This window comes from Grampus griseus, assembly GCF_964374135.1.
Source record: "Grampus griseus genome assembly, chromosome: 16".
NCBI classification, from domain to species: domain Eukaryota; kingdom Metazoa; phylum Chordata; class Mammalia; order Artiodactyla; family Delphinidae; genus Grampus; species Grampus griseus.
The window spans coordinates 80,004,683-80,148,178 of record NC_139010.1 but is presented as its reverse complement, the minus strand read 5'-3'; the positions used below and the strand labels follow the sequence as shown (position 1 = coordinate 80,148,178).

The following is a 143,496-nucleotide window of genomic DNA, read 5'->3' as shown; positions in this document are numbered from 1 at the left end:
CACTACACACCCACCAGAATGAGTAAATCCAAATTTAAAAAATTTTAAAGCTGACACAATAGTAAGTATTGGGTAGGATGGGGAAAAAACTGGGACATCATACACAAGCAGTGGGAGTATAAATTGACAGAACCAGTGTGGAGGACTTTTGGCAGTTATCTCCTAAAACTGAGCACACAGATACTCTGTAAAACCACCCTCCCACTCTTGATACGTATCCAGCAGAAGTGTACACGTATGCACTGGAAGATGTGTACAGAAAGGTTCCAGCAACATTCCTGTAACAGACCCAAATGAAAGCAACCCAGATGTCTACCACCAGCAGAAGAGATGAAGACCTTGTGGAATATTAGTAAAATGGAACGCATACGACAATGAACGTGAACTTACTATTCATGAGCATCACCATGGATGCATCTCACAAGGCCAACACTGAGGAAAAGAAGCCAGACACAAGAAAAGTAAGATTCTATTTACAAAGTGAAGAATGGACAAAAATAAGCTATGGTGTAGAAAGTCAGGATGGGAGATCTCTTTGGGGAGGAGGTGAGAGTAGCAACTGGAAGGGTGTCTGAGAGGCTTCTGGGGGTGCTGGTAATATTCCAAGTCTTATATGCTAACTATGTAAAAAATCCATTGAGTCATACATGTATAATCTCACCTGTAGGTTTCTTATACCTGTATGGACTTACCCATAGGTACCTTAAAATTATTTTCTCTAAAAGTTTGAGAATGAAACAAGGACAGTTTACAGTACACAAAAATTTAGGGAGTTTGCCTTGGGAGACCATTACTAAACAAAACATTAAAGGGTGTATTTCAGGCAGGAAGTAACCCCAAGTGGAAGATCTGAGATACAAGGAATGAACAAAAACAAAAAAATGGTGAAACTGTGGTTAAAACTAAATATTAAATATATAAACAATGTAATTTCCCATGAAATATAAAATGAAATCTAGTTTTGAAAGATGTTAACATTAGGAGAAACTGAGTGAAACTGAGTGAAGGGTATATGGGATCTCCATTTCTTACAATCGCATGTAACTCTACAATTGTCTCAATAAAAAGTTGAAAATCAATGTAAATATAACAGCGTAACTCAAGAGTTACGGGAATTCGAGCATTCTAAAGCTCTTGTATCACCCAGAAGGATAACCAGCTTTAGACATTTATAACTTACATATACATGTTTAGATTAGTATGATAGCCACTGGAAGAATACAAACAAAAACTCCCAAATGACTCAAGAAAAAATATCACAGTAATCCAACAGAAGGCAAGAAAATGGGGCTGAGAGAACATAAAAGTAGGACAAATAGAAAGTATAAAATAGGATGATACAAACACATACATACACACACATATACATACATATCAGACACTCAACCATAAGTACAGAATCCATATCAGGATACATAATATATGCAAACTGACTAAATGATCCAGTTAAAAATTATTAAATTGCTAAATCCAATTCCATGCTGTTCACAAAATATCTAAAATATAAAGATACAGATTGGTTGAAAGTAAAACTACATGTAAATATACATGTAATACATACACACAGCACAGTTTAACCAAAGTTACTGTAGCTATATGAATAAGGTTGAGCACATACATAAAAGAAAAGCATTGATAAAAGTTCAAATTACAAAGATATATATATTTTGGGAATTCCCTGGAGGTCCAGTGGTTAGGAATCCACGCTTTCACTGCCGAGAGTATGGGTTTGATCCCTGGTCGGGGAACTTAAGATCCCACAAGCTGTGCGGTGGCGCACAGTGGTGGGGGGGGGATTATATATATATATATGTATATTTAAATCATATGTACCCAAATATAGTCTCAAAAATTAGCAAAACTCGACAGAATATGAAGAGAAAGACAAATATCTCTCAGCAAATAGAAAAAATATAAAAATTAAGATGAAGATTTTAACAGATTTTGAAAAAATATACTCAATGGACATATTAGAACACAGGATCTAACAATTCCAAAAATATACTTCCTTTCAAGTAAATGTGAAACAATTTTCAAAAAATTAACCCTATACTTGTATGGTAAAGCAAATACATTTCAATGAAGTGGAATAACACAGATCACCATCTCTGACAACAACGTAATTAAGTTAACGATGGGAAACAAAAGCCTAAACTAGAAAATTCACCTTTTAGAAATTGAGACACACTTCTAAATAACCCATAGATCAAAGATAAAATTCTAAGAAAAATTATCATTTATACATTTCAAAAGCTATAGGATACAGCTGAATCCATTCTTAAAGGAAAATTTATAATCGTAAATATGAGCATTAGAAAAGGAACTTAAACTAAGCAAAAATCTATAAACTAAGCAAAAATCTATAAACTAAGCATTGGTCAACAAATTAGAAATAGAACAAGATAAACTCAAACAGGGAAGACATAATAGAAGTGAATAAAACACAAAACCCCACACATACACCCACACAATACAATCAACCAAGCTAAAACCTGGTTCTTTACAAAGCATAATAAAATTCACAAACCTTTAGCAAGGGTTATTAGGGAAAAAAGCAGTAGAAAAATAAATATACAGCATTAAAAAAGGCTTGCACTATAGATCTGAAGACTTTGAAAAGATAAGTTGCAATTATTAGTAACTTTAAGCCAATAGACTTTTATATATGGAAAACAAATATCTAGTAAAAAGCAACATCAAAACTGACTCAAAAGTAGGATGAGAAATCCTATCATATTAAATATACTGAATCAGTAGTCAAAAAAATCTTCCTTTAAAGAAATTTCCAGGCCCCGGTGGCTTCACCAAAATTTCCCACAAAACCTACAAGTTTAAAAAAAAATGTCCAACACAAACTCCTTCAAAGAACAGAAAAACACTCCAATTTGTTTTATAGGATTAAAATAAAACTAACCTTGATACCAAAACCCAACAAGGCAAGTGCAAGAAAAGATATTTATCAGCCGATATTATCCAATGTGGATCCAAAAAATTTTTTAATGGATTGACAATCTATGGTGCTACCCAAGATGTAGTATGGGTGTTATAGCCTGTCATTCCCACTGATTGAAAGAAAAACTCTGGACAAAATATAAACAATGACCTGGGGATTCGGAAAGGTAAATAGCAGGCAGATTGGGAAAACAAGTCAAAACTTCAAGAATGATTAGTATACCAGGGTTCAATAGGCTATATTCTGGGTCACAAAGCAAACCCTAACAAAGTTAAAGAATTGAAATCAAAGTATGTCCTCTAATAAGAGAATTAAACTAGAAATCAGTAAAAACATTTCTGGAACACTGCCAAATATGTGGAAGTTAAACAGTATACTTTAAACGATCCATGGGTCAAAGGGGAAGTCTCAAGGAAAATTAGAAAATATTTGACTGAATAAACATCAACTTATCCAAATTTCTCCCTAGAGGGAAACTTATAGCACTAAATTATTACATCGGAAAAGAAAACCATCAGGTCAATTATCTAAGCATCTACTTTAAGAACACAGACGAAGAGCAGAATAAATCTAAACCAAGCAGTAGGAAAATTAAACATAAAGAGACTAAATTAATAAAATTTAAAACAGAAAAGTCAATAGAGAAAAAAAAACCAATGAAACCCAAAGCTTGTTCTTTGAAGAAAGAAAAAAAAAAAAAAGTCAAAAGTTGATAGACTTCTAGTCAGACTGCAAGAAAAAAAGGGCAAACACAAATAACACCAGGAATGAAAAAGGGAGCATCATTACAGACCCTACAGATATTAAGGAAGTTAATAAGGGATACTAAAATAAAATACATTTTATTTATACATTCTACAAATTAGATAATACAGATCAACTGTTTGAAAGGCAAATTACTGAAGGAAACCAGAATGTCACCTCAAAATGTGCCTCCCTGACATAAAAATTATTTTCGAGCAGAACGCAATTAAACAGCAGCATAGACAGGAAAAGCTCTCTCACCTCCCCCATTTCTGCCTAAAGGCAGGATATAAGTTCTGTGGTACGCGGGCCGCTCACCGCTGCGGCCTCTCCCGTTGCGGAGCACAGGCTCCGGACACGCAGGCTCAGCGGCCACGGTTCACGGGTCCAGCCGCTCGGCGGCATGTGGGATCCTCCCAGACCGGGGCACGAACCCGTGTCCCCTGAGTCGGCAGACAGACTCTCAACCACTGCGCCACCAGGGAAGCCCAGGATATAAGTTCTTTTACTGGAGAGAGACTTAACAGCCAGAGATGGCACCAGAGGAATCTACAGATAAAACTTACTCCGTTAAGTTTTCCTTTCATGTACTTGCCTTACCATAGTTTGCTGCCCTTGGAAGCTGAAAACTGCTTTCCTCTCTCCTGTCATTTCTCTACAAATGTACTGCTCTTCGTTGAAGAGGCTATGTAAGCCAGAATTCAAAGCCACCACTTAGAGTTACTTTTCATTGAAGTTTTTTCTGTGTGATGTACACTGTGCAAGTTAATAAACTTTCTTTTGTTAATCTCTCTGTTAAAGAGCCCCAGCTGGAAACTTAAGATGGAACACGTGAAGTATTGCCTCACCTACACTACCAAACTGAAGAATAGATTGCTTGAATACTCCTGTATCCTTAAAGAAACTGAAATGGTGCAGCCACTTCAGAAAACAATTTGGCAGGTTCTGATGAAGTCCAGCATATACTGACAATGTGATCCAGCAATCCTACCCCTAGGTACTTACCCAGGTGAAATGGAAACCTATGTTCACACAAAATTGGCAATATCATAGAGCGATACACCAAACAGGATAACATGTACTGTATGTAAATTTGAAAACAAAGTTTAAAGATGTCTTTGCAAACTAAAGTGAACAATATATAAAAAGGATAATTTTGTTTTGTTTATACTAGAATGCTTGATTGATTTTGACATGGAAAAATAAGATAATCAACGCATCAGTAGATTCAAGGAGGAAAAAAATGATCTCAGATGCATAAAAAGTACTTGTTAAAATTCAAAACCCATTCATGATTTTAAAAAGTACTAAGCAAATTAGGAATAGAAGGGAACTCCCTTATTCTGATAAAGGAGATCAAAAATAACAGATACCATTCTTGATATGCAACACAAAGTATTCTCTGAAATTGAAAAGACAAAGATGACCACTGTCAGCACCGCTGGTCAACATTTTACTGTGGGTCCTAGTCAGTGCAATAAGGAAAATAAATAAAAAGCAAAAGAACTGCCAATGAAGGAAAAAAATTCATTTATAGATAATGTGATTATGTACATTGATAATCTTAAAAATTCTATAGATAAATATAGCAAGTTAGCTAGTCATACAACCAACAATTCAAAATTATATTTCATTATATAATTTACAAAACCCCCAAAAAGCAATGAACTTAGTAACAAATGTACAAAACGTGTAGACCTTCATAGGGAACGATCACAAAATTTTAGAATGCAAAGATGTAATAAATGGTGTGATAAATTCATGGATTAGAAGATTCGATACTATAAAGTTCTCGCCAGAATGACCTATCCACTTAATCCCAATAGAAATCCCTAGTTTCATCAAAATTTCTATGTAAGTGCAAAAGGCCAAGAGTGGCCAAGGTCGAGGGATAGGAAGCAGGGGGTAGACACAAATGTTTTCAGATTAATGAATGAAATAATCAGATGGTCAGCAAGGTCAGTATGTGACACCACAAAAGAATAGGAGGCATTTATAACTATTCCAAGTTTGTTCTATAAATGGATATAAACCCATATTAGGCTTCTTTTTCAAAAAAGAAACCCTAACCAAAAAGCCTCACCTAATATCATGAAGTACTGGCCTACTGATGGATGTGGGTTCTGGCCACCAAGCTGCAAAACCATTGCTGTAAATTCCGTGCCCCGCTGGCCTATTGGTTTCCCAGTGCTTGCTCTGGGCCGACAGCACCCACAGTGGCTGGGCCCAAACTCTGACACATTCTCTACTTACGACCACCGTTTTAACCGTGTTTGGCAGCCCTTCCCATAAATCACATAGGAGAGAGAGCCACGTTTACATGGCCTTCTGCCGAAAAACGATCATTCCAGAGGGTTTGCACTTATTACTAGGACGACTCCAAGAGACAGAAAATTCTTTTCATTAGAAGAAGCTTTAAGAAAAACATTTTCACTGAAAGAGAAAAACTTCCCTAAATTTCCTACTTAAGAAATCTAGTGAATTGTGATGAGCAGTATCAATTCCTTTGGACACCTTAAGAAGGTGGCTGTAAGGAAACACTTAGTCCAATGTCACATCTCAAACTGAGCTAAATATACCATCACAGTTCTGAAGAACTCAAACCAGAGATTGCAAGGTTTGGTCTCTGTCTTAAATCCAGAAAAATAAAAAGCAAGATGTATAGGCCAAATGATGGCCGATTTCTTCTGCATTCTGTATCATGTTTCTTCGGTGTACTATGAAATTCCATTTTATGTTTGACAATGCTCTTCAGCAATGAGAAAAACAAACGAAGCTGAAAATAATAAAATGTTTAAAAGCCCAGGCACAGATGGCATAAGAGGCAGTAGATATCTCCTAAGTGCATGTTGTTCCCCTGTATTATTTGACATGGTCTCAGTGTCATCTGAACGGAAAGGAAATAATACTGATTGTAGCGATAGCAAAATCTATATTCTTCTTGTGAAAAGTCACAGTACTTAAAAAAAGAATTCCAGAAGCAGTATAGGCAGGAACAAGTAATTCACATACTCACTGGGTAGTGAAATAAGGAATCAAGAATGAGCAGCCCCAAGAGAATTCATACAATTACGAAAGTAAAACCATACAGCTTTGTGGTTAAAAAGTCAGGTCAGAAAGAAGAAACCAGAAAATCATCAACTTCAGTGGAAAAACTCACTGGAAGGTTTATGGCCAACCTCAGAGCATTTCATCACACACGCAGGGTAAGGAGTCTTCAGCAGCTGTGGGCAGATGATGGAGCCAGGGTCACAGGAGGAGGAAGGCAGGCACTAAAGGGCCCAGCAGAATCCCAGCCAGAAAAACAGAACCTCCACCAGCTAAGGTCAGCGAGGGTCAGCTGGGTTTGCACACCTTTGACTCACTTCATATCCCTCGTATCCCACAGAGAATTGACCATTCTAAATGTCATGGTTCACAGTCCCACAGTGGCGTAGCTGCAGCCACCATTAGCTTGAGGGGCTGCTCGTCTAAACTGCTTCATGTGAATCGAAAGCTAAGGCATGATTCCTTCCCTCATTCCTCAAGGTCTCCCAGGCCAGGCACAGGAGAATCAAAGGAGTATTCTTACCGCCAATGGGTTTGTTTATATTTGACATTAAATAATTCCCTATGTCCATGATATAAATTAGCTCCTTAACATTCCATGACAAACAGTAGCTCTCTTCAGTGAACTAGGATTTAAATGTATGCAATTCTCATGACTTCTCTTTCATCTCAAAGACTTGAAAATTCCTTCCTTTTCCTATTGATTTACTTTTCAACGACATGTAGACTTAAACCGGTCCCAGCCATCTTTAGCTGGTCTCTATTCAAACAATATACTTTTGTTTCTTTATTGTTACATTTTCAATTCTATTATTTATTTTGGGGATTATCCACTGAAATTTCTCCAGCTATCTGGAGATGAGTGTGGTAGGGTAGAAAAAGGATGTGATTTAACATTACCAAGGCGTAAGTCACACCAGTTATGAGACCTTGGATATATGACTAGTCTCTGAGTGTCATTTGCCTCATCTGTGAACTGGGAATGATATTTACTATGCAAGGCAGTTTTTAGAATCAGTGGAAGTGTACACGAAGCATGTAGCATTTAGTTGCTGTTTAAACGGCAGATGTTTAAGGATCTTTTTATTCTGGTAAAAAAACACATGTGACAACGTTTACCATTTAAACCATTTTTATGTGGACAATTTAGTAGCACTAAGGACATTCACCCTGTGGTACAACCATCAGCACTGCCCATCTCCAGAACTTTGTATCATCTTAAACTGAAACGCTGTACCCAGCCATTACATTCCCCATTACCCCTGCCGTAGCTGCTTGCAACCACTACTCTACCTTGTCTCTATGAATTTAACTACTCCAGGTAAGAGGTGTGGAAATAAATTTCTAGGCCCAAAATGGAGCCACTCCTGCCAGGGTTCCAGGTCAGCAAAATGAACTTTCGTGTGCCTGTAAGGGTTCCACTTGACCAGAAACATAGTGTACCCAGTTAGCCAGTCCAGCTCTAGCCTCTATAACTGGTTTCTTCATTGCCTGGTATTTCTAAATAAGGTCAGATATGCAGCCCCAGCCAGCCACGCCCTGTCTCCACGTTACTGCTTCCAACTCCGTAAAACCTGCTATCGCCCAACATCCCTGGGGAAGAGTGCTCTACTGCTCGTGAGGCGCTGAACCCCCCAATCCATGGATTGCTTTCTCTTTGAATAAAGGACATCAGACTCATTACTAAGCTGTTTTATTTTTGTCAGTTGACTGTGGAATCCTACAGTATGTGTCCTTTTGTGACCGGCTTATCCACTTGGCATAATGCTGTCAAGCTGTAGTGTGTGTCTGCATAAACAACAAGGTCCTACTGCGGAGCACAGGGAACTGTATTCAGTATCCTGGGATGAACCGTAACAGAAAATATGAAAAAGAATGTATGTATATGTGTAACTGAATCACTGTGCTGTGCAGCAGAAATTAACACAACGCTGTAGATCAACTATACTTCAATAAATTAAAAAAAAAATACAAAAAGTGGTAGCCTGTGTCAGAATCCCCCGCCTTTTAAAGGCTGAAGAGTATTTTATCTGCTCATCTGTCAGTGGACACTTGGGTTGCTTCCATCTTTCAGCTGTTATAAATGATGCAAATGGCGAGTGTTTTAACTAGATTCTTTTTTTAATGCCAAAAATACAGATTAAGCAATCCAGACAGTTTGTCCCAGGCTCACAAAGGTTCTCTTTCTAGAATATCTTCATAAGCCTATCTGCAGGGAATACTAATACCTCCTACTTTCTACTGATGGAAATCCTATTTAAGAGCTCTTTACTTTTTCATACGACCCAGAGGAGCAAAATGAGGAAACAAACAAACTGCTCATCACAAACAGTTAATACAATCTGTCAAGTTAGTACATAGACCAATCCAAACTTTGAAAATGCCGATCAATTACAGATTATACGGGAAGATCTGTGCTTCAACGGGAAAACTACGCATCGCTCAGATCACACCCTTTGGGGTTTTCCAGTTTAGCACTGCATTGCCTTTCACCTGTTTCACCTGTTAAGTTGAAAAGAACAGATGGCAATGCAAAGGGTTCTGGTCTATGGATATGCAAATGAACTGCCCCATGGAGTAGCAACCCTCCCTCCCTCCACAGGGCAAAGCCATTTGGGCATCATTTTCAAGTTTATTTCAATATTTCTGATCACAGAGGTGTCTGCCCTTTGGATCCCCTTTGCATTGGTTATAACATCTTACTGGTTATTTCATTAATATATTAAATAGTTAACATGTATTTTTATATCTATATGAGAGGCATAATTTTACAGTGTTTTGCAAAATTATCCTTTAACTAATATAAGCAACACCTGTGGGTGAGTTAATTCCATGCTACTCAAAACATGGCCTGTGGCAGAGCAGCCTGGGCACCCCCTGGGATGCTCTGTTAGAAATGCAGAAAGTTGGACCCCACATGACAAGCACTGGGTTTTAAGAGGACCCCCACTTAGGGACACACTGAAGTGACAGCTGCAGTGGGTTATAACACTCATCGCTCACTGACCTCCCAGCCTGGGAGGACTGGCTCTGCTAGCCTCGGCCCTTCCGTCCCTGGGATTTTCCAGCAGCTTCCTGCCCTCCTGGCTCCCTCTCAGCAAGCCTCCCTCTGAGCGGAGGCGAGGTCATTGCCAGAAGCGCTCTCCCCTTTCACCTCCACGCCCAGCCCAACCCGGGGGGCCACAGAGCACACTTCTGACCACCACCACCACCACCTCCCACCCTCCCACAGTGACGCAAACCTTCAGGAAGTGGGAGTGAGCCCACAGAGACAGAGACCAGGCCTCAGATCCCCACGCACTTCCCACTCATCCTCCCAGATTTGTTCTTGGCGGGGAGGGGAGGATCTTGGACAGCACCGTGGTTGTGGCCTGTCAAAGCTCAACTGTACCTGAAAACATCTTGTTCCTTAGTATTTAATTTCTCTTCTTAGGGAGAATTTTTTTCCTTAGGGGATAGTGAAAATGGTTAAGAAACACAGCCTTCAGTAAACTTTCTTAACCCGTCTCTCTATGATGTTTCCCTATCTTCGGGTTGCAATGCTGCCCACGTTTTCAGGTCTTCCATTTTCTTTTTCAACCAATACTTGAGTGCCTACCTGGTAACTGCCTTGTGAACATGGGGGTGACACATGTGAACAGGCAGGCCTGGGTCCTGCCCCCACTGGGCTTAGTCTAGCTGAGGATGAGTGAGCAACTTACCACATAAAGAGACTAGATTTTTTTTTTTAATGTAAAAAGTGAAAATAACATATATAAAAAGTGATGCATAAAGAAGCTTTAGAAAATGAAGAAAAAGTAATGCAAATTTAGAATGTGACATCTCAGAAAATGACTGTTTCATAGTCTGTTGGGGGAGGGAGGGAACTATGCATAGGAAGCTGTTTTCCTGAGGGAAAAATAGTGTCCATACTGTCATGGGTATTAGGGAGTTTATAAATAATCATTCTAATGGTAACTTAATTGACAGAAAATATTTGAACAATTATAATAAGAGTTGACTTCAGGTAAAGGTACCCCATGATGGATCTGCCCCTACTCCGCCCAGGAACTCCCTTTTTTGCTGGTTCTTAGACAGCCTTTCATTCGCCTGATCAGTCTGGGTTTACATTATGTTTTCTTCCAAACCTTGTTTCATAGTTTGTCCAGTGTTTCTGCGTGAACTGCATAGTCATTAACAAGCCAGGCACCACAATGGTGGACACAGTTCACACACTATCTCATTTAACCTTCACAGGAACCTTGCAAGGTCAGCTTATCATCCCCCTGAGCCACGGGAAGCAGGAAACGTCACAAACCCCACAGCCAGTAAACAGTAACCCAGGCTTGACCGACTTCAATGCCATCGTACTGCCCTGATGTATTAGGTGCCTTGCTTTTTTTTTTTTTTTTTTGCGGTACGCAGGCCTTTCACCGTTGTGGCCTCTCCCGTTGCGGAGCACGGGCTCCAGACGCGCAGGCTCAGCGGCCACGGCTCACGGGCCCAGCCGCTCCGCGGCATGTGGGGTCTTCCCAGACCGGGACACAAACCTGCGTCCCCTGTAACGCAGGGGCTTCCCTGGTGGCTCAGTGGTTCAGAGTCCGCCTGGCGCCGGGGCCGCTGAGCCTGCGCATCCGGAGCCTGTGCTCCGCAACGGGAGAGGCCACAACAGTGAGAGGCCTGCGTACCGCAAAATAAATAAATAAATAAATAAAAATAAAAATAAATACAAAATAAAATTAACGCAAAAGTAAAACAGATGCCATTTGGCAGTAGTGGTGGCGATGACTAGTATCAGAAAGCTTTAGTAGAAACAGCTGTGGCAAATCAGCCTGACTCACGCTAAGTTACCTGTAATCAAGTTACCATCTGACTACTGATTAGTAAATGGAGCACCTGGGGAACCAGGCCTCCAGACAGCGTCTGTTTCATGGGTGTGCCCTCCTTCTGGCAGACGCTGAAGGACTCAAGTTCAGGTGTCATGCAGAATAAGCGCCAATGAAAATGTGGACGCGTGATCGGCAAAAAATGGAGAATCAGCTGTCTACCTTTAAAATCATGTGTTGGGTATTTGTCAATAATTACCAATTCAGAATAGCAAAGAGGCAGAAGGTACATGTTTCTCTCGAAAGGTTTCACTCTTTGGTATCCTTTTTCCTTTTCAAGAAACAAAAATATTTGATAACTGGGCTCATTGTCAGATTTTGTTTTGTCCTTCCATGATTTATTACGTTTGATTCACGAAATTTTGCCATTTCTTGGAAGCTGTGAAAACCCTAAACCCATACTCTAACATTTGTTCACATTGAAGCTAAACACTACATATTAAACGGATAAAAAAAATTTTAGCTAACAGCTCAAGTTATTAACAAGGAGATTTCTCGGATCAGAACTTTCACTGTAACATTTTTTATTAAACTTCAAACCAACCAGGCTACATTATAAACAAACGCAACTGAAGTCTCCAATGTTTTTGAGAGTGATAGATTTTCCTTTCCCTTAAGTTTCAAGATTTCAAAAAAGTAAATAAAGATGCTGGAGACTGGAAAAAAACATTTGTTTTTAAGCTGCCGGCAGTACGAATAAAGAAGAAAACATGAGGAATGGAGTATAACTCAGCCCCAAGAGAAGGGAAGAGGAGGAAGGTGGTAGAAGTTTCCATTTGTTTCCTTCACTGGAAAAGCACTTGAGTTACAGTTTCTGGGGCAGCTCTTAGTCCTTGAACAGGGCGAAACAAACAGGTTTTATCTGGTGTGCAAACAATCGCCAAGGACTGGCCAGGAGCCTGGACTGTGTTGACCTTTGAGGGAAAGGTCTGCAGTCAGAGGCGGGGTGTGGCCATATGCAAGCTGTGTTTGTGGATCCCACCCCATGTCGATCAAACGGCAAAAAAAATCCAACATTGCCAGGCAACCATTTCTTAACGTTTCACTCATCAATGACTGCCATTAAGATATTTTAGCCCCAAACAGACATTTTGTTTTCTAAATGGAACTTGATGGATAGAGAGATGGATAAAATGGATTCTACGTCACATTTCTTATCCCTGTCTCCGGATATTTATTTCCTTTTCCCAGTCTATGGGGAGAACCCATTTTATGTCAGGTAGTAGGAGGGACACAAAGGCAAACAGTGGAAGATAAACTAGAAGTAAGCACCTAATCCTAACTCTGAAGGACATTCTAAACGTGTTGGGCAGAGGAGGAAAAGTTCATAAGCATGTTGTTCTAGCAAATTAGAATTTTTCACTAGCAGAATGGTAAAAATCCAAAAGTTTGATAACACACGCGTTGCAGAGGGTGTGGAAAAGGAGAGACGTATGTTGCTGTTGGAAATGTAAATTAGCGTTAAGCCCTATGGAGGATGTTAACATTATCACACTAACGCTGCCTTTGACGGGGCAATTCCACACCTAGACATTTATTCTATGAATATACCAGCACAAATGCAAAATGTCAGGTGCACAACATTATTTAGTTTACAGTGGTTGGTAATAAAAGCCGTACTGGTTTTCTATGGCTGCTGTAACCCATTCCCTCAAACATAGTCGCTTAAAACAAGACAAATGTATTATCTTACCGTTCTGGAGGTCAGAAGTCCAAAATGAGTCTTGCCCAACGAAAATCGAAGGCTTGTCCTTTTTGGAGGTTCTAGGGGAGAGTCCATTTCCGAACGCTTCCCCAGCTTCTAGAGGCTTCCCACCGTCCTCGGTTCCTGACCTGGTATCGCTCCAACACTCACTCCCATCGCCACAAAATCCTCAGCCCTCCGACTCTCCTCCTTCCCTCTTATAAGGACCCTTGTGGTTGATTACATGGGGCCCACCTGGATAATACAGGCCAATCTTCCTAGTTTACCATCCTTAACTTAATACAGCTGCAAAGCCCCGTTTTCCACGGAGGTTCTAGGGGAGAGTCCATTTCCGAGCACTTTCCCAGCTTCTAGAAGCTTCCCACCGTCCTTAGTTCCTGACCTGGTAACGCTCCAACACTCACTTCCATCGCCACAAAATCCTCAGCCCTCCGACTCTCCTCCTTCCCTCTTATAAGGACCCTTGTGGTTGATTACATTGGGCCCACCTGGATAATACAGGCTAATCTTCCTACTTTACCATCCTTAACTTAATACAGCTGCAAAGCCCCGTTTTCCATGGGAGGTAACATAGTCACAGGTTTGGGGGATTAGGATATACACAACTTTTGTTTTGCTTATCACAAGAGCAAAAGACAAGAAACAAACTGATAGTCCATCAGTAGTGGACTGGTTAAATAAATTAGGTAAATTCATACAATAGAACACTATGCAGTTGTTTAATAAATGAGAAAAACTTATTATGGACTAAACAGAAAGCTCTCCAAAATAGGTGAAAAAAAAATCACAGTACAGAACCGAGAGAGGAATATAGTATACATAATGTGCTTGTATCTATAATGTTTCAACTAGCTCTGGAATGATATACCAGAAGCGAACAATGGTGGCTGCCTGCAGGGCAGGAACCGGCGGGCAGTGTTACAGAATGAGGAGGCTTTTTACTATGTACTCTTCTATAACTTTGGATTTTTGAAACTTGTTCACTATATTAATTATCCCAAAAGTAAAATAATAAACTCTCGAAAAAATGAAAAGCAAGCAAAGTGCCAAAGGAGTTCTAGTTGGGAGAGATCAGTGCAGCCTGAAATCAGAAAGCCCAGGGTTAAAGTAGCAGATACAAGATGGTATCTGATTCCAAGGCTGCATAACAAATTACCCCCAAACTTAATGGCTTAGAACAACAAATATCCCTTATCTCACAGGTTTTGAGGGTCAGGAGCCTGGGAATGGCTTAGCTGGGTAGACGTGGCTCGGAGCCTCCGTGAGTTTGCTGCCAAGTTGTCAGACAGGGCGGCCCTCACCTCAAGGCTCAGCTGAGCCTGGAGAATCTGCCTGTGAGCTCGCTCTCTGAGTTGCTGGAGTCAGTCCTCACTGGCTCGTGGCCAGAGGCCTCTGTTCCTTACCAGGGAAGCCATTCCACAGGGTGCTTGAATGGGTTCACGCCATGGCAGCTGGCAGGTGGTGGGGAAAAGAGAGAGAGTAAGAGAAAACAAGAGGGAGAGAGAGGCTGAAGGTCCGCCCGAGGCAGAAACAACCTAACGGAGGGAGCGGCATCAGCACTTCTGCCACAGCCACTGGCCACACCGGCCAACCTTGGCGCAATGAGGCAGGGGACCAGGGCAGTAACACTGGAGGGGGGAGGGGGCCTGGGGGCCGTCCTAGAGGCTGGCTACCAGTGGAGATAGTGGAGAGCACTGGAGGGCAGGGCACCGGGTGAAGGAATAAAAAGGTAAGTGACTGTGGTAAATGTGCAAGGCAGCAAGGAGACAGGCCTAATTAGAGTCATAAGTGTAGATTGGGAAGCAGTAAAAAAAGATACAGAGAGCGGCATGGGCCCAATTACAAGCCACTGATTCACTGTTCTTGCCATGCTCATATCTATGCCCTGGACCTAAGCTGAAAAACACTGTCTTATCCCACTGGAAAATAATTTCATATCTGTCAGGTTCTCTCCTCTGCTAGGAGGAGATTTTTTTTTTAATAAATTTATTTATTTATTTATTATTTTTTGGCTGCATTGGGTCTTCGTCGTGATGCACGGACATCTGATTGCAGTGGCTTCTCTTGTTGCAGAGCATGGGCTCTAGGCGTGCAGGCTCAGTAGCGTGGCACACGGGATTAGTTGCTCTGCGGCATGTGGGATCTTCCCAGACCAGGGCTCGAACCCGTGTCCCCTGCATTGGCAGGCGGGATCTTAACCACTGTGCCACCAGGGAAGCCCTGGGAGGAGATTTCTTAGAGAAGACAGGCAGGCCTTTCATTTCCATGCTACTTGCTGCCCTGATGCCCCGCACCTACAATGGTAGGAAGCACCGAGTTGTGGCTTAAGCAATGAGAATTGACCAGCTCTGTAGCACAGTCCTGACAACCTGGAGAAACTAGTTTTTCTCTTCTTAACAGAGATTCCCAACTCATAATTCCCTTGCTTTCCAGAAAATTAGTCTCTTCTTTTTCAGCTGCAGCAATGACATTGCATCAAACTAGTACACAGAACTGGTATCTTGTGCCCCCCGATATGAGGCAATGGAAGGGACACCACATCAGTGTAATGTTACATTCCTTGAGAAAATATCTGACTTAAAACGTCCTGAGGCAACAATCAGACAAATCTAGCATGGAATGTTCTGTAAAGACAATTGGCCGCTTCAAAACTGTCAGTGTCATAAGAGAAAAAAAGTACGGGAGACTGTTCTAGATTAAAGAAGACTTAAAGAAGACTAAAGGAATGTGACAATTAAATGCAGTGCATAATCCTGGATTAGGTCCTGGTCACTTGAAAAGGAAAAAAGACAGCCACAAAGGACATTATTAAGGCAACTGAGAAAATATGAATAGGGAGCACATATTAGATATTATTAACGTTAAGTTTGGAGGATGTATTAATTGTATCGTGACTACACAGGAGAATGTCCTAGTTGTTAGGAATATCGTGCTGACATGTTCAGGACTGAAGCATAGTGATATGTGCAACTGCTTTCAGAGGGTTCGGCAAAAGGGTGTGTGTGTGTGTGTGTGTATGTGTGTGTGTACAGGAAGTGGGAGTCGGGGTGGGGAGAGGGAGAGAGAGAGAATGAGAATAAGAGAGACAGAGTTGGAAAGAGAAATCCAGTGTGGCAAAATGTAAACAATGAAATCTCCATGAAGGGAATAAAAGTATTCATTGTATGACTTTGAACTATTTCATAACTCTGAAAATTTTCAAAATAAGAAGTACATATTTATGTATCTCTGTGTAAATGTAATACATATTTGTAATATTAGGAAGTATAAGTTAAGACAAGCTGCATATTCATGTAGATATAGAGCACAAATGGGATAATGCCAGTCTTGAATAGCAATTGTTATTCCTTTAAAGATCTAAAAATCCCACCTCATAATTCACAGTGGGGAGCACTACTAACCCCAAAACATACTGCCATGAAGTACCTGAGCCTTGGAAGGCAGGATGCAAACCTTATTATTTATCCCATCAGGACAGGTGATACACAACCTTCTGTGAAGTTGACATGTTCCAAATACTTGAAGTTCACCTGAATCACACAGTTGCTGAACTAAACCAGGAAGTTTTGTCCTGAACTTTGGTGAAAGAGACAAAGCTGCACTGTATGGAGAGTGCCTGCTCAAAGAAGGCTGTGGCGTAAGTGAACATTTCCCGTGCTGTAGGCTATGATGCCACGGTTATGATACTTAGATCAGCCTCATTCTTAGGGTTATACAGTAAATTGAACTACAAGTTATTTTCACTTTACAGACCAAAAAGTGAGAATACTGTGGCTGCTTCGTGTCTTAGATTTCATTGTGCCTGACTAAATTCATCATGATAATCTGTATAAAAGATTTTTTAAAAGTTCAGTTTGACTCTCTCACCTCGGAGCACAAGAAAGTAGGTACAAGCACAGAGAGTTTCCTAAAGAGCGCTGTCATGATGACTTTATTCTGAGAAATGGGAAGAACGGAGACTTTTTAATAAATTTGGTTTGGATATTGAATACCTTTAGGTTTGAAGTGCTCTGAATAAAAGAATAAGAGGTGATTTTATACTGGTCAGCAAGACCTGACAGCAATAATGCTTTGATTTTTAGCAGTACTCATCTTTGTCACCTTAAGCAAGATAAAGCAGTTGAGTCATTAAAAAAAAAAAGTCCCTGCTTCTGTGAATGGATCTTAGAAATAACTCAGTGAAGAGTGAGTTCCTGCACCTATTGTAACAGTTTTGGAGGAGATGATCAATGAGGAACAGGCCTCCCTCTAACGAACCACAGCAACTAGTAGATGACCCCCTGGACACAGTAGAGAAACACTGTGGTTCTGCACAGTCACCTTGGCTGATGATGCCCTGACATTCCAGATCCTTGCAGCCTTCCCTGTGCACGAGCTGTCATGGACATCCCTCCCCTCCATCCTTCATGATGGGGTGGGCATACGATACAGCTGGTCTAATAAGAATCCTGCCCTTGGATTTTACAATTCAAATTAAGAAAGAAAATTCAGTCTCTCCTTGGGCAGTTGAAACTGATGATATATAGTTGGGAGCTAGTGGTGTCCTCATCACAAAATATGCACAGAGTAGAGAGGAAGCCAGTCAACAGAGAAAGAGGGAAAAGACCACCACCATGCGAGTAGATTCAAGAAGGCTGAAGTGCTGACCTAAATGGGAACAAAATCCAAGGAAGAGGGGATATATGTATATGTGCGGCTGATTCACTTTGCTGTACAGCAAAAACTAACACATCATTGTAAAGCAACTGTACTCCAATTAAAAAAAACAAACAAAAGCCTGAAGTAACACATTTAGCCAACTCAGGGAATATCCGGAACACATTCTAAATGAAATTAACAGATAAAATATTAAAAAGAGCAGAGACTACTTTCCCCCGGAGAAACCATCCCATTAGTCATCTTTGGCCTTACTTTATTTTTGATATATATAATTTTTTAACCATCAAAAGTGCTTTCTATGAAATGTACATAAAATAGTTATAAAAATCTCTTTAATCTTCAAGGAATTAGCACAAAAAATATCATCTACTGAAGTTTCAAGTTATCTTTATTAACTAGGACTTATGCAATTTGATCACAAACTGGAAGACACAGATATTATGTATAAAATTTATTCATTTTTTCACTTGCAAACTACATATTGAATGATTAAAAGATAGGAATTGCTGCTGGATTAATAAATTTTTTACATATGTTTTCAGATCTTCAAAAAATAGAAGGCTATGAAACAAATATTGAAAACGGATGAATTCTTTTGAATTAAATGTCTAAGGATCTTCTGTTAAAATTTTAATTACCAATTTCTGCTTCCAGCGGCTATCACACTAATAATTCCACAAAGCACAAAAACTGGATAACATATAAAAAACAGCTGTACGAAGGCATCAAGGTCCAAAAACGTAGACAAGATTTGGGCCCAAGGTCCCAGAGAGCAAAAAAGAGCACTGAGGTTGGCCATATACTTCCCTTACATTGGTCCTTGGGGAATCTGCTGATTCACAGCTGGGGCAAGACAAGTAGAAAGTGGTATCGTAGAGCTTCAACAGCCACACAGAAACACTGGAGCTGAAGACTGCCAAAAACAACCAAGGCTTAAGGGGCCAAGACCCTAGAGAAAAGGGGACACAGAGAAATGAGCCCAGCAACTCCTCCTTGAGGAGTTTGCTGACCATGGGCAAGCAGAGATTTTGGCAATATCATGGTGCTGGGGATCAAAAATTGAAATATAAGTCCTGCTGAAAAGGAAGGGCACTAGTGAAGACCCCAGGTTTTCAGCTAACATCCCTGAAATGGCTGGCTACATCCTAGGAATAAGGGCAAACTGAAAACAGACTGCCCTCAACTGAAGTACAGTGATTTATTTGTACCCTAAATGCCAACCAAAAGTAGATAAAATCCTCTATGGATGATGTCTACTGAAACCTCTATGATTTTTCAAAAAGAATGTCAAGCATTCAATCAAAAATTACCAGGAATGCCAGGATACATGATGAAATGACTGAAAACTAAGAGCAAAAACAGAAAAGAGAAACAAACCTCACAAGTGATTCAGGTGTTGAAATGATCAGATATGAACTTTAAAGCAGTTTGCAATACTATGAGGCTCAGACTTTAAAATAATTAGTGGTAATCCATTTCTTGATCTGGGTGCTAGTAACTGAGTGTGTTTACTTTGTGATAATTCATCAACCTGGAGATTTAATATTCTGTACTCTCTTATACATATGTCGTACTTCTATATAACTTTACAAAAAAAGAAAACTTGTGGAATTCAGCTAAATTGGGGCTCAGAGGGAAATTCACAGCCTTAAACGCATTTATTTGAAAAAGAAGGCTAAAAGCAATGATGTAAGCATCTACATCAAAAAACTTTTTAAAAGGAACAGCAAATTTAAATGATGGAAATAAAGATATAGGCAGAAATCAATGAAATAGAAAACAAATGCATAATGGAGAAAATATAAAATGTAAATGTAAAAATATGAAAATAAACATAAAATATAAAAGCCTTTAAAAAAATAACACAATTTATTACTTCTATGATATCCAGCCTCCAAGATGGCCCCCAATGATTCTCACCTCCTGCTATTCGTGCCCTTGTGTACTCCTCTCTCATATTGAAGAGGGTTGACCTGTTATTAAGACAATAATGCAAATGACAGAGTATGGTATCCTAGGCTAGACTATAAAAGACACTACAGCTTCTACCTTTCTCTCTCTTAGATCATTCACTCTGGGTGAAATCAGGTACCATGCTGTGAGGACACTACAGCAACTCTATAGAGAGGTTAATGTGTTCAGTTACTTAGGTCTCTTGCTATCAGCCAGCACCAACTTGCCATAAATGTTGAGTGCACCATCTTGAAATCAGATCCTCCAGCCTCAGTCAAGCCTGCAGAAGGCTGCATCCCTGGCCAACATACTGACTACAATCCAAGACAGAACCCCCAGCTAATGTATTCCTGAAATCCTGACCCACAGAAACTACATGAGATAATACATTAGTTTTTTATTGCTCCATAACAAATTACCACATGTGAATATTTTTAAGAAAACACATGTTTATTGTCCCCTATTTTCTGCAAGTCAAGAATTTGAGCTCAGCTCAAGTGGGTTCTCTGTCAGGGTCTCACAAGCCTGCAGTCAGGGTGTCAGCTGGGTTAAATTCTTATCTGCAGGCATTCAGGGAAGAATCGACCTTTAAGCTCATTCAAGTTGCTGAGAGAATTTATTTCGTCGGGTTTGTATGGTTGAACACCCAGGCTTTTCACTGGCTGTGGACTGGATGCCAACCTCAGGTTCTACAGGCCACCTGCAGTTGGACATATTCAACATGGCTGCTCACTTCATCAAACTAGCAAGGAGAGTGTCTCCAGTGCATGCTAGCAAGATGAAGTCTAATTTATGTGTATATTATCTCTTTCTCTCTCTCTCTCTCTCCTCCCCATCTATATATCTAAATGTATATATGTTTATATGTACACATAGATACATGCATACACACGCATACACACACACACACAGAAGTAACAATCCAGCACTTTCACAATGTTCTATTGGTTAGAAGCAAGTCATAGAGCCCACTGACACTCAGAGGGAGGAGGTTATACAGGGTGTAACAGCAGGACATGGAGATCATGGGGACCACCTTAGAAGTCTGGCTACCACACATAATAAATGTTTGTTGTTTGAAGACATTAAGTTTTGAATAATTTGTTATGCAGTGATAGACAACTAATATAAATCTCTATCAAGAATGAACAAGAGGGTTTCCCTGGTGGCACAGTGGTTGAGAGTCTGCCTGCCGATGCAGGGGACGCAGGTTCGTGCCCCAGTCCAGGAGGATTCCACATGCCACGGAGCAGCTGGGCGCGTGAGCCATGGCCGCTGAGCCTGCGCGTCTGGAGCCTGTGCTCCGCAACAGGAGAGGCCACAACAGTGAGAGGCCCACGCACCACAAAAAAAAAAAAAAAAAGAATGAAAGAGAGAGATAAAGCACAAATGAATAACATAAGGAATTAAAAGGGTTATCACTATCGGGGCTTCCCTGGTGGCACAGTGGTTGAGAATCTGCCTGTCAATGCAGGGGACATGGGTTCGACCCCTGGTCCCGGAAGATCCCACATGCCGCAGAGCAACTAAGCCCATGCGCCACAACTACTGAGCCTGAGCTCTAGAGCCCGTGAGCCACAACTACTGAGCCTGTGTGCTGCAACTACTGAAGCCCCTGTGCCTAGAGCCTGTGCTCTGCAACAAGAGAAGCCACTGCAATGAGAAGCCCATGCACCGCAACTAAGAGTAGCCCCCTGCTCACCGCAACTAGGGAAAGCCACATGCAGCAACGAAGACCCAACGCAGCCAAAAATAAATACATTTTTTAAAAAAGGGTTATCACTATGGATCCTATAGATACTATTACAAAGATAAGACTTTATTATAAGCAAACTTATGGGAATAAATCAGATAATTTATATTAAAAGAGCTCAGTCTTTGAAAGACACAACTTGCCAAAACTAAGAAATAGAAGTATATGTACCCCTACATCTAGTAAGTAAATAGTGTTCACAATTTAAAACTTTCCCCACAAAGAAAAACCCGTTACAGATGGTTTCACTGGTATATTCTTCAATGTAATGGAGAAATAACACCAACATTACAAAATCTTTTAAGAGAATAAAGACAGAAAGAGAACCAAGATAGGGGGAATACAGCCTCTATTTTTGAGATTAAGCTCATTTTTTGGATTAAGATAACCCTGATACTGAAACTAGACTAAGAAATCACAAAAAGTAAAGTTACAGGCCAATCCCTCATATGAATACAGCTCAAAAATCCTTTCAAAAACTAGAACATTAAATTCAGCACTCCATTCACCACATAGAACACCATAACCATCTAGGGTTTATCCCATTAATGCAAGGTTAGTTTGACATTTGAAGAACAATCAATGTAAATCACACTAATAGAGAAAAAAAGGAAATAATGCATTTGATGAAATCCAACACTTCTTCATGATTAAAAATAAATAAATAATACCTTGGCAAATTAGGACTAGAAGGGAACTTCCCTAATCTGATAAATGGGCTAAAGGGTTTGGTGGTTTTGTACTGGGCCAATTTAGCTACACTGAAGAATTCCCTTCCCTGTTCAGTTCTGGGTCACACATGTGAGCTTTAGCATTCGGGGTGAAACAGCATTTCTCATTTTGCTTTTTACTCTCTAGAGGACGGTACGGGGCACCAGGCTCATGTGGTTGTTCATTGGCTGCTCACCTTGTTGGTGGGAAGCAGCAGCTGAAATTTGGACAGACCTCCTCCTTCAAGTTCTCAGAGCACCATGCCAGGCACATGCAGGGCTCCTCAGGGAAGGTCGCCAGCTCTCTTGCAGGTCATGCGTATCACTGATGTTGCAGGTGGTGAGAGACAGACATGGGCTCCAGTTTATCCTTGCAGGTTCCAGTTTGACTTGGCAGGCTCCACTCTGTCCCTGCTTTTCCCACCTTCATATCCAGCTTTCCTTCCCAACCGCTGGTCCCGCCAACTTGGAGCAACACCAGGCCCAGCGTCAGTCACAGACACAACAGTTTGCACTGACTTCTTCACCAGCTCCCACAATTATACAAAGTCTAATCTCTGTTCTAGACCCCTTATCCTATATCACTCACAGTAGTTCTGCTCTTCTGATTAAACCCTAATTGATACAAATATTAATACAAAAGTGGGATCCAGAGAACAGAACCTTTAGGATTTGTCTTCTGAATTGGCACTGGATTATCTAAAATTGTTTCTTCAATCTGATTTGATTTAAAGACATTGATGACCCCCAGTGGTAAAGGGACACTGGTAGTCCATTGTTTACAGTGGCAAAAAAAAGTTACTTAAAATATAAACCAGCTACCTATAATCAAATCCTGCATAAAGCAACGCTCAGAATAACCAAATAGTTGCTGTGTTAGAACTCTTTAGTAAAAGTAATTGGTATAACAGGGCTAGTTAGTTTCTTTCCAGTACTCTAGAGAGCTCCAGGAAAGAAAATGTTGACCTCACAGCTTTTCCCCCCAGCTTTATTCAGATATAATAGACACATAATACTGTGTAAGTTTAAGATCTACAACCTGATGATTTGATACACTTATAAACTGTGAAACAATTACCATGGTAGGTCCAGCAACACCTCTCTCACCTCACATAATTACCTTTTGTCTGCATGTGATGAGAACATTTAAGATCTATTCTCTCAGCAGCTTTTGAATATACAATACAGTATTGTTAACTATAGTCACCATACACATCAGATCCCCAGAATTTATTCCACTTCTAACTTGAAGTTTGTATTCTTTGACCGATATCTCCCCATTTCCTCCACCCCGCCAGCCCTTGGTAACCACTCTGCTCTGTTTATATGAGTTCAGCTTGTTTTGCTTCCACATATAAGTGAGATCATACAGTATTTGTCTTTCTCTGACTTATTTTATATTTTACTTAGCATAATGCCCTCAAGTTCCATCCATGTTGTTGCAAATTGCAGGACTTCTTTCTCGTGGCTGAATAATATTCCATCATGCATATATATCACATCTTTAACCATTCATCCACAGACAGACACTTAACTTGTTTCCATATCTTGGCTCTTGTGAATTATGCTGCAATGAACGTGGGAGGGCAGATACCTCTTCAAGATCCTGATTTCATTTCCTTTAGATGTATACCCAGAAGTGGGATTACTGGATCATATGGTAGTTCTATCTTTAATGTTTTGAGAAAGCCCCACACTGTTCACTGTTTTCTATAGTGGCTGTACTAATTTACATTCCCACCGACAGTGGACCAGGGTTCCCTTTTCTCCACAACCTTGCAAACACTTTATCTCTTCTTTTTTTTTTAACATCTTTATTGGAGTATAATTGCTTTACAATGGTGTGTTAGTTTCTGCTTTATAACAAAGTGAATCAGTTATACATATACATATGTTCCCATATCTCTTCCCTCTTGCATCTCCCTCCCTCCCACCCTCCCTATCCCACCCCTCTAGGTGGTCACAAACCACCAAGCTGATCTCCCTGTGCTATGCAGCTGCTTCCCACTAGCTATCTATTTTACATTTGGTAGTGTATATATGTCCATGCCACTCTCTCACTTTGTCACAGCTTACCCTTCCCCTTCCCCACATCCTCAAGTCCATTCTCTAGTAGGTCTGTGTCTTTACTCCCATCTTACCCCTAGGTTCTTCATGACCTTTTTTTTTCTTAGATTCCATATGTATGTGTTAGCATACAGTGTTTGTTTTTCTCTTTCTGACTTACTTCACTCAGTATGACAGACTCTAGGTCCAACCACCTCACTACAAATAACTCAATTTCATTTCTTTTTACGGCTGAGTAATATTCCATTGTATATATGTGCCACATCTTCTATATCCATTCATCTGATGATGGACACTTAGGTTGCTTCCATGTCCTGGCTATTGTACATAGAGCTGCAATGAACATTTTGGTACATGACTTTATTTTTTTTTTTGTGGTACGCGGGCCTCTCACTGTTGTGGCCTCTCCCATTGCGGAGCACAGGCTCCGGACGCGCAGACTCAGCGGCCATGGCTTACGGGCCCAGCCGCTCCACGGCACGTGGGATCTTCCCGGACCGGGGCACGAACCCGTAACCCCTGCATCGGCAGGCGGACTCTCAACCACTGCACCACTAGGGAAGTCCTAGATTTTTTGATGATGGCCACTCTGACTGGTGTGAGATGATATCTCATTGTAGTTTTGATTTGCATTTCTCTAATGATTAATGATGTTGAGCCTTCTTTCATGTGTTTGTTGGCAGTCTGTATGTCTTCTTTGGAGAAATGTCTATTTAGGCCTTCTGCCCGTTTTTGGATTGGGTTGTTTGTTTTTCTGTTATTGAGCTGCAGGAGCTGCTTGTAAGTCTTGGAGATTAATCCTTTGTCAGTTGCTTCATTTGCAAATATTTTCTCCCATTCTGAGGGTTGTCTTTTTGAAAACACCGTTCTGACAGGTGTGAGGTGGTATCTCCTTGTGGTTTTGATTCGCGTTTCCCTGATGATCGGTGACATGGAGCACACTTTCACGTGCTTGACATCATGTGTTGGTCATTTGTATATCTTCCTTGGAAAAATGTCTATTCAGGCCCCCTGCCCATTTTTTAAATGGATTGTTTGCTTTTCTGTTATTAAGTTGTATGAGTTCCTCATATATTTTGGATATCAGCCCCTCACCGACGGATGGTTTGCAAATATTTTCTTTGCCTTAGGTTGCCCTTCCATTTTGTTGCTTGTTTCTTTTTCTGTACAGAGCTTATTAGTTTAGTGTGGCCAGACTAATCACTTGCTGATTTTTGCTTCTGTTGCCTGTGCTTTCAGTGTCATATCCAAGAAACCATTGCCAAGATCTATGGCAAGGAGCTCTTTCCCTATGTTTTCTTCTACTTTTATAGTTTCAGGTCTTACACTTAAGCCCTTAATCCATTTCAAGTTAATTTCTAATGGGAGGGTTGAACATATAAATATATATCAATTACAACGTGTTAGAATAACAAAAGTAGTGACAAAATGCAGACACAGTGCCTAGGAGGGAGAAATTAACTCTGATTTGGGTTGGAGGAGGGTAAACAGGCAACATTTTTAAGAGATGGTAACCGTTATAGAGATGTTTGAAAGGATGTATATATGCATGGGCAGTTGAGTAGATTCCAGGCAGAAACAAGCAGGCAAGAGAGTATGAGAATGAGACGACCCTCCCAAGAAGGTGAGGCCAGGGAAGGGTCCCTGACAACCTACAAGGGGGCGGGTCACAGCTAAAGGAATCTGAAAGCAAGGAATGCCTCCTCGTTTCTTTCTGCCGCTCAGGAGAGAAATGTCCCCAGAGCTCTGCAGGGTCCCAAGGATAAGCATCTCCAGTTTCGCCCCTGGCGTGCCCCAGCGCTGTGAGCAGGGAAACGCACAGAACACTGGTGTGAGTTGTTTGCGTGTTAATGACTTTGCACCACCTTCTGTACTTAATGAGTCATTCAGGCCGTTCTTGGGTGACGCTTAGGCACAAAGCCCCTGCAGTAAACTGGTTGGGTTAGTTCAGTTCCTGGGTGTGTCTGGGCAGGTTCCCCAGACCAAGCAGGCTATAGTAGTGCTTCCTTTTCCTGTCAAGAGGAGGTGAAATCCAAGTTGTCAGGTATAGACTTGGCCTGGGGATAATGCTGAGCTTCTGGTGAGACACAGCTGCCCCCATAAAGTCGGTTTGCCCCGCCCTGCGGGCTGAGCATCCCAAGGTCAGGACTGCACTGAACTTGGGATTTTGATGGGGATTTTAAACTACAGCTATTTAAAAGGTGTTGCTTTGAAGTTTTTTAAGTTTTAAACTTTATTTATATAAGCCTTTATTTAATAATAACCTTTGAATTATAACCTAATTGATAGAATTAATATTCTTTAGAGACTAAGACTACTTGACAAAAATTGTTACACAGACTTTTTAAAAATTAGTTTACCATTTTATTAATAGATTTTTATTTTATTTATTTATTTTTGGCTGCGTTGGGTCTTCGTTGCTGCACACGGGCTTTCTCTAGTTGCGGTGAGCAGGGGGCTACTCTTCGTTGCGGTGCGCGGGCTTCTCATAGTGGTGGCTTCTCTTGTGGAGCAAGGGCTCTAGGCGCACAGGCTTCAGTAGTTGTAGCACACGGGCTCAGTAGTTGTGGCTTGCAGGCTCTAGAGCGCAGGCTCAGTAGTTGTGGTTCACAGGCTTAGTTGCTCTGCGGCATGTGGGATCCTCCCGGACCAGGGCTCGAACCCGTGTCTCCTGCATTGGCAGGCGGATTCTTAACCACTGCACCACCAGGGAAGCCCCTACACAGACTTTTAAAAACACTCCTGGGCTTAAGTAATTTATTACTCTTAAATTCCTACCAGTCTCTCAGGTAATTAATGAACAAGTACTCCACGGCAGTGCAAAGATTTTGTTGAGTCTATGATCTGGCAGTCCTTTAGTACCCCAAGTAAGATTAGCTTCCTATTTCCTTAATTTTGCTGGATAGAATGAGATACTTAAAACACCTCTTTTAAACTAGTGAAGAGAAAGCAATGCCATACTTGTAATTCACCTAACATTTATAAGCACCTGATTTAAATGAACTTTACCCAAAGTGTACTCCACAAGAGGTACTTCAATTTCACTGGAGCACAGCCCTTTCTGTTATAGAGTAAAATGGTTTTCTTTTTAAGCACACTGCAATGCTCTTAAGGAAATAAAATTAAATAAGGCACCCAGGTGTTAACAAAGTGCCATCCATTCAATAAATGCTTGTTTGGGGCTTATTCCATGTTAAGCACTGGAGACAGAATGGCAGACAGGGCCCTCTTCCACCACCCTACACGCCGGTGGAGAAAATAGATTTTGAAAATTAACAAAAGAATTACAGATTGTGATCATAGTAGAGATAGGAATAACATAGAGAGGGGCCCAACCCTCTTTAGGGAGTCAGAGCTTACTCAACAAGAGCGACATTTAAGCTGAAACCACAGGACATTGAATCAAACCTGCCAGAGCAGGATGGAGGAGCATCCCTGGCAGAGGGAGAACCTTGTGCAAAGACCTGCAGTCCTGAAAGGAGCTTGAGATGTTTAAGGGACTAAAAGACCTATATGCCGGAGGCATAATGTATCCAAGATCATGTACACAGTGGTTTGAAGAAGCAGCTAAACAAGAACTCTGGAGGGCTTTTTGATATGACCTGTGTATTCTGCGAAGCTTACTCTGGCTCTCAGGTGAGCACAGCTGGGGTAAAGGGCATGCAGAAATCAGCAGAGTCTCCTGTCATGGTTTAGTCAAGATGGTGGCTTGGGGGACCAGTGATTACAGCAGGGAGGGAGAGAAAGACGTACATTTAGGGTGTATTCTGAAGGTGAAATAAACACTGCCTAACACCATACACAAAAATAAACTCAAAATGGAGAAAAGACCTAAATGTAAGGCCAGACACTATAAAACTCTTAGAGGAAAACATAGGCAGAACACTCTATGACATAAATCACAGCAAGATCCTTTTTGACCCACCTCCTAGAGTAATGGAAATAAAAACAAAAATAAACAAATGGAACCTAATGAAACTTAAAAGCTTTTGCACAGCAAAGGAAACCATAAACAAGATGAAAAGACAACCCTCAGAATGGGAGAAAATATTTGCAAACGAAGCAACTGACAAAGGATTAATCTCCAAAATATACAAGCAGCTCATGCAGCTCAATATCAAAAAAACAAACAACCCAATCCAAAAATGGGCAGAAGACCTAAACAGGCATTTCTCCAAAGAAGACATACAGATGGCCTAGAGGCACATGAAAAGATGCTCAACATCACTAATTATTAGAGAAATGCAAATCAAAACCACAATGAGGTATCACCTTACACCGGTCAGAATGGCCATCGTCAAAAAATCTACAAACAATAAATGCTGGAGAGGGTGTGGAGAAAAGGGAACCCTCTTGCACTGTTGGTGGGAATGTAAATTGATACAGCCACTATGGAGAACAGTATGGAAAAAACTGAAAAACTAAAAATAGAACTACCATATGACCCAGCAATCCCACTACTGGGCATATACCCTGAGAAAACCATAATTCAAAAACTCATGTAACACAGTGTTCATTGCAGCACTATTTACGATAGCCAGGACATGGACGCAACCTAAGTGTCCATCGACAGAGGAATGGATAAAGAGGATGTGGCACATATATACAATGAAAAGCCATAAAAAGAAACGAAATTGAGTTATTTGTAGTGAGGTGGATGGACCTAGAGTCTGTCCTACAGACTGAAGTAAGTCAGAAAGAGAAAACCAAATACTGTATGCTAACGCACATATATGGAATCTAAAAAAACGGTACTGATGAACCTAGTGGCAGGGCAGGAATAAAGATGCAGACATAGAGAATGGACTTGAGGACACAAGGGGGGAAGGGGAAGCTGGAATGAAGTGAGAGAGTAGCATTGACATATATACACTACCAAATGTAAAAAGAATGGCTAGTGGGAAGCTGCTGCATAGCACAGGGAGATGAGCTCGGTGCTTTGTGACCACCTAGAGGGGTGGGATAGGGAGGGTGGGAGGGAGGGAGATGCAAGAGGGAGGAGATACGGGGATATATGTATATGTATAGCTGATACATTTTTTTGTACAGCAGAAACTAACACAACATTGTAAAGCAATTATACTCCAATAAAGATATATAAAAAATAAAATAAAATAAACATGCATTCTGGTGGGTGGGGTGAGTAGGAGGGGTGGCGAGTAAAAGAGAGTAGTTAAGGATGACTCTGATTTCCAGCTGGAGTAACTGGGAAGGTGGTGAAATCCTACTCAAATATGGGGAAGACCAGTGGGAAAACCGGTTTGGAGAAGTCGTCACTCCTTTAAGGATATGCCTCAGTCTGTTAATCATTGGAATAACTTAGAATCCCATTGAGCATTTCTTTTAAAAGGTATGTGTGTATCTAGAAACTGCTGCCTGGCCTAAACTAGGCCCACATTATTTTATAGGGAGAGTTTAGGGGACAGGTGGCAATATGGCTGTAAGTGGGAGCTGGGGAGTTGTCTTGATGCTGCAATTGATATATACACACATTTTAAAATTCAGATTATGTGTTTGTTTAGGGTGATTTGGTGGACTAGGGAAGATCATGGGGGGGAGGGTTAAAGACCCCCAAAGCTACCCCTTGGCATTGTCACTCACTAAAAACTTAGGGAAGAGATAGTACTGTTGAACTTAAATATTTTCTTAAAAACAAAAAAAAGAAATTTGATGTACATTTTCCATGTTATTTCATACATGGGTTAGCTTTCCAATAGTGTTGTTAGTTTAGGAAGAAAATAATTAAATATGTAAATGTGAAAAAAAACAAACATGTAAATGTGTAAGGCAAGAGCCAAAACCATTCTGAACAGCCCGAGGTTGTGAGTTTATTTAATTTGCCCTTTCCCTGAGGAGTCATTTCTGGGATCATTGACTTATTATCATTCTGTAAAACAGTGGTAGCCCTTGTCACGCTCTGCCTAGTGCCAGAGTATGATCCAGCTGTGGGATCTGAAGAGTTTATGTTTATTGGATTTTAATGACTGAGTTAATAAAGGTCATTGCTAAAAGTAATAGAAAACTGAGTGTGTGGAAACAGAATGGATAAGACTGACTTGGGGGTTATTCCTAGTAGTTCCTTGGTGTTGTCCTTAGATATATGTTTAATCCTTAAAAACAATTAAGAAGGAGCCTTCCTTTTAATCAAGTCACTGATGCTATACTCAACTACCCTTGTAAATGCTATTTGAAACCCCTCAATAACAAAAGGTAGCACGTACACACCAGGCTTAAGGTATGTCGGATCACATTGGCACAGCAACATATGGTGACCCTATAACTGTAATATTTGTTAATATCACAGCCATGGCATTCTCCAACACCTTTGAGAGAATAAAATAGCAACTTGAGTCTCAGGTGAAATCTGGCTGGGTATGAATCTTCAAGTTAAATGGGATCTTAAAGATCATTTAATCTTGTCCTTTTAAATATTTACTAACACGCAAAATGGTGTTTATTAGGCTGTGAAAGAATTCCCTATCGTAAATGGTTATTGTTTGAATTATCTAAAATTAAATTGATAACAGCATTTGAGAGTATGTGAGAAAGAATAAATTTATAGTTGTGTCCCAGGCATAGATTCCTTAACAAATATTTTCCACCTTAAAATCCAATGAGATGAGATATAAATGTGAAATTCATAGCAGTAATAAATTTCTCACAGTTTTACAGAGCTTCTGGGATCTGGTTCCTATTCACTTTTCCAGGCTTGTCTCTTTTCTTTCTCCTCCCCTCCACCCCTCTGGCTTCTCTCACTTACAGCTTTACTGATCTTTGAACTCTGAGCCTCAAACCCACACTACTCTCTCAGGTCTCAGCGCCTATACCCAAGGGATTCCCTCTCTCTGGAATCCCCTTCCCTCATTCTTTACTGGGTCATTCTGCAAGCCTACTATTGCTTCCTGCCTGAAGCCTTCTGCCCATCTCTTTTTCCCCAATCTCAGACCCCAGGGAGGTTTCAAAAATTCTTGGGCAAGTGTCTGCTCAGTTTTCCAGGGATAACCAAAGCCCACATGGTCCTATTCATTGTTCAATCCTAGGACAGTGTTTGGAGCATAATGAATACCATGAACGAGAGAGTGGATACACAGTCTGAGCACTGATGGATTGGAAAGTTATAGTTTACACATTTAAACAGTAACATAAATCTGAAGAAATAAAGTTGCTGTTTTAAAAGATATATTTCACTTCGATTTATTTCTTCTCTAAAGAGAAAACATACACACCTTGGCATCAGTTTGAAATGAAACAAAAATTTCAGTATTATTGTAAATTTCTTTCAATAGGTTAGATAAAATGTGGAATCCAGAGAGTTACAAGTGCAAGTGACAGAATACTGTACAAAATCAACTTAAACAACTCTAACTCTCAACTTGTAAGTTTTCTCCTCAGCAAGTGAGTTAAAAGAAAGGCAAAAGTTTTTAAAAACCTTCTTGGAAACTTTAATAATGTCAGCATATCCCCCAGAGAATGGATTTGGTCTGAGTACTTCCATTTCTGAAATTGTGCAAGAAAAGACGACTTGGTTTGGAGAGTCAAACTGCATCCTTCTATAAAAGTTCAAGGGCTTTCTAGTGTCCATCCATATAAAACACTGTTCTTATTTTAAGAACAAAAGGAGCAATAAAACATTAGCTTGGGAAAGAAGGACGGAGCACTGTCCTTCTAGAGAGGTTTGAGTAGTAGTCGTAGTAATAATAATAACAACAACAATCAACACAGTAAATTAAAGCTTGTGTTAGATCTGATAACTCCAGACTGCCCACCTTTTGTCAAACAATGTGGGAAACAGAAAAAGAAATCGTAACTTTGTGTGTGTGTCCAAGCCTACCTCGTAGAACCTCCAGTAACGAATTTAACAGTTTTGGACAAAGCTCCAAAATTTTTTTCTCATTCAAATCTCCGACTACTGGGAAGAGGACGGGATCTCTTCTAATAAATACAAGACCTAGCCTTGTTGCATGTTTAATTGCTGACATTTTAGAAGCAGAATGGCTATTTACAGTTAATGAATCAAACTACCAAACAAAATAACAACAACAATGACAGTAATAGTAATAAGAAATGGATTTGCTAGGGGGTCATTTCAGGAAGGAACACACTGGCGGCGCTGCATCCTCCTGCCCACACTACCGAGCTCACCCGGCCCTCCGGCTCCCGGCGGACACACTCGGCAAGATTTAGCCCCCTTCTTGTCTCTCCAAGAAAAGAAAGCTCGAGGAGGAGACCGTATTTCTGTGTCAAAAGCATTAAAAGCCTGCGGAGCCGCGCGCAGGGCGCCCACACCCGTTCCGGGCAGGCCCGGCCGCCCGCCCCGGCCCTGGCCCCGGCCCCCTTACTCTGGGGCTCCATGGTCAGATGCTCCTGGGGCCCCACGGGCCGAGCCCCCCGCGCCGCCGCCGCCGCCGCCGCCGCCGCCGCAGCCCCTCCGAAAGCCTCTCCTCCAGGGCCGGCGTCTCTCCGGTTGCCCTGACAACCCGGAGGGCGGGGGAGGAGGGGCAAGAAGGACGGCGAGAGGGAGGGACCAAAAGCCGCGAGGCAACGCAGGCGGCCGCGAGGACCGCGCGTCGCAGGGGCACCGAGCGAGGGTGGCGGCGGGGTCGCCGGCTGAAGACTCTCTGCCCGTGAGGCCTGATCTTGCGATCGCGCCCTCCCTGGCGGCCTTCGCGGCCCCGGCGGGGCCGGTGCCCGGGCCTTCGGCTGGGGGCCTGCTGGCCCTCCGTCGGCGACCCAAGGCGTCTGTCGGTCCGTCGGTCCGTGCATCCGGCGAGTTCGGCCTGCCCCGCGGGGTAGGGCGGCCGGGCCTGAGCCTCCTTCCCCGGACTCGGGAGCCGCCGCTGCAGGTAAAGGTCGGGCCCGGCGGCGGGAGGGGCGGGTGGGCGGCCCGGGCGCACCTGTTGCGGCCGCTTGGGGCCCCCTGCCCGCCCGTTGGCCCGGGACGACCCTGCCCCGACTCGTAAAATGCTCCGGAGGAGGCGGCCTCCCCCAACCTCCCGTAGCAGCGTCTCGGCGCGGGGAGAGAACCTGTGCACACCAGCCCTCCAAGCAGGGGGCCCCGGCCGCGGGGGTGGGGTTTGGGGGCTTGGACCCCGGCCCCGCCTTGGGAGCGGAGAGTTGGGTCACTCGTGTCACATTTGCGGGAAGCATGGAGCAGATGAGAGCCTCTTCTGTCGTCAGCAGTGGGCCGAGTGTGTCCCTTGTATCCTGAAACCCGGGAGAATTCCTTCGCTCCGCATTGCACTGTCATCCCAAGTGTCACATTTCAGGCTGTGGGCCCGAGTCGGATCTTTCCGGTTGAGTTAGTTTGTGTGTGTGTGTGTGTGTGTTTGTTTCAGCCCTCCCGGTTTTCGATTGAGTTGTGGCATCAGCCCTCACGTTCTGTGCCAAAACTTTATAGGTATGTGAAACAAGTGTAACGTGATCCCACACCGTAATCTTTCCTAATATTTGTTTTTAAAACACTGATGCAGGTAAGGAAGCTTTGAGGGTCACCAGGGATTTTATCTGGTAGGTTGTAAAAATTCAAACCACGGGGAGAGTGCTGTAGGTTAAGAAAAACAACTGTAAGGAAGAGGGAAAAATGGAGAAGAGAGAAGGAAAAGGACGAGAATGAAAGTGCAGGTGGGAGGAAAATGGCATGACTGATTTAGTGCTCATGCTGGAGATTATGACCCCTCCATCAGTTCCTCCTGCTGCTCTAGACAGTACTTGAGGGAAATGAAAAGTGGCCTTTTGCGGTCATGTAAGTGATTACTCATTCTTTGCCACTAGAGAGATTTCCGCTATGTAGACAAGGAACATCAAGGAGAATTACTTTTCTCTTAGAATCATTCAGAGGTTAATTGAACCTGAGAAGCATATATCCTGTGTTGAAAAGGGACATTTATTATATTCCACCAAATTAGGCTTTCCCCTCCCAGACTATATGGAGACATTTTCAGATTAATTGTCAAAGCAAGAAGGTTTATGTGTGGATATCGACAAGCAGTGTGATATATACAGAATCCGTAATTCATAAGCTAAAATATTAAAGTAATAAATTGAGGTTGGAAAGTAAGCACTTCATGGTACCTTAAATACCTGTTCATGTTACATAGAGACACAGGGGATGGATTTTTAGACAGAAAGCATCTAAGATCAACAGTACTTTGGTAGTATAGTCTTTTCAAACTCTAGTTTTCACATCATTTGCAAAATCATGAATTGGTCTTTTCATCCAAGAAACAAACATAATGGTGCTCATTAATAACATCTTAGTCAATGTGATAAGATAGTGATGAAAACTTGGCTTTTATTAGCAGGAAAAAAAAAGGTAGGGTTAAAATTTCCCATATAGTAAAGGATTAGGCATTTGTATTTAAAAAGAAGAAGCAACATTGTAGATCTTCGTGCCAGAGTAACAAGGACTCAGGAGTTTAGTAGTTGCATGCAGATTTTAAGGTTGGAAAAATTGAGATATACATTGGTGAATACTTTGTATTATAGATGAATGATTTTATCAGTAGTTATGAACTTGACATTGAGGAAATCCTGCACTGAAATATTTTAGGTAACAGGTGACTTTGGCAACTGAAAAGCAACACTGGACTTTAGGGGATAGTGTACCTATGGAAGAAATGACTGGGTGTGGGTGGGGGGAAGTGGGAGGCGGGGAAGGTACAAAGATGTCTAAGGCAGGGACAACATTCGGTTTCTCCTCCTCCAGCCCTAGCACAATGTACTTGTTAAATGTCTGTTGAATGAGTGAGAAGAGCTTTAGAGAAATCGCTCTAGGTAAAGGATACATTATTGGAGGAAATATCCTGAGGTCAGAAGGTTGCTAATGTCCTAGGAGTTGAGATGAATGGTAAAGGTATTGGTTGTCCCTTTGGGGATTTTCTACTACTTTGTTTTCCGTTTCTTTTCACTGTCATTTTCAGGGTGTTACTGGTGGTCAAGTTAAAAACAATGAAGTCCTGATTTTTAAAAAAGTTTCCAAGCTCCTCACTGGATAGAATAGTTACATTATTATTTACTTGGCTGATTGATGCTTAACTGAATGTAGCAAGCCAAAGCACTGTCACAAGGAATAGCAAGGTAGCCAGTAAGAGTAGCCTTTCTTTTTCTTATTTAAATCTCTTGTCCACATCAGAATTCAAAGTAAAAATAACTCCAGTAGGAAGTTAACATTATTTAATCCTAGTAGGATGATTTAAAAAAGAAAAAAGAAGGAAAGAAAACAAAGCAAATGAACGTGTTATTTCCATTTAGCAAACTTACTATCATAAGTCAGAGGAAGTTTCTCATTTTTGTTTTTGGATTTTTGTTTGTTATTTTGCCAGAGTGAGGGTACTTTTTCCTCTTTCTCTGTTACTTTCTGAAACTCATAAGGAGTTCAGTCAAAGGCAGAAAACAATTATATTTCCATTTTTGCTGTTTCCTTTCAGTCCTCCAGACCTGTCATGGTCTGCACTCAAATTGTTGGACTCAAGAAATGCCCATCTCTTAGCCCTTTTAATCATTCGTAGTATAATCGGGCTGCAGAGCCATGCCACCCACACCCCCAGTTCCCATCTGGGGAGTCTTCCAGGTTAGGGGACTGCCCACTGAATGTATTTCTCTTTCCTACTGGGGGCGCTACACACTTTGGCACTTATCCCTATACTCTACTATACTTTCTTTTTTTTCTTAGAATTTTTTTTTATTGAATTATAGTTAATTTACAATATTGTGTTAGCTTCATGTTAGTTTCAGGTATACAGCACAGTGACTCAGCCACATATATTTTTATATATATATATATATATATTTTTTTCAGATTCTTTCCCTTACTGGTATTACAAAATATTGAGTATAGTTTCTTGTGCTATACAATAGGTCGTTGTTGGCTATCTATTATATATATATATATATATATATATATGTATACACACACACACACACACACACACACACACACACACACACTCTACTTTCGTGTAGAGTTCTCTGTCATTTTTTGTGTATGGGTCTTGGCCTCTGATTAGATTAAGCATTTTAGAGCTAAGTCCATGACCTAGGCTTCTGTATTCCTTTAGCTCATCGTGGGTTTTCGGTGTGTACCTGATCATTTAAGTTGAATAATAATAGAAAGAGGACAAGCCTTTAGTCAGGGATGATTGCATTAATTTCTAGTTCTGCCACCTTGGTAAAGTCAGGAGCTATTATTTCCTCATTGATAACTGGGGATAATAAAACCTGAAATGGTTGTATAGTCAAGTTGTGAGAATAGAAATGAAGTAAATGTGATTATAGATATGAATGAAAATACCGTGTATATTGCAAAGAATTTATTAAACGTAGAGGGTTGTTATTGATTCCAGCATACAGCAAACATTTATTGAGCATCCGTAGCGTGTTAGGTGCTTCCTTGGTTCCGGAGTCGCTGTTCATACAGGGACTAGGAAGTGACCAGATGGATCGTATGTGGGGGCAGGAGGGCTTCCCAAGCAGAGGAGGAGCTTTGAGCAAAGGCAGGGAGGCAGGGAGGCCAACTCTAGGCAAAAGTTCATTGTGGCTGGAGCAGAGAGAACTTAGTAGAAGGGAGTGGAAGGAAGTGAGGCTGGAGAGGCAAATGCAGGCTAAATCAGAAAGAACCTGGGAGTGACATTTTATCTTGAAGGCAATAAAAAGTACTTGAGTCAGTGACATGATCAGTTATGCATTTGAAGGAGATCCCCGGCAGCCTGTGAATGACATTGATGGAGAGCCAAAATTACATGCAGAAAAAATTGGAGATTTTGCAGTAATCCGTGAAAAAATGTTAACATACTAAGGCGGTGTTGGTGGGAGGAGGAGGGACAGCTGAGAGAGGCGGAGTTGGTGTTGGGGAGGCGTGAAGGTGAGGGAGAAGCCAGGGCTGTCTCCCCGCTGAGGGGGGGGACCGTTCTGTCAGTTGTTGAATCTGGAACAGGAAAGAAGGAAAGACATCTTTTTCTTTCTCAGGAGTGTAAGAAATGGGGCAGATGATGAGCTCAGTTCTGAATGTTAACTCTGAAATTGCCTGTCATCTGAGTTGGGGTGTCCCATAAGCAGTAGTTGGACATGTGTGTCTGGAACTGTAGAAAGACGTCTGGGATGAAGATAGAAATTTGGATGAAGCATTCAGTAATTGAAGTTAAAAATGTGATGAGATTCCCCAGTGAGATGGTGTGGAACGAGAAGAGGGCCAAGGATAGAACTCTGGGGTACACGGATATATCTTATAGGAGGAGCAGGGTACGGAGGAAGAACGCAAGGAGACTAAAGAGGCGGGGCCAGAAAAGTGAGCTGAAGATCTGGAAAGATTAATAAAACAGAATCCCTGCTGTTAGAGGGCTCATGTACCAGCATTCCCTGAAATGATTACAGTGGGCTGGCCAGAAAGTGCATTCGAATTTTTCCATAGCACCTATGGGAAACCCCGAACGAACTTTCTGGCCAGCCCAGTGCTTCCCTCCACCTGCCACAGAGCACAACAACACAGTTTATCAGTTTATTATTGCTTTGTTAAAGGTGATGCAAAACGGCTACCCATTGCTTTGTTCGCAAAGAACAAAACGTCCTGGTATTTGTGGTTTTTTCATGATCTCCATTTAGAGCAGAATGTAACTCCAGGAGGTATGATAATGCCTCAAGCAAATACTGTCTTTGAAAAAAGTGGGTCAAAGTTGGCTTCGCGTGCGGTGGAGGCCCAGTAAATACGCTGACTTCCCCGGGGAGGCCGGCAGTAACCTAGTCTTGAGATTGCAGCTGTGATTGGCTCCCACCCATTTGCTCAGATACCTAACCTGACTGCACACATGAGCCAAATTAATATTTTAGCATACTTCATTAACTCTGCTTTTACTCAAGTGTTACTTTTCAGAATATTATTCAGTTAAAAAAATCACCAAAGTAATATTGAAAAGCACTGAGTGACCCAGCCATTTGAAAGTCTAACCAAACCCTTGATTTACAAACTTCCATGTGGAGAGTAATATGTGATTATGACACATAAGCATTGCTTGAGCTTGGGAAGTCTTTCTGTAGATGCAAACTACCAGCAGAATGTAGGATTCTTTAACAAATTAACTGTGCAGGATTGGTTATTCAAGCTGTGTTTGGTATGAGCCAATATTGAGTTAAAAGTGAATCATTTTTCATTTGAGTATTTTTAAGTAGCTGATTAATTTGATTTGCTTACTTAAAGTCAAGACAGAGTCAACTTTAGGAGTCTAGAAATAAGGTTTTTAAAATAAGTTCTGAATTTTTACCTTACCTTGTTCAAGAAAGGTTTTAAGTAGATACTAGAAACCAGTAGGATGTGCTTTTTGGGAGCTCTGAGCCAATTAAAACAAAGGAAAGCAAAGGGGTAATCTTCTAAAAATCCCAGTAACGTTAAGTCCACTGTTTCAATTAAAATGTAACATGCCTAGGAAATAAAGTTTACATATTAGGTATTTGACTGTAACTTCATGTGGGTGATTACAACTATGTTTTTCTTCCCATAAAAGAACTGCACATTATTTGTCTTACGGTATTTTTTCCAGACCACCCTGCCTGACATTTCCCATAATATCAAGTATTTCTTCACCCCACAGTGTTGCGGTGGGAGCCCACATTCTTTAACGCAGTCAGGAAGCAGTGTGGTACGATGTCGTTATGCACACACTGTACACGTACCTGGGGTGAAGCTGAGATCAGACCACAGGACTTCAGCACCTGCTCCACCACAGATGCGCATCTCAAAGCTGAATAAATTAACTAAGCTTCTGAAGGCTTAAATTCCCTCATTTGAAAAAATGGAAATAATAAAGTCAACCCTCATGGGGTCCTTAAGAGTTTAAATGAAGTAATCCATATAAAGTGCTTAAGCACTTATAGCATCTGGCACCCAGTAAGCACTCTGTAAAGGCTAATTGGTAGAATTATCATCATTATTATCGTTATCATTAGTGCTAGTCCAACTTTAGGGGTTGTACAGAACCTTTCTTTTCAAAGTGTGGTCTGCAGACCAGTGCCAGTCCACAGACTGTTACTGGTTTGCAATGAGACTAGGAGCTGGTACCAGCATGTAAATAGACTATGGCACTAATCATACTGTTTATTTCAGTTTAACAGCAAGACTTCTTCAGTGAAGGAGGCAGTGAGTTAATTTACATTCTGGTTTAAGCTCCTTATCTTGCCGCAAACAAGCACTTTGAATAGAATTGGCATGGAATACGGGACTAATGATCCCATTCTCCAAAAAAAAATAATAGCCCTTTATCCTGAAGAGTTATTATTCACTGGTAATGCCTCATTAACCTTCTTTCTTCTAAACATTATAATCATGGTTCACAAGTATATCGTTTATTATTTCAGATAATATTTATTGATCACATAATCTGTGCAAAGCCCTTTATATTGTAGACTTCGCAAGGATGGCTCCGAAACGGATCTTGACCTTAGGAAGTCTATGATAAACCTAGAGCTAGAGGACACAAAGTGAAAACCTGAGTAAATGTGTTGAGTACGTGTGCTGAGTGTTTGTGTTAGTGTTACAGCTTCATTCCAAAGGTTCCACATAGGCAGATGTCTCCTTTTGCTGAGCTGCTCCTGTAAAAGGAGAGAATTAATACCTTTATTTTTTCAGCATTTGTACTCATAATGGAGATCAGGGTTTACTTTATTAAGGTTGTGTTTTTCCTGGGAGAGTCAGAAATCTGCAACACTAGGGAATATCTTAGTTTTTAAATATAACTGACAAAAGTATAACTTTTGGGGGCTTCCCTGGTGGCGCAGTGGTTGAGAGTCCGCCTGCCGATGCAGGGGACGCGGGTTCCTACAGTATTTGGGTTCAGACTCTGGAAATTGCCAAAGAAAATATAGCTCAATAATGGTTCAAGTAGAGAGACTGAAAATATGGGGGAAAGACAGTAAGTAGTACAGATAGTTCAGTAGTTCCCTAATACTTAGGGATGTTGCCTCCTCGTACTGGTTATTTACAAGTGGCCCGAAAGATCAGGGGTCTGCTGGAGCAAGCGTGACAACGCTGTTATGTGAATCTCAGTGCAGCTCTGTGATTTTCCACACAACTCCTCAAGTCACCAAGAAAGAAACAGCTTTAATAAATGTTGCAAAAGGAGCTAATCTGTGGTTTGGGTATGTGGTTCAAGGGAAAACTCAAGAGCTGGCACAAATATTTCAGTTGATGCTTGTGGTGATTCACCAAAATTTCAGGCCATATGCCTTAAAAACAGCAGGGGTCTATTCTATATCATTAATGAAAGGGGACAGAAAAGTTACCGAAATCCAGAAACATAGCGAATTCCTGACAGAAGTGTCTCAACTCTGTTCATTCAGCAGTAGCAAGCTAACTGGAACTTTGAGGAGAGTAAAATAATGAAAGTGCAAATCTGTGCAAGAGAGATTGCGGTGGAGAGACTGAGGAGAAAGGTAGGTGGTCACGGGAGTCTGGGGATGAAAGACGAGGGAGATGGAAGGAGCAGAATCCCGAATTTTGAAGGACTTGGTCACTGATGAATCGAGGGCAACCTGGAAAGTCGAACAGCAGTATCCCTGACGTGCTAATAACATCATTCACTCATTCATTCGACAAATATTTTTTGAATGCTCTCTATGTGTCAGCTCTGCTGTAGATGTGAGGAGCAAAATAGACACATCCCTGACTCAGGGTGCTTGCAGTCTGGTGGAGGACACCAACAGTAAACAAAATAAAGAGGTAAAATAATGCAGGAAATAATAAGCTAGGAAGTGGGTTTGGGGCGCGGGGGTGTGGGTAGAAGTTCAGACAGGGCAGCCACGTGGCAGGGAAGCCCTCACAGAGTTGATGAAGATCTTTGGGAAGTAAGGGAACTGGCCATTGGGATATCTGAGGAAAGGACATTTCAGAAGGAGAGAAGAGCAGGCGTGAAGTCCCTGAGGCAGGCGTGTGCTGTGTGTTTGAGGAATAGTGAGGGGCCACGTGGGTAGAGAAGAGGGAGCTGGGAGGGAGCCAGTGGAAACGAGGGCAGACAGGTGATGGCTGTAGGTCCCACAGGACTTGTAGATCCTATTAAGGATTGTGGCTTTTCCTTGGAGTAAGATGAAATGGGAAGCCATTAGAAATTTTTGAGCAGAGGAGACGTGAGCTGACTTGTAACGGGATCACTTTGACTCCAGGAGACTAAGGGTGGAACCAAGACCAGTCAGGAGGCTATTGCAGTAATGCAGGGGAGAGGATGGTGGCTCAGACCAGCTGTTCACAGTAGAACGTATGGGGTCCTTGATGTATTTTGAAGGTAGAGCTGACATGATCAGATGTATTAGTTTACTATTGCTCCTGTAACAAATTGCTGCAAATTTAGTGGTAATTTATTATCTTACGGTGCTTCGGTTAGAAGTCCATCACAGGATCTCACTGGGTTAAAGTCAAGGGGTCGGCAGGGCTGTGCTGCTTTCTAGACCCAGTAGGAGAGAATCCCAGCTTCTAGAGGTCACACACATCACGGCTCACGGCCCCTCCCTCCATCCTCAAAGCCAGCACGTTGCATCTCCCTGACCCTTCCTCCATGGTCATATCTCCCTCTGACTATAGCTGAGAACGGCTCTCTGAGCTTCAGATCCTTACGATTAGCTTGGACCCTCCAGGATAATCTCCCTATCCCGAGGTCCTTAACTTAATCACATCTGCAGCCCTTTTTGTCAAGCAAAGTACATATTCACAAATCCCAGGGATTAGGACGTGCACATCTTTGGAGGCTGTTATTCTGCACATCCATTGAAGGACCAGAGGTGGAATTTGAGACAAAAATGAAGAGTAACTTCAAAATTTTTGGTCTGAGCAATTAAAAGGAAGAAGATGAGAAGACCAGGTTTATGGCTTTGGGGCAAATATCAGAGCTCAGTTTTGGATACGTAAAGTTTGAAAAGCCTGTTAAATATCCAAGTTGGAGGGGCTTCCCTGGTGGCGCAGTGGTTGAGAGTCCGCCTGCCGATGCAGGGGACGCGGGTTCGTGCCCCGGTCCGGGAAGATCCCACATGCCGCCGAGCGGCTGGGCCCGTGAGCCATGGCCGCTGAGCCTGCGCGTCCGGAGCCTGTGCTCTGCAACGGGAGAGGCCACAACAGTGAGAGGCCCGCGTACCGCAAAAAAAAAAAAAAAAAAAAAAAAAAATATCCAAGTTGGAGATGACAAGTAGGTAGTTGGATACGTGAGACCTGACGTTTCAGAGAGAGGATTGACAGGATGAATAAATGGGAGTCCTCCACATACGATGGCATTAAAGCCATGAAACAGGATGAGACCATGCGGGCCCTATTATAGAGAGAAAAGGGAAGAGGTCCAGAGACTAAGTGTTGGGAAATCTCCAGATCTCTGCAATTGCTAAAATGGTACATTTGAGAGTTTTGTGGGTCTGAAGAACACATTTATATTAAATTGAACATGGAGAGAAATACTGAAGAGGAGCATTGAACAGTGAAACAGTTATTCAGGACAAATTTCACAATCTTGTTTCACTTAGTCCCTTGCAAACATTTCTAGAATTACTGGACCAGAGCCAGAATATCAATGGCTAACACATAGCTTCATCTTACATCAACTTCTGTTTCTTTTCTTGGTGAAGGTGGTTTCATGTTATACTAGATGTGTATTGTTTTCATAAATACTCATTGAAGAGTTGCAATAGATTGACTTCAAAGGGCCGTCTCTGACAGGTGTAATCTACAGCCTCAGGTAGCATAGCTTTGAAAAGGAGCAAATGCCAGTCTTTCAGATTTAAAATTATTGTAGTAGAATGTTGTTTATACTGATAACGGTTTTTATTAAATTTTATTTTCAGTGGCATGTAGCCTACCGTATTATGTGTTTTCCTTTATTTAGGTTAGTACTATTAAATTTGCCAAAGGCCAAGACAAGGATCTTTTGTATGTATTTAATTACATCTAGGAGAAAATCATTGGCATGACTGATGCCAGTTGCTGGATAAATGAGGAGAGGTCTGTCGTGGGAGTCGGGTGGGCTCAAAACTCAGCCACTCCCCCCTCCAAATCTGGAACTCAGTCTATATCGCAGTAAAAAGGTCCTGAGCGAACTGGAAATAGAGGTCACAGACTTCTTAGCTTTACCCTTCAGACTCATTGGATTCAGCGTAGAGCCCTTTGTGGACTCAACCATTACAAGTATTTCTGTCAAACAAGCCTAACTGGTTTCTAAATGCCAAGTAGGAGAGCAGGTTAGAGAAGCAGAGAATGGCCTCACCAGGTAAATGAGCTGACCACAGTGTGACGTGGGTACTGAATCCCCAGAGAAAGGAGGACTCTGGGGCCGCAGTCTGGCCTTTGACCCCTGTCACTTCAGGGAAATCTGCAATCATCATTGTGTTATAGGAACCAACGTATTGGTGATGCTGAGTTGTGAAGAAAGCATGAATTCTGAGTATACTCTGTTTAGTAGGCAGAAGTCTGGTTATCTGTTGCTGGAACTTGGTGGCTTATAACAGTGACCAGGTACCCTTCCCATGGTTCTTTGGGTTGACTTGGCTCCTTCTGCTGGGTGTCCTGTGGGCTGGGCCTGTGGTCATCCGGAGGCTTTACTGGACTAGAGCATCTTCCACGGCTCACGCACATGGTTGGCGGTCTGTGCTTTCTGAAGACAGACGCCAAGCTTTGGTTTCTTCCCAGTGGCCTCTCCCCGTTCCTTGGGCATCTCACAGAATGACAGCTGGCTCCAAGGGGGAGTGTTTCAAGCATGTGAATGCCTTGGAAGTAGCCGATCGTCACTTCACTGCATTCTTGTAGTCATCCTGAGTCCCATGGCCAGCTCAGACTCAAGGGGAAAGGAAATAGGCTCCACCTCTCCGTGGGAGCAGAGAATCTGTGGTCATCTTTTAATCACCATAACAGAGAAGTGGGTGATGTATCTGTACACATTGTATGTGTTATGAAGGGGCTAGGTGAGCCTTAGATCTCTAGAAAGATGACTATTCAGAAAACGTGACTGTTCCCCCAGGATTCAAAGTGGTAAATACTTCATAAGTAAGATTTTACTTTAATTACAAGATTATTACACTTTTAATGAGTGCTATAAAATTAAGAGAAACATTTCAAGGACACATATTTGGTAAAAATAATAGCTCTGCTTTTTTGTTTGTTTTTAAGTTAAAACAATTCAGAAATAGTACCTAAGGCAATCATTGGTCATTACAGTAATTTAATTTACATGTACGATGAGATCCCTTGGAAGGGATTCTAATCAGAACAAAACAAAAATTGAATATAACACTAAATGTCAGCTTCTCTTAAGCAGTAGAATTTTCTGATTCTTGGATACCGTGTCAAAGTCAGCTTGTCCTGTGATCTCAGGCTATTGTGTTTTTGGAGCTTTTCTGTGGATGTGGTCTCAGCCATGGGGCAGTGAAGAATTGTAGAGTTAATCCATGTTGCATTTGTGTTATCACAACATTATAATTCCATTATAATTTTGAAACAATGGCTTTTAGAATGAATTTTGAAGAACTCTACCTTCATAGAGCTAAAACGTCCTTTCCCTGCTCTGGTTTTCCCTCTTTTGGCCTATTTGTGTGTGACTTTTTAAAAATTCTATCCCACTCTTCGTCCTACCCCTAAAGTAAGTGGGTGTCCAGTGCCTAGTTTATTAATTTAAGCCCTGAAAAGGCACTCAGTGCATGTTTCTTAAGTGATTAACTGTTTCCTTGGAGCCTGGCTTGACCAATGGAGGAGGGTTTTTTTTTATTACTTATGATTAGGAGCTAGCCGTTTGAGCCCGCTAACTCTGACAATCTAAAGCAATAATTCCGGGACTTCCCTGGTGGTCCAGTGGCTAAGACTTCTCACTCCCAGTGCAGGGGGCCCAGGTTTGATCCCTGGTCAGGGAACTAGATCCCACACGCCACAACTAAGAATTCGCACACCACAACTAAGAGTTCGCACCCCGCAACTAAGAGTTCACACACCATAACTAAAAGAAAAAGATACTGCAACTAAAAAAAAAAAAGATCCTGCATGCCGCAACTAAGACCCAGCACAGCCAAATAAATTTAAAAAATAATAAATTTGAAAAAAAATTTAAAAAGGAAGTTAAAAAAATAAAGTGGTGTGTTATACATTAAAAAAAAAGCAATAGTTCTAATAAATGGGGTGCTGTAAAAAGAGTGATCTGAGTGACAAGATATCATGAAATGTATTTTATTATTTGTTCTTTTGTACTCAAGATTTTCTGTCTTTTTAGTTTTCCCTTGATTAATGTGAAAAGGTGCTTATTTCCAGCAATACTGATTAGAGTTTTAAAAAATCACCAGTGATTGCAAAAGGAAGGACCCCTTACCTGACACGTAGGGAGTGTTACTAGCATAAATTTTACTTTTTCTTAGGCAATTTTTCACTTCTTCATTTAAATTAAATGTATTTTATTGCCTCTTGAATATGACATACTGGGCTGAGGACCCAGGAATCTCGAGAAATTTGCTTGAGATTTCTGGTTTAATTAAGCAAACAAAGACCTCATTAACAAAAGCTGGCCATAGCCTCAGATGGAAAAATATAAGCAACCCGCTCACTTGACTCTGTAAACTGGCACAAGCAAATGTAAAATGAAGTATTTTTTTAAAATATTCTTCTTTAAACTAGAGGAGTTCTTAATACTAAATAAATAAATAAATAGTAGACTCTTGTAGCCAGTGTTGGCGAACACTCCCCAAGCCCTCACAGTTTTCCCTTTTATAGGGTCTGGCATCTCTTTTGTAGTGGGATTAGTGACCACGTGATCGAGGCTCACACTCACAATGTCCCCCTGTTGCTTTCTATTCACTGTCAATCAAGATGCAGGGACCTGTGATAGAGGCGGATCAGGCAGAGAGCACCAGGTCCAGTGTGGAATTGTTTTCCAAACTGGCCAGGAAAAAATTGCAGCCAACCAGACTTTAAGAATTAACCTATATTATTCCTGGCCTTTTAAACAGACAGCAGAAATAAAAGACAGTAACCAGTTAACAGGAAGAATCGTGCTTTTATTTTTGAATGCGTATGCTTTTTCTTTTGAACATCTTGTATGTATATGTACCTGATTTTCCTTCTTTTTTTTTGTTTGTGTTTAGCGTGGTTTATTGACAATCATTTGACGTGCTGAAGAGTGCTGGGGAGCCAGCATAGTAGCTCATGCAGCAAAGAAGAACAGATGCAGATTTGAGGAATTCAGCTTGTAAAACCTTGAACTGAAGGCCTAGACATTGGGACATCTGAGTTTGTATATGTGCACTTTCAACCCTATGTGCAGTGGGTTATTGTAGGAGAATGCCAGCTGCTTAAGCTCACTTGGACAAGATGGAAGAAGAAGAACTGGAATGTCCAAACTCTTCCTCTGAAAAACGCTATTTTCCTGAATCCCTCGATTCCAGTGAGGGGAATGAGGAGGGGATTTTGGCCTGTGAGGATCTGGAACTTAACCCTTTCGATGGATTGCCATATTCATCACGTTATTATAAACTTCTGAAAGAAAGAGAAGATCTTCCAATATGGAAGGAAAAATACTCCTTTATGGAGAATCTGCTTCAAAGTCAAATTGTGATCGTTTCAGGAGATGCTAAATGTGGCAAGAGCTCTCAGGTGAGTAGCCACTACAAAAAAGCATTTACTTTGTGTGTTGTACTTTTGTATTACTTAAATAATCACAGTGTCACAGCATAGTGTTCTGTTTTAATAATGATATTATCTAAACCAAAAAACAAAACAAAAAAGAGCATTAGCAATTCAGGCACAACAGTTAAGTTACTTCCCTACATTTCTTTATGAAAGCCAGCTGAATAAAAGTTAATACGTAGGTGGATATTAATTGTGTTTATTGTACCACTGAATGTTCTTTAGAATAGCAGAAAAACCTATTCAAATTATTTTGTTGTGCATGTTATATTTTAAAAGATGTGATAGATGTTATTTGCCTGCCACAGGTTTGGGGATTAACTGCCATGTTTACATGTCCAGCAGTCTGATAATCAGGATGTGTGGATATGCTTATTGGTGAAGTTGGCTAAGTTACAGAAAGTCAGAAGCACAAGGAAGTTCTTATTTTCCAGACTGTAAGAAATAACCGAGTGGCCAAATATGATCCAGGCCTAGAGCCACACACTTCAGGATCTAAAAAGGAGGAAAGAATTAGGATAGACAGCTAATGACTATTTACTGGCCAGTTTATTGTTGTCATATTTGAACTTGAAGTTTGATTTGAGTGAGATCTCTATTTTACACTTAAATTGTAAAGCAAGCAGTAAGTATTTTTATTATGAAATTCATTTGTAGGTTCTCATGATGTGAGAATTATAGAGTAGACCACAGAGATAATCTGATAGAACCCCTTCATTTTTCAGATGATGAAACCCTGGCCCAGAGGGGTTTGATAATTTGTCTAACGAATGTCACATAACTTTCTGAGCTGGAATTCTAAGAACTCTTTCTACTATACTTTGCTGCTTTAAGGTTTTTATTACCTCTGGGGCTTACTTGTTCTAAATGGAACTTGAAGAGGGGTGAAATGGACAACAGGTTTTTTTTTTCTTTAATCTTGTTTATAGCTGCCAATATCAAGGGTTTATTATGATTTTCTATTTGTTGTGATGAGTTGTTGCTACAATGAATGATTTAGTTTGTCATAAGAAGCTAAGGATGAAAACTGAAGGAGTATAATTTTCCTGGTTTCTGTGGACAAGTGGCAAGTTAAAAATTATTTAGGGGCTTCCCTGGTGGCGCAGTGGTTAAGAATCTGCCTGCCAATGCAGGAAACACAGGTTCGAGCCCTGGTCTGGGAAGATCCCACATGCCACGGAGCAACTAAGCCCGTGTGCCACAACTACTGAGCCTGTGCTCTAGAGCCCGCGAGCCACAACTACTGAAGCCTGTGTGCCACAACTACTGAAACCTGTGTGCCACAACTACTGAAGCCCACGGGCCTAGAGCCCATGTCCCGCAATGAAGAGTAGCCGCCACTCGCCACAACTAGAGAAAGCCCGCGCACAGCAACGAAGACCCAACGCAGCCAAAAAAAAAAAAAATGAAAGTTTTTATTTTGCAATAATTTCAGACTTACAAAATGTTGCAAAAATAGTACAAAGATTTTCCACATATAGTTCACCCAGATTCCACCAAAGTTAACATTTTACCACACGTGCTTTATTGTTCTCTCTCCATACACACACACTGATTTTTATTCTGAACATTTTAAGAGTCAGTTGATGATATGATATCCTTTACCTCCAAATACTTCAGCAATATCTACTAAAACAGGGCTAGCCACAACATAATTACCAAAATCTAACTTATAACATTCAAATTTCATCAGTTTGCCCACTAAGGACCTTTGTCATTAAAAAAAAAATTCTAGTCCAGAATCCAATCCAAAGTTACATTGCATTTCCTTGTCATTTCTCCTTAATCACCTTTGATCTGAAGCGGCTTCTCAGTCTTTCCTTGTCCTTCATGACCACAACATTTTTGAAGAGTACACGTTGGTTATTTCGTACAACATCCCTCAGTTTGAATCTGTCTGGTGTTTCCTTTGGATTAGATTCCAATTTTGCGTTTGTGGCAGGAAGAGCACAGAAGTGCTATGTGTCCTCCTCGGGGCATCGTAGCAGGAGACAGAAGATTTTTCCCATGACTGGTGATGTTAACTTTGATAACTTGGTAAGGTGGTGACTGTCTTGATCTCTATCGTCAAGTTACAATTCCCCCCCTATCATTTAAGAGATATGGGGAGATACTTGGAGGCTACGTAGAGTCTGCTTCTTGTCGTGCCTCCAGCTACTAATTTTAGCATCCTTGGACGATTCTTACCTTTGACGTTATTACACGGTAGTAACCAAATGGTGATTTTTCTATTTCTGAAATTCCTTCTATTGATACATTTAATATTTGGAATTCTTCTGTAAAACTGAGCTTTTTCTTCTTCCTTATTTATTTATTCATTTATTTATGTCAGTGTGGACTCATGAATTCTTATTTTATTCTGTAGGTGATAATTCATTACTAAGCCCGTTTATTTTGTTGCTCAAATCGTCCCCCATGTGGCCTATGGGAACCCCTTCAGGATGCCTTCTGTGTTCTTTTGACATCATTCTCTGAGCATTTCTTTGCTTTCTGGCCCAGTAAGATGTTATAGGCTCATCTAGTATGTTCCCTGCTCCAGTCTTGGAAACAGCCATTTTTCTCAAGGAGCCCTGGTGGTTCATTTTAGTGGGAATTGTATTTAAAAACCAGGAGATGGGTGCTAAGTGCCCGTTGGCCATTGACTTGTCAGTTGCTTCTAGGCCCTCCTGCTTCTCCTTCCATCTCTCTAGCTCTTTCGGTTTCTGTCTTTCTCTGTTGCTCTCTATTTCTCTGTATTTCTTTCTCTATGTATATTTCTGTTTTATCTTTATCTCTGTCTCTCTATTTTTAAAACCATGGGTTCCTACTGATGCCTCTGATTCCAGTTCAGCTGTACAGCGTTCATTCTAGCCTTCCCCACTTCCATATTTGTAACTCCTTTCTCTAACTATGAGAAACTTAGCACCCATTATTCATAATATCTTTACTTGTTCAATCTTAGAATGCTCAAAATTTAGTTTCAGAATTGCTAACCCACACTATTGTTTAAACAAAAAATTTTTTTAATATATACTCCTTGAGTTTTCTTTTAGAATTTGTGATCTTAAAGGGCCAGAATTGTTGTCATGTAATATGTTATGTTAATACCTAGCAATGGTTTCTCTTGTCATCTCTAACTTCTTGATCATTTTAATAAATCATGCTTGTTTCTGTTAAGTGTGAAGGCGGTATGTATCTTCAGGGTAGGAGAAATCAAATTCTAAACCAATTTAAATAATGGGAGCATCAGTTGTTTTCTTAATTCTGGAAACAACTTGGTTATTTTTTAAAGAGCTTCTAAGACTATTTTCTTTTTCCTCAGCATTTTAAACCTTTCAAAGAAAAGTCTGTCTTTAGGCCCAAGCCTTCCCAAGAGGACCACAGTGTTTTGCTGGATCCCAAAATCCCGCCTCTCTTTAGTGCAGATGGTATGGGGGCTATTTTGTGACTGCCCTCTGGAAAAGAGGACAACTTTTCATACATTTATAGAGCTTCTTCTTGTTACCTTTTTTGGGGCAGATTTATGAAAAAGCCTAAAAGACAATGAAATATTTTTAGAACCATCTATTTACTTCCTTGTCCTGAAATTTCCCCCGAAATGGTTGGGTCAGTGAGCTGAATAAGCATGACGTACCTGAGCTTTAGCCTAAATTCAGAAGCTGGCTGGTCTAGAACAACTGCACCTTATTAGCTGAGTAACTTACTCCGCATTTTCTGCTGGCGGAGTCTACCTGTGTTCACTCAAGAGGTATACAAATTACGGTATCCAGGGACACGTGACCTTTAATGCGGAAGGGGACCCACTCCTCAGGAATGAGTTCCGGCGTCTGGCTCACATCGGGCAGCTTCGTGCGCCCTGCAGGAACGTTGCTGTGGAGATTCATGCCTTTGGGTGAATCGCTGGACCGTATGGTTCCTCTCAGCTTTGGATTTCGTGATTCTGGTTCTTAAATAAAAGTGAGTGATTGGGACCTTGGCACAGCCACGCTCTGGGTGGCCCAGAAGAGGAATCAGTCACCATGGGCAGGCTGGGGACATAAAACGAGGGCTTGAGGGCCTTTGGGACTAGAATTTGTTTAACTGTAGTGGCGTTGTGTCTCACAGATGACTTGTGTCTCGCGTCCTTTACTTGTACATCCGCTAGAGGAGGGGACGCAATCTCTAGACGTGGACGGAGGGGCAGGAGGTTCCACACCAGTGTGGCTCACGTGGCTGTCCTGCTGCTGCGGGGGCAGCAATGAGACTGCTCCGCTGCCCTCCTGGTTCTGATCTGGACCAGCTGAGGATCCTGGGCCCCAGCCTCCCAGAGGCCAGCAGCCCAGCCTCCTGCCTGTTGCCCGGGGTGGGGATGGAGCGTCCTGGCTTCGCGTTCCGGATCTGTACAATTTGTAGAGCTCCGGTTACGAAGTCAAGCTGGCGAAGCCTTGATGTAGATTAGGTTTTGGTTACTCGGAGGACCCCTCTTACCTACTCTCGTAGCGGCAGATGGGCCAGAGTCCCGGTGATTTGCTTGCAGGGAGGAGATAAGAGCCAGGACCCGGACGCGCTCTGTCAGCGTCTGCGCCTGATTGTGCGACCCGGAGCCGGCTTCACCGCTCAGGCTTCAGCACGTGTGGCACGTCACACAGTCCAGAAAACTGGATTGAGAGAATGTGAAAAAGTTGTTGGATGAGTTCAGAATGAAAATATTTGAAGTTGTGTTTTCTAGTAGGGAAATTTTCTAGACCAAATATATAAATGTGGGTGTTATCTGTTGCTGAAAGGCCCAGGTAAATTTGTAAATAGGTTTGTTTTTTTCAGTTATAAAAGAACAGTTTTCTGTTTTGTTCACCAAATTGCACACCTTTTGCTAAGTACTGAAGTATGTTCTAGATGCCTGGGGGGTGCGTACCTTCCAAAGAGAAACCTTAGAGAGAGACATGAAATCTCAAGGCATGTAATGCATTGGTGAGAAGGGTAGGGCACTGTTCATTGGTGAGAAGGGTAGGGCACTGCTGGGACAAAGAAAAAGCCACTCCCGGAGGAGAAGCAGAGTCAGGGCGCAGAACGGTACGGTATTTGCTATCAGTGCAGAGAATGCAACAGCTCCCTGTGAAGCTGGAATCTTAGTGCCGCTTGAAATTATGAAATGTTCACATTTCTGGCATTTGCTGAATCATAATTCTTTTCAGCCGATACTTTGCGAAGGCATCAGACTTCACCGCGTGCCTCAGCTTGCTTGGGGTGATTGGGAAGGTTCCTGAAGCACAGAAGTCGTTATAATTAGGAGAGGTGATTTCACGTGTCTCTCCTTTTTGTTCAGAGACGACCCTTTCAGTTTGCATTTGCATCACTTACTGTCGTCATCCATGTGTGACTTACTGAAAGGGGCAGTACGTCGTACACAGTCAGGGCTGCGTGGGGTGGGTGCTCTGCAATTAGTTGTGACTTGTGCTCAACTTTCAGCTTGGCTGTGTCAGCAGACATCCCTACATGAAGCCCAAGATGCATGTGTTCAGTCTTTCGCTGGTGATTTGAATTGATGGCTAGAAGAGCTGTCCCATTTCTGAATTATTTTCTTTGCCTCATAGGTGAAATCATTTGCTCTATTGTGGAGGAGGGCAAAAAGAACAGTGAGGGCTGTTGGATTGTTTATATTTATTGCACTGCCAGGCCTATATGATGTTTATAACATTATAAACATACTGTAATAGTCTAATCTTGCAGAATTTGTTTATGTGAGTAAATAGAAATAAATGAAATGCACTCAGAAAACAAAGTCGGAACCTTGGGAACGTGGCCCATAATCATCTGAATCATGTAGAATTCTAGAGTTTGAAAGCAGCTATCCTGGATCTTAGAATAATAACCAGACTGAGTATATCCAGGTGTTTTAGTGAAACTGAATGGTGTCATTTCAGCAGCAATTCTAGCTGTGTAAAATAGTGCCCGCTGTCATCGTAGTACTGTCCCCTGACATTGCTGTTAGGCTAGAAAGAGTAGTTAAAAGCATTGACGGTTGAGAACCCGATGGCTTCTATTACTACCTTTGTATAAAGATGCTCGGAAGCAACCGTGGCCTGGCGGAAATTACGCCAGATGAGAAATTGGAAGATTTGCGTAGGTTGTGGCTGGGCTGTTTACTGGCAGGATGACTGGGGCAAGTAACCCTTCTAAGACTTTCCTTGTGTGTAAAATGAGGCCGTGGCCTACGTGCCTGCCATTCCTTTCAGCTCTGAAATTCTAGGACTTCTGTGTGTATCTCTAGCTTTGGCCCCTCACTTAGGCTCCTGGCCTGTTTTGCAGTTGATCTCAGGCTGGCTACACCTGGATGTCCTCCCATCAAGATGACCTTAACCCTGACCACTTTCCCAGCTCTCCTGAAGGTTCTCTCCCTCCCCTTGAACACTTCGCTCCCCCCAGAAGCACTTTATGCTACTGTTTAGCTTCATTCATTCATTCTATTTTATTTTACTTTTAAATTTCTGGTTGTTAACGACGCCATTGCCCTAGTATTTTAAGTCAGAGATCTTAAAATATTTGTTTCTTCTTATGCATAATTAGTCTGCTAGTGAGTACTGTTCATTCTTCCTTAGAAATAAATGTCCCTTGGTTTTATTACTTCTCTCCCATGTTAAGTCCTGAGTCTAAGCCTTTCTCTCCCTTCTTTTCAATTATTCTAATGTCTTCATCCATCCTTCCATCCAGATATTTATTATCTCTCTTATGTGTCAGGTCCTCTATTAAGTATTGGGGGAAATATGAACCACGCGTGTCCACCTTAAGGATCTTCCACTCTAGTGGGGAGACAAAAATTCAAACAGTTTTAATATAATTTCTCACAAAAGTGTCATTTGAGGTCTCAGCTAAGGACCTAGATATGAAGGGAATAGGGAATCGGGTTAAAAAGTAAGGATTTGACAAGGATAAAAAATAACTTCCTAGGGAATGAGGGAGATAGAAACTTTTATGTGAATTCCCAGTTAGGTGTGATTGTGAAGCAATTCAAGGTAGAATATATCGAATCATAGAATTTAAAAATATTTCTGGAAAATGTAAGAAATTAATTTGTTCATTTAACAAATATTTATTGAATAAACTTATTTAAGATTATTTGGTGACCAAGACAGATCTCTGTTCTCCCAGAGCTCATAGTCTAGTGGGGCGAACAGACCTGCACTGGAACAGACCAGCAACTGCAGGAAGTGTGGTCCATGGTCCATGCCATGGCTGTCAGGAAGTACACTGTGGGGTCTCCTTCCTGGTGGGGGGTGGAGGGGAGGTATCGCAGCAAGCCTTGGGGAGAAAATGGCACAGGAGCTCAGACTTGAAGGGTAGGTCTCATCCGTTCAACCCATTTTACAGGAAAGGAAACTGAAGCTTAGAGAAATGGTGATTTACAAATAACAACCTAATGGCACACCAGGTCTAGAACTCCTGACTTTGGTCACTTGTGATATACCTTGATTCCAGATTTCCTGAGTATAGTGTGTTAAATGTTCATCTTTCGTACAACAAAGTTATTGAGGAAATAATTGCTGGTTAGTTTTCAACCTGTTGACAAGGCGGACACTCATCTTGAAATAGAGGAACTACGTTTACACTTTTAATCATCGGGAATCTGCAGTCCGCAGCAGGTGTTCATTTTGCAGTTACTTGATTGCTAGTAAGTTATGTTTATTTTTCAAGTTATAGTATTAAAATCTAAGAATTCGGGCTTCCCTGGTGGCACAGTGGTTGGGAATCTGCCTGCCAATGCAGGGGACACGGGTTTGAGGCCTGGTGCAGGAAGATCCCACATGCCGCGGAGCAACTAAGCCCATTTACCACAACTACTGAGCTCGCATGCCACAACTACTGAAGCCCGTGCACCTAGAGCCCATGCTCTGCAACAAGAGAAGCCACCGCAACAAGAAGCCCGCTCGCCGCAACTAGAGAAAGCCCATGTGCAGCAAGGAAGACCCAACGCAGCCAAAAATAAATAAATAAATTTTTTTAAAAATCTAAGAATTCCACGATGGGTCTAGTAAATAGCAAATCTGAAGATAATTAAAAATGCTGAAACTTTTAAATACCTTGGATCTGTTAAAAAACACTCAGAATGATTTGTTTTAAAAATACATGTAACAAAGCATAACTTACTGACAGTGCCCTAAGATTCCAGCATACAAATGAATTCAGTACTTTCTACTATAATAATTCTTATGCAAATGAACTATTTAAAATCAATTGAACCATAATACATTTTCAGTAAAAGGATTTAAAAATAAATAACTCAAGAGCAGTCTTGGAATTGGCTCTTTCCAAATCTGGATGGATTGGTTAATTATCTCACTGAGCTTAGTTTTCATTGTATTTAGATGATAAATGCCAGTGTATTTTAGCTTTTATTGCCAGGGAAATGTAAAGTAGGCTTATCTGGTTACTTTGTTATGGTCATTTAGATTTAAATGTAAATGTTTTAATTTTGAGCTACTATTTTTCATCTAAATGCTATTTAATATTTATATTGCTTAAAGCATAGAAGTTGATACCAGGGCTTCCCTGGTGGCGCAGTGGTTGAGAGTCCGCCTGCCGATGCAGGAGACGCGGGTTCGTGCCCCGGTCCGGGAAGATCCCACATGCTGTGGAGCAGCTGGGCACATGAGCCATGGCTGCTGAGCCTGTGCGTCCAGAGCCTGTGCTCCACAACGGGAGAGGTCACAGCAGTGAGATGCCCGCGTACCGCAAAAAAAAAAAAAAAAAAAAAGTTGCTACCAGAAGCCATATCTTTGATGGTGCTTTCTTTTAACCAGAAAGAAAATAATAATCTTAATACATTAGTCTTTTCAGAACAGCTGAGGTTAAAAGAATTTTTTTTTACTTTGCCTTTTATTTTTATCTTCCTTTTTTTTCATCTAGGAGTCTAACTTCTACAGTCCCTGCTAACTCCTGTTTATTCCTAACTTTATTTACTAGTACTAACTCTATGCATAAACACAGATTCTTCAGTTTCACCAACTAAGCTGTAATGCAGCCCACCAGTGATTCACTGGTGGAAGAAAACAACTCATTTATAAGATGAACCCTTGGAGGTTTTTTGGTGGTGGTGGTGGCGTTTTCCTAGCGGGGCTGATCCTGTCTCATTTGTCCCCGTTAAAGGTTCCTCAGTGGTGTGCTGAATATTGCCTTTCCATCCACTACCAGCACGGGGGCGTGGTGTGCACACAGGTCCACAAGCAGACTGTGGTCCAGCTCGCCCTCCGGGTGGCAGACGAAATGGATGTTAACATCGGTCATGAAGTCGGCTACATGATTCCTTTTGAGAACTGCTGCACCAGTGAAACGATCTTGAGGTTGGTTTGGGGGGCTTTCATCTGCTGTACCTGATGACTCCTGGCTTGTCCTCTGCGATCCTAGAAGAGCATATTCTTGCGTTCTCTGCTTTACACACCTGTAACGTGTGATCATAGTAACTCGTCTCTCTGTCACCAGCCTGACATGCACCAGTCATTTTCCCACCTTGGCACCGTCAGGGATTCCTTGTCTAAACTTCTTCCGTATCTCCCCATAATCCTCAGGAAAAAGTCATGACTTGTTAGGTTGGCCCCAAAGACCTTCAACCTGTGCTTCTGGAGCTCCGCCTCATAGTGGGTCCATATGCGTTGTCTGTGTGCCAGCTGTGTCGACACACGTGGTTCTCTGTGTGCCATGTGCCTTGACACATGGTCTTCCCTCCACATGGAATGTCTGTGCCTCTTCCGGGCTTGGCTAATTCCTCCCCGTCATACAAGATCCCATGCAGAGGTCACCTGCTCCAGGAAAGCTTCCCTGACCCTCCGTAGTGTAAATTAGAAAACTCTCTGCTGGGCTTCTGTAAAACTTGGTCTCGGCCTTCATCATGGCAGTGTAGGTCAATGTTTTTCAAACTCTAGTTTTGAGATTCTTACAGGTTCCAAGGACCCTTCTCAGTAGCTACCACAGTTCTGAGATTTCCTTTCCACAGTGGTTTCCAAGAGCTTAACAGAAGGAAAAAGAGAAGTGGAAAAAATCACTGCTCTGGGCCAGTTTCTCAAGCAGTTTTCTATCATAGCCGTCATTGAAAGTGAGAGTATCTTATGGCACCTTAAGGAAATGGTCAAAGCTGCTTGCAGCCAAAGATGACCATCTCAAGGGCTTCAGCTGTCCCAGGCACTGCCTGACTGCCCCAAGGTCTGAGGAGACAAGTGTCTCAGCCTCAGTGTATCTGCGTGTCTCTAACCCACTTGTGGGGCACACCAGAGTGCCCTGGCACATCACTGGGGATGTCCTACGCTAGTGTAACAGGGATGCTATGACAGAGCATAGCAGAGTACAGTATAGCACAGCACAGCATAGCACAGTACAGTATAGCAGGGATGGTTTTTGCATACTCGTATCCCCGGCATCGGACATGCTTGTCCCAGGGAGGACGTTTAACACACTTGATAACAGAAGGAAAGACGAGTGCCTGGTCCCAGCTGGCTGCTGCAGACTCTGGTGCAGTTCTTCTCCCATTCAGAAAGCCTGTGTAACTCATTTGGTTTGTAGTAAGCTGCTTTTAACACTTTTCAAACGTTATCTTCAAAAATAGAGGACCTCGGGCTTCAGGCTGGTGTTAAACCATAGGGAAGCTTTCGATCAGTAGCACTATGACTTGAACTTCTTGAATGTATGTAACCTTCTGTTATTCTAGCCGTGATGTCCCCGAGTCACTGTATATGTTTATAAATTATTTATTACGCAAATGGTCCAATAGTGATACAGATAAACGTAAAAACCTCCCTGCTTTTGGGAACTCACAGACTAGTTGGAGAGTTGGACAGGACAGGACATGCAACCCTGACCGGGTGAAGGATCCCCACGCCTAGCAGATTCATTCTTCATCCTCTACATTTTGAAGTGACCTCTCCAGTGGTCATGGTTTTAATTAAAGGATGGACTAGACTTTGGAAACCTGAACTAGACTTTCAAACCTTTTGAAAAGGACTCTTGGATGTAGTCACTTTTAAAATGAAATCTTATGATGTTTTTATCTTATTGATATGGATCGTGTGCATATACATACATTTTTTTTTTTTAGAAAGTCATAGAGGTAAATAATTGTGGAGTAAACCAATCATGTTGTCAGAGTAGGTCAAAGACACATCTCACCTTTTTAAGCATCTCTTATGTGTTGGGACTTGGCTTTCATTGCTTTATGGTGAAAACCCTGCAAGCATTCAATCCTAGCAGCCAAAGGAAGGACTACAGTTTCTGTTGAAAATTTTTTTTAGCTCTTATCTGCATGTAGCGTTCCTTTCTTAATGTAGAAAATAGCCTTCAGGTGTGGAGGAGCTGAACAGCAGGTACACCTTAGAAGGTGGAGGGAAACTAGCAGCCTCCTTTGGCCACTGCGGGTTCTGGTTCCTTCTGCCTCTGCCGGGCTGCCCGGCCGTCTCATCTTTACTTTACAGTCACTCTTGTTGCTGGGATGCTGCACTTTCCACCCTGACATCCCCCAACCAGTGCAAGAGTCAGCAGATGGTCTGATTTATTGCTACCAGTGTTTGAGTTTCAGCAAAGGGGCCAAAGGTAGTGAAAAGCTCTATATGATCAGAGAAAAGAAAGTCGTCCCTTATTTTCCTCCTAATGCTCTGTGCTCTGAAGAGCAGGCGGCGTGGCTGTAAAATGAGTGTCTCAGCCACCCACCCACCTGTCACCTTGCACAAGTCCCCCAGCCTCTCTGCTTACGCTTCCTCGTCTGTGAAACGCGGTGGTTGACACACCAGCTCGCAGGGTTGTTGTGAGGACTCGGAGCTGCTGCCCGCGACTGGTGTATGGGAGCGCGATGCATCTGTTAGCGATTTGGGTGATTTGGGTGAAAAGGTAAATTCCGGCTGCGTTCATTTCCTTGGAGACACATGCTAGCCATAATTTTTGATAAGCTCAGATTGAATAGCTATTTAAATCAGAGGATCTAAGGATGGCTGTTGATCATAGAAGGTAGTGTTCTGTGTTTGATATTGTCTTTTTCATTTTCTTTGTAACTCCTTAGCATCTAGTCTGTTGGGTACGTAATAGGTACTTACTAAATATAATCTTTATGCCACTACCATTTTTCTGGATTCTATATAGAACAGCTTAGTTCTTCTTTAAGCTTTTTTCTGGCCTTTTTCAAAACAGTGGATACCCGAATATTATATACCTAAAATAGTCTTTCTGAACTAGATATCACAATATCTTGTGGAAGTGACATACATTTCAAATATGAACCCTCTAGAACACTGAATTTTTTAGAAATTACTCAAATTTTTAAGGTCAACTTCAATACATATAATTTCAGAAAATATTAATAGAACTTTCCTATATTCTTAGCTTTCAAAATTTCAGTCTTAAGAATTTAGAATATAAATTACATTTCCAGGGACTTCCCTGGTGGCGCAGTGGTTAGGAATCTGCCTGCCAATGCAGGGGACATGGGTTCGAGCCCTGGTCTGGGAGGATCCCACATGCTGCGGAGCAACTAAGCCCGTGCACTTCAACTACTGAGCCCGCGCTCTAGAGCCTACGAGCCACAACTACTGAGCCCACGCACCACAACTACTGAAGCCCGCGCGCCCTAGAGCCTGTGCTCCATAACACGAGAGGCCACCACAATGAGAAGCTCGCGCACCGCAGTGAAGAGTAGCCCTTGCTCGCCACAACTAGAGAAAGCCCGCACGCAGCAACAGACCCAATGCAGCCAAAAATAAATAAATAAAAATAAATTTAAAAAATAAATTACATTTCCAAAATGTATCCATCTTTTTACATAGTTATCTGGAACAGTATTTTCTTAAGCACTGTACACATGATCTTATTAATATAAAGGTAAGAAATAGATCTCTGTCTTACATAGAAAACTGGAGGTTTGTATGGTAAGTTTTAGGGTGGATCCTTAGTATTCCCTTAGTTTCATATAATCATTTGGAAGGCCAGGTCTAGCTTGCTGAGTCTCGTAGAGTTTTAGGTGAGTCACATCTTCTCCCTTTTTAATTAAGGCTGGATGTATTTACATAACACACACACCTCCTCTGCCTGGCAGAGAGAAAGCATTTCTTCCTATCAGATAAGTGCTTAGATGAGTTTTGCTCAGAAGGGAATAACATTAAGGAAGTAGCATAGATTAAAACAACTTGTTTTCAGACAAGAGTCAATAGTACTTATTATATCATACTAATTACCCTCAGCAGCAGATGACCTGAAACCTAGATTTTGGATGCATCTCTTTGTTTGCATCTTGCACAAAGTATAATATTGTAGTATTCAATATATTTTCTTTCTTAAGTTTGAGAAAAGGAATAATCAGCAACTTATCATTGCCCTTTTGGTAAGACAGACACAGAATGAGAACAAGTGTAGGAGTAAAGGCAGAGAGCAAATGTTCTGATCTCGTCAAGGTGCAGGGAGGGAGAACATGGGCTGTGTTACCAATCCATGGCAGCCAAGGGACCCGTCTTTATAATGTGACAGTGGCGTGAGATGTAATAGACACTCAGGCTTAAATCTTGACTCTGTCCGTCTGTATGACTTTATGCAGGGTACTTAACCTTTCTGAACCTGTTTCCTCATTTATAAATAATGGGGTAGTAATGTCTACCTTGAAGATTTATTCTAAAGGTTAAATGAGAACTATTCTATCAGCACAATGCCTGGAGCACACTAGGAACTTATAAATGTTTTCTCCTTTTTCTTTCTTCCTTGAAAAGGGTTAATTGAGGACTGTTTCAGCGTCTCCAAGACCACCCCTAGGTTTGACGATTTGCTAGGAAGACTCGTAGGATTCAGTATATAGTTAATCCACAGCTCAGATTTACTGAAATGAAAGGATACAAACCAAGTCAGCAAAGGGAAATGGTGCAAGGCGTGAAGTCCAGAGGAAACCAGGCGCAGGCTTCCGAGAGCACCTCCCAGTGGACCACCTGAGATATGCTTCGTTCCTCCAGCTGTGAGTTGTAGCAACGAGTTTAAGGAAACTCATTAGAGACTGTGCCCAGGTATTTACTGGGGACTGGTCACATAGGCACCCTCTGCCTCCTACTGTATTCTAAAGTTCCATACTCGCAGAAGGAAAGCAGGTTAGGCCATATTACAAACAGTAAGCATCAGTTCTGGGAATGGTGAGAACCCTCCCAAATCTAGGTTCCCAAATGCCGGCCAAGGGCCAACCTTGCAAGCAGGCCTTTCTAAGAACAGCAGTTTCAGACCTGCCGTAGACAGGGACACATAAAATAAATACCTTAAATGGGTAGAAAACTTATGAAATTGGTTTCCTCAAGGAATAATATAGGCAGAGATGTAAATAGTGTCAGAAAGATGATGTTTGTATGGTGCTGGATGACTAATAGGTATTTATTTTTACTATTATTTTTAAACACACCCCAAGAACTACTGGAAATCCATGAAAATCACTAATGACCCGTTCCTCCTCCAGGAACGCTGCCCTCAAATAGGTGACTACTTTTTAGATGCTTTCGTGTGGTTATTATTTGGACGACATTTCCAACTCGTTGATGCTAACACCCTGGTGACGTCATCTCCCGCAATGTGCCACTGACAGAGTCCTACTAGTGGACTCACTGGGCCGTGAGCCTGAGAGAGGACAGTCCTCTGTGTATCCTTCCCTTGAAGTGTGTGCTCTGACTCAAAATTCTTACATTGATGGAACAGGGGGAGCTCTTACCGGACAGGGGTATTTTGCCGAATTACTTTTTTTAAAAAAAGCTCAGGGCAAATGTTAGATGTAGCTCTTGTTAATATCTGTAATGAACATGTAAGGCAGAGGTCTGGAACCTAGGGCTCAGGGATGGTCTATAGAGGGTCTGTGAACACATGGAAAGTGTGCCTAAAATTCGTTCATGTGCACTTTTCTATGTTGAAGGCCTGTGGATTTTATCAACTGAAGAAATCTTGGCCCCCGATAAAGATTTAAACTCCTGATTTAGACAAAAGGATATAGGAAAGGGATTTTTTGTTGTTTATGTTAGGAGTTTTTTTTATATGATTTTCTTCATGAGAGTATTCTAACTTTCATGTTTCTTCCTTGTAGGTATTGTACTGATGACATGTTACAGAGAGAAATGATGTCCAGTCCTTTTCTGGGTAGCTATGGGGTCATCATCTTAGATGATATTCATGAAAGAAGCATTGCAACTGATGTGTTACTTGGACTTCTTAAAGATGTTTTACTGGCAAGACCGGAACTGAAGCTCATAATTAACTCCTCACCTCACCTGATCAGCAAACTCAGTTCTTATTATGGAAACGTGCCTCTCATAGAAGTGAAAAATAAGTACCCAGTGGAGGTTGTGTACCTTAGTGGGGCTCAGAAGGAGTCTTTCGAGTCTATTTTACGCCTTATCTTTGAAATTCACCACTCTGGTGAGAAGGGTGACATTGTAGTCTTTCTGGCCTGTGAACAAGTAAGTAAGTAATATTCATTCTAACCTAAGAGAGTAATAAGTTTACTTATTGGGAACCTTTTAACCTTGTTGGGAACCTTTTAATAACTAACATACAGGTTTCAGTTTACTAATTAACTGATGGAACTGCTATTTGGTTCCATCACACCTCTTTTTTCATACTTTAGAAGAATCCTTGATATAGAGTAAATAAAACCTACGCTGAAAGGCAAACAAGGAAGTGCTTCTAAAGTCAGGAACTGGGGACTTCCCTGGAGTTCCAGTGGTGAGGGCTCTGTGCTTCCACAGCAGGGGGCATGGGTTCGATCCCTGGTTGTGGAACTGACATCCCACAAGCCACAGCATAAATACATACATACATAAACAACTAACCAACCAACCAACCCAGGAGCTGTTCTGAAACACAGAATGGGGGTGGGGAGGTGGGGACTCTGAGGAATTTCTGGGGGTGATCTCCAGAGCTGACCTCCTTCCATGGGATCAGGCGAGATCCCGGGCTGCCCCGAAGGCTTGCTGTGAACTGTCTCAGTAGAGAAGACACACTCATCTCACACTCACGGCCACCTCCCTCATGGCAGGCGCATGTGCTGGAGATGCGGGACATAAGCTAAGTCCTCCGCATAGAGTCAGGGAACAAAAAAGTACCCACAATGTTCCTACAGCAGTCAGTGGAGTGTTAAGCAGGAAAATATAATTTACAGCACAGTCAGAAGGCTATTTCCCTACACTTTTCTTAAAAAGATGAATGAGAAAAATGTTCACTTCGATATCTGACAATGTCTTTCAAAAGAACAATGGAAATGTACAGCTGAGCGTCTCTTTTTCTTTTATAGAGTCAAGGTGTCATTTGGGGTTGCATTTTTTTTTTTTTTAATGCAGTTACTGTGGCCCTGCTTCTCTCTCCACTGCTCTGCGGGCCAAATCTAAAAGCCTCCAGAATCTCAAGAGTTAGACCTTTCTTCTTAGAGACTGATTTCCTGGCCTTTTTCCCCTACCCGTCATCTCACTCAGAGAGTAAAAAAAGCACTGGCTTTTAGACCATGACCCAGATATGTAGTAATTCCAGTGATTAAACAGAAACCAAAAGGAAACTGTACGATATTGGCTGAGCCACCAGCTGAACAAAGACAAGGACCTCAGCTCTCTACCAGAGCCTTGTCTTAAGTATTCACACGCCTTCACAAGTACCTTCAGGAGTATTTATTCTGCTTTATACTCAAAGCATAAAGGATGACTGATCCTTTAGTTTGTGGAACTTTAGACAGTTTTCTCACAACTTAGATTTTATCTGTTTCCATAAAGAAAGTAATTTAGAATCTCAAATATATGATAACTACAGCATATTTTCCATTTTTCCTGTGTAGATTATACACAGTTTCTTGAATAGTAAATCTTCTACTGATTACAGTGATTTATTCTATGATCGTTCCCTAATCCCGCATGATTCAAGATACTCAAGAAAGTCCTGAGGGAAGTAACAAAATGATTAAGGAGACAGAAGAAAGATTTATGAAAACAATTAGAGGTTCTCAGTATAACTGGCTGAAGCCTAAGGGAGGGAGGAATGGCAGAATTAAGAGAGTCTGAAACATTTGAAAGTTAGAATTGCCAGGTGAAAAGAAGGCATACATTTTGGGGTGGATCGGGTGGGGGACAGTATAATGAAGACTGATAGAATGAGTAGTCATCTTTAGTCAGAGTAACCAAAAATGCCAAAATGGATTTTTGAAAAATAAAGCTCATAACAGAATTGGGGGTAATATTTGATTCTTAAAGTATTTGATTCTTACAAGTTTCATATAAGCTCTAATTAATGGCCTAGTGACTTCTGAATTGTCAGACGTTAGAAGATGCATTTTTACCTAGGATAGTGGTAGAAACTATAAAATCCACAGGGCTTAGAAAATTATATCATCTTCCTTGAAGTCAGACCAGAAAGACGTTTCCTATTAAGGAACCATCCGTCCTGAAAGTCATGAACGTGACGGTGTAGTGAAAGCTCTGGGCGGATTTGGCAATTCTGAGCCTCCGAGAATGAGGATTCGTCATTTTGGCAGGAGCTGCTGCTGTGGCCCGGGTCCAGCACTGGAATCTCTGTGGGGGGGTGGTTCTCTTGTCCAGAGGCTCCCAGCAGGCTGCCCAGCGGGTGGGGCAGCCGTTCTGAGGGCTGGAGCATACCTTCTCTGGGAACCAGTGTTTTTCCTCACAATTCAGCCCCAAATTCCACAGGTGTTATCTGGGTTTCTTTTCCCCATCTGCCACCTAAAAAGCGGAACATAGTTCAGTATACACTGATGGACTTTTTTCTTTTTTACTACTTATGTCAGGGTTAACACTCTCCTATGGTCTTGGAATTCGTCTTTTGGAAAGTTTTGTCTTGCTCCGACATCCATGTTAACAGCTGTTGATCATTTTTCCCCATGCTGTTTGAAGCTTTCTTGATTTCTATATAAAACTTTAAAATCTGCCATAGCAACTGAATGTCATAGGAAAACAAACCCAAGCCGTCTGACCGAAGTGTACTAACGGTCGCTTTTTCTCTTAGGAAATCCGCTTAAAGTTGCAGAAACACTCTCACGTTTGGCTTGATGAACATTAGGTGCCTCACATTTTCTCGCACTGCTCACTTAGCCCCTCACCTGCTGTGAATTAATACCCGCAACTGCGCGCTCCCCTGGCTCTTGTGCTTAATTGAGGCTTGGAGCCCTGCATGTTTACAGTGTGTTGTTCCTTATCACTTTACCATCTTGTAACCTGATAAAAAAGTGAAATAGATTAAATAGAAAACAAATTAAGGTTAATGACACTATCTAGCCAGATTATCGAGCAGCTTGAAGCCGTCACAAGGAAGATGCTCCTAGGTTGAAGGTTTTCTTGTGAAATGTTCCACCGAGTTGCGGGCCTTTCATTTGGGGGCAGATATCTTCCTTCAGTGCAGGTTGCTGTGTTTTCCTGAGTTTTGCAGGTATTGTAGGAAAGCCCCACATACGTAAATGCTCTGAACACATTGAATAGGAAGGAAATGAGTGAACAGTTTAAAGCACCGAATGAATATATATATTTTTTTTTTTGCGGTACGCGGGCCTCTCACTGTTGTGGCCTCTTCCGTTGCGGAGCAACAGGTTCCAGAGGTGAAGCCTCAGCGGCCATGGCTCACGGGCCCAGCCGCTCCGCGACATGTGGGATCTTCCCAGAATGGGGCACGAACCCGTGTCCCCTGCATCAGCGGGCGGACTCTCAACCACTGCGCCACCAGGGAAGCCCCCGAATGAATATTTTAAGTACTTTTTTTTAAAGTCTGAAGATTATGGCCTCAAAGTTTTCTGTCAGCTTGAGGAATCTAAACTAGGTACAATATTTCAGTGCAGTTTGAAGGTTATTTGGATTGGAAATTTGTGAGTGGGTGGCTGGCATCGAATCTCCTCTTTCAGCTCCAGGGTAGCTGTGGAGGGTGAAGTACCAACGTGCAGAGGTTACCACCTGCCACCCAGGAGGAATGTGTGAATGTCCTGTGCAGGGAGACGCAGCTCGAGGACTTGTTCTCCTCCGTAGAAATTTCTAAGCTTTCCTCACTTAAAATGATGACATGATTAGAATTATAAAAATTGGAAGAAATAGCTTTGTTCTGATTATTCCAGCTGACAATTTTTCATTCATTACGGTCATTAATCCTGCTCTTCGCTTGGTTGAAAAAAAAAATCTGCCCCAAGTAAACCAACCCTGCAGAAAAGGGGAGTGTGAACAGGAGAAGGTACCGGGATAACTGCTGTGTGGACCCCAGGGGGCAGCCTCTGCCCTGCTTCCTGGGGGCCTCTCAGCAGCTCAGGAATAACCTTCAAATAGCTCACCCGAGGTCTCACTATTTTTCTAGGCAGATCTGTCCACCTACAAAGCCCTTGAGTTAGTTCAATCCCACTATACAGGTGGCGGGGAAGGAAGGAGAGGTGAGCTGGAGCACTGGACAGTGGACTCAGACTTAACAGTCATGGGAAGGCATCTTTTTTACTCAGATTTTTAGTGAAATCTAATGTATGTAATGAAATGAAATGGGGCTTCTTCCATCTGGTAGTTAGTTAGGCCCTTAAAAAAATAGAAATTTTGGAAACAAATTTAAAAGGAGTAAGAATTACATTAAGTGACATCTTTTTTATATGAGGTCCTAAAAATCTGGTTGTGATTTGAGAAATAGAAAAGTACTGAAGGGCTTCCCTGGTGGCGCAGTGGTTAAGAATCCGCCTGCCAATGCAAGGGACGCAGGTTCGAGCCCTGGCCCGGGAAGATCCCACATGCCGCGGAGCAACTAAGCCCGTGCGCCACAACTACTGAGCCTGCGCTCTAGAGCCCGCGAGCCACAACTACTGAGCCCACGTGCCACAACTACTGAAGCCCGCGTGCCTAGAGCCCGTGTTCCACAAGAGAGGCCACCGCAATGAGAAACCCACATACCACAATGAAGAGTAACCCCCGCTCGCTGCAACTAGAGAAAGCCCGGGCACAGCAACGGAGACCCAACGCAGCCAAAAATTAATTAACTAAAAAGTACTGTGTAAAATGTCTTGCTTTTTGAGCATTTTACACCAATATACTTACTTGTTTGTGGTTTTAGGGCACATAATTTACTCTTTTATTCAGTATATTTGACAATGAAGCATTTTTAAAGAGTATTTCTAAATTCCTGAATCTTGCAAATATATAAATAGCAGTGAATATTTCCTGCCTATTTCATTGCATTTCTGCTTTTTTTAAAGTGGTAATGGGTAATAATAGTTTTCAAGATGACCCAGATTAGAGACCCTGATTGTGGAATGTGTATGTATATATGCTTCTATTGGAAATCTAGAAATTGTTTTAGAGTTCTTAGTTCTGCCACCATTAAAGCACAGTGATGCATCATCACTGATGTGAGAGTAACTTTTATTCATCTGTCATTGTTAATGGATATGAGAAGTTGCACCGAGCTAGAAAAATAGCAGGATGAATGCATAAAGGCAAAGACAGTACATTTCACAAGAGGAAAGCCATTTTGGACTAAAAGCACTGAAATTATTATTATTATTAGCATTGAAATTATTTATAAATTATATTTAACTTCCCCAAAGACATGTTCTTACGCAGTTATACCTCCTTTTCATAGTTAACGATACCTATAGAAAACACAAGTATTTCTTTCCCTGTATACATTATGCAGCTTTTGCCTATAGTTTTATATAATTTGGAGAAAGTTGTTCATAATGTACTTTATTCTCATGGATGATGTTATTCTTTTACTTTAGGATATTGAAAAAGCCTATGAAATTATCTGTCAAGAAGGATCTAACTTAAACCCAGATCTTGGAGAGCTGGTAGTTGTTCCTTTGTATCCAAAAGAGAAATGTGCATTGTTCAAGCCAAATGATGAAACAGAAAAAAGATGCCAAGTTTATCAGAGACGAGTGGTGTTGACGGCTAGCTCTGGGGAATCTTTGATCTGGAGCAACACAGTCAAGTTTGTTATTGATGTCGGGGTGGAGAGAAGAAAGGTAATTATTGTTGACGCGGTTAAGTAGACTGCTGCTAATCGTCTTGGGCTCCCACCATTTTACTGACCAGAAAGTGAGGATGAACTATATGATCTAGGGATTTCTCTGTATTTGGCCATGTGTGCAAAGAAGAACTACTGCATCCAGTAACAAAAGTCTTGAGCACATGTAACTGCCTGTCATTAGCAGGTTGATAGTCTGGAAACAAATTAAATTGGTTGAGGGGCCAGAGGAACAAGTTTTAAGGAAAGACAACTACTAAAGCAAATTACTTGACTCCTAAACAGATCTTTTCTTCTGTACATCCCTTGGGTATTTTTGGTAGCCCCTTTATCAAAGTAATTAGCATCTCCCCCCAGGTAATTTACTAGAAATTAGTTTCAAGTACACTGAGTTTAATTTTTGCAAATTTTGGCTTTATAGTTGACATAAAATTCCATCCTAAATTTTATAAAAAGTCTGTATATTTTTAATCACTATCTTTAAATTAAAAATTAGGGGCTTTCCTGGTGGCGCAGTGGTTGAGAGTCCGCCTGCCGATGCAGGGGACGCGGGTTCGTGCCCCGGTCCGGGAAGATCCCACATGCCACGGAGCGGCTGGGCCCGTGAGCCATGGCCGCTGAGCCTGTGCGTCCGGAGCCTGTGCTCTGCAACGGGAGAGGCCGCAGCAGTGAGAGGCCCGCATACCGCAAAAAAAAAAAAAAAAAATTAGGAAAAATGGAAATAGGATATCTCAAACTCTCAAAGACAGTGGGACTTCAGAAATCATAGCATTTAAACTGAAAAGAATCTACCCAAGTATTGATCCATTTACCATTATTAGATGTTATATAGCTTTTACCCCTCCAGGAAACTATGGGTCTCTTAAATATCCTTGTTTACTGTGACAGAGCAATTCCAGCCATTAGGAAGGTTCCCTTGGAACCAGTTTGGATTGATCTTATTGAATTAGTCCACCATTCAGAGAACCCAGGGTTATTACTTACCTTTAAACTACCCCTAAGAAAAATCACTGTTAGTGCCATCTGCAGTCTTTGTGTTAGCTGATAGGACTGGAAAAGCCCAGCATATGCGATAAAGATGAGACCCCTGGGATCACAGTCAATTTGAACAGAACCTTGAGGAAATGCAGCACTGTCAGTTGATCATCCTTTTCTCCACGCGGCACACGAGTCAGCGGTACAGCGCTTTGAGAAGTGGCATTTGTATTTCAGCAGATGATACAGAGCTCCCATATTTATTGAAGCTACAATGAAAGCAGACAACCCTTAAATCCATTTATCAAAGCTCTTGCCGTTTCCATCTCAAGGCAAGTGAAACAATAGTAAATATTGTACAGAAGAAAGGAGTAGCAGAGCCTTTCGTGAAGTAAAGTGTGCAAACAGCAGGCACTTCAGGGCCAGCGAGCCTGCTACATCTTGAGTGAGCTGACACTAAAGATGCTGTCTTTCGTTTAAAGGTGTACAACCCTAGGATAAGAGCAAACTCACTCGTCACGCAGCCCATCAGCCGGAGCCAAGCAGAGATACGCAAGCAGATTCTCGGTTCATCTTCTCCAGGTAGCGCTGCGGACCCCAAACCCAGCTCACGCTAAGGTCCTGTCCGGAGGCAACACAGAAGCATTAAAACCATCTTCCTTGGTTTCTTCTAGGAAAACTTTTCTGTCTGTACTCTGAGGAATTTGCCTCCGAAGACATGCGGCCACTTAAGCCAGCGGAAATGCAGGAGGCCAACCTAACCAGCATGGTGCTTTTTATGAAGAGAATCGACATCGCGGGCTTAGGCCACTGTGACTTCATGAATAGACCAGGTAGCCGTGTGCCCGCGGGTCAGCAGGCGCCTGGCTGAGCCTTACCCTCATACCTCTTGCCCGTCCCCAGTCCTAAGAGCAGTGGCCCTTGGTGGTACAAGCAAGCCCGGGGCTTTGGTTTGTCCTGAAGCACTTTCCCCACTAGAGGTAAACATTCTCTAAAGTAATTTTTAAAATGAAAAAAAAAAAGCTACCCTCCAGGAAATATCTGTTCTGACATTGGAGAAGTGTCTGCCCTTGGCCACTTTAACATAGGGAGATGGGGCCAGGCCAGTAGAAAGCCGGTGGGGCGGGGGATAGTGGAGTACGGGGGGGTGAGGCCGAACTGAACACAGGAGGGTTCTTGGCAGCGTTAGTGTTTCTCGGTGGGAAAACTTGTAGGCAAATGGCCCTTCCTCATGAATCACACCGTCACCTGGGGAAAACCCACTCAAAGTTCACGCCTTTGTAATTAAGGGTAAATGGAGATATGAAGGGGGTACGGTTGTTAAGCAGAAGACTGAGGCCTTAGAATTACAGTCTGAGCGTCTGTCTCCTGGGGAGCTCCGCCTTGCCCTCAAGTTCACTGAGGAGGGCCCTCCACCATGGGAGGGGTGCTGGCTTCCTCCCCGCTAGTATCAGACCTGGCCGGGACCTGGGCTGCTCCCGCGGAAACCACCGGGATGCTGAACAGAAGGCTAAGGAAGCTTAAGGGCAGGCGCTCCTACCGTGTGGCGAGGCTCCCAGAGCCGCAGCCCGCTCCCCGCCGCCCAGTCCCAGCCCTGTTTACTCTGGAACTGCTGCTTCGTTCCCAACCCACAGCTTCGCTTCACTGCAACTGAGTGGGTATTCGAGTCCCTGTATAATGTTTTCTGGTTTAAGTACTGATTGCCCTTCAGTAGATGTTTAGTTTTCATTTGTGCATTAATAAAAGAGAACATCCTTAATTTTTTCCACACGTTAGGCCCATGGTTAAAATTTTCACTGTGTTTATCAAAGGGGGTGATTGGCAATGTATTCATCTTAGTGTTGTGATATTCATGGCATTTATCAAATTTGCATGAGAGAGCAGCCAGCCAAAAGACCTTGTAAGCAGAGTGTACTTAAAATGGAAACTAGAATTTCTACCGTTTTGCCGTGCTTTGTCTCAGTTCCTATGTTTTTCAGTCATTTTGTCCAGTGGTGCCGTTAGGATTACAAGCCCTTGAGAAATACAGGTTATATCAGAGTTACGCTTCCTCAAATATTTCTTAAAATAACGCATAGACTTTGGAGTAGGCGAAGGAAGAGGAGGGTCCCCTAAGAAAGCTAACCTTTGACATGAAAAGGTAGAAGAGAAAATAGAGTGTGGACACAGAAAATAGAGTGTGGACATGAAAAGGTAGAAGAGAAAATAGAGTGTGGACACAGCCAAGTGGACGGTCCAAGACTCCAAGCCTGGATGGTCCTGAGGGGCGGTGTCAGGACCTCACCTAGAGGTCACGACAGGGGCCCATGCTCCTCAGCAGCGCCCAGTCCTTCCCTGGAACCGCAGGGAGTTTTATATTGAAACTCTCCCAGTAAACACTTTGGAAAATCAATTACTTCGGGAAACTCTTTGGAATCGAACGTTTTCAACTGACTCTTCCCCAGAGGAGCAGTGGAATCTCTAGGAGGAAAGGAGCTCCAGGTGAGCTCCTATCTCATCTAAGACTGATCTCCTTCCTCGGGAGCCATCGCCTCCCTTGGAGCTGTGTGTTCTTGCAGGAAAAGGGTTGCTCTTCTCCAGCGGGAGCTCAGAGGCATGCGGGAAAGAGAGGCCTAAATCGAATGCATGTCAAGTAGGCCTTGGCATTGAGGTTCCTGGGGAGATTAGCACATCGCCTGGAGAACCGCCAAGTAGTCCCAGCCGGACGCCCACCTCTGAGGATGCTAGCCAGCTCGGCTTCAGTAGAGCTTTTCCACCCGAGAGAAGGTTCCAGAAAAGGCCCGGCCCCTTCCTAACTAGCTGCAAGGATGAGTATGCTAGTGATAATTATACCTTGAGGGAGTGGCTTGGAGGAAAGAAACAGTCATAGGATGTGATGTAAGGTGGTAAAGTATCCGTAGCAAACTCAGGCTGAGTGCATTTTTCTTTGATAGCAATGGCCAGAGTGACAGGACTGTGGCAAGTTAGAAAGGGTGTGGGCAGGGGCCTGGGGCTGGGGGGCGGAGGGGGCGGGGAGGGCTGGGGCCCCGGGGTGGGGGGCGGTTGGTGCAGCCCAGAAAGGCTAGGAAACACGGGCTGCAGGATTCCTTTGGCTGTGATCCCTTAACTCTCAAGTAGTGAAGCCACTCTGCTCCTGGCTTTCACTCTGGCCCCTGAGAAAAAAGGAGTCTAGAAGGTGAGGGTGTGTCACTTGCATCCATTTCTCCCGTCTTTCACTGCTGACCCCAGGGCTTCTGTCGTCGGCCGGCCAGTCACCACTCGAGGCCACCCCCTGAAGAAACAGTTTTCAGTTTTGAAAACTGCTCGCCTCTTAAGCCCAAGCACCATGTGTTGATTGCCTGGGCACCTTCTCGTCATGATAGTCGCTGTTTGGTGGACTAGCGTGAAGAGAGAAGAGCAGGCCCTGTAACGTCGAAGATTTTCAAAAGCAAACGGCAGACCACAGCCGTGCAGAGGAGTTCCCGTGTCTCTCAGTGGTCACCCTCTGCTGCTCACTCCACGGGGCTTAGAGCTGATAACGGGGGACAAAAGGGTGAGGGTGACAATTTATTTCTGTCCCCTGACAGTACGCACATAACTATTTTCTGCTGTGCTTGGGGAAATGTAACTGTGGATTAACCTGACTCATCGTTTTGAAAGAAAAAAAAAAGACGATGCTTGCAGCTGCCGCATAGAACTCCTCTTGTAAATGAAATACGCAGATGAAGCAGACCTGCCGCCCTTCTCAGGACTCGCGTAACAGGAGGATAGAGGGTCTGCCCTCTTGTATTATGGGGGTTATTAAGAGGTTCAAATGAGATTATTTATGCAGAAGTGCTCTGTGTACCGTGTAGGGTAGGAGGTGGGCACGTGCCAGCTTTTGTGAGCAGGTCCTTGTGAAATTAAGTGAAACAGAGGCCTTTCCTTTCTCTCCTCTTCAGAGCCAGACTCTTAATCCTCTTCCCTAAAAGTCCCAAGACTACTGAGAATCTACACCGTCCCACCAGCACCATCTTGATTCTTCCGTTTCTCCCCTCCGTGGGCTCTTTACTTCAGTGCACACAGTGCCCAAGCTCCAGTCCTAAAACCCACCGGGCCAGAAACGTCACTCTCTTTCTCCATGTCCATCTGTATATGTGTACGTGTGTGTAATTCACATGTGTACGAGGCACACGGCAAGCCTTGTGTGAGCACAGCTATCCTCCTTCCCCGGGCCAGCTTCGTCCCTGCCTTTTCTAAGTCCCAGTGTCACTTTGATACACTCTTCCTTTGTGACAGAATTTCTGATGTATAGAAGAATTCTGGGTGCCAGTGCCAGTAATGCCACTCAAACTGGCATAAGCCACAGGGCGTTGTGATAAGGAACTTGGGGTGTCTTATGAAATCCAAGACGAGAACGTGGCAGTGCCTCAGGGACACCTAAGGACAGAGGCTTGAACAGCACTGGTGCTCAGCTTCTCGTCTCTGTCTCTTGGTTCTTCTCTCTCCTGCTGAGTGCCTGAGTAAAGGTCCCCGTGACGGGGAGGGGAACAACCTGTGATTCCTGCTATGTGACATCTAAAATTTTGGTAGACTTTTCAAGGCCATAGGAAAGATGCCGTGTGGGGCCGTTGATTCTGGCAATGACACAGCAGAGCCTTGAACTCCTCATCTGACCTGCACTCTTGCTTAGAATCAGCACTGGGTCAGTCCCTCCCTCCGAATGGTGGACTTAACCCTTGTTCCAGATTAATGGCCTCTTTGTTTGTGAGCAGCCGTTCTGCAGATACTGTGGCAGGAAAATGCAGATTCAGTATTGGAGCCTGGCATTTGGGGTTCCATGGAAAAGGGGCACCATAACGAAATTGTGATAATAGCCCTGCAAGTTACTATGAGTGATGGCACTGGGGGAGGTGTGTGACCTTGTAGTGAGCTATCCTACAGGGAGTACAGCTGCCATTGGCAATAGAACTTAATAAAAATGATGATTTTTTCATATTGAAATTGCCTTTGGAATAAAGCAGTGTGATTTTGCACTGCTGTAAAGAAGAGGCCTCACACTAAAACATTTATATTCCATTTGTTAGCATTATTTCCCATGGATTACACTTAAATAGCACTGCCATAAAGAACCCTCATCTAAACCCTTCTGCTTTTATCTAAGACAATTTTATGGGCCATACTGGGGAGGTGTCTTAAAATGTAGAATGTAATATTAGCAAATCCTATTCAGTTATTTATTATTATTCCTTCACCTGTATAATCTGCATTCATTAACTTGTTCTTTCTAATATAATGAAACCCCAAGAACTTCCTCTCTTTATTTGGTGTTCGGACCGAGAGCTGAATCATGACGTTATGTCCGTTAGTAACTCTGTGTGCAGCCAACTCAACTCCAGGACATAAAAATGAGAAGTAGGTGCCCTTTGGGGACAGAGGCTGGCTGTTAAGCCAGATGGGCTTACAGGGACAGTCGCCAGAGATCCTGTAACTTACAATGCAGCAGCTTTGCTGATTTATGGAAACTGGTTTCCACACAACTTTCAGGAATTAACTTCGTGCTCCCAGTGCCCTCCTGCTCTGTTTAATCTGAGATGCTTATTTCTGCTGCTGCTTCTTGCACCTTCTCTGGCATGTCAGCTGTTACTTTTTTTTTATTCCCCCAATCTTATGCTCAGTTAAGTTTTTCTATTGTGCTGTTTGTTGAACAGAAATCCTTAATTTTTAAAAAAATTTTTCATCTTTTTATACTGCAGGTTCTTATTAGTCATCAATTTTATACACATCAGTGTATACATGTCAAACCCAATTGCCCAATTCAGCACACCACCACCCCACCCCCCCGCGGCTTTCCCCCCTTGGTGTCCATACGTTTGTTCTTTACATCTGTGTCTCAACTTCTGCCCTGCAGACCAGTTCATCTGTACCATTTTCTTAGGTTCCACATCCATGCGTTAATATACGATATTTATTTTTCTCTTTCTGACTTACCTCACTCTGTATGACAGTCTCTATATCCATCCACGTCTCAACAAGCGGCCCAGTTAGTTCCTTTTTATGGCTGAGTGATATTCCATTGTATATATGTATCACATCTTCTTTATCCATTCATCTGTTGATGGGCATTTAGGTTGCTTCCATGACCTGGCTATGGTAAATAGTGCTGCAATGAACATTGGGGTGCATGTGTCTTTTTGAATTATGCTTTTCTCTGGGTATATGCCCAGTAGTAGGATTTCTGGGTCATATGGTAATTCTGTTTTTAGCTTTTTAAGGAACCTCCATACTGTTCTCCATAGTGGCTGTATCAATTTACATTCCCACCAACAGTGCAAGAGTGTTCCCTTTTCTCCACACCCTCTCCAGCATTTGTTGTTTGCAGATTTTCTGATGATGCCCATTCTAACTGGTGTGAGGTGATACCTCATTGTAGTTTTGATTTGCATTTCTCTAATAATTAGTGATGTTGGGCAGCTTTTCATGTGCTTCCTGGCCATCTGTATGTCTTCTTTGGAGAAATGTCTATTTAGGTCTTCTGCCCATTTTTGGATTGGGTTGTTCGTTTCTTTAATATTGAGCTGCATGAGCTGTTTATATATTTTGGAGATTAATCCTTTGTCCGTTGATTTGTTTGCAAATATTTTCTCCCATTCTGAGGGTTGTCTTTTCATCTTGTTTATGGTTTCCTTTGCTGTGCAAAAGCTTTTAAGTTTCATTAGGTCCCATTTGTTTATTTTTGTTTTTATTTCCATTACTCCAGGAGGTGGATCAAAAAAGATCTTGCTGTGATTTATGTTAAAGAGTGTTCTTCCTATGTTTTCCTCTAAGGGTTTTATAGTGTCTGGTATTAAATTTAGGTCTTGAATCCATTTTGAGTTTATTTTTGTGTATGGTGTTAGGGAGTGTTCTAATTTCATTCTTTTACATGTAGCTGTCCAGTTTTCCCAGCACCACTTATTGAAGAGACTGTCTTTTCTCCATTGTATATCCTTGCCTCCTTTGTCATAGATTAGTTGACAATAGGTGTGTGAGTTTATCTCTGGGCTTTCTATCTTGTTCCATTGATCTATGTTTCTGTTTTTGTGCCAGTACCATATTTCTTGATTACTGTAGCTTTGTAGTATAGTCTGAAGTCAGGGAGTCTGATTCCTCCTGCTCTGTTTTTTTCCCTCAAGACTGCTTTGGCTATTCGGGGTCTTATGTGTCTCCATACAAATTTTAAGATTTTTTTTTTCTAGTTCTGTAAAAAGTGCCATTGGCAATTTGATAGGGATTGCATTGAATCTGTAGATTGCTTTGGGTAGTAGAGTCATTTTCACAATATTGATTCTTCCAATCCAAGAACATGGTATATCTCTCCGTCTGTTGGTATCATCTTTAATTTCTTTCATCACTGTCTTATAGTTTTCTGCATACAGGTCTTTTGTCTCCCTAGGTAGATTTATTCCTAGGTATTTTATTCTTTTTGTTGCAATGGTAAATGGTAGTGTTTCCTTAATTTCTCTTTCAGATTTTTCATCATTAGTGTATAGGAATGCAAGAGATTTCGGTGCATTAATTTTGTATCCTGCAACTTTACCAAATTCATTGATTAGCTCTAATAGTTTTCTGGTGTCATTTTTAGGATTCTCTATGTGTAGTATCATGTCATCTGCAAACAGGGACAGTTTTACTTCTTTTCCAATTTGTATTCCTGTTATTTTTCTTGTCTGATTGCCCTGGCTAGGACTTCCAAAACTATGTTGAATAATAGTGGTGAGAGTGGACATCCTTGTCTTGTTCCTGATCTTAGAGGAAATGCTTTCAGTTTTTCACCATTGAGAATGATGTTTGCTGTGGGTTTGTCATATATGGCCTTTATTATGTTGAGGTAGGTTCCCTCTATGCCCACTTCTGGAGAGTTTTTATCATAAATGGGTGTTGAATTCTGTCAAAAGCTTTTTCTGCATCTCTTGAGATGATCATATGGTTTTTATTCTTCAATTTGTTAATATGGTGTATCACATTGATTGATTTGCATATATTGAAGAATCCTTGCATCCCTGGGATAAATCCCACTTGATCATGGTGTATGATCCTTTTAACGTGTTGTTGGATTCTGTTTGCTAGTATTTTGTTGAGGATTTTTGCATCTATATTCATCAGTGATATTGGTCTGTAAGTTTCTTTTTTTGTGGTATCTTTGTCTGGTTTTGGTGTCAGGCTGATGGTGGCCTCATAGAATGAGTTTGGGATTGTTCCTTCCTCTGCGATTTTTTGGAAGAGTTTGAGAAGGATGGGTGTTAGCTCTTCACTGTGAAGCCATCTGGTCCTGGACTTCTGTTTGTTGGAAGAATTTTAATCACAGTTTCAATTTCATTACTGGTGATTGGTCTGTTCATATTTTCCATTTCTTCCTGGTTCAGTCTTGGAAAGTTATACCTTTCTAAGAATTTGTCCATTTCTTCCAGGTTGTCCATTTTATTGCATAGAGTTGCTTGTAGTAGTCTCTTAGGATGCTTTGTATTTCTGTGGTGTCTGTTGTAACTTCTCCTTTTTCATTTCTGATTTTATTGATTTGAGTCCTCTCCCTCTTTTTCTTTATGAGTCTTGGTAATGGTTTATCAATTTTGTTTATCTTCTCAAAGAACCAGCTTTTCATTGTATTGATCTTTGCTATTGTTTTCTTTGTTTCTATTTCATTTATTTCTGCTGTGATCTTTTTGATTTCTTTCCTTCTGCTAACTTTGGGTTTTGTTTGTTCTTCTTTCTCTAGTTCCTTTAGGTGTAAGGTTAGATTGTTTATTTGAGATTTTTCTTGTTTCTTGAGGTAGGCTGGTATAGCTATAAACTTCCCTCTTAGAACTGCTTTTGCCTCATCCCATAGGTTTTGGATAGTCGTGTTTTCATTGTCATTTGTCTCTAGGTATTTTTTGATTTCCTCTTTGATTTCTTCTGTGATCTCTTGGTTATTTAGTAACGTATTGTTTAGCCTCCATGTGTTTGTGTTTTTTATGGGTTTTTTTCCCTGTAATTGAATTCCACCATTCAGTCTTCCAGATCACTTATCTGTTCTTCTGCCTCAGTTATTCTGCTATTGCTTCCTTCTAATGTAGTTTTCATTTCAGTTATTGTATTGTTCATCTCTGTTTGTTTGTTCTTTAATTTTTCTAGGTCTTTGTTAAACATTTCTTGCATCTTCTCGATCTTTGCCTCCATTCTTTTTCTGAGGTCCTAGATCATCTTCACTATCATTATTCTGAATTCTTTTTCTAGAAGGTTGCCTATCTCCACTTCATTTAGTTGTTTTTCTGGGTTTTTATCTCGTTCCTTCATCTGGTACGTAGCCCTCTGCCTTTTCATCTTGTCTATCTTTCTGCGAATGTGGTTTTTGTTCCACAGGCTGCAGGATTGTAGTTCTTGCTTCTGCTGTCTGCCCTCTGGTGGATGAGGCCATCTCTGTTACTTTTGATTTCATGGCTCACTGATGGCTCGGACTCTTTTTCTAAATAGCCCATCTGTTTACTTCCCGGGACTGTGATTTCTTAAGGTCTCATCCTTGCCCCAGGGTCTCCAAATGAACAAGGAGTCCACCAGTGCTCCTGGCTAGTGCCCTAGAGAGGCCAAGGGGTCAGAATCCAAGAACGGAATCCCGAGGCCGTGCTCTTCTCAGTTTTAAATCTTGACAAAAGAAACCAAAAACAGGGACGTTCAGCTTCTTTTCTCCATGGTGGGGTGAAAGCCACACCCGAGTCCTCTAGCAGATGCCTGGGTTCTCTGCAGGCTTTCTCACAGCCCCCCTCAGCCCAGCACTACTTGCTTTCACAGTAACTGATCTTTCATCGGCAAATCACGTGTCAGAGGTGGAGGCCAGGCCCGTTCCACCCTCTCTCCTCCAGCAAGAGGCCTGGGGATGTGAGGAGCCGCATGCAGCACCGGGGGTCCTTCCCCAGCCCGCAGCGGGATCTCTCCCAGTGTTCCCAGGTCTCTTGATGGGAATGGGGGGACTTTATCAAATCTGAATTTGGGACTGGCTTTTGAGTTACACAGTTTGCTCGAAATTTTGAGAAATAGCTTAGTGGTCAAAGTTTGGGCAGCAAATAAGTAAATTTGTACTGTTCATTACCTTGAACTCCCAGCTACAAGGAGGTTAAACTGCTTCCCAGGTCCCCACAGGCTCTGTCTCCCACCTGCCAGGAACATGTTGGAAGTGAGACAAGTGAAAGCCGTTGAGTAGCTCATAAATCCTTCGTTTCTGGGGTAGAACAATCCAGCAGCTTCATGCTGTGTGATTTGCTTCTTTGTGAGGCCTGGTGAAAAACACATGTATCCATTTTAATGTGACTTTATTTTGCAAGGACAAGGAGAATACCTCACTTTGAATAAATGGATTTATCTTTGTAGGTGGCTATTAAGCATATATAATAAAACTACACCATTATTGATGTCATATAAACTTATAAGGGAAATAAAGGGATGGAGAAAATTAGCCTTTGGTCCTTACTTGTACTGGCAGATAGCTCTTTCAGCATCCTTGTCTACCATTTCTGTCATCTGGGTCAGTTTCAATTGGTTCGTTTTTCTCTTTATTATGGGATACATTTTCCTGCTTCTCATGCCTCATGATGTTTGTTGGATGCTAGACATTGTCCACTTTACTGGGTTGGATACTGGGTATTTTGTATTCCTGTAAATATTCTGGAGCTTCGTCCTGGGTGGCAGAGTGATCCTTTCAGATCTTGACTTTAGGACTAGTTAGGTGGCACTGGAACAGTGTACATGTGGGGTGTAGTTATTCTGTGTTCCCCCCCCCCGCCCCCAGAGTCCCACGAATCATGAGGCTTTGCAGCCTGGCTGGTGGGAACGGCCGTATCTGGATCCCGTGTGAGCACCGGGTGCTGACCCTCTGCTCTTCTGGATGGTTCCTTCTCTGGCCTGGAGTGGAGTGAATGGGCCCTGCTGACTGACTGAGGGGCTCTCGTACATCCTTTGAGTCCTCGCTCTAGAGCTCTCTCCTCTCAGGAGGTCCGACCTGCAGGCTTTGGCCACCTTAGTCTCCCCGGACCCTCAGCACCCTCTCCATAATTCGGGGAATCTGGCAGCTCCCCTTGGGTCCCCTCCCAGCACCGCAGCCTGGAAACGCTCTCAAGGCAGTACGCTGGGCAGCCCTCAGGCTTACCTCGAGGTGCCCCCCTCTCAGGAATCACTGTTGTTCGTTGCCTGATGATCTCAGTCTTGCGAACTCTTGTTTCATATATTTTGTTCATTTTTTGGTTGTTTTGTGTGGGAGGGAAAATCCAGTACCTGTTACTCCATCTTGGTTGTATGAGACTTTGTAATTATTAATTTTGTCTTCCCTATAGCACCGGAAAGCTTGATGCAGGCTTTGGAAGACTTAGATTATCTGGCAGCACTGGACAATGATGGAAACCTCTCTGAATTTGGAATCATCATGTCAGAGTTTCCTCTTGACCCACAGCTCGCCAAGTCTATCTTAGCATCCTGTGAATTTGACTGTGTAGATGAAATGCTAACAGTCGCTGCCATGGTAACAGGTATTCCTTCCACGGCTCTTTTGTACTGTGTATCTGCAGCAGGTATAGATTTAAATGAGATCCATTTGAAATGATAATGAAATATTTTAGTAGTTTGAAAATGTAAAGTTATAAGAATTGCCTTAATATGAAAAAATCTAAATAAAAACCCAGTGAATTTCTTAAAGCAGACAGGTGATAGCATACCGAGTTCGCTTTTGCTGAAGTGATCGGCACAGATCAAGAAAAGCGTGTCACGTGTGCGTGTGTTTTATTTCCTACCACCTCATTCATCTTGGTTTATAGGTTTTAATTGATTCTTTTACTGGCAGGACAAACCAAAGGCTATGCTGCATTAGGACCTGAGTTCTAATCCTGTCCCTGGACTGGGGGCTGTAATATTTACAAGCAGGGTGTCCGCCGTGCTGAGCAGACCTGAGAAAAGCTAACACACAGGAGTAAGGAGAAGCACAAGATGACGGCTCACCCTACAGTTCTCTGATTTCTCTGTAAACAGGATAGCATGTTATTCACAGAGTAAGACAGGAGCAGGGCTACAAACAGCAGTGAGCCCCCATCCGTTCCCCCACCCCACCCCCCGCAGCCTGTCGTGCTAAAGGGCTAAAGGGCACATCTCATTATTGCTGACCTTCTGCCCTTTTGCATCTTAAAGCTCCTAATTGCTTTTCGCATCTGCCCCGGGGAGCAGAGGAGGCTGCCTTGTCTTGCTGGAAGACGTTCTTACATCCTGAAGGAGATCACTTCACCCTCATCAACATTTACAAGGCCTACCAGGACATGGCTCTGAATTCCACCAGCGAACGTAAGTGAACGCTCGGCCTTCTCACAAATTACCTCCCAATTCCACCTTTCCTTCCCCAGACGAAGCTGGGTTGTTATTCGTCCAACACCCTTTGTCTCCAGCCCCCCTGGTCATTTGAGTGGGATGGCGCTTGAGGCCCTCAGGCACCCGCAGGTGAGCAGTAGAGACACGCCTCCTGCGCCCAGAGAGGGCGGGCCTGCATCCACGGACCGGCCCCCAGCCCGGCAGCCTTCAGAGCGAGCTCACTGGGGACGCAGGGACAGGGGACACAGACTTGCATAGCACGGCTCCTGTCCTCTCGGGTCCAGGGAGGAAGGAAAGGAACTGCCATCTCTAGGTGCCCACCGGCCAGAGCTGTGCTTTGTGCCTTTCATAACATGGCATGCTCACTACTGGCTGGAGAGAGAATATGGAGCGTTCAAAACAAAACAAACCCCAGCTCCAGGTAATAGTAATGAACAGGCTGAGGAGCTGAGCGAGGCTGGACCCTGGCGGAGGAGGGGAGAGGGGCGGGTAGGGTGTCCAGGGGAGAAGAATGGCCTGGTGCAAAGCTGCGGCAGAAGTCCTGGGTACGTCTAAACCACGGTGGGTATGTTCCCGTTCCCAGTGGTGAGGGAACGGAAAACTCCTCCACGTGAAACTCCTGTGCTGGGCCTTAAAGACAGGAAGGGGGTCTCTAGGGGCAGACTGGGCAAAGCAGTGAGGCGGACACAGCCAGAGGGGAGCTCCCTTCCTACCAGGAGGATTATTCTCACCTTTGTTCTCCACGATGCTGCTTTTACCTCCTTTGCTCCAGCAGATGGTGTGAAAAATGTTTAAAGTGAAAAGTATGACAGCAGTCAGAGCGGCAGAGCAGGGAGTTAGTTTTTCAAAGCTGAGCAGAAAAAGTTGTCAGTGGAGCCAGAAAGTACATGAGGGCCTTGGCATCTTTGGAGGGCAAGCCGGTGGTGGTCGTCGTTGGACCAAGTGCAAGCACTCCTGTGGCTCCAGACGGGCCTGAGTGGACGGGAAGGACCAACGGAGGTCTGCAGCCCTGCCAAGGCCGCATGCGCTCGCAGGCCAAGGCGAAACTCTGGGTCCAGCTGATCACAGATGGCAAGAAAGAATAACTTCACGCTGATCCAGGGGACTGAATTTCGATACAAAACTTGCAGCTAGGGTAGGCGAGCTTAACTGTGACATCATTCATTCCCAGATCAGCCTAGTAGTAATCCTTTTCTTATAATTAAGTAAAGTATGTGAGATACCTTCATGGATCAGAGGTATCTGTACTGTAAGCTTTTTCCCTCCCAGTTTGATTGAATGTCGTGGGCACGTACATCCTCGCCATACGCACACTGGACAAAATGTTGATCTTGAGACAGTCTCTTCTGCCCCTTATGCGCCAGATGAGGGTGATATATAGTATTGGTCAGCGCTAGGGACCTGCACTTTACAGTTGGTGGGCTCGTGGAGTCCCCCACAGTCACTGCAGGTCCTGCCAGCCGGCACCCTCTCCCTTCCCAGCGGTGCCAGGGACAGCCACTCCCGCGGCCACCGAGGTCCCCGTCCTTGCTGCCTCCCTCGCACTCACTCGTAACAACCTTGTTAGGAGAGGACACAGGGACGCAGAGGCAGAGCGCCTTCCCGCCTGGGCTCTCTGTTATGACAAGTCATTTCTAAATAGCTTTTGTTTGTTCCTTCCTAGACTGTGTTGAAAAGTGGTGCCACGATTACTTCCTCAACTGCTCTGCACTCAGGATGGCAGATGTAATCCGAGCCGAACTCTTAGAAATCATCAAGCGAATCGAGCTTCCTTACACAGAACCTGCTTTTGGCTCAAAGGAAAACACTTTGAACATAAGGAAAGCTCTTCTGTCTGGTTATTTTATGCAGGTAAGAATGGATAAGGCCACCTGTAGTGTGCTCTTCACAAAATTTCACATATTGAGGACATCCTGTCAGAAACCTCCCACTTAGGATGATTACTGTATTGATGTTAACTTTGAAATAAAACTAAAAACCCTTATATGTTACTAAAGATTTAGTACTTAAATATACTTCCCCTCAGGGGAATGGAGGACTCAACTAGAATGTTCTGTCAGGAAGACCTTTCCCATCGCGGAGGAACTGTTACAGCACTCTTTGGCTGAACGTGTGTCCCTCGTCTCACATGTTTGCTCCCGTGTACCTGGTGACGTAATGCCCAACAAAAAGTAAAGGCGACAGCCCATTTGTTTCTTTCCTGGCGTGGAGGTTGACTAACGTAGCGCCTCTAAACTAAAGCAAGTTACAGAATTAGTATGCACCACCTAAACTCTAAAGCACCCTTAATGGAGAAAAAGGACATTTTAGCATGGATTTCCTCATCTGTATGGAAGAAGTAAGGTTACCTGCATCACAGGGTTATCCTGAGGATTAAAGGAGCTAAAACGTCAAGTGTAAAGCACTGGACACTTGCGAGCGTGGTCCATCATGCGACAGGGAACGTGCTAGCTTTATTTCTTAACCAAAACATTCACCTTCGTAGCTGCACTGTTTTGGCATGCTGCCCTGAAATTGATAAAACTAGTTAACATCCTTATTATCATCACTGGCTCCAAGTTTTGAGTAAAACATGTTTATGTCTTATTTTCTATATCTGAAACTAGAAAACATGGGCGGCAAATCTGTAGTTTTAACTATTCTGTGTGAAGTATTTTGGAATTTTTAAAACAAAATACTTTTGTGTATCGATCTCCGTATTAATACAAAATCCTTTTTTCTGTAAAACGCTGCCTTTTAGATTGCTCGGGACGTCGATGGGTCAGGTAATTACTTAATGCTGACGCACAAGCAAGTTGCACAGCTGCATCCCCTTTCTTGTTACTCTGTCACCAAGAAGATGCCAGAGTGGGTTCTCTTCCATAAGTTCAGCATATCTGACAACAACTACATCAGGATCGCCTCAGAAATCTCTCCTGAACTGTAAGTTTAACGGAGAAAAAGGGGGTTTCTTTGAATTCATACATGAAGAGCAAGTGACAAATTTGGTTTTTCTTACATTTTCAATATAAGTTTATACTGCTACCAATCTAAATTATGTTGAGAGTACCTACTAAAGGCAGGTCTCTGTAGATGACTAATACTCACGCCTCTGAGATTACAGCATAAAGAGAGAACACGGTATAGAAATGTACAGCAAAGCACGATGCACCTTAAGAGGAACAGGGCCAGCAGGTGCAGACCTTGAGCGTAGCAACCTCTCAAAACAGGCCACTGAGACTGGAGCAAGTGGGGAAGAGAACGGGTGGAGGCCAGGCGGAAGACAGGCAGGTAGCAGAGGTGTAGGGTATGGGCCACGTAAAGAGTTTGGAGTTGATCCTAAGTGCAGTACAAAGCAATTGGAGACTCCGTTTTAAGCAAGGGTAACCTCTTCTCCATATATCTTAAAGATCCCTCTGGCTGCTAAGTGAATGGGCTATAGGGACAGCAGTGAGAATGCAGACTAGCCTCAGAGGCTGCTGCAGATGCCGGACCCACTGTGAAGGTACCACTACCACTTGGGCAGTGTGATGTTCTAGGCAGGAACCAGGAGTAACTACAGGTGTGTCCAGCTTCAGCAAATGGACATGGTATGGTATTAGTATGAGATGCAGATACTCCCTCTTATGCACCCAGAGTTCTCCCAAGCATCTGATCTGACCTGTCGCAAAATTGTGATGGGCCTTGGGGGAAGTACCCGTTCCCCCCGGTGATGAGAGTGGGGGTGTCACTTCCGCTGTGTGGCATGACCCTAGAGGACCCAACTTATCCTAGAAATGCAATTGGATTGTTTCCAAGTAAACCACAGAAAGTATCCATTCTACAAAGGCAGACCAAGCCACTGAGAAGTTCACACTAATCAAAACTCTACAAGCAGATTCTCCAGGCCTGGGAAGCGTCCACTCATGTTTGGTACCTCTCACCAAAAATAATAATAATAATTTTTTGTTTTAAACAGATTTATGCAATTGGCACCACAATACTATTTCAGTAATCTGCCTCCTAGTGAAAGTAAGGATATTCTACAGCAAGTGATGGATCACCTATCACCCATTTCAACAATGAAAAAGGAACAGAAAATGTGTGAGAAGTGCCCTGAAACTACTGAACAAAGATGCACTATACAGTGACTCTCAAGAACCTTCTACACAAAACCTGATGTGCAATAAATATCCCGAAGGCAGCCCAACAGCTGGTCCACTGGCGTGACGTGCAGACGTGACGTGAAGATGGATGTCATACCCTGCAAAGGATAGTCTTGAAAAGAATAAAACTTTTTGCATATTATTTAACAACTAAAAATAGAAGTTTTTATTGAATTACTACTCCATGTTTTTCTTCTTATTGGAAAAGTTTTTAATCAACCATTCTTAATTTGACCAAAATCTTAAAAAGCGAAGATATTTTGTAAATGTGTCACAGACACGGGTGACAGAACCCTACTTTTTGTAGAGGAACTTAATCTGAATAAAGTCATGAGTTTTTCAGTAAATCTCAACTAAGTCTTCTGGTAATTTTTACAAAAACAAGCCCACCACTGTCCATGGGAAATGGGTTAGACAGATAGATGTTCCTTCAGTTTATCCATGATTTCATTCATTTTTTCGCTTGGAATTAACATCACAGTTCGCAGGGGCTTCATTGGTACATCATCAAAGGACCATCGGCCTCCCAGACACGTGTCGCTCTCCTCCTGCACCGAGTAGTTGAACTTCAGGATTGCCTTCTAAACCAAAGAACCATAAATTTAAAGTTCAGACAAGCTAAAGGCAAAACTCACTTAATTGATAACAAAAAATACTACGTTTGGCATATGTAATAAGACTGACAGCTAAAGGAAGCAAAACACAGAATCAAGGAAGCTCAAATGGGACAGTCAGGCAGACGTTATAAAACACTCACCAAATAGATTTCTAACATGAGGAGTATGGATAGAAGCGTTCCATTTCTAAGAGGGGAACAAGCAGCTAAGTAATAGTAACACTACTACTGTTTACAATTCTGAAGTCGCTCATATTCATGATCTCGTTTGATTCTCAAAATAATCTCATGATACACAAGTGAAATTAAGACTCATAAAATTTGACAGTTAATGAGAAGAATCATCTTTAAATGCTGGTCTTACCCACTGTCCCAGCTGCTTCCTCAGCATAAAGCTGCTGTGTGAAGACAGGCAGCTCCGCGTAACCAGCCCATCTTAAAACACCCGTTACATACGTCCCTGACATGGTCTGCCTGCAGTGCTGAGGCACACATTTTTAAAAGTTTAATTTTCACTTATTTACTTCCTGAAAAACAAGGGCAGAGCTGAATGTATAGTGCTTTAGTCTTTAGTGGACACCTTAAAATAAGTGATATCATCCAATCCAGGAAAATGTCCTCCTCAGAGATGTATTTAACATTTTTGAGAGGAAGGCAGCATAAGAAAGTAACATGCTCTGGTATCTGGTTGTCCGTCACAGCACAGGCTTTTACAGGGAGAAAGTGCTAGAAATCCCACCAATGGGGTGGCCTCCAGGACTAAGGGCACAGGGCGGCACATGAGCCAGCACCGGGAGAGCAGGGTCCACCCCGTCCTCCACACCGACCAGATAGTGGCTCCAAGCTCCCTTGGACTCAACGTCCCCCATCTGTGCACACAGGCTGATGTTCGCCTCCCAGAGCGGTTTGAGAATAAAGATCTCACAGTAAGCATGTCGTCGGCATGGTAATCACCTCCTCCCCACTCTCACTGTGTTACTAGCTCCTAGCTGCTGTAGATACAGAAGTTTAAAAACAGAAGGACTTTGACATAAAATGAGAGAGCAATAAATCCTGATTATCATCAAGAAAATCCTTATTTACATCTAAACAAAGAGATGGAACACGATGGGCTTACCTCATAGAAAAATTCTTCTTCTGCATTTGCAAACATTAACTCATCTTTCTTTTGGCTGCTCAATTTCTTTTTGGAATTGCTTTTTCCTGCTTCCACAAACGTCTTGCTAATCAGAAGGTAGAAGGAACACTTCCCACACGGCTTGTTAGTTTTGTGCGCCTCTGCTAGTTCTTTCCTACGAGGCATACACACACACAAGGTTTGGCTGATGGGTGAGGCGAGACCCATCAACAAACCAGAGCACAGAGAAAACCGGTGAGGCCTCTTCTCTGGGTTCTGCTGGGATGCAGGCTTAATGGACAGACATTAGATCTGGATGCTTCTAAAGCAGTGAGTTTTCTTTATGTATCCAGGTGCACATTCAATTGACTGTGGCAGCGCCTTTTATAATAAATGGTACGATGACTCTCAGATTATGCTCTGAGCTGTGGATACACAGCTACTAACAGGAATCTCAAGTTCACACGTCACTGCTCTGTTAAAAATACCTAAGAATCTGGATTTTCTAAAACAACAAACATTTAACTGAAGCACACAAAAGCACACGGCCATGACCAATGCCATTACAGCACGTGACCACTACAATCTCCAACCACCACGTCTGGGACTCATTTCTGACCTCCTGCAGGAACGGCCAGACAGATGCCCCAAACTACCACAGTCAATGAGATAGCAATGAAGCCTTTAATTCTTTTCTTCCTTTCTTTAAATCATACAATAACCCTGTGCATCTGACTAAACAAAAATGTAAAGAAACTCAGAACCCTCTGCAGCTTTCTTCAATAGAGGATCAGGAGAAAGCAGATCATGCTCTCCTGAAACCAAACAGACATGAGCTCCAGCTGATCAGAAAAAAGACAACGCAAAACAAAACACGCTTAGGCCCCAGAAGTACAATGTGAGTATCAGCTGAGGAGTATGAGAGTAAAACTAAAAAGCGATGTGTCTCTGAAGGAAAAATGGGAAACCGAAAGGCCTTCAGACTGTAGTTACATTCGCGCCAACTATTTCCAGGGAGATCACAAAGAAGTGCCGTGACCTCTGAGAAATAATATTCCGTAAAGCCTGGGGGCCTGCCTGTAATTTTATCCTCCTCTATTTCAAAGCACGGGCGATGCCAATTCTTAGCCCTTCTTACATTTAAAATATTCTTGTAAACTTAAAACTCCTGAATTAAAAAACAAAATAACAAACCCTGAGAAGCCAGAGATGCAGTATCAGGACCATGGTTGCATTAGTCATAAAATATCCCAGTGGAATTTAGGAGTTGTACTGTTTGTTATTGTTGTAATTATTCAACATTTTATTTGTGTTACAGAAATCTATCTGTGAAGAGGGTTAAAAGCTTTAGTCAAATGGAGGTAAAAAGTCTATATGAAACTCAACAATTTTTATACCATTTAAATCTCTAAGATTATTAAGCCTACTATCACAATATTCCTAAGTAATTAAAACTCTTTTAAAAAGCCAATTATTAATAATGCATGCATCTCACAGGCATTCTCACCACTCATGCTTAAACCAAGGGCAGAACTCTTTCTATACCAAAACATGCCATTTGAAGCACATTTCTGAATCCACTTGGGGAAAGAACTACCGTTCAAAGGCATCTTCCAAAGTGTCTTACTGAAGCTGCTGGTGCATGGGCAGCGCTATCTGTGCAGGAATGTTAATGAATCTTTCACTCAGCAGAAAGCCCACAGGCCTGGTGGCGTCATTGAAAAGCTTGTCCAGCTGTTCAACCATACTCTTTTCACAGTTCTTCTCGCAGAGGCGTAAAATAAACTCTTTAATTTGTTCAGCAAACGGGGTACCCTAGAAAGCAAAGAGAAGGCTCACTTTTTATTACAGGCCATCACTTACAGGAGAAAACTCCAAAGTGAGAGCTATCACTTTTTATCTTACAGGTAAGGGCAGTTTTCTGCCAAAACCTTTAAAACCTTATATGTCCTCAGTGTTGATTGCTTAAGTATTTCTCTAAAGTAACTACACCTGGTTATTTACCATCCCATAATCAAGGGTCAGAGAAGGTTATACTAACACTCAGACATGCTGGGATGGAAATTCTAATCCATCTCATAGAGACAGATGGAAGTAACTGGAAAAGTTCAATTAAAAATTACGATAAAGTATAGCCTGCATCTTATTCTAAGGCAGGGAAGCTGCTGGTTGTTTATTAGAACTCATCAATGAGTCAATAAAAAGTAATGAATGAAAATACAGATAAATGTCAGTAAGTGTCCTCAACTTCAGAAATCAAAACAGCTGCAGAGACAGCAAAACAGCTCCTGTGTCAACACCAACATCAGGACACCCATTCCTGAAAAGCCAGGTGACGATTCTCTATACCACAGGCAGTAAATGACTTTAACTGGGTACAGAGTATTCAAAGGAAAACAAAAACACCTTCATACTGAAAAAAGGATTACAATAAGATTTCACAAGAGCACACATATTTATAGTTAATATCATGGTCTGATATAAAAGATACTTTTATCATGCATTAAATAAAATTAACTCCTGAGGGTTTGGCCTAAGGAATAACCATTCTGATGCCAGTCAGGGAAACCCACCTTCCTTTCAGTTAAATTTAAAAGGCTTATGAAGCCAAAAATCCCATCTTCATCCACATCATCATCGCTGTCTTCTGAAACATCCGTTTGCTATTTTAAAAAGAAAAAAAAATTAACTTTATATTTGGTTGGAAAGAAGTGCAACACCAAGTCTTGGAATCCAGGCCTCGTTTATCTTTCCACTTTTCAAACGATAACTTTGTTTTACTGTCATCACCTCAGAAAAGCACCGTGGGCTAAAATTGTGTGGTCTTGTTCACATCACTTTACCTCCCTTGATTCTGTCCTCTTCTTACATTCTGGATGATCTCCTGCTCTAAATTTCTTTTTACTAGACTCTTAAGACATTTTCCTCAATGTCTTATAAATCCAGAACAGATAAGACCTCATGAAGGAAACCATTTTAGTCTGTTTTCTAAGCGGTCTGGCTGGAGCCAGCCCAGCCTTGTTTCTCTGTGTGTCCACCACACTGTCTCACCTAAAACGCATGCTTCCTGACCACCGGCCAGTCCCCACCACTGGGGAAGGGGAGCAATGCCTCCGTGTGCACGGGTAGGAGATAAGAAAACGAGGGCAAGAGAAGAAATGAGGAATCGAGAAAACAGAACTAAGAGTGAGATGCTTGACTCCACTTTGAACTTCCTGGCTCAGCTGTACTCGACTCGACACATAGTCCACATTTTCTTTTACCTGTTGCTTGTTTGCTCGTCCCAGCTGTAAACTCCTCTGGCAGCATCCCCGGCCCCCAGCACAGAGCCAGGCCAGACTAAGTCCTTGGGGAACAAGCGCTGAATGAATGAAATAAAATGAGGCTGCTGCTCTTCCACCGAAGGACAGCAGGGACCCAAGACAGCCCGTCTGTCCCTGAACTTGTTCTGTGCGAAGCGGCACCAGCACCACGGGCTCAGCCAGGTGCGGTCGGCAGCGCCAGAGCGCCCCCCGGTGGCCGGGGCCTCAGGGCAGGAACAGAGCGGAGCGGAGCCTGCCCGTGGGGGGAAATCGAAGCAGACAGAGCTGCGGGAGGGGCCTGGGCTCCCCGGAGGCCGGCGAGGGAGAACGCGGCTCCCGGATCCAAGCTGACGGTGCCACGGAGGGGGCCTCAGGCGAAGGGGCAACCAGGCTTCACAGCAGAACACTTCCACTGAAGCTGGCGGTGCGGGAACACGAAGGGGGGGCGGCTGCGACGAGGCCCCGAAGGCCTGGGTCACCGCCAGAGCGGCTGCCAGACGCGGGAGAGAGGCCTCGAGCTCAGCAACGCAGCAGGGCGCCGAGGCAGCTCAGGAGAGACTGACGCAGTCCCGGCGAGAGGAGCAAGGGCACGTCGGCTCTTGGAGGAGAGGGGAGAGGAGCGCAGAAGAACGTACTGCGTGAACCCGCCCTGGTCCTCCGAGAGCAGCACGGCAGCTCCCGTGCACGTCAGAGGACCCCCGGCCACCGTGGCAAAACTTGCGTGGTGCCGACGGACGGAAAGCCGGGGCAGGAAGAAGGCCCCCCAGTGTGAAGCCCTGAGACTCCCAAACCCCCCGTCGATGAAAAGCAACGAGCACCCAGGAACCCACTCGGCCTTCCTCCCCCTGGACAGACCGCCAGGCGCGCCCCGCCGGCTGCCGCTGCTCCGTGGCGCGGGCCCCGCCCCCGTCTCCCCCACCACCACCCGCCGCCCCCGTCTCCCCCACCACCACCCGCCGCCCCCGTCTCCCCCACCACCACCCGCCGCCCCCGTCTCCCCCACCACCACCCGCCGCCCCCGTCTCCCCCACCACCACCACCACCCGCCGCCCCGCCCCGGCCTGGCCCGAGACCTGCCCCTCCCAGCCCACTCCTTCCCTCTCCCGGGACTCTTCACTCAACACAATTCTTCGTGGCAGCCGAGTTCTGAGCAACCCGCTGCACGACACCCGGGCCCTGAGACTCCAGCCTCGCGCCAGCCACGCACACGCAGTCCCCAGCCCACCTCCCCTTCCCTCGGAATCGCCTTCTCTAGAAGAGTCCAAATCCCCCCAGTTCCAAAGCCTCCAGAGAAAGCTCTGGCAGTCCCTGTCCTAGGAACAAGAAGCCTGGGTCCCTGGGACACCGCAGGTGTCTCTGTGGAAGCCAAGGAAGCCATAATTGTAATTTAGACTTATTTGTGTAATTATCCAATGAAAGGCTGAATCCCCCGACTAGAGAATAAGCTTTTTCAAAAATAAAAGCAACTGCTTCTCATCGGTATGCATCAGGTCTCGGGACACTAATCAGCTAGAGCTCACGTGTGTCTGATCACAGAGCAGGCAGCTGCTTCTCCCCACCGCGCTAATAAAGGGATGCTACCGAGGTGTCACCCTCTCATCTTCCTGACGTTGTGTGCTACAGGTTCTGAATGTTGGCAGCAGGTCTGAAAAGCGTCTGTTGTATTTAGTAATGAAGATGTTGGTGATCCCATCAGTTTCAGGACATCGGGAGAGTGTTGGGGGTAAAAGCCAGATTAAGGTGTTTAGGAGAGGAGGTGGAAATCAAATGCAAAATATCTTTCAAGAATTTTGGCTTTGAAAACCAAGTGAGATGGCTGAAGGTGAGGTCGTTTGAGTGGATGGAACCTTAGACCGAGGTGGAGTTGTTTATTTTGCTTTTTTACAATAAGCTAGACGATAGGTGCTGGGAATAGAAAAAAAAGACTTCAACGGGGACAGTTACGCATACAGAGTACAAGCCGTGCGCCAGATGCTGTTCTAAGCATCTTCTCCCGTTCACCACCCCCCCACACCTACGAAGCAGGCACCATCCTCATCCTCATCGTCAGAGATGCCCGTGGAGAAAGATGAAGGTCACCGTGCAGACTGCAGTTTCCACAGAAGGCTGAAGCGATTTTTCCTATCCCACATTCTCTTCTGACAAAGTGACCTAGACACCCCTCCCACTGAGGGGGGCGATCCACGTGCCCTCCCCTTGGACCTGCACAGGCCATCACATCTGCTGATCAAATGAATGGTGGAAATCACCCGGTAACATAAGATGCTCTGCACTTCTGCCTGGCTCTCTTGGGTAGGGAGGCCCACACTACAGAGACTGAGGCCCATGGTTCCAGCTGGGCTCCCAACAGAGACACAGGAGTGAACCATCTTGCAAGGAAATCCGCCAGCCCCGCGCTGAGCCTCTGCAGCTAATGTGCCCGGAGCGAATACGAGCTGTCCTCACTGAGCTCTGTCCAAAGTGCAGAGTCACGGGCCAGAGTACTGTTGCTGTCCTGACTCGAAGCTGCAGGGCAGTCTGTCAGGCAGCAGAAGAAACGTAGAGCCAGCGGAGAGTACACGCAGAGGCGGGATTCGTCCCAGGCCTGCTCCCTCCTCCTCCAAGTGCCACCCCCTGCTTTGCATGACACCACTCGAGGCTTTCCCCCTTTTCCCTCTCCTGTCACTCCTGAGTCTCCTTGGCAGGTTCTGCCACTTAGCTCATCCCCCCAACTAACGCTGTTATGACCAGACTCTGTCCCTGCCCTCCCTGGACAACTTCAACTACTCCCACAACTTCAGTGACCATTTATGTGCTGAAAATGCCCCAGTCTCCAGCTGCTGCGCAACATCTCACTTGCATGTATCACAGGCGAATCAAACGCAAAATGTACAAATCCAAGCTCGCGTTCCCCTCTTAACCTGATCCTCCTCCATGCTTGCTACCTTGGTTCTCCAGCCAGACACTAGGGTATCATCCTCAACTCCTTTTCCACTCACTCTCAGACCCAACCATTCATTAAGCCCCGTCGTATTTCACCTCCCCAATATCTTCTGAATCAGCCCACTTCTCTCCCTATCCGCTGCCACAACCTAGATCACTGCATTTAATAACCCTGAATTGCTGAGATGGCCTTCTAACCAGTAATACTTTCCAATTTGAGTTTCTGGCCTACTTGCTATAAAACAAGAGGAACTTAGGATAAAGAACTAATTTAATCAGAATAAACACAACTGTCCTGCTTACCTTAATCACACTCCCAATATGTTTCTGTTGAATCAAGAGATCTGTTAGTTCTGCAGTGTTCACAGGAGCTTTTAGGAAAAGCTAAGAGGAGAAAAAAAATATATTTTAAATTAAAACCAAAGTATGGGACTTCCCTGGTGGCAGAGTGGTTACGAATCCACCTGCCAATGCAGGGGACATGGGTTCGAGCCCTGGTCCGGGAAGATCCCACATGCCAAGGAGCAGCTAAGCCTGTGCGCCACAACTACTGAGCCCGTGTGCAACAACTACTGAGCTCAAGATCCACAACTACTGAAGCCTGCACGCCTAGAGCCCGCTCTCAACGAGAAGCCACCGCAATGAGAAGCCCGCGCACTGCAACGAAGAGTAGCCCCCACTCGCCTCAACTAGAGAAAGCCTGCACGCAGCAATGAAGACCCAACGTAACCAAAAGTAAATAAATAAATAAAAATAAATCTATTAAAAAAAAAACCTAAGAAAAATAAAACCGAAGTATGATTTCTAATAAAACTTCTAATTTCCATATTCAAATAAAAATAATGAAATTTCAATGATTTGACCAGGAAGATGACCCAGAAAAGCAATCCCAAGAGGAAAGAAAAGCCGGAGCAAATCAAATCAGTCAAGGAACAGAAATTTGAGACGAGGCAGAGCCGGTGGTAATGCAGGGGGTCTTGGGGAGAGGAGCGGACAGGGAGGAGAAGAGAGGGGAGGAGGGTGGACTGGACACCGGAGGCTCTGAAGGGTGGCGAACCAAAGCCATCTTAGGTGGAGTGAAGGAATACGGAGAAGCAGCAAGCCTGCTGCTTGTGGCACCAGATGGTGGAATCGGTGACAGGGCCACCACGTGAGAACTCCTTTAACCCCACAAAGCTTAGAAATGGATGAGAGAAAAACAGAATAGCTCAAGTAATTAAAATATGAAAGGGAGCGTATTTTAGAACACAGAATACTTAAATATGTTAATCAAAGGAAGGGGTCTGGGAGCAGAGGCACAAATAGGGGAGTTAGCCCTGGAAAAGAAAACAATTCTTCCTTCCAGGCAAAGTGGAGAGGGTAGGAATGGTAATTCTAAAACAGAAAAAATGAAATCTGACAGAACTTATATCGAATGGCCTGGAATTTCTTAGAAGAGCAAATCCGTGTGTAATGAATAAAAGACAATACCTGCTGCAGTAATTTCTTAATTCCGTCGTAATCGTTATCTGAGATAGAATAAGCTTCGAATTCAATATTCACTTCCTGTAAATGACACACAAAATAGGTCATCATACATAAGTCACTAAGATAATTCAGGCATTATGTTCCCTCCCCACCTCATTCTTTTTGGCTCTATCTCCATCTATGGAACATGCCAGAAAAAGGACAAGAAGAAGAAAATGTTACCAAAAGAACTATAACTGCCTAGGCTTCAAAATAAGCAAACATTGCCAAGACTGCCATCTGCACAGATGACAAAGCACCTTCACACCATCTCCTCATTTGAAAGAAAAGCCTGAGAAGAACAACGCATTCAGAGTGACCTAGTTTTGATGTTGAGAAAGTCTGTTCTGGATAAAGCAAATGAGAAATTATTATTACCTGACTGCAGTAAGAGCGAGCAAAGAACAAAATCACTTCAAAAGTCCTTGGCATTGCCTAGAGCTTGATTCAGCCCATGGATTTGAGGCCACGCTTCATTCACTGGGCAAGAATTTACTGAGTACCCCTCTGTACCAAGCACTGTGCCAGGCACTCAAGATGAAAAGGTGAGCAAAGTAGACATGAACGATCATGCCCTCCTGGAGCTTATGGTTTAGGTGGGAGTACCGACATTAAGGAAATAGTCATGGAAATAAATATAGGCTTACAACTATGCATGCTATAAAACACAGGTGAATGGTGCTATAACAGCTTAAGAAATAGGAGGTTGGAAATTCAGGAAAGGCTTCCCTTAGAGAAGTGACACTTGAGCTGGGAACCTAGGACCACTAAAGAGAGTTCCTGGCACAGCACAGACGAAGGCCCTGAGGCAGGAGGAAATATGGTGAGTACAAGTAACTAAAAGGTGTGTGTAGCGAGGCTCCCTGATCTATCTCTGTAAAACAACAATAACAGACTCTAAGACGCAATGCCACTGAAATATTCCATAAATAAATGTAAGGATTACTTCACTCCAAAAAAAAAAAAGACTTAAAGGCTTTTAAGTGCTAAATAAGATCAGTCCTTGAGGATCCTAAATCATGTATTATTAGTATTACTATTATTGCTGGAGGGTAAATTCTCACAAGCAGAATTACTGAATCAGAGGATTTATACACATTTTAAAGTTCTGATGTTGTCAAATGGCCCTCCAAAAAGGGTGCATCAATTTATAGTCCCACCAGCAGTATATGTAACTGCCTATTTTCTTACACTATCATCAGTGATGGTTACTACACAAATTTCCAACCACTGGCAAACTGATAGATTATCCATGTTAACGCAAGAAGCGCTGAGTTCTATAACCCGAAGTTAGCAAAAGCCAGTTAAAGATCTAAATAAAAAACGGTGAGACCGCATTTAAGGCAAGGGGCCAAAGTAAAGAGCTGCTTTGTAAGGGAAAGCTCTGTTCCATGGAAAATATATTATATACCCACACCACAATCACAGCACTAATCCTGCACCCATGCTTGCCCTGCTCATGTTTATCTCTGACTTTATTCCCCCATCACGTTCTTCCTTATTCTGATCCCACCACATTAGCTGTCTCTCTGTCCAATAACCATGAGGACTTCGGATTTTCATACAAATGAAATGGGAAGCCATTGGAGCGGTCAGAGCAGGGAAGTGAGAACAGATCTACATGTTTTCTTTTTCGCCGTGCAGTGCGGCACGCAGGATCTTAGTTCCCAGACCAGGGATCAAACCCATGCCCCCTGCAATGGAAACGCGAGGAATCTTAACCACTGCACAGCCAGGGAAGTCCGTAGACCTACATTTTTAAAAGATCTTTCTGCTGTGGGTGGAGGAGAGATTGTAGGGGAACAAGAACGGGAAAAGGCATGCCAGTTAAAAGTTACTACAGAAGTCCAGGCAAGAGATGGTGGAAGGGTGGACTTTGACCGTTGCAGAATCACTGATGAGAAACGTCTGGATACTGAAGGTAAAGCCAACAGAATTTACTGATGCGGGATGAGGAAAAGGGAGGAATTACAGTTAACTTTCGGGTTTTGGATTTGAGCAGCTGGTGAATTTGGCAACCATTTACGTAAGCAGATACGTTCAAGGGTCCCTGAGAAAAAGAACCAGGAATGGCTTTCTTGACATAAGAGAGTCCTAGCTCCTCCTCAAATGATATCCGTAATATCTGAGTTCTGCAGGAACTAAGGCCCCCACCCAGGTGGAGGACCGAATGATGATGCTGACCCTCCAGACTTCAATCAGCTAAAGCTTGGACTCCTTGACCTTTGCCCCAATTTTATGCTGAATTCGCCTCTGCTCAAGCCCCCTCATGAATATGCACGTACCCTTAGCTTAAAACAGCAGCGCTGCTGTTTGGAGGAGACACTGCTTGGGGAAAGACCCCCGGTGTTCTCCTTACTTCTGCTGCAAGTAAGAAATCCTTCCTCCTTCTAATCTGCAGCTTGGTTGTGCTTACTGGCTCGGTCACCCACCAAGAGGTGAACCCAGTTTTCAGGTAACATTTAGAGAAATGGCAAAGATTAGCATCAGGGGCATAAATTACCAACTCTGCCCGGCGGGTGTTAAGTTCAGGGCTACCTATTAGCCATTCCGGGTTCTTCAGGACCTTTCCGTCCTAATTATTCATTCAACAAGTGTTAACTACCTCTAATGCCAGGCTCTACGGTAGGAGCCAGTTCTAGCAGAACATATCACCAGGACTTGGTCTGAGGGGCAGAAAAGACAGCTTAGTTGAGATCTGACCAAGGAAGGGAAAACACTGCAGGAAAAACGCAGCGCGCAGAGAGGAGAAGGAGGCTGGCCTTCGAGAAACTGGAAGGCGGCCGCCATGAGGGAGGCAGGCACCGCGAACCCGGCGGGGAGCTGCGCGGGGAGGGCAGAGGATGAACTCGGGGCCCCCGGCGGCCCAGAAGGATTTGGGGCTTTAGCCTGAGAACTAAAAAAGGCCACCGAGGACGGTGCCGTTGCGGCGGTGGGAGGGCCCACGCACCCGGCCGGGACAGGACTTATAAAAATAACTTTCTGTGGCTGCAATATGTAAAAGACCGAAGTGGAACCTGAGTGAGAACCTTTTCTCACCTCCAGTTTCTGCTTAAGGACCCTCAGGTACGGGGAAGTCGCTACTCCAAGCAGCTCACACACTCACATGGCTTTGGTTGTTGGAAAGTTTTTTCCCAGACATAAGCCAAACCGGAGTCGCGCGTGTTCCTCACCTCATTGACGACCTCGTCGTCTTCATCCTCCTCTTCGTCACTGTCTTCATTGTCTTCGTCCTCATCCTCGAGTTCATCATCCTCGTCCTCATCGCGCGGAACCGAAAACCCGCCGTCCAAGGCACGCCGCTTGGGCCTGGACGCCATGCTGCCGGCCCCACTGCGCCTGCGCAACTTCCATGAGCCCGCCCTTCCGGGCCCACCCATTACAAGCGGAGGGGGTAGAAGGTCACGAAGAACCTCGGAGCGGAGTCAGCGTCAACCCCACTGCCCCTGGTGGATTCCACGGCCTTGATACCTTAAGAGTCAAGTCAATCTGGGGTCCTATCTTGGCCTTTTCTTCCTCCTTCCATCCATTCTCAGCCTTTCCAAGGTTCTCTCTCCCCTTCGCGCAGTGGTTCGACCCATGTCCGCCAGGTATCTGGGGGTCCTGGGTGTCGGTGCGCATGCGTGAGCTCCAGCTGAGCGAGGCCGGGGCTCCAAGACCCCCGGCGCGAGTGCTGGTGCTTGGGGCCCGGGGAGGGCCGTCGCCATGGCAGCGCCGGCCACGCGGTGAGGGTGCCGCCCTCCCGGCTGGTAGCTCCCGCAGCTTCACTGCCTGCTGGTGGGAACCGTGCGATTCCGCCCCGACTGGGCGCCTGCCGAGTGCCTCACCAGCCAGACGAGGTAGGTGTCGCCCGCGCGCGGTACCGACGACTACGCGGCGTTCCGCAGGGGCCAGCCTGCTGCCCTGCCGGTGTATGACGAGTCGGGAGCGGAACCCGGAGGCCAATGCTGGCCTGGGTGCTGGGCCGTAGTCCGCGGGCAGTGGTCGGCCCTGAATGGAAGGTCGCCGGATCTGTGCAGATGCCCTCACGCCTGGTTAAGGCCCGACCCTGCGGGCGTGCCCCAGCACAGTCGGTGGCACAGCCTTGTCAGTGATGAATGAAACCGATCCTGAGCGCATTTCTCAATCTGAAAGTTTAAAGTCAGGGATCAACCTTGTATGCTACAGGGCCAGTGGGGATTTCTAAATTAGACCTGAGCCTCTTTGGAGAGAACGGAGTGCAGGGGACTTTGGCAAGGTAGAGAGCGTGTACCGGGCAGCTGCTGCCAGCTGTGGCCGAGTGGAAATGCCGCCCAGTGTGGTCAGTTCTCACATTTCAACAGAGCCTGGAGTTCTGGACTTTTACCAAAAAAATCTTGATTTGTAAAACTTGTGCCAAATAAAATTTATCTACCGGTCAGGTTTACCCCACACACTGCCAGTTTGCAGCCTGTTGTAAAGAATACTATATGGAGAGAAAGTCACAAATTAGAGAAGACATCTGCTTTCTGAGAGTGAGGTCTATGGCTTTCCTTTTTTTTCTGTCTGTAAAATGAGGAGGGTAGGTTGGATGAGTGTCACTGCAAAAATGGAATGAGCTGTCCCCAAGTTATGAGATTGGATGTTGGAGAATTTTAAGCAGAAGTGTGATAACCTCTCAATGATCCTTCAGCAGCAGGAAATGGAAGCAGGATACCTTAAGGGTCCTCAGAGCCAGAGTCCCCATGATTGTGTTCTGTGAGTTCTGTCTTTCCTAGCAGTCTTGCCTACCAGGCCACAACGTGGAATATAATATGTGTAAACATCAGGGCTTCACATATGATGGCATAGCTTAAAATGGCCCGTTTGGGTCCTATAACAATGTAAAAACATCTTCCAATAATGCACGAGAGAGGTAGCTGTAAAGAAAGACCTATAAAAGGCTAAAATTAGAAAAAGACTCAGAAGACACTGTGCCAGCTTACCAATAGAGCTGCACTGAAATGTCATGGGTGATTTTTTCCCCTGTTTTTCTATACTTCTTTGTGGTAAAAATACACAGAACATAAAATTTACCATTTTAAGCAAGTGTCCAGTTCAGTGGCATTAAGTATGTTCACATTTTTGTGCAACCGTCACCACCATCCCTCTCTAGAGAATTTTCATCTTGCAAAACAAAATCCTGTACCCATTGAACACTAACTCTGCAATCTCCCCTACCCCAGTCCCTGGAAAGTGGTTTTCCTTCTCTATGAATTTGCCTATTCTAGGACTTTGTATAAGTGGATCATATAGTATTTATCCTTTTGTGGCTGGCTTGTTTCACTTAGCATAATGTCTTCAAGCTTCATCTTTGCCATGGCATGTGTCAAAATTTCCTTCCTTTTTAAGGCTGAATAATATTCCATTGTATGTATTTTTGTTGTTGTTATCCATTTATCCATGGATGGACACGGGTTGCTTCCACCTTTTAGTAATTGTAAATAATGCTGCTATGAACGTGAGTGTACAAATACCTGTTCAAGTCCCTGCTTTTAATTTTGGGGGGCATATATTCAAAAGTGGAATTGTTGGATTGTATAGGAATTCTATTTTTAATTTTTTGAGGAACTATACTTTTTTGTATTTTGCAAAATTTCCACAATAAGCATGTATTGCTTTGATATGGGGGGGGGAAGCCTTACTTTGTGCCCTCGGATTAGTACCCAGTGTTGAGCTCATGGTCAGAGTGTGAATGAGTAGCAAATGCGAATAAGTGGACTACCGTGGTTTTGTCATTCAAGAAAATATGGTACTGACCCCACGGAACTTCGCTCAGTCAGAGACTAGATTGCTGACCTGCTGGCCCAATCTTCACCTTCAGCTCAGAATTTATCTTAAAAGAGCAGAGAGGTGGTAGCAAGTGCTTGAGAGAATGGGGATGGGCTCCAGACTTCACCTGGAAAGAGGTGAAACTTCACCTCTGCCACGTACTGTGTTGTGTGACCTTGAGCCTGTTACCCAACCTTCAGAGTTTTGGTTTCCTCTTCTGTAAAAAAGGAATAATAATACCTTCCTTGCTGGTTTAAATGAAGATTAAGATCTTGCGTGTAAAATGCTTAGCCTGGTAAATCACACAGAGTATGTGCTGGGTAAAAGGGTGGCTGCTGTTACTGCTGATCTCAGAGCAGCAGGACTTGGTTAAAAAGTGTGGGTTTGAGGTGTGGCTCTTTCTTACCAGCAACGAGGCCTTAATCAAGTCAGTTCCCTGTCTCTTTAAGGAAAAGTGACCATCCCCCCTGCTCAAAAGTCACTGGGTAAATCTAAAGTGCAAACAAATATTACTGAGCATCTACTATGGGGAAGAAAGTCCCTCAGAAAAGCCAGTGGTTCAGAGGACCCAGCCCATTTTACAGATGCAGGAATTGAGATCAAGAGGAGAACAGCATAGACCAGAACCCAGGCTTCAGCCCCTCTAGCACAAGCTTCTTCCACTCCACCAGGCCTCTCGTCAAAGTTCAGAGTGGCTCACATACAATCCTCCTTGTCTAAAAGCTTGAGAATACCCCTGCCTCTCCTTCTCTTCCTGCCTTCCTCGTATTGCTACAATACAGGTAACAGGTGTCGACTGAAAAACAAAAACAAAAACCGTGCAACGGGGCTTTCCTGGTGGCGCAGTGGTTAAGAATCCACCTGCCAATGCAGGGGACATGGGTTCGAGCCCTGGTCTGGGAAGATCCCACATGCCACGGAGCAGCTAAGCCCGTGTGCCACAACTACTGAGCCTGCGCTCTAGAGCCTGTGAACCACAACTAATGAAGCTGCACGCGTAGAGCCCATGCTCCGCAACAAGAGAAGCCACCGCAATGAGAAGCCGGCGCACCACAACGAAGAGTAGCCCCCTCTTGCTGCAACTAGAGAAAGCCCGCGCACAGTAACAAAGACCCAACTCAGCCAAAAATAAATAAAAGAAAATAAATTTATTAAAAAAAAAAACCGTGCAACATGAGAGCTGTGAGTTCAGTTTCATTTGGGGCTTACTGAGGACTATAGCCCAGGAGACGGCTTTCAGATAGCTTGGAGGAGCTGCTCGGAAGAGGTAGGGGGGAGGTCAGCAAATATATGATTCTGGTAACGGGGGTCCATGCAATCAAGCACACATATCGGTAGAAGGCTGCTGCTAGTCACAAGGAGCTGACATCTCCGTTAGTGATTTTAGTGCTTTTATAGGTATGAGAAGATGCAAGAAATTGGGTTCATAAAATTTTCTCCTGAAAATATCTAACTATTGGAAGGCCTGTTCTGCCAGATTTTCCAGAGCTCAGAGTGCCTCGTTCCTGATCTCTGCCCTGAATTCCTTTCAGGGTGTGTCAAAGGTCAGCGACTGCAGTGGCTGGTAACTTCATTCTTGTAGAGGCAGAGGGCGAACGACATTCTTCAGTTAGCACAGGAGTTTCTTACAGCAGGGAGCTTTCAACTTGGTCACAGGAGTGCAGGGAGAAAGGAATTCCCATGCTGTATTTCTACCACACTTGCAGCTTCAATCTGGATGAGACTATTCTTTTCCCAGAGCTGCCCTATCAGAGTACCACAACCTAGATGGCATAAACAGCAGAAATGTACTGTCTTGGGCTTCCCCGGTGGCGCAGTGGTGAAGAATCCGCCTGCCAATGCAGGGGACACGGGTTCCAGCCCTGGTCCGGGAAGATCCCACATGCCAGGGTGCAACTAAGCCTGTGCGCCACAACTACTGAGCCTGCGCTCTAGAGCCCGCGAGCCACAGCTACTGAGCCTGTGTGCCGCAACTACTGAAGACCGCGTGCCTAGAGCCCGTGCTCTGCAACAAGAGAAGCCACTGCGATGAGAAGCCCGCGCACCGCAGCAAAGAGTAGCCCCCCACTCGCCGCAACTAGAGAAAGCCCGTGCACAGCAACGAAGACCCAACGCAACCAAAAATAAATAAATTTTTTTTTTTTTTTGCGGTATGCGGGCCTCTCACTGCTGTGGCCTCTCCCGTTGCGGAGCACAGGCTCCGGATGCGCAGCCTCAACGGCCATGGCTCACGGTCCCAGCCGCTCTGCGGCACATGGGATCTTCCCGGACCGGGGCACAAACCCGTGTCCCCTGCATCGGCAGGCGGACTCTCAACCACTGCACCACCAGGGAAGCACTAAATATTTTTTTAAAAAGGAAATGTACTGTCTCACAGTTCCAGGGGCTAAAATTCTAAGATCAAGATGTCAGAAGGGTGGGTTCCTTCTGAGGCTGTGAGGGGGAGTCTGTTCCAGGCCCCTCTCCCAGCTGCTGGTGGTTTGCTGGCACATCTCTGACTTTCCTCAGCTTGTAGATGCGTCACCCCGATCTCTGCCTTCATCTTCACTTAACGTTTTCCCTGTATGTCCCTGTGTGTGCAAATTTCCCTTTTTTATAAGGATGCTAGTCATAAATGATTAGGGCTCACCCTAATGACCTCACTTTAACTTGACTGCATCTGCAAATAGCCTATTTCCAAATAAGGTCACATTCTGAGGTCCTGGGGGTTAAAAGAATTCAAAATATAAATTTTGGATTCGGTCCCCCACAGAGGCCAAGTACAGGGGCTTGCCATTTCACTGCTTGCTCTTCATAGCAAGTGACTGGATGACTGGTGTTTGAACTTCTTGATGGGAACAGCTAAAGGAGTCCTGTGTGAAGGTGTACATTGGCCACAGTGACATATTGCTGAGAAGGGGTTGGTTTGTTCACTTTTTGTGAACCCCCTTGCCTGCCCCGATCCCTAGAATACTCCAGGCTCTAGTAAATGAAAAGCATCTTAGCTGGCTTTACCCATCTTAAACGTATTCCGCATGAGTTTGATGCTGAACTCCTTTATTTGTTAATCCCAACAGACCTTCTGTACAAAGTGGTTAGAATAAGGATACTTCACCCTAAATCATCTACCCCAGCAGAATACAAAATCGGAATCAGAGGAGCCCCAGACCCAGAGGTGCACTTTTGAAGCCTTGCTTCCAAATCCTGGCAGTTCACAGTAGGAAGTACCTTGACTGTCTCTTTCTCAATACTTCGCTTACAGTTCTGTGGTTGTCCATCCTCCCCCACCAGCCTTGGAGTTCCTTGAGGGTGGGCACTAAGTCTGACTTGTCCCTTGCCCAGCATCCAGTACCCAGAATCACAAAGAAGAGACTCAGTGTTTCTTGGGTAAATGAAAGCAATATGGCAGAGCCCCTCTCCTGCCTAATTGAGAGCCAACTTTCTGGCCTGGAAGACCAGCTTGTCCTTTCTTAGTTCTCCTTGTGGCTAAAATTCAGGAGCTTCTACAAGTGGACAAGGCAGAACAAGGTACACCTGGAACCTCAAGGAGAAAGTCATACCAAAGGGCCTTGCTCATTTGCTCCCCAAGTGCATTGCATGGCATTCTTCCCTGACTTGCCTATAATCCGGAATGCCCTTCTCCACGCCTACCCTCGCTCTGGTGTCTCTCACGTGTGTATGTGGGGCAAGGGGAATGCTTCTGGAACCTCTCTTGACCTCACTGCCTCCCTTGCCAGTTATGGCCTTATTTCTCCTACTCTTCTTAATAGCAGTACTCTTCTTATCTACAACTACATCTCTATGTCCACTTTATTCTGTAACTTATTCTGTTATGAACTGAATTTTGCCCCTCAAACTCCTATGTTGAAGCCCTAACCCCCAGTGTGACTGTATTTGGATATAGGGCCTTTAAAGAGGTAATTAAGATTAAATGAGGTCCTAAGGGTAGAGCCCAAGTCCTACAGGACCGGTGGTGTCCTTAAGAGAAGGAGACACCAGGGGTCTCTCTCTGCACAAGCACAGAGGAAAGGCCATGTGAGCACACAGCAAGAAGGCAGCAGTCTACAGGCCAGGAAGAGAGGCCTCACCAGGAACAAACCCTCATGGCACCTTGATCTTGGACTTCTAGCCTCCAGAACTGTGAGAAAATAACTGTCTGTTGTTTAAGCCCACTAGTCAGTGGTGGTCTGTTAATGGCAGCCCAAGCTAAGACACACTCCAATCTGTTTTCCTTCTCCTTTGCCAGGACCCTTCTACCCTGCATCCCTGACTGACATTGTTCGAGTGCTTTAGGGCTCTGTCCTGGACCCCCTTCTTTCCTATCCATAATCTCACACAGTCCCAGGACTTTAAATACCATCTGTACACTGATGACTCCCAAGTCTTTGTCCTTTGACCTGACTCCTTCCCCAAGCCCAAAGCGCCTGCCTGATCTCTCCATTTGGACGTCTAATACCAGTACTCTTCAACTTTTAGCACTATGACACAGCTAGTAAATGGTAATATTCAGCACATTTCCATAAATAGACGAGGATTTACAGTTTACAGCTAAAGGCAGTCAGCCCTGGCTGGGGTGGGCGTGGAGGCGATGGGAGTGAGTTCTGGCTGCCCTGGGCTCTACCCAGCTGCCCCCCCCAAGGGCTGAGAGGACCCAGACCCCAGGCACACCTGTGAACCTATTCCCAGGACCGCTGACGCTGGCGGAGAAGAGGCATTCTGAAGGATAGTCTGTGTCGTTCTTCACGTCCTGACATGGTGCTACTGTTCTTGCAGTTGTCCAGTTGGAGTCACCTTGATTCCTTTTTCTCTCTACCCTGCGTCCAGTCCAAGTCAATGCTGTTGGCTACACCTTCATAATATATCCAAGTGCAATCACTTTTCCCCACTTCAAATGCCAATCTGGTCCAAGCCCATAACATCTCTCATCGAAAGTGTTCCAGTATCCTCGCTATTTTACTCCTTTCTACCTCCAGGCTTTTCTCCACACACCTGCAAGTGGTCCTGTGAAACTCTAAGTGAGAGCAGGTCAGTCCTGTGCTCAGAATCCTCCAGTGGTATCACATCTCATTCAGATAATAGGCAAAGTCCTCACCGTAGCCTGAATGGCCCTGCACTGTGGCTCTGAGCCCGGGGCCCGTCTGCTCCCCCTTGGAGCTCCCTGGGCTCTGGCCCTACTGCCTGGCCACCATTCTCATACTTGCCAGACACTGTGTTACTGACACCTCTCATATTTCTTGGACAGGAATAAGAGTCTCCTCATTTCTAGTTCTGTATTTTTTCCATTCCATCAAGCTGTGTAAAACATTTGTGAACATCCATAGCATTATAAGGAAAGTGACTCCGTAATTTACTGTCCAAAATGGGAGACTTTTGAGAGTGCAGTTGGGTGCTGTCAGTAATTACACCAGAACGACAGCTGTAAACTGGGACTGTCTTGGACAGACTGGTATACATGGTCACCTGTATGATCAGGCCACCCAAGATGACTGTTCTCTTATTCTCTGCACATCCCCTGCTCGACCAGTCCCTGCCTCACCTACACCCTACTCACCTGACTGACCTTTCCTCTCAGTTGTAGCGCCTATGATATAATCAGTAAATGCCTATGTACCTGCTCCTGGCGCCAGCTGGTGAGTTTTGAAATCTTTGAATCTGAACTATCTCCACTATGATAATTTATCAAAGGGGCGGCGAGGGGCGGCCCCTCTGCTGGTTTCCCATGCAACTGATGAGCCAACCCGATGTCAGTTCTCCCTGTAACTGGTAACCGCCCTCTTCCCCAGGTAGCAAGGACTGCTGCCATGTCCTTCCCACTGTCTGCCACACACGGTGGGGTGTCACTCCAGGACCCCGCTTCAGACACGTAAGATCCCCCGTCCATTCAACTCCTGATGTCTCTGTCGCTGACTCTGGGCTCTCTCTTTGGTCTTGAGGCTGGGCAGGTACAGGGCTTGCAAGCCTTCAGGATGCAGCTGAACTTCGCCCCACCTATAAGGATAAAAATTCTGACATCTCCCCCACTCTTCCTGCCCAGAATAGAAGAAGACTGTGGTGAAATCCCTTCCTGTGTTAAGTCTCAGGGACTCGGGGTAGAGGGAAATAAATAAAACATAATTAAGGTTAAACCCCAAATGAAAAGCTTCATGGTTGAGTGAAAATGTCATGCTAAGTACTAGTTCACGTGGAGGCTCATCACCCACCAGGAAGGGCTGTGTCGCTTCTTCCAGTCTTTAGATGGTGTGATGGGCATGAGCTGCTGGGGGGAACTGAACTCAGACCCCAAGGCCTGGGCTCAGTACTGGCTCTGCCTCGGACTTCCCGTGTGAGCTCGGGCAGGTCCCCCTGCCACACCCCAACCTCAAATTCCTCAGCTGAAAAGGAAGGATTGGCCATGCTGGGAGCACACACACAGGTGCTTTTTCTTAGGAGATAGTCCTGTAGACAGCACCAAAAATCGGTTCCCCTCTGTCTAGTTGCCTAGGGCTTCTGTAACATACACCACAGAGCACATGGCTTAAGCAAAAGAAGTGTATTGTCTCCCAGTTCCGGAGGCCAGCAGTCTGAAGTCCAGGTGTCTGTGGGGCATGCCTGCCTCCTCTGAAGCTTCTAGGGGAGGCTCCTTCCTTCCTCTTCCAGCTGCTGGGGGGCCCAGGTGTTTCTTGCCTTTGGCAGCGTCTCTGCAGTCTCTGCCTCCTTCACATGGCCTTCTGTCTGCCTCTATCTGTGTCTAGATTTTCTTCTCTAAGGATGCCAGTCGTGTTGGATTAGTCATAGTTATGTGGGACACTCTAATCCACCATGACCTCAGCTTAACCTAGTTACATCAGCAAAGACCCTATTTCCAAGTAAATTCACATTTGTAGGTACCAAGGGTTAGGACTTCTTTGGAGGGAGCACAGTTCAGTCAGTTGTGTCTTCCATGAGAGCTCGGGCACCTACACCTTTTGGGCTGGCTGTATTTCCTCTGTGGTCCTAAGGATGGGAAACCGTGTGGGTGAGAAGTAGCAATGTTTGTCTTTCTCACTCTTGTTGGCTACATTTTGGAGATGACAGGAATGTGGGTTTCTTGAGCTAGGAATGGCAGTCTGCACTGAGCTCTAGAAATATCCCGGTCCTTCCCTTGGCCTGTGAGAAATTGCAGTAATGCCACCATCTAAGCCCCCATGATTGTAGAAAGCAAGCCATTGGACAGAACCTGGGGATTCCAGGCAGGGAGGTCGTTCCTGGTTCACAGAGCAGCTGGTGATCACGTGTGCCTTCACAGGGGCCCAGCTGCCCTGTGAGCCAGGCCTCCCCTGGCGAGTGTTTCCTTTGCTACGTGCTATTTCTGTCACCTGGTCCCTGGGCCTTTGCTGCAGACCCTTGGGCACTGCAGGACGTTTTGGGAATGCCCTTCCCTTTTTGAGAAAGTGTCTGTAGACCTTTCTCTGAGCCTTTGGATTCTGCCCTGGGCTGGATGTGCCCAGTAGTTCAGGAACTGGTACCTGTCCATTATGGGGTGTTAGGGTGAGGGAACACTCTCAGCTTTAAACTCTCAGTTACTGAGAAAAGTACCAGGGTGTTAGCACGGCTATCTGTGTGCACGTATCAGTTGATCCCTTTCTCAGTGAACCTGATGACATGGCCTTTGGCGTGGCCAAGAAGCATCAGCAACGGTTCCTCTTAATTTTATGTTAGAGATGCTTTGAGCAACGGCAGAAAAGGGACAAGGGTAGTATTTGATATTTATTTGTCAAGTCCTGCAGCCCATCTCATGGAATTTCTTAACAGTTATCCCTAAGGCATTAGTTTTATTACCTGAGAGAACCACAGAGTAGAACCCAGAAGAAATATTTTCTGTTTGCAGTGGGTAGATTGGTTTTGCTCTCACATGTTTTCATTACCAAACTAAGCACTTTGCACTAGAGTGATACTTTATGTCTTTTTAAAAATTATCATTAATTAATTTATTTATTTTTGGCCGCATTGGGTCTTCATTGCTGTGCAGGCTTTCTCTAGTTGCGGTGACCAGGTCATTGCGGTGTGTGGGCTTCTCATCGCAGTGGCTTCTCTTGTGGAGCTTGGGCTCTAGGCACGTGGGCTGCAGTAGTTGTGGCTCGCAGGCTTCAGTAGTTGTGGCGCACGGGCTTAGTTGCTCTGCAGCATGTGGGATCTTCCCAGACCAGGGCTCGAACCCGTGTCCCCTGCATCGGCAGGCGGATCCTTAACCACTGTGCCACCAGGGAAGTCCTTTATGTCTTTTTACCTCTCTGTCTTCCCAAGCACTTGGGTGTGCAGCACAGCGCAGGGGTGAGAGCATGGGCTTTGGGGCTGGGCTGCCTGAGTGTGGCAGCTCTGCCACTCATTGGTCCGGGGACTTTGGGTGAGTTTTGTCCCCCATATGCCACAGTCTCCTCATCTATAAAGTGGGATAAACCTCATAGCTTTAATGCATGTAAAGCTTCTAGAACAGTCTCTGGCATGTAGTAAGTGCTCAATTGTTATCTCCTTTGAGTCACTCAGCGGCCTTGGTGGGGCAGAGTTTATTCCCATTTGACAGGGGAGAAAAGATCACATCATGGACAGTAAAGCTGGTCTCTTGGCCCTTCATCCTGAGCTTGTTCTGTGACCCCCACACTTCCCTCCTTGTGTTGCCCCAGAGAGAAAGGGGAAGAGAAAAGGGCAAGCAGAAACCAGGGAAGGAGAGGAGAAGTAAATCCATCAGCAAGACGCCTCCCACTGGAACTAAGAGAAACCCAAACTCCCTAACAGGACCGGATGAGGCCTGTCTCCCCACTCTCCGCTGTACATTCCAGCTGCGCAGACCTCTCCCACCCCTCAGGCATGCCAACCTTGGAGCTTAATCCTACTCAGGCACCACGTCTAAGTCTAAGCATTAGGTCCTTGAGAAAGCTGTTCTGGCCTCTGTATTAGTTAGGATATGGGTTCCACTGCTCTAACAGAAATCCAAATAGCAATGGCTGAAACAGGATAGAACTCTCCTTTTCTCTGATGTAAAAGCCCTGGCTGGCTGGTGCCTCTGCCATACAAAGGGGTCCTGCTCCTTCCATCACTCCCAGGGCGTTACCCTCCCCTGCAGTAGAAGGGGCTGACCACCTGGCCCGCATTCCCGCCAGCCGGGAGGCAGGAAGGGGAGGGCAGGGGCGCAGCACTTCCTGCTAAGGCAGGACCTGGAAGTGTGCACGTCCCTTCGACGTCCATCCTGTCGGCCAGAACCTAGTCACCTGGCCACATCCCGCTACACGTTTTTATCTTGGGCAACCACGTGCACTGTTATTATGAGGGGCTCCATTCATATGAGGGAGAAGGGAAGAGTGGATGTTCGGGGGCAATCCCTGCCACCCCTCCTAGTCCAAATAAGACTTGCCAGTTATGTTTCCACAGCATCCTGACTTTTCTTTCATAACGCTCATTGCACTGTGACTCTGTCACTATTTTTACTTATTTGTAGTGTATCTGTTTTACCCTCCCATTAATACGAGGGCAGGAATCGTATTATATACCCAGTGCCTGGTTCACAGTAACTGTCTACGAATATTAGTTGACTTCCTGATAGGATTACACAGCACAAACCAAGCGTTTAGGTGGGACTCAAAGAAGGAAGACATTTATTTTCATCCTGGTCCCAACCATGTCAAACCAGGCTGTGGACAGACGGTCTCGCATGGAATTACGTCGGTACCTCCTGTTAGCTCTGCCTTCAGTGTGAATCCACGGTCCAGCCTCTTAACTTCCCTGCTCCTGAGACCACCTGCACGCCTAGTCTGTGGTGGCTGCCTTGCCCCAAAGCCTGAGGTCTCTCTGAAGTGTGAATCCCATCGCTGTCACTCCTGCTTCAACCTTCCAGTGGATTCCCATTTCTCATGGAACCAGAGCCTCCCTTATCCTTCGCTCTTGAGCCACGCCTACCCTTCTCTCCTGGGGACACCCCGAGCCCCTTTCTGACACTTGAACATTTCTGCCCCTGCTGTTACCATTCAGATCTCAACTCAGATTCTCCTGCTCAGAGAGGTCGCCCTGGAGAGGTAAACCCACACCCCAGTCACCTCTGCCACGTCACCTCACAGCCTGGAGTGCTTGAACTTGTCCACGCCTCCAACAAATAATGCAGACCGCACCTCCCTGAGGGAGGTCCCAGGCGTCACTGCCTGAGACCACTATAGAAACACTTGTGTGAGAGATTGGCTCCTGGTATCTGAAAGTAGTACTAACAGATGCTTTGGAAACTTGGGGATGTGTATCCTGGAGCCTAGAACCAAGGTGGGGGGAATAGGATAAGGCTGAGTAGGGGTCTGTGGCTGCAGGATGCCTGCTTCACAGCATTACGCTCCCACTTTTTAATCCCCACAATAGTTGCTTGCTTTGCACGCCGCAGCAAGATTTATGCAGAAAATGCCAAGTTCTACCTGCCACTTAGTGACATGCCAGACTCCTGGAGCCCCCAGATTGGAAGGTGTATCAGTCAGGGTTCCACAGAGAAACAGAGCAGTAGGGGATATATGTCAGGAGACTTAGTGCAAGGAATCGCCTTGTGCAGCCGTGAGGGCTGGCGAGGCAGGGCTGAAATCCACCGTGCAAGCTGATGGGAAGGGCAGGCCAGGCTAGGGCACGAGCTGCAGCTGTGGCCACAGGCAAAATTTCTTCTTCCTCAAGGAAACCTCAGTTCTGCTCTTCAGGCCTTTCTTTTGACTGAACCAGGCCCTCGCTGATTACCAAGAATCATCCCTTTTACTAAAAGCCAGCGTGCACGTGGTCTCAGGAGCGGGGAAGTTAAGAAGCGGCTGGACTGTGGATTCATGTTGAAGGCAGAGTTAACAGGATGTACCGACGTAATTCCACACGAGACCATCTGTCCACAGCCTTGTTTGAAATGGTTGGGACCAAAACGAAAATAAGTGTCTTCCTTCGTTGAGTCCCACCTAAACGCTTGTTTGTTCTGTGTGATCCTTTCAGTAAGTCGACTTGATCACATCTCTAAAATACCTGCCCAGCAGCACCTAGGTTAGCATTTGTGAATAAATGGGGAGAACATCCTCGCCAAGCTGACACCTAACAGTGACCATCACTGAAAGGGAGATTCCTGATTTCTGTGGGAGACACATTCTGAATAACTTCAGGAAATGATAGAAACGATGCTACTGCCCATTTCCCCAAATGCCCCGTCTCTCTAGCTAACAGCTCGACAGCAGCATTAATTGAACTTGATTTCATAATTATTATTAGTTCACCCCAGTTTGGTTGCTTAGATACAAAGCAATTCATTTGGAGACAATTTTCCTAAGATGTCCCACAGATATTATAACGTTCCAGAAGTATGTTCAGTAATAATTTATAAGTAATGGCTCCCAGAGTTAACACATTTCTGCTCCAAGCAATATACTTTCTTTGACTACTGTCAACCACTGTATAATATTTATTAAGTCACTAACTGGTAGTCTAATGCTACTTGTGCATTTCCAGCAGAGTTTATCTTGCAGGTCTTCAACAGTATTTGATTTGAGGCTTTGGGGATGGATATAATGTGCTTTTACCCCCTTGACACAAAAGGAATTTAATATTTATTGTAAAAAATTGGGGGGTAAAACAGAAAGAGGTAGAGAAGAAAATAATCACCCTAACCTACCACCAAAGAATATTCTTTCGTATATGTGTATATATAAAATCTGTAAATGGTACCTTAATGCAATTCTGAATCCTGTTCTTTTAAACTTAACATTACTTTGTGATTAAATAATCCATATAATTAAGTTGTTTATGAATATTTTAATGATTTCATATAACTGTACCATGATTTATTTAACCATTCTCTCATTGTTAGATGTTTACGTTGTTTCCAGTTATTTGCAATTGTAAAGAATACCAAGATACAGACTTGCAACTCGTAGTTACATAAGTTCTGGGTGTGGGGGGGCGAATCTAATGCACAGCATGGTGATTATAGTCAACAGTACTGTATTATAAACTTCAGAGGTGCTAAGAGACTAGATATTAATTGTTCACACCACAAAAAAGAAATAATTATGTGAGGTGATAGAGGTGTTAGCTAATGCTACAGTGGTAATCATATTGCAACATACAAATGTATTAAATCACATTGTACACCTTAAACTTACACAACGTTATATGTCAATTAAAAAAAAAAGAAGACCAAGATGAATATCTTTATGTTAATCTTTGCACACATATATGAGTGTCACCTTAGAATTTATTCTTGGAAGTGAAATTATAGGAAGAAGGGGTATGAAGTATAGAAGCCTTTTGATAAATATCAACCAGCTGGTTTCTGGGTTAGAAGATTTTTGAAAAATCCTCTCATGATACTCGACCACATTTATGAAACATCACTTGAGAAATAGAAGAGTCAGTATAGTCATTTCCTAAAGAGCTTATGAGCAACTGAGTATATTTATCTTTAGATGGAAGTAATTATTTATTTCCTTAAAATATAAGATGCTCATTTCTATATTTGTTATAGATACAACCCAGAATTTGCATCACTTCTCTTCTGTGAGCCTTAAATGTTTAGCTAGGACACTGCCTTTCCCTAATGGCTTTCATCTGCCTTTCCAAGTGATATCAGGTGCCAGCATGCTGTCCCTGGGCCTTATCGGTGACACAGGGTCTCCAGAAGGAACGAGCCCATAAACGCCAAGTCATTGTGTGCGAGGGATGGGCCGCTTCAGCCAGCAGCTGATTACCTGCTCCTGGAGCCCAGCCCAGCTGACACTGCTTAGGAAGAGGCTTTGAGATCTAATTAAGATCCGTTTCCCCTGCTCTGTCACAGCACCCCGTAAAGACTGCCAGGCAATAATGAAGGTTCTTTTACTGAAAGACCCTAAGGAGGACGACTGTGGCCAGGATCCCTACATCAGGGTAAGTGCCTGACACACCTGGTCCCCGAAAGCCCAACACTGCCTCGTGATTGAAGTCAAGGGGAGGGTCCATCTGCTAAAACTCTGAGGAACTGGCGCAGAATAAGTTGTGAAATAGGACCTTTTCCTTATTTTCCAAACAACCCTGGCCAATTCAAAACCATATTCTCTTACCTGCAGGAATTAGGATTATATGGACTCGAAGCCACTTTGATCCCTGTTTTATCATTTGAGTTTTGGTCTCTTCCCAGTTTTTTGGAGAAGGTAAGATTCATCAGTGTCTGAGCACCATCGTTTCTGAATGAGACACGTTTGGTTTCTGTAGACTCTTACAGAATTCTAGGGGAAGGACCCATTTGCTAGCCCTCATCTCACTACCCAACTGTAAAACAAGGACGGCACGAGCTCACCTGCTCCAGGACTTGGCTGCTACTGGATCCTCAGCCCGAGCCTCTACCAGCGGCCCCAGAAAGCCACCCAACCTGGAGGTGGGCCCGTAAGGAGGCCCGGGAGAGCCAGTCATGCTGAGGCACCAAGCCTGTGCTGCTCTTGGCCACGCAGACCCTTCACCTTCCTCCTGTCATTCAGTCCACGCCCCTGACCTCAGCGAAGCGCAGAAGAGCCGTTGTTTCTCCCCAGGTTGGGCAGCTTGGCGGAGTTCTCCAGCAGATAAGAGGGAGAGTTGGGACTGCTTCCATGTATGGAGCGATAGTTATGGCCAGGGAAAGTCCCAGGAAAGCCCTCCAAATGCTTCCGACTAAAGATTCAGGGCCCAGCACCCCAGGCCCCATCAGTGTGCACCCTGTCACCGGACATCTCCCCGGGGGCACCGTTCTGGACACGTGGGCCCAGAGCCAGGGCGGCTTCATGGGACTGGTGTGCCCAGCCCTGCCCACCGGGCTCCCAGGCCGCTGTGAGCATCAGGTTCACCCCCGTGCTCTGCATGTCAGAGCCCACCTGTCACTCTGCAGAGGACCTCTCTGCTATCTCCCTTTGCTCTGAGCTGAAGATTGAATTATTCATTCAACAGTTTACTCAGCAAACATTGATTTGGCATCTGCCCTGGGTCTGTGTGCTGTGAGGAATGTATAAGGGACCCACATCGCATGCTCTTCCATAAGCAGCTTTAACAGGGAACCAGAGCTCATCATTTGAAATCTTTGCTAGGCCCCTGTGCTCAGAAAAATAGTACTAGAGTCTCTGTGGGAGCTTCTCCATCACCCCCAGCCAGTTTGTTTCATGAGGGGCTTCCTGGACTCCCTCTCTGAAGCTCCTGTTGGGCAGTGAGTGAGCGCACGGGCTTGGGAATCATAGGGGCATGTGCTCAAGTGCCGGCTCTGCCCCTCACCTTGGACTAGTTCTTTATCCTCGCCAAGCCTCTGTGTCTTAATCCGTGCGATGCAAATAGTGCCACCCGTCTCACAGGGCACTTTCACAGATTCAGTGCAGGATTGTGTGTATAACAGCCCAGTGCCCAGCTCAGAATACGTGTTCAATAGATTTTATCACCATTTTTATGCTCAAAAACCAGGGCTTCAGCATGGATATCACTCCTTGAATGTTCCAGCTTTCTTATGGATGCAGGTCAAGTCTACCGTCCTGCCTGCACCCCAGCCACACCCAGACTGAGTCACATTGTCCCTTGGCTCCGTTACACCTGCCACCCTGCATCACACTGGCCTCTCCCTCCCCAAGACTGTGTGAGCTCCTTGAGGGAAATGCTGTGAATTTACCTGTATGTCCTTAAAGGCCTAGAGTAGTTCCAGGCGCATAGTAAGCTCTGTCTTGAGTGGATGGATGGATGGATGGATGGATGGATGGAATTAGTTTGCCTGCTACTATTGTGAAGCATTTAGAATTCTGGAAAGTGTTGAACTTGGCTATCATATAAAATGCCTTTGCTGTTGTTTGGTGTGCAGCTGTCTCACCCTGAAGGTTACGGGGGCCTCATTTTTACCAGCCCCAGAGCAGTGGAAGCAGTGGAGCTATGTTTGGAGAAAGACAATAAAACCGAAGGTAAGGGTGGGTCTGCTGTGAATGCCACTGGACTTTGCTTTGTCCTGTTGGTGATACTAGATTCCAGAAATAGCTGGACTTCAGGTTTGAGAAAGTGCAATGACTTTTAGTCAAAAACTATTTAGGTACCAAGTTACTTCGTGTTTTTGGAACCTTTGGAGGGAGCAGAAGATGAAATTCCTTCTTCTAAGCTGTTTCTTAGTGTCCCACACAGAACGACATGTTACATGGTAGCCTTCTGACCGGGGTGAGCGCTTCGTGGCACTGTGTCACCAGGAAGCAGGAGACGGTGCTACCTCCTAAATGCCCAGACGGGTGCCGCTGTGGGGGGTCTCCACGTGCACCCACCACGTGGTCACAGTATGTGGGCGCCAGTCTCTTTCCTCACAGGGACGTTGGGAAGGTCCAACAGCACATGAGAACAGTACGTGCCGAGCCAGCACTCGATGATGTGACCCCGTCCAGGCCTCCTTCTCGCTTCCTTCCCTCTCTGCCAGAGCCCGGCTCTCAGACTGAACACCACCTTAGTCTGTCCCATCAGACAGCTTTGAGCTAACATGTGTGGAGTGCCTGCTGTATACCAGGCTCTATATTAGCTTGACATTCGCAATCTCATTCAATCCTGGACCAGCCAGAGACTCACCTACCGTGGTCCTCATTTTACAGATAAGAATGCTGAGGCTTGGGGAGAGTCAGCACCTGTCCAAGGCCCTGGAGCCCGTCTGTCAGGCCGGACCAGCTCCAGTTATACTAACAGGGGGAGGCAGCGGGACGGGTGGTTATCAAAGGGCTTTGCAGTCAGTTAGGCCTGGCCTCAGATGGCCATTCTGACCTTGGCGGCTTCCTTGACCTCGCTGAGCCTCAGTTTCCTTGTTTGTAAAGTGGGCACAATAATACTTGCATCCCAGGATCGTCACTTCTACCACTAGTTAGAGCTCCTCTAGGGCCTACCGTGTGCCACACCAGGCCCTGGCTGCTTTATCCGTGAGGTAGGTATGGTTAGTATCCCCGCCTGACAAATGAGGAGCCTGTGGAGCAGAGGGCATGAAACTCTCCAAGACCACACGGTCTGTAAGTCACAGTTTTAAGATTCTAGCTGCGGAGTCTGAGTCCCAAAGTGAAGCATTCAGGACATCTCCTGGTGCGTGGTGACACTGAGCAAGTGACAGTGCAGAGTGGTCCTTATCTTTACAGTCAATTAGGCTTTCATTATAGCCAAAACGATCACCAACTCGGTGATTTCATATACGCAGTTACCTCCTATTGAGGAGAAAGTCTAACGCTTTTCTTAGGGATGAGGACTTGTGCTGTCCAATCCTCAAGGCAACTCAGAACCGGAAGTACTGTTATTTCCAAAATGGAGAAAGAAGACTCGAGATGGAGAAGCGTGTGTATTCTCTCCCAGTGGTGCTTCAGGAATCTTGGTCTTACAGTTGTGCTTTCCCTTTTGTATGTGTTTTGAGGATGAAGATGATGAAAAAGAAAAAATCCCCAGCATGGACACTATAACTTTTTATAATGCTTTATAGTTTAAAAAGCATTTTCCCATACATTTTCTTTTTTTCTTTTTTTTGATTGAAGTATAGTTGGTGTACAATATTATATAAGTTACAGGTGTACAATATAGTCCATACATTTTCTTATTTTGATTGTTACAACAACTTTATGAATACAGGCAGGAGAGGTGTAGTTAATCCCCGTTATCTCGACAGGGAAACAGAGGAGGTGGGTCAGCTGACTTGCGAGGAACGAGCCCAAGTTAAGGGGCAGAGCCAGCTCTGAAGCCGGGCATTCTGATTTCACCCAGGACTTGCTCCAACTCATATCTGCTATGATGCTTGGAGAATGGTTTGTTCACATGCTGTAGATAATGTTTAAATAAATATTATTTACGTTTGTGGGGTAGGAAAGGAAAGAAGGTGAAACTCAGTCTTTTATCGCTTTTTAAAAGGGAATTTCTCACGGGAGTGTAAAGGGTAGAGTAACACTATTGAATTTAAGGGAAAATTACACTCATAGTCAGATCTTAGGAAGGAAGAACCAGTGTTTCCTTATCTTCTAAAAGGATGTTGAATGCCAAGTGGCCTTGTGATACATTTATACTATCCACTTTCTCTTGGTTTTTCTTTAATCCATATTTAAAGATGTTTATTTTTTGTCATCAGATGATAGTGTTCTCTATTAAATTGTGTTTGTTTATGAACCTGATATTTATTCTCTTCTTTGACCTAATAGATAAATGAGCCTTCCCATCTGAGATGACAGTTTCTTGACTGCTTTCAGATTTATATCCCGAATAAAACCAGCCATATTGCTTTATTAGACATTTAAGTTGCCTCTTTTTCACGACCAGTAATTTTTTCTTTAAAAGTCTAGATTATGCGGGGACATCCCTGGCTGTCCAGTGGTTAGGACTCAGCACTTTCACTGCCATGGCCCCGGGTTCAGTCCCTTGCTAAGATCCCGCAAGCTGCGTAGCACGGCCAAAAAAAAACAGAAAAAAGTCTAGATTTTTGAATTTTAATATTACCATGCAAATTAATTCTTCAAGTTATGTTTACTAGTATGCACTAAAAATCCTTCTAGTGCCAACTGTGGAAGTGATTTGATACTTAATGCCTTCAATAAGGAAGGCATGTTGAAACATTTGCCAAAGTGATTTTAAAAATTTTGCCTGCGGAATATGGACAATATAAAAATGGATTTTAGTTTGAGATGCTGTTCTTTCTATTTGGTTATTAATAATTTTCCTTGCTCACAAGTTTTTAGGATGAACAAACAGCCTTGGGCAGCAGTCCAAATGGCCGCTTTGGTATTTGCAACTCACATCAAATTTCATGTTTTACAGTCTGGAGAAAGTCTCTGCAAGAAAAATGGAATGCTAAGTCAGTGTATGTGGTGGGAAATGCTACTGCTTCTCTAGGTAAGCAGTCAAGGTACAAATAAAACACCAAAGAATGACTGTGATATTGTGATTATAATAAGAAATATATATTTGGTCTTTGTCCCTGTTCCTGGCACAGAGCTCCTAAAACCCTTGGAATTTCCTGAGTGATAAAAAAGATAAGGTGGGGCTTCCCTGGTGGCGCAGTGGTTGAGAGTCCGCCTGCCGATGCAGGGGACACGGGTTCGTGCCCCGGTCCGGGAGGATCCCACATGCCGCGGAGCGGCTGGGCCCGTGAGCCATGGCTGCTGAGCCTGCGCGTCCAGAGCCTGTGCTCCGCGACGGGAGAGGCCACAACAGTGAGAGGCCCGCGTACCGCAAAAAAAAAAAAAAAAGATAAGGTGTACTTTGTTATTCATAACAAACCTCTTTCAACTCCACCTGAGATGACTTTAATGGGGTGACTTTTGGAAAACCCCTTAAATTGGAGGCTAGTTGCCATGGGAACCAATCCTCCGATTAGAGTAGGAACTTTCAGCCTCATGCCCTCCCTGCCTCCTACTTCCAGGGAGAAGACATCAGCCAGAGGTTGAATTAATCAATCAATTATGGCTGTGTATGAAACTGCCATAAAAATCCAGAAGGACAGTAATGCGGAGGGTGCTGGGAGGCTGGAGCCAGGAGAGGGCACGGAAGCTCAGGCCCTCCCTGCATACCTGCCTGCTGCACCTCTTCCATCTGGCTGTTCATTTACACCCTTTGAAATATCCTTTGTAATAAATCTGCAGTAGTTAGTAAACCATCTTCCTGAGTTCTGTGAGCTGTTCTAGCAAATGATCCAACCCAAGGAGTGGGTTGTGAGAACCTCCGATTTAGAGCTGGTCAGTCAGAAGCACAAGCAGAGAGCTGGGTCTGATGGGAGCAGTTTGTGGGACTGAGCCTTCCATCCTCGGGATTTGACGCTACCTCCCAGTAGAGAGTGTCAGACTTGAGTTCACTTGTAGGACACCTAGCTGAGAACTGGAGAATTGCTTGGTGTGGAAAACCCACACATTGGGTAACCAGAGTGCAGACGTGTGGTGATGAGAGCAGAGAAGGAAAAGAGGAGGTTTCCTTCCACACTGACTTAGCTTTGTTCATTGAACACTATAGTTCAGTTTAAAACATGATTTTTTTCCTTTTTAAATTTACAAAAAGTAATTAATTAGTTAACTATATAATGCTGCTGATAAGGGTGCGGTGAAACAAATGTATTCAAATATTGCTAAATGGCATTGAAATTTGGTTCACATCTTTTGAGAAGTACTTGGTTGGCATGTATTCAAAAGCTTTGCCAAAATAGTTGTACCCTTTGGCCCACTAATCCCTTTGCTGGTAAAATCTGTCCAAGCTGTTTCGAAGAAGACTTACAGAGAAGTTATAAATACAAGGCAAGGAACAATTTTTCCTGAACCTTTTGAAACTAAGTTGCTGATAATGATGCCTTACCATCCAAAGCCACAGGTCTAGGGAGGGCAGGGCTGGGACCCAGCTCCCTCTCGTCTCCCTACACCAGCCTCCAAGGGGAGACTTTCTCCATGTCATTTGTAAGGCATGTGCCTTTGTACTTGCACATTTTAAAAACAACACAGGAACAGGACTTTAATAACCATGTAAAGAAATATATTTTGTTGTTGTTGTTTTCCAGTGAATAAAATTGGCCTGCATACAGAAGGAGAAAACTGTGGAAATGCAGAAAAGCTTGCAGAGTACATTTGTTCTAGTAAGTAGAACAAGGTCGCCCCAAATGAAGCCCATTTATTTTTGTTGGTCGGTCTCACAACCAGCGCCTCGGGAAAGGGCCACCTCCTCGGTGATGATGCTGATACTGTGGCTGATGGGTGTGTGCCGCTCCAAGACCGTGGCTGCCTTGTATCTGCATCTGTCTGTGCTGGTCTGAGATCCAGCCTACTGCCCTCCACCCCCTCCACCCAAGGACTTGAGACAACTTGAACGTGACACAGAATAAAAGGGCTGGAGACAAAACCAGAAGCAAGACCCTCTGCAGGGATTGTAAGGGGAGTGGAAGCAGCAGAAGCTGCCGGCACCGTCCCTCTGTCTGCCGGCTCCCCGCCTTCCTGGTAGGAGTCTCTTCCCTGTCCGAATTCCCCCCCCACAAAGCCCGCTCCCCCTAAAGAGCCCACTCAGCCCCCCATAAGCTCATCACTGGGCAGCATATGGGCTGAGACTTAAAATGGCAAGGGTTCTGGGGATACTTGTGTTTAAATAAGGATTAAGCTTTAATTATGAACGTTTCGGCTTCTGACGAAACATGGGCCAAGATTTTTGGAGCAGAACTCTCCGAGAGAGAGGACGGAGAGGCTCGATATGTACTTGCAGGGGAGCCCCACCTCCAAGTTGTGTGTCCCAGTCTCTCCCCTACACGTCTGATCCAACTGCACACACATGCTCTTGTGTCCTTGTCACTTGGATCCCTCCCTGAGAGATGTGTGACATCAGACCCCCACGTGAAAGATGACACAGAACCAGCTTGCCTTCTGTCACTGAGAGGGAATCAGAGCTTCGCTCCTCGGGGTCAGGGGGTGTGGAACTGTCTGCGAGGGCCAGATACGCCGTCTTTGCGGCCACATCCTCTGCCCGTCGTAGCACGAGAGCAGCCGTAGACCATGGGCTGGGTTCTGACCTGGGTTTGCGGTTTGCAGACCCTTTCTAGAGCTTGCTGAGCTAGAAGACAGGGCCAGGTTGGCTGCTGACGCCTGAGGTTTTGCTCTGAGGTGGTCCCAGGAGAGGGGTGTCTTCTCTGCCCCTGGGGTGGTGGTTTCAGGGTGGGCAGGGAGCCAGGACACCTTAACCAGGAATTTTTACGGCTTCTGGGACCGTGGTGCGTGGTTTTGTGTCTGGGCGTGGTGTGTAAGAACATTTCTTCTCCAGGTAACGATCTCTAAAGTCTGAGGAGGCCTTCCTGTCACGAGCCAGTGCTGTTGGTGAAGGTTCTCAAGCTCGTGTGTTTCTGTTGACCCCTAGGAGCTGGACCTGAAAAAGTCGCACATCCTCCACTTCCCCATGGACCAGGCCCCCTGGAGCTCAGGCAGGGGATGGCAGAGGGACTTCCCAGGTTCCCAGTTGGCTCTCCTTTCTCCCCTTTTCTTTTAAGAACTATTTTATTTCCTCTTTCCTGGGTCACTGTATGCGCTGTGTTAACATCGAGGACGAGACGTTCCTGGGTGGTCAGCGTGTTCCTGACGCGCCCCCTGCCTCGCCTCATTTGGTCCTCACTACCGTCCACTGCAGGCTGCACAGTCCAGTATGGCAGCCAGGAGCCACATGTGCCTATTTAAATATAAATCAATTTAAATTAATCGAAATAAAAACGTGGCTCCCCCGTCACACCAGGCACAGGCCACAGCTCAGCTGTCACTGGCGGCTCAGGCACCACAGGGGCAGCCTAGGGGCACCCAGCATCACCCAGCGCTCTTCTCAATGGTGCTGTTGTCCAGGCTACGGGGACCGAGTGACCATCCAAGGTCCCAGAGCTGGGAGGGGACAGGCGGGAGGGCAGACTCCACACGGCACGGCCAGTGTCCACCCCGTGGGTCCTAATGAGTCTTCAGTTCGCACTTGGAATAGCATCCACATGAGAGTCCGTCTGACGCTGGCAGGACGCTCTCCTCGGTTCTCCCCAGGCGTTAATGATTTTCTCCCCCAGTCAGCTCTGAAGCTTGATCTTTAAAAGCCAAGAATCTACTTCCAGTGCTTGGAGTAAACAGGCCAGTTCATAGTTATTGCTTATTTATTTTACTTAAACACTTATTTATTCTGTCACAGGCACTGTTATAAGCGCCTAAAGCTATTAGCTCATTTAATCTGAAAGCTCGTCGTTCTGACAGACGGTTCTTCCCTCCTGGGCTATCTCCGCTAAGGGAAAAGGAAGTATCAATACAAGTTAAGTGGTCCAAGGTAGAAGAGCATTTCAACATTTTGAGAGAGAGCGAAGGAGGGGGAGGGTGTCAGAGGCAGACAGATTGTGCGGGTTATTTGAACTGTCCCCCTGGACTTGCGCTGAGCTGACCAAGGGCTTGTCCCTGCAGCCTCGCCCACTTGCTGGGCTCTCCTTCTGTCGCCCAGTCAGTCTCGTGGTCCTAATTACCTATGTTAAGTGCCCACCGCCTGCACAACTGGACCCTCCCTCACAGCAGGCCTGAGAGGGCACGGTCATCGCAGTCCTGGAGGGCGTGAGAGTTCTACAGACACTCACATCTCCTCCAGCGAAATGACATTTACGCGCTCAGTCTAGTTCTTAATCACCAGCAGTGACTGTGTACAGAGCTCCCGCTCCAGCTGCATAACATCCTCTTAGGACTTTCAACACAGCTGCTGTCCTCAGCCCGACAGCCCAGCGGGCCAGGCCCCCTTCCCGTTAAAGGAACGCGGAGCAGAGCGTCTGAGCCCCGTGGTTCGCCATCCCGCGTCGGGTTAGACCCCTGCCGGGCCCCTGTCGCTCCCTGTCGTCCTGGGGACACCTCACCTCTCACCCCTGTGTAATCAACCGGCTTTTACATTGGCCTATTTAGCTTTGGCCTGTTTGGGTTAAAAATCAGTAGGCAGTGAGGTCATCCCAAAAAGGAAATTTTTTTAAAATAATGAATCATTTATGTTCCATAAACGATCTTATGACAAAGAGGAAGGGTTGGGTGGTTGAGCTATGCCGTTTTTGGAGATGCTGTCAGTTCACATGGTGATGAGATGGGCCAGAGAGGTCCTCATCCACCAGAGTTTGTTTCCCGTAAATGTACCCAGTAATCTGCTCCATTGTTCAGTCATGGAAGAGTCCCGTGAGGAGTTTTGCTCAGGACATAATCCGTTCGGGAGTGCTTTGGCTTCTTGGAGGAGGTTAGCACCCAGGAAGTACAGTCACGGGATGTCTCTCCTCTCCTGCGGCAGGTCTCAACCAGGACATTTTCAGGTTTTCCTCCCTTGTGCTGCTATGGTGGTGCTTTGCCATGAAGCCAGCTGAGCTGGTTGGTCCTGCTCGGCCTGCCTCTCCACCGGGCACTGGGGGTGCAGTGGGAAAAAGATGCCTGCCCTGCACCAGGATGTGCGTCCAACTCCCCATCTCCCTAGTAGTGACCAGCAGTCAGAGAACACAGATGAGCAGCTCAGTGCTCTGCTGGACCCGCAGAAGAAAGGCTGTGAAGGGCCGATTCTGGAATCTTCCGGAAGCCCCTTGCACACCCCTGGGGTTGAGGCTGCAGGAAAAGTAGGCCCCTGGTTTGGCTGCTGTCCTACAGCTGCCCCACAGCAGGTGCTGGGGAGGGTCTGTGGGAGCCGCTTTGGCCCCTAGGCTCCTGGACACCCCACCACCAAACACACACACGGACACACACACACTGGAGGGACACCTGGGCTCTGGTTCAGAATAGCACCTGGTCATGGCTTTGAAAGTGTGTCATGAGGGATGGCATCTATACTGCGTGAAAACATTTCCTCACACTGGAAAAGAGAAAGCGGTGAACATCTGTTATCTACAGTATATTTAAAAGTTTTCCAATTGCTTGTTTTCTTTTATGTCGGTACTGTACTTACAGAGCCGTTTAAATAAAACACTCGCTGGTTTGTAATTATTGGACAACTTGAAATAAGGACGCCTACAGTCATTCCTGTTGTTTAGCTGGGCCTTCGTGGAGATGGTGCCGGAGGGGGAGAGCTTGGCTTGTTCCCCCCTCTGATTGCAGGCACCGAAAGGGGATGTGTTCAGAGAGATCTTCCAGATGTGAGGAAATGCGTCTTTGTGCCTGACCAGCACTCGCTCCAGCTCCTTACATCTGATGGACAGACGGAAGGGGAGAGCGGTCGCCTCCACTAAAGTGCTTTGTTCTCACAGTGTGGAGGATTCCCATCTGACCGCCCATCAGTTTTGCTGGGAGGTGGTGTCTCACACGCTGTCTCCACGGCTCTGCAGAGCAAGGCCTGCGGCTGAGTCTCCCAGGGCGGAGATGTGCGCAGGGACAAGAGGCTGGGACCCCGCGCGGCCAGCCCTCGGCCCTCGGGCTCCTGGCCTGGCGGCCGAGAAGTGTCCTTACAGCTTCACTGCAGCGGCTGCCGTCTCCTGCCTCCTCGTGGCGGGAGCCCAGGCTCCAAACGCCTCCCGGCCCATCCGGGCTCCTCCAGAGGCAGAAACGGTTGCTCCAAGGCCACCACCAGGCCTGACCTCTAACCTGACTCTGGTCACTGCACTCTAAGTGGTGATGGCTGCCCGGAGCCACCACGACGGGAGGGACTTAGGGAGCAGGGGTGACAGCAGCCCCGGGCTCTTGCGGATGTTAGTAGTCTAGCGCTGTTGCCCACGTGACCCCCCTGAGCTTCCTCCCGCTCACGGTCCTGGAACCAAAGACGCAGGGCAGGGCCCGGGGCTGTGTCTCCATCTACAGAGTGCCTCTTTATTCACAGGGGAGTCGTCAGCACTGCCTCTTCTGTTTCCCTGTGGAACCCTCAAAAGAGAAATCCTGCCAAAAATGCTCAAGGACAAAGGTGACTCCCCCTCCTCTCTGGGGTCCACCGAGAGCCTTCGCGGTGGCGGAGTGTCAGCCCTGGGGACCTACAGGGAGAGCAGGCCTGGGATGGACCGGCCAGGCCGGAAGGTGCAGGGTGCAGTCCTCTCTCCTGCTTCAGATCCGCTCCCATCCACCCGCTCAGCTCAGCTGGGAGCATGCAGAGGGGCACGGGGCCTTCCCTGGGAGGTCGGGTGGGCAGTGGCGTGGTGGCGACCCTGGGGCGGGCACGTGTGGAAACCAGTCCAAGCGTGGAGCTGATCTCATCACACACTCAAAGCAGCGTCCACCAGCCCAGCCAACCTAGGATCGCTCCAAGTCCATCCCCCCGGGCTCCATCCCAAGGTGCCAGGGACCAAGGTGTCCAGGCCCTAGTAGGCTCGTGGCTTCAGCCCGCAGGCTGGTAAAACTCCCTCCAAGCTCTGCCTGCAGCCCTGGCCCTCAGTGTGGGATTCCACACGGACAGCATCCGTGGGGGAGCGTCCCGGGCCAATCCCGCGGGCAACCCACACAAACACGGGAACAAAAGGCGTCCGTGGTATGAAGGAAGGCCGAGTTTTCGGGATCCTCATCCTTCTTCTGCCATCTCAGCCTCCTCTACCGCGTGAGCCACTCCGCAGTGTTAAGCAGGGTGCAGAGGGCCGGCCGAGTCTGCTCGCACTGAGCCCACACCTCTCAGCTCCCGGCGGCTTCTTCCGGGAGGGTCCTGCAGCACCGGGCGGTCTCCACTACCTGTGCCCCGCAGTGTGTTCCTGGGGCAGTGAAGTCTGTCTTCTGGCTTGTGTCCCGATTGTGTCCAGGGATTCCCGTGGAGAGCTTAACCGTCTACCAGACGATCCCACACCCAGGGATCCAGGGGAACCTCAACAGCTACTATTCCCAGCAGGTGTGTGGGGTTTCCAGGGAGCTGGGCGGGCAGGGCAGAGGGGCGCAGGCCTCCCGACGCTGGTTCTGCCATCCCCAGCTGTGCCACTTTGAGGAGGCCATCTTTTGGCTCCATCGCTGTATCTGGGAAGTCGGAATAGACCTATCTCTAAGGTTTTTACAAGGATTAAAGGAGATAATTTACACAAAACCCTTTGCACAGCCTGGGGTCAACAGTGGCTTGATGTCATTCTTCATGGTGTGGGGCACTGGTGGAGCTGCAGGGCAGAGGCTGGAGAGGGGCTGGGCCCACACTGGGAAGGCCTTCAGGGCCCACGGGGGAGTCTGGATTGAATTTGGGAGGCCGCGGGAACCTTTGGAGGCTTCAGTCAGAAAGGTGCACGGCTCTTGTTTGGGCTGATTGAGGTTTTCCACATCTGTATCCAGTAAGACACCTCCCCTTCCTCTCCAGGACAGGCTTCTGAATGCCTGGCTGGTACTCGGAGACCCTGTTAGCACAAACCAAAGCTTTCAGAAAGGCCAAGTGGGCCAGTCTGTCTGCTGTCTGCTCCATTTCCGGAAGGGATGGGGCATTGATGGGGAGCGGGGCTGCTGCCTTACTTGATCAGCGTGCTTTGACCACACAAGCTAGAGGCATTGTCCACTCTCCTGGGCGCTGGGTCCACGGTGCCTGTGTCCTCTGATCTGGGGGCCTGCAGAGCGACCAAGGAACAGCACCCAGCCTCTCCCATCGCACCCCTCTCTAAACAGTTCCCGACCTGAACTCCGCCTCCGTGGAGCCCAGAATGCCAGCATCAGTGGGGACCCTCCTGCTGTGAATGTACCTGGGCTGCCTGTGGCTGCTTCCTGGGGCTCTGGGGGCTGATGGTGACGGGTAGAGGAGCTCGGCCCCAAGGCAAGGGATTGACCTTGTTCTCTCTGCCTGCAGGGCATTCCCGCCAGCATCACGTTTTTCAGTCCCTCTGGCCTGACACACAGTCTCAAGCATATTCAAGAGTTATCTGGTGACAACATTGACCAGATTAAGGTGAGGTATTCAGTGGGCTTTTGATCTTTTTCAGATGCTCTTTTTTTTTTTTTTTAACTTTTACTAACTAGCCTAGAGTTTCCATGTGAAGTCAAAGCACTCCTGCCCTCACAGACGCCCTGATGGAAGCTCTGTAGAAAAGGCAGGGCTGGACTACCCTGGTGGTCCACTGGTTAACACTCTGCACTTCCATTGCAGAGGGCTCGAGTTCCATCCCTGGTCCGGGAAGTTCCACATGCTGCACGGAATGGCCAAAAAAATAAAAAAAGGCCAGGCTTTAGGAGTCCCAGGCCCCGCTTGCAGCTCAGCAGTGCCACTTCCTGGCTGGTGCTCTTGGACTAGTTGCTTAACCTCTCTGAGCCTGTCTCCTCATTTGTAGCATGAGGATAATTATCCCTTTGTGGCTTTTATAGACATGTGTATGGTCTTCCCTGATAGGTTATTCTCAGGATTAGATGGAAGAATTCAGGCAAAGTCCTTAGCTCAGGGCCTGGCACAGGTATTAGCATCCTTTCCCTTTTTCCCCATCTAACCGTCTTGAAATTGTTCTAAAAGTGATTCCCCTTTTCACGTCTTTTAATTCAAAGGATTTCCATTCGCACCTTTAGGGACTGTTTGTTAGGAGTCTACAAGTAGTCACAGCGCTGTGGTGCCTGTGATGGGGATGTTCTTAAAGGGCTCAAGGGGGACTGAGGAGGGGGCGTGGGTATGACTGGGAGTGCCCAGGACAGGCCGCTAGCATTGCGGGCACTCACACAGCCAGGAGTGAAGGCCCTTACCTTTCATGACAGGTGCAGCTCACAGCACCCCTGGGGGGCGGTCAGGACTGTCTCAGTAGTATACACACTGCCGGCCCCTCCCTCCACCCTGGCTGGCACGCTCACTCCGGTCAGTGCCCAAGGACGGAGCACGGGCATCAGCACTGAGCTATCGGGGGCACTGCTCAGGGACACTGTCTGCAGCCTGGGTCCAGCCCTGCAGGCAGGCTCCATGGGCCCAGCCAGGCCCGTGGTGGTGAGTCCGAGAGCGGAGCTCTCCAGACGCCCTCTCTCCTGTGACCAGACGATTTCAGAGGGAATAAAAGGCTCACGGGGAAAAGTCATTTTGTGACCAAGCTGCTTCTCCTGAAATTATGTCTGCTGTTTGCTGGTTCCCAATCTCAGGGAGTTTCTTTCCTCCTTCCTTCCTTCCTTCCTCCTTCCTTCCTTCCTTCCTTCTTTCTTCCTTCCCTTCCCTTCCCTTCCTTCCCCTCCCCTCCCTCCCCTCCCCTCCCTCCCCTCCCCTCCCCTCCCCTCCCCTCCCTCCCCTCCCTCCCTCCCCTCCCCTCCCCTTCCTTCCCTTCCCTTCCCTTCTTTCTTTCCTTTCTTTCTTTCTTTCCTTTTTTTTTTTAAACATCTTTATTGGAGTATAATTTCTTTACATTGTTGTGTTAGTTTCTGCTGTATAACAAAGTGAATCAGCTATATATACATATGTCCCCATATCTTCTCCCTCCCACCCTCCCTATCCCACCCCTCTAGGTGGTCACAGAGCACCAAGCTGATCTCCCTGTGCTATGCAGCTGCTTCCCACTAGCTATCTGTTTTACATTTGGTAGTGTATATATGTTCATGCCACTCTCTCACCTTATCCCAGCTTACCCTTCCCCCTCCCCGTGTCCTCAAGTCCATTCTCTACATCTGCATCTTTATTCCTGTCCTGCCCCTAGGTTCTTCAGAACCTTTTTTTTTTTTTTTTTTAGATTCCATATATATGTGGTAGCATATGGTATTTGTTTTTCTCTTTCTGACTTCACTCTGTATGACAGACTCTAGGTCCATCCACCTCACCACAAATAACTCAATTTCGTTTCTTTCTATGGCTGAGTAATATTCCATTGTATATATGTGCCACATCTTCTTTATCCATTCATCTGTTGATGGACACTTAGGTTGCTTCCATGTCCTGGCTATTGTAATTAGAGCTGCAGTGAACACTGTGGTACATGACTCTTTTTGAATTATGGTTTTTTCAGGGTATATGCCCAGTAGTGGGATTGCTGGGTCATATGGTAATTCTATTTTTAGTTTTTTAAGGAGCCTCCATACTGTTCTCCATAGTGGCTGTATCAGTTTACATTCCCACCAACAGTGCAAGAGGGTTCCCTTTTCTCCACACCCTCTCCAGCATTTATTGTTTGTAGATTTTTTGACGATGGCCATTCTGACTGGTGTGAGGTGATACCTCATTGTAGTTTGATTTGCATTTCTCTAATGATTAGTGACGTTGAGCATCCTTTCATGTGTTTGTTGGCCATCTGTATGTCTTCTCCGGAGAAATGTCTATTTAGGTCTTCTGCCCGTTTTTGGATTGTGTGGTTTGTTTTTTTGATATTGAGCTTCATGAGCTGCTTATAAATTTTGGAGATTAATCCTTTGTCAGTTGCTTCATTTGCAAATATTTTCTCCCATTCTGAGGGTTGTCTTTTCGTCTTGTTTATGGTTTCCTTTGCTGTGCAAAAGCTTTTAAGTTTTATTAGGTCCCATTTGTTTATTTTTGTTTTTATTTCCATTTCTCTAGGAGGTGGGTCAAAAAGGATCTTGCTGTGATTTATGTGATAACAGTGTTCTGCCTATGTTTTCCTCTAAGAGTTTTATAGTGTCTGGCCTTACATTTAGGTCTTTAATCCATTTTGAGTTTATATTTGTGTATGGTGTTAGGGAGTGTTCTAATTTCATTCTTTTACATGTAGCTGTCCAGTTTTCCCCCAAGCTACAGTAATCAAGACAGTATGGTACTGGCACAAAAACAGAACTATCGATCCATGGAACAGGATAGAAAGCCCAGAGATAAACCCACGCACATATGGTCACCTTATCTTTGATAAAGGAGGCAAGAATATACAATGGAGAAAAGACCACCTTTCTTTCTTTTTTAATGTTTCTTTTTTAAAAACAGCCTTTTTTTTTTTTGGCCGTGCTGCAGGGCTTTGTGGGATTTTAGTTCCCCAACCAGGGGGCGAACCTGGGCCCTCAGCAGTGGGAGCGCAGAGTCCTAACCACTGGACCACCAGGGAATTCCCTAAAAAATAGCTTTATTGAGATATAATTCACATACGATAAAACTCACTTTCTATGAATTACATATGTACCCTTTTAAAGTGTACAATTCAGTGGTTTTTAGTAAATTCACAGAGGCGCGCCACCATCACCCTCTCGGTGCAGAACATTTCAGAGCCACGAAAGAAACCGCATGTCCATTAGAGTCACTCCCCAACCCCCTAGCAACCACTAATCCAATCTCTGTCTCTGCAGATCTACCTATTCTGGACTTTTCATATAAATGGAATCATACCATACGTAGCCTTTTGAGACTGGCTTTTTTCAGTTGGCATAATGGTTTCAGGATTTACCCATACCGTCATGTGTCAGTACTTCCTTCCTCTGTATTGCCAGGTAACAGTCCCTTCTATGAATATACCAGAAGGAGTTTCTTGTTGTGGTTTTGGTTTGGATTCCCCTAATGGCTAGTGATGTTGAGCATCTTTTCATGTGCTGTTGGCCATTTTTATATCTTCTTTAGAGAAATGTCTACTCACATCCTTGCCACTTTTTAACTAGGTTGCCTTTTTGTTCAGTTGTAAGAGTTCTTGTTTTCTGGATACAAGTCCCTTATCAGGTATGTGATTTGCAGAAACATTCTCCCATTCTGTGAGTTGTCTTTTCACTTTTTTAACGGTGTTCTTTGAAGCACAAAAGTTTTCTTTATCTAGTTTTTATTTTATTATTTGTGCTTTTCATCATGTATCTAAGAAAACATTGCCTAATGCAAGGTCATTGAAGATTCACTCCTATGTTTTCTTCTAGTTTTATGGTTTTAGCTCTTACCTTTAGGTCTTTGATCCATTTGGAGTTAATTTTTGTTTATGATGTGAGGTAGGGGTCCAGCTTCATTTTTTTTCCTCAGGGAGTTTCTTGAGGGGTAGCTGCTTCATGGGGGGGAGCGTGGGAGCTACAGGAGCCCGAGCTTCTGTGAGACAGCAGCCTCCTTCCCCTCATTCCCACACGCGCTGGGGAGGAGTGTCAGGCCACAGCGTCCTGAGGTTGTGCAAGGGCGGTATCTTGTTCACACTACCGCCAGCCTGCCTGGGGGGGTGGGGAGGGGGGTGCTGGGCAGGGGCTGCCATTGTCGGGGGGCTCACCTTCACAGACCACTCCCAGGCGGGTCCATGTCCACGGTGTTAGTCCAGAGGGGCGTGGGGATGAGCACGTTCTCTGCCAGAAGCTGTCGATCTTCTCAGTTCACCCCTGCGCTGGCAACTGAGAGGCAGGGTAATTGTGCCCCTTTCACAGATGAGGAAACCGAGGATCAAAAAGGCTAAGTGATTTGTAATGACAGCTAGCGAGGGCCAGAGTCACAGCGAAAAATCCTGTTCAGCACAAAGTGAGGCTCTGGACGGGACCTTCAGACACGAGCTTGTCTGGAGAGGGGCGTCCTGCTGACGAGGCCCAGGCCGTTGGAGCTCCTAATCTGGGATAACGATGGTCCTACAGGTAGCAGCCGCTGACGGTCACTGGGCGTTTGCCTGTGCCAGGCATGGGGCCATGCGGGTGGTTACACGCATTGCTCAGCTAATCCTCAGAGCAGCCTGAGGAGGAAATCTCTTAACCTTTCTGCTTCACGGAGGAGGGGACGGAGGCCCAGAGAGGGCAGGTCACTTGCTGAGGCCACCGTCCTGTGCAGCTGCGATGTGAACCCGACCCTCTGGCTCCGGGCCCTGGTCCTGACCGCTCTGCTTTCCTAGGGCCCAGCCACCACCCCATGCTGCACGCAGAGCCCCTTTCAGACTGTGTTCAGTGCTCCACCCGGCCCCGCCGTGGCAGGCGCTGATTGATTCCAGGCCTCTCCTGCCCGCCCCCCCCCCCACCCCACCAAGCCCGGGCCGCAGGGCTAGCGAGAGCTTGCTCAGGCCGATGGTGAGGCTGTCAAGAGACGGAGGCTTTTTGCAGGCGGCAGAGCTGGGTTCACATCAGGAGGTGTCATCTCATTTATAAGCTCTCACGTGAGGAGTGATGTCCTAACAGACAGGAGGCAACAGGCCCTGATCCCATCGCCCCCTGCGGGTGCACTGAGGCCCCTCTGTCTTCTCCCTGCAGTTCGTGGCCATTGGGCCCACCACAGCCCACGCCCTGGCCGCGCAGGGCCTGCCCGTGAGCTGCACCGCAGAGAGCCCCACGCCGCAAGCCCTGGCTGCGGGCATCAGGACGGCGCTCCAGTCCCATGGATGCTGAGTCAGAGGCCCCAGCGCCCTCCCTGGGCGGAGCTGCCCCTGTGGGCCCAGGACCAGGTGCTACTGCATCCCGGTGGAGCCGGGCATCGGGCAGGGGCTCCTGGGAAACCGCCCCCCTCACACTTCTGCCTCGCGCCCGGGGGAGCCCCCGCCAACACCGAGGCTGGGCCGGGACCCGGGGCCGCGTCAGGCCCACGTGCGCCTGACGTCCCTTCGTGGAGTCCAGCTCGGACCCCCGCCCGGCGCACGCGGCTCCTGTGGCAGCAGAAGGAAATCAAATAAAGTGCACTGGCCACTCCTGCTGACTGTGCCTTGTTACTTGCTGTCTGTGGTTTCAGTGCAAAGCTGTGTTTGGTGCCCACGTTCTGAGAACTGACAAACCTGGTATGAATAATAAAGTTTGCTGTGTGTGAAGGAGTTTTATTCATCTTACAGAAGGACCTCGAAATTCCTGCTTTGTGGACAACTGTAATTCGAATACAGAGAGGCTTTCTTTCCTTCAGAGACAGAAAAACCGCATCAGTCCGCTGGGCTTCCCAGAGGCTGGCGAGGGGGCTCCCGTACTTCGAGGGGCTCCCGTGCAGATGCAGGGCCTGCAGGGAGGTTTCGGGAATCCGTCCCCGAACTTTATTCCCATTTTTATAAGCTTGGCCTGGCTTCTGAGCTGGGTTGAATGAAACCCGTGTCTGTCTGTCAGTCACGTGAGCTTGTGGTAGGAAAGATCCCTGTGCTCCCCGCGCATGGCAGGTCCCGTTGGAAGGCGTTTGCAATTGAGCGACTCCAGCCCCGTGCAGGGGCTTTGCCTCTCTGATGTCCATTCCCGTTAACAGCCCTCGGGAGTAGATGTCACTAGTATTCCCATTTCTCTGGTGAAGAAGAGGAGACTCAAGAAGTTAAGTGACAGCTAGTGAGTGACAGAACCAGGATGAATTTAGAAGGGGTTTGTGGACTCAGCACGTAGACCAGGACCGGTGACGTTCATACACCACCTCACATCAGATGGACATTAGCTCGGGGGGGGGGCGGCCGTCTGTTCCTGACGTGGGGGCAGGGGTGGGGTGTGTCAGGGGTCGGGCTGCAGGGCTGCCTTAGGTGGTCTGCCCACCACTTTGGTGGTGCTGAGTGCAGGGGGCATGCCCAGTACCCTGTTTTTGCTCCCGGCTCTTCAGAAGTGGCAGTTGGGTTTTGGGGGTCTTTTTGTATCTCGTTGCCCAGAATTTGCCCCAACGGCACATGCACGCAGTTATTTTTAGTCCCTTATAGTTTCTTTGTATTTTGTTGCTCAAGGAGACGTTTGTCCAGGTGCAAGCACTGCAGCAAAGGGTCCCAGGGCCCAGAGCCCAGCCTGCTGGGTCCCATAAAAGACTGTCCTTTGGGGTCGATGATGCCCAGACTGGGTGAGCCGGTCCCCTGATCACGTGCTTGGGGGTCAGGGCAAGGTCAAGTTGGTGTAGAAACGGTGGTTTCTGTACTTTTGGCTAAGGCAGAGTTGCAAGCACAAACCTTTAGCATTATGAGCAGAACTGAAAATTATAAAGCTATGTATAAAAATCCTTTTAACAATGCTGAACCACGGGAGTCTGCTTTGTTACTTTACTAAGTGCAATGAACATAGTTTTCCTTTCCTTTGTAATTGTTTCCTTTTCTTTCCATTATTCTCAAGGATTGAAGCCAGTGCCGTGGCCTCAGAACCCTTCTGAGACCAGGGGTGTGGCTGGCGCAGGAAGCAGAGGGAATCTGTTCTGACCTGGGGCGGAGCCCCGTGCGTGCCTCACCGTATCACTGAATATGTGCAGGACCAAGGGCCGGGAGGGGGAGGCTCATCCTCTCCAGGCGAAAGCAAAGGTAGAATTGGACAAAATGGTTACAAACAACCATTTCAGGGCTCTGGAATTTGACCTGAGTCAGACGACAAATCGAGAAGCGTTTATTCTTGAAAACCCGCCCTTTGGGCCAGACCAGCGGGAGTGGCCTCGTGGCCTAGAGATGCCCCTCACCCCTGTGCACCCACTGCTGGGACCCTAGATTCGGGCAGGAGGAGAAAACCAGGGCTTTTTCAGCGCAAGGTGGTGAACCCTGTAGGAAGGGAATAGGAAAACCTGCAGCGTTGCTAGTCTGAGCTTGTGGTCCCAGTTGGGATGAGCCACAGACCAATCAGAAATGGAACGGGGACCTCGTGGGGATGAGAGCTCCACAGAAGGACTGACTGGGTTAGCCGACTGGGAGGAGTACTTGTGTGCAGTGCAGTGCCGGCCCGACACAGACCAGGGGGATGCAGGGTGCGGGCCAGAGGGAACTTGTGGGGCCACGGGTGTGTCCTATAACCGATCGTGGCGTTGGTCGCACAGGGAGGCCATTTGTCCCGGAGGATTGCGTAAAATAATTTGGAGAGCGCTGGGTTATACACACGTTTTTCTCTGTATTATCGAAGTGAAATAGGTTAGACCACGAATCAGGAACTCTGGCTGCACATGAGAACCACGTGACGTGCTTCTGCAAAGGGAGTTGCTTCGCCCACCCCCATCCTACTTAATTGTTTCCTAGGGCAAAGCCCAAGCAGCAGGCGTTTTAGAAGCCCTCCAGGTGGTTCCCATCTGCAGCCACGTTTGAAAACCATCGCACCTGGCCAGGGGGCAGTCCCCGGTCGAGTCTAGAAGCTGGAGAAGTACGAAAGAGGCGCCGGGCAGCGGAGGAGGAGACGAGAAACATGGCTGGAGGCGGGCGGGGAGACAAAGGTGAGAAGGGGTGCGTGGGCTGCAGTAGAGGGGCCGCATCACCCCACGGGGGCAGGGGCGGGAGGCGGCGCAGGGAGGGTGAGAGCGGGGCTGGGCACAGGCGACAAGGATTTGCTAAATGTCTTTCATCCGCATGGCAGCCTGAAGTGACCTTTTGGAGAGGAGGTGACCAGGGTTTAAGGAGAGGCGGGGCAGATTTGGAAAGATGGAGGTCAGTTTGGGATTTGGAAGGGTTGCTGCCGACTCAGTCCATCAGAGGGAGGTGAGCCAGGCATCGAGGGTGCAGGTTTCCTGGCCGTCGCTGTGAGTGGGGGACCTGGGCTTTGGCAGGTGGGCTGGGGGCCTCCTGTTAGCAGTTTAGAACGTGAGGGCTGGTAGGCAAACGTGAGTTTTAAAGTGACTGGGGAAGGACCCCTGGTTCTGCAGATACTGGGGACGGCAGAAGGCAGCGTCTCAGTAACGTTCAGCTCCGGAAAGTTAAACCCAGAGAGGCCACACGTGGTTCTGCTCACCCCTTCCCAGAGGCTGACAGTTCCTCCTAAGGCCCAGAGTTCTGCTGGTTCGTTGTCTGTGGGCTGGTAGGAGAGAGTGAATGGCAACCTCAGGACAGGAGCTCGACAGGCACAGGTCCAGCCTGGGAAGGGTTAGCTTTGAGGTTGTGGAGCCGGCATGAGGCACGAGTCCCACACGACCCTGATAGAGCCCCCAGCCCCAAGTTTCCTGTGTCCTTCCTGAAGATCAGAAGGGACAGAACATGAGGTGGGAGAGGACAGATCAGGGAGCAGACACTGAACAGAGGTGCTGTAGAGGGTTCGCCGTATTCTGCGTTCGCTCCTTACGTGGGCTCTTGTGCGCCCACCCCAGCCGGTGCCGCGGAGTGTTGGTGCAGGAAGACCTTTGGGAAGAGAGTAAAGCATCGTGCGGGAATCTGCGCGCCGAACCAGTGCTGGGCCTCGGGCCCGGGGTGGTCAGCAGTGAGTTGAAGGTGTTCCCTTTGGACCTTAGAGCTGAGCTCATAATTATGGGATGCGTTCTCGGGCGCTGTTCCAAGTTTTAGATGCTTTAACTCATTAGTTACATGTAATAACTCACCTAACGAGTTAAAATAATGGCTCCGTGCCAACTGTTGGGTTAAATGTTGATGCAATTATGTTAATTGTGAATGGAAGGTAAAATAAAAACATTGCGATGTATATGGTTTTTTTAGAAAATAAACTAGCAGGAAATCATTTTACTAAAAATTCTAATGTGTAACATATTCTTAACAATAAGCCAAATAATGCCATTCAGGATTTACTGCTGTGTCTGAGAGGTTTATCCAGTGCAAAGGTGACGTCGGGTCACGACCTCTGACACCTAATGAGTCTGGGCCACGTGCTGGGAACCTGGGGGTCAGAGACAGCACGGCTCCTGCCCTCAACGGGCTGCAAACACTGTGAAGGGACAAAGTCGGGAGGCAGCTGAGCTCAGCAGAGCTGGTCTGTACTTCACTCGGCAGGACTGTGGCCGGGAGAGGGGGGCGGTCCACAGCTTCACTCTCCGAGGCTCTGTCGCCAGGAGCCTGACAGTGGAGTCCCAGGATGGCCGTCTTCGAAACCGAGTCGCCTGCCTTTTGTGTCAGTGTCATTGTCATATTTTCCTGCAGAGATTTTATTTAAAAAACTAGATTTCTTTTTTTTTTCCTTAAATCCATTTCTTACAATTGTCAGAGGTTCTTGGCTGGGCAATGTGGTGTCATGTGACTCCAGCCCTCGATCATACCTCTCTGCCCCTCTCCCGAATCCTGACCCAATCCTTTCCTCCCCAAACATTTTATAAATGAGAAGGGACGTGGCACCAGGGCTGACCAGTCTGACCATCAGTGCCTGGTGTGCGCCAGCTCCAGGCAGGAGGTGCAGGCGAGAAGGGCAGGCAGCATGCAGGCCGCCAGACTGGGCTCCTGGGGTCCCACCTCCCTCACAGGTTTAACTTCCCCAAACTGGAAACGTTCACTTTACCTCCTGGAAAATTGCTCCTCGGCGCCAGATAAAGTGAAAAACATTTTGGAAAGAGCTGCAAGTTAACGATGTTGACCTGCACCCCACGGCCAGGTCAGCCAGGAGCTCCACACAGCTCAGCTTCCCCAGTCCTGTAGGCCCCCCTCCCCGTCCCCAAGGGCACCCCGAGAGCTCCCCAACTCAGGCAAGAGGAGGTCAGCTCGGCCCATCCTCTGGGTGAACAGAGGCAGAGACTCATCCACACAGTCTTCAGTCTGCAGTGCTGTGGAATTAGCCAGCTGAGGGTAAACTCAATGAGGCCAAGTGACAGCAAAGCAGGACAGAGCCACCCGGCTGAGAACATTCTACTTATGAGCTCACAGCCCCAGAAGGGGAAGAAACTAGGATTCTACACGCACTGCCTCTGTCGTCTCAAACCCTCCCGCTGTTCCTGACCTCACCCGGGGTGCGGCCACGGGGCAAGGGATGACCCCGCTCGGCACAGAGCCCCAGGATCCCCTTTGGGGGGGCTGTTAGCCACTCTTACCCTCGTTGCTCACTTCAGTGCCCTAGTCACTCTGCAGCTAAGACAGATGACACAGCACATCAGCAGGCTTGCAACGACCAGTAAGCCTCCGGCCGTGGTGACCATAATCTTGAAGTCAAGCCTCTCAGTTATCATCCTGACGTCAAGCACACACCCGGGCAGAGAAGCGCTGGGGCAGTGAATGTGCCCTCACCGTGCCCCAGCCACTTAGCAACCTCAACATGCCTCCTTCAGTGGAGGGAGCGTGAGCCCAAACCAGAGCCTTCTGCGTGTAAAACGTGGATACATCTTCCTAAGCTGCTCCAGGGTGGGTAAAGGGTTTATTTGTGGATGAAAAGGGACTGAAACGCGAAGTCTAGAGAGAAGGAAGTCAGAAGGACACATGGTGGGGGGACTCTTTCTCCCCCTCTCACAGGCAGTAACGCGCAGTTGCAAATCAGACAGACCTACATCTGAGCGAGTGGCTTCGCTCCCAGACCCTGGGCCTCCTGAGATATGTTCACTTTCAGAGTCAGGCTTAAAAATCTCCTGTGGGAATAACTAAGGGAATGTCTTTTTTTCCAAAAATGTTGTGTGTGCAATGCTGAGAATGTGCAAACCCACTTTGTAAATGATACGTGTTTTAGGGGAAAAATTGTCAGTTCTCCCAATGACAAGTAGGTCATGCCATCTTAGTATTTAAGGAAATTCTAGAAGCTCCCCGCCAAACCCTTCCCCCGGCTCCGAGGTGGAGAGTGTCCTGCACAGACAGACCAGGAGCCACCTTCGCCAGGAGCCCCTCTCCCTTATTCTCTCTTTATCGTACGGTCACACGCCTTCCTCAGCTATTTTTCTTCTGAAATCCAACTGATTTCCTCAAAATCCAGTTTACCTGGAATAAGCAATTTGGTTAATCAAACACCATGAACCTTGAGAAGCCAGTCCCTTCAAAGGCTCGGTAATCACTGGAGAGGAGAGAGGTAACTCCCTGAGAAAAGCCAACGATTCGAATGGTAAGCCACACCTCCCTGAGTCCAGGCGTCCTGAGCTGCATGAAACCAAATAAAAATAAATTTAAAATAAAATGAATTGTAGGGAACAAGACCCTTCAGTAATAAATCCCCTGCTCCTATGATCCTAAGAAGGATCTCATTGTCATCTAGAGGGAGACCTGACTTCCAGATGTGCCGTCTTCCGCCAGAGCTCAAGGGAGGGACAGGCAGGTTCTGGGGCTTTGAGACCCGTTGGGACGCAGGCTGTGTGACATCAGCCTTCAGAACACCAGCTCCCAATCACAGACTTCTCAGTTCTGTCCTGCATTTAGGTTGATTTCCGCCTCCCAGGAAGTGCAGAATGTCTAGATGTCAGCCTTCAGAACACCAGCTCCCAATCACAGACTTCTCAGTTCTGTCCTGCATTTAGGTTGATTTCCGCCTCCCAGGAAGTGCAGAATGTCCGGATGAAATTTGTGCATCATTTTGTTCTAAGTCTTGCAGCTTTGCAGGTTCTGGTTTCCCTCAGAGAAAATATTTAGGGTTTGTCTTCTAATCAAAACATAGTTTGAGATTTTGATAAAAAGATGGAAGAAAAACCCTGCCACGTGGTGGGGAGTCAGTGTCCTTAGACCCAAGAGTTATGGCCACATGGTGGACACTATGTAGCCACTTATCACAACTCAGATCTGTGTTCACTGACATATATTGATCTGATTAAGTAAATTGATAAATATAGCTGACATATAGTTGATATATATAACTATATATTGATACATAATTTTTGTTTTGTTTTTTTTGTTTGTTTGTTTGTTTTGGCTGTGCCACATGGCATGCAGGATCTTAGTTCCCTGACCAGGGATTGAACCCATGCTCCCTGCACTGGAAGCACAGAGTCTTAACCACTGGACCACCAGGGAAGTCCCTATAACTATATATATAGTTTTATAAATGACTATATATACAAAACATACAATTGACATATATGTCAGAGTTCTATATATGGTTATCTATGTTATACAGAGAGCATACAACTGACAGTATAGTTGAGAACTGTATACTGACATCGATAACGTACCATGCGGTGAGAAGAAGCTAGAGTTTGGTTCTGGTCACGTTTCTCCGATCACAAGGTATGGAGAGCCTGCCAAGCCAGTTCCACTAGACGAGGGGGTTCATTTAGCTACACGAGGGCTCCTTACGGAAGCCCAGGGGCAGGAGGGGAGCAAAGTGGACCTCACGGGCACAGGCGTGGGTCTCTCTCTGGCTCTGTGTAAATGTCGCATATCAGAGTCACATGGGAAGTACAAGATGCCGGCGCGACACCTTACGTAATTTTATTCTGCCCTTCATCTTCTTAGTTTTTGTTTTACAGAAAGTTTTTAGCTTCTGATCAAAAGCTAATTTCAAATTTAATAAAGAACGAGAACACAGCTGAAAGTGTGAATGCTGCCTGGGTAAATGTGATAAGATTAAAGGGTTATTGCTAAGTTTTCAGGCACAATAATGGTAGGTCAGATGCTTTTCTTTTTCTTCAGTCTGTCTTGGGAGGTGAGGCCAGGGTACAGACTCAGGAAGCAGAAGGAGGGCCTCAGAGCTGAGCAGGAATGAGGTGCGGCTGCGAGACAGCTGCGCCCTGGGAGGGGCGGCAGGGCCCTCACCCCGGCTGAGGCCGGGCTGGAGAGACCCGCCAGCCTGGGTGCATGGAACACCAGGGTCGGGGGGACTTCACTGACCAGGATCAGTGGCAGTTTCTGAGCAGGAAGGGGCAGTGTTTGGCCGGGAGACAGAAGCTGAGGTGGGGCCTGCGGTGACACAGAGAAGGCGGCCGGGGGCCTTCCCCGGCCTCCGTGCCCGGGGCGGAGGCTGGCCACCTGTGCAGACCAGATGCACACAGTCTAATCACACACAGTTTTGTGGTTGCTGCTTTTCCTTCCTCTGGCCACCCAGAAATAAGTCGTGGGCCCTCCCTCGGCCTGAATCCTAGTAGTAGAACCACATTTCTTTAAATTGCTCCAGAGCCAAGCTGAAAGAACTTTGCACACAACTGTTGCCATAAGAGACCTGTGCATGAATCCGGTTGTCCTTTTCCTTCACATCACACAGAGGAGGAATTAGTTCAGTGACATAAAGAAATGGCCTCAGAGCGGACTTTGATGGTTCGGATCTTTCGGAGTTGTAAGCACATCTTTCTGTGCCTTAAGAAGTCCAGAATTTATATTGGAAACACTCAAAGAATCTCAATTACAGAATTAGGTCATCATGGGGGTTTCTATAATTACAGCTGTATTTCATTCTTGGAGCTTTAAAAAACAAATTTAACTTGCTGTGAATACTCTAGATTCAAAAATCATTCCAGTTGGAGTGAATCATACCTTTAGCCAGGCATGTCACACTCTTCTCAGTGGTAGACCTTTCAAATATATTGAATATTTGGTTGCTAAGGAATGTAACTGCTTGTGATGCTTTGTGCGTTGTGACCTCAAAAGTGTCTAACTCAGTGGATCTATTCTATTGCACACTGACAATATACCAGATATTCAGGGCAAGGAACAAATAAGCACCGCTTAAAATAATCCTACGCTGTTTCAGAGCATGAAATTAGCATTTGGATCTTAAAATGAAACGAAGCAAAATTACAAAATATTCATAGGACAGTGGGTAAAGTCACCTGGGTAAAATTTGGGAGTCCCGGGCTGTATCCCTGCTTCAACCTAGGCTGTCTGAATCGGGGTGAATTGCTTCAACTCTATTCCAGTTTCCTCATTTGCAAAAACGGGGCTGGTGGTGTAACTAGATGATTCTAAAGCTCTGGAATAAAGAAGAATCCAATAATAAGCATCATGATGTTTTTCCTTAAACAGAGAGGATATAGTAATTAGGATAGGAAAATGATCTGGGACAATCCACGGGCCCCTAACATGTAAAAGGAAAATCTTGAGACTATAAAGGAAGGAGAAGAAAAATAAGATGCTGATGTGAAGAAGACTGCATGGTTTTTGTTGTTTTGTTTTTGCTTTTGATGAGCACCAGTGGGCTGGGAGCTGCAGCGAAGATGTGAAAGAGAAATCGACTCCTGGGGTTACATCTAGAGGTGATTCAAGGCCTGGGGAGTCGTTGCTTTGAGCAGAGGCCACTCGGATGGATGCTGCAAGTCCTGCTTTCTCCTGGAATCAGAGAACAGCACGGATGGCTGGGGCCCACACTGAAAGCTGTCTCTCTTGTTTCCTGTGACTTAATGGTAATAGAACACATTAAAACTTGTTTGGCTCTCAGAAAATCAATACCAGAGATATGACAGTGACAAGGACCAGGCCCAGACAGAAGATGAACAGGGAAGAAGCTGCCCCAGATTGATTTCAGAAGGATTTCCTGGCATCCCAAGTCCCTGGACGATGCCTTTTATGACCGAAGAAAGCAGTTCATTTACTTCTTCAAAGGGTCCCTCGTAATAGAAGGCTTTCCAGCCTGGTATTGCTTCTGTCATCCTTGACTGAAATTTGTCAGATGACCAAGTTCTTAGTTAAAAGCTGTTTTCAATTACTGCAGACCTATATATACGGCCATGGCAGATCATCCCATCATACAGAAAATTATTAAGAACTTCAAGCCCAAAATATTTGGTGCAAAGCCACAGATTTGCTCACCTCGTTGCTATTAATTAACCTAAAAATCAATGACTTCCAGAAAAGCCAGTCTTAACTTTGCTTTGCAAGTGTTTGCATCGATGTGAATAGAAATCAAGTCCTTGACCCTTATCCGATGAAGATGATTAAGGTTTTTTCCAGAAACAGAGCCACAAAGCCATTCTGTCAATGTAGACTCAGCTGACTACTCCTGCACTCACCGCTCGCCTTCTGCAAAGGCAGCACGTGCTGGAAAGTTGTCAATAGCAGGGACAAACAACAGATTCCTGGCTGCCTTCAAGTGGCTCATTTCCCAAGCAGTCTAGCTCAGAGCAGTGGCTTGACGTCTGTGACGTTGATTCCTGCATCCTGAACTCGTGATGAGAAAAATAGGCAAATGGAGAGCCAGAGGATTTCTAAGAGAAAAAGTCCGATTTCTTTTACAAAGAAAACAAACCAGACTTTTAGTAACTGAAGCAAATATGCCTCCTTAACTTAAAACCCAATGGGAAAAGCATTACTTGAGCTTTTAAATTACTTGATTGGAAAATCAAATTTCTCAACAAATAATTTTACAAAAATTTTAGGAAAGGTTAGAAAAAGCATCCTGAGGAATACCTGTCTGCCTTCCACTCTGTCTAGGGCTCTGTAGCCACGTTTCCCAACACCCACCGTCTGTCCCTCCACCCACCTCGGCCCCAATTTCACCGAGAGACAGGAAGGCAGCCATAGCCATGGGTCCAATCACGGGAGAGGCCACTCACCCCCTGAACCCCAAGGGCGTGGAAATGATTTTACTGCACTGAAAACTCAGGGATTCAGTGGAAAAGAGCACAGAATTTGAATTAACTACACTCCAAAATCCCTGTCCTAACAATTTATCTTTTTCTAATACTTGACAGTGTACAAAAGGTTTTCATGTGTATTTCTCTCTTGCTCTTCACAACTCTTGTCAGTGGCAGGACAGATACTGCTGTGCACGTTTCTAGATAAAGAAACTGAAGTTCCCCCGTTGTGTCTCTGGCCAAAGGTCGACCGCCAGTCGCTCCTGACCCTGCTTCTCCTCACCCCAGCCTAGTGCCCTTGCACTCTCTCCTTTCACGTGGTGCTCTTCTGTTTGAATATACACACCTGCATCCCAAATGGCCCTGAACAGAACAGCTTTCCAGCTCGCTGTAATTCCTATAATGTGCTCCTCCCTCTTCAAGGCAGGAAACACTTTATATGGCAGCTTATTTATGTTCCGAGGGTTAGACTACCAAAATAAGACTCTTGAAGCTAATTGGATAACTTTATTTTTCCTGTATCAATTATCTTAGCCATCATGCTCCTTTCACTTTTACATAATACATAGTATGGCCACCATTACCTGTTCTTAACATAAACAAACCCCCCCAAAATTAATGTAATAAGGACAAAATGTGGGCACTGAAGTTAAACTGAAAAAGAACTCTCAACGATCAGGCCACAAATACCCCATACTTCTAAAGACGCAGCTAAAACACAGGCACTTTAAAAAGC

General features: G+C 45.1%; 3 protein-coding genes across 5 annotated transcripts; 2 read left to right on the top strand and 1 right to left on the bottom strand.

The window, feature by feature from the left end:
• Positions 1-33,041: 33,041 nt before the first annotated feature.
• On the top strand, positions 33,042-85,409 carry DHX32 (DEAH-box helicase 32 (putative)). Its single transcript, XM_082673362.1, has 12 exons — positions 33,042-33,300; positions 46,532-47,039; positions 56,172-56,365; positions 62,098-62,470; positions 67,744-67,989; positions 69,449-69,548; positions 69,641-69,799; positions 80,267-80,458; positions 81,111-81,260; positions 82,948-83,135; positions 84,025-84,206; positions 85,222-85,409. Exons 2-12 carry the CDS (start codon positions 46,758-46,760, stop codon positions 85,391-85,393), a joined length of 2,238 nt encoding a protein of 745 aa, XP_082529488.1. The 5' UTR covers positions 33,042-33,300; positions 46,532-46,757; the 3' UTR covers positions 85,394-85,409.
• A 52-nt stretch (positions 85,410-85,461) lies between these two features.
• Positions 85,462-98,205, bottom strand: BCCIP (BRCA2 and CDKN1A interacting protein). Of its 2 annotated transcripts, XM_082673363.1 has the most exons (7): positions 98,045-98,205; positions 94,836-94,910; positions 93,669-93,749; positions 89,715-89,804; positions 88,769-88,956; positions 87,142-87,316; positions 85,472-85,989 (listed from the first exon to the last, which is right to left on the bottom strand). In XM_082673363.1, exons 1-7 carry the CDS (start codon positions 98,189-98,191, stop codon positions 85,819-85,821), a joined length of 927 nt encoding a protein of 308 aa, XP_082529489.1. In that variant the 5' UTR covers positions 98,192-98,205; the 3' UTR covers positions 85,472-85,818. The 2 variants fall into 2 exon arrangements, with proteins under 2 accessions (XP_082529490.1, XP_082529489.1); XM_082673364.1 differs by lacking the exon at positions 94,836-94,910 and having other exon boundaries at positions 85,462-85,989.
• A 299-nt stretch (positions 98,206-98,504) lies between these two features.
• UROS (uroporphyrinogen III synthase) lies at positions 98,505-132,534 on the top strand. Of its 2 annotated transcripts, XM_082673660.1 has the most exons (10): positions 98,505-98,710; positions 113,404-113,492; positions 113,672-113,755; positions 115,411-115,507; positions 118,356-118,430; positions 120,079-120,153; positions 124,839-124,919; positions 125,740-125,825; positions 126,753-126,851; positions 131,987-132,534. In XM_082673660.1, the coding sequence occupies exons 2-10, from the start codon at positions 113,430-113,432 to the stop codon at positions 132,119-132,121; spliced, it is 795 nt and encodes a 264-aa protein (XP_082529786.1). In that variant the 5' UTR covers positions 98,505-98,710; positions 113,404-113,429; the 3' UTR covers positions 132,122-132,534. The 2 variants fall into 2 exon arrangements, with proteins under 2 accessions (XP_082529786.1, XP_082529787.1); XM_082673661.1 differs by lacking the exon at positions 113,672-113,755.
• Positions 132,535-143,496: the final 10,962 nt, after the last annotated feature.

What these genes read in the sequence shown, in the direction of transcription:
- UROS (XM_082673660.1), top strand. Translation starts at nt 113,430, where the DNA reads ATGAAGGTTCTTTTACTGAAAGACCCTAAGGAGGACGACTGTGGCCAG. An exon ending in TGCAGAGTACATTTGTTCTA is followed by an intron (nt 120,154 to 124,838) that starts GTAAGTAGAACA and finishes CTTTATTCACAG; the next exon opens with GGGAGTCGTCAGCACTGCCT. An exon ending in ACAGCTACTATTCCCAGCAG is followed by an intron (nt 125,826 to 126,752) that starts GTGTGTGGGGTT and finishes CTCTGCCTGCAG; the next exon opens with GGCATTCCCGCCAGCATCAC.
- BCCIP (XM_082673363.1), bottom strand. Translation starts at nt 98,191, where the DNA reads ATGGCGTCCAGGCCCAAGCGGCGTGCCTTGGACGGCGGGTTTTCGGTT. An exon ending in ATATTGGGAGTGTGATTAAG is followed by an intron (nt 89,805 to 93,668) that starts GTAAGCAGGACA and finishes TTTTTAAAATAG; the next exon opens with CAAACGGATGTTTCAGAAGA. An exon ending in TAAATTTAACTGAAAGGAAG is followed by an intron (nt 88,957 to 89,714) that starts GTGGGTTTCCCT and finishes TTTGCTTTCTAG; the next exon opens with GGTACCCCGTTTGCTGAACA.
- DHX32 (XM_082673362.1), top strand. Translation starts at nt 46,758, where the DNA reads ATGGAAGAAGAAGAACTGGAATGTCCAAACTCTTCCTCTGAAAAACGC. An exon ending in TCTGAATTCCACCAGCGAAC is followed by an intron (nt 81,261 to 82,947) that starts GTAAGTGAACGC and finishes GTTCCTTCCTAG; the next exon opens with ACTGTGTTGAAAAGTGGTGC. An exon ending in TCAGAAATCTCTCCTGAACT is followed by an intron (nt 84,207 to 85,221) that starts GTAAGTTTAACG and finishes TGTTTTAAACAG; the next exon opens with ATTTATGCAATTGGCACCAC.